Raw genomic sequence first — 115,624 nt, forward strand, 5'->3', positions numbered from 1 at the left:
TTTAAATAAGGGGCTATTGCTAAACTCAGAAGTTCCATTCTTTCTCAGTCAACAAGCAAGGCTGAAGCCCATGCTGGTTTTCAGTCGGGGCTGAAAAAGCAACCTCTGTTGCCTGCCATAAGCCATACTCAGTCACAGTCCAGGGATAACACCACCACAAGCAAATGGTGAACTGACCTTAATCACAATGTTTGTAGAAGGGTTGGACTTCATTACTGAGGTGTTTTAACAAACTATTCTCCTGCTTTTAAAAATTCCTGGCTGAACCTACAGCTTCTCATTATTGAAAAGCAAATGTCCTCAGAAAATGGGTTGCCAACAAATGAAAAGCTGATAGCTAAAAATAAAGTTTCAGATCCAGACAAAGACGCTTTGGAAGACCCAAACTTCCTATGGGAGAGCAATTCTTCCATTTCTACAAAAAATTCCAAATTGCTACAAAACCCATGGGTTTTGAAAAAGTCGTCAGGGCAGAAGCACCAGTGCTGTCAATATGTTTGAGCTCTGTTAGCTTCCCAGCAAGCCATCCCAGGCAGCAGCATGCTGCCCCAGGCTCAGCCCACAACGCCTCTTGCAGATATGTCCCAACCCAGCAAAGTCCAGGGACTCCTTGTTGCTAACTCCTGCTGGTCATCCGAGCCCAAATCCTGTCACACACAAACGAAGATGCTCAAGTGTGAGATGCCAAATGCTCCGTCTTGCTAAGGTGAGATCCATGTGCCAAGCAGCAGGTCTGTTTTATTTAGAAAACTGTATGTAGTTATGACATTTTCCCCAAGCAGTGGCATTACTTGACCATGCCATTCATAATGCAATGACTAACAGATTTACTAATTTTAAGCCTACTTTGTTCCACACTAGGAAATGGAAAATGTGAATTCCTGTTATTCAACTCTTGCGCCAGATATAGTATATTATTCCTTTTGTTTGGAAAGTTTTGTTTCCAAACACCATCCATAACTCAAACCGTATTAATGCAACAAATTTACCATCCAAATAGTTTCCAGTAGATCTCACCAAGAGGATGTTTCTTCTGGTGTTATGACCAGCTACACTCATGTCAAAAAGCTCCACTTGGCATCACCTTTTAACCCAAATGCTTTTAAAAAAAATAAGTGGGATTCTTGTCTGTTCAGGGGTTTTAACCGCCAGCCATTCGCTACCTGCGAGCATCACAGGGACGCTCTAGATAGCAAGGACCACTGGAGACTACTCAAATGTTTTAGCACCTTAGTCTAGGGTATTTTATCTGAACCAAAAGCATTTGGTTTGAGTATTGCAGAGCATTGCAGGCTGAGTCCCCAGCGGCCTGTCCCTGTCCTACACTACCCCAACAGCAGCTCGACTTCTCTGGGAGGTTTTCCTCCATGGTGCATTGATGGGAAAAAACGAAGTGATTTGAGATCCCCCCCAGTGAGGGTTTGGGAAGCACCACGCACACCCTGAGGCCATGCGTCATGGGGTGCCTTTGGCCACCCTGCTCCCAGTTCTGGCTGCAGGCAGCTCTCACCAGCTCAGCCACCACGGTCCCTCTCAAAGGCTTAGTACCATCACCATCATGCAACCAGAGGCAGGCGGCCCTGTGATTGCCCTTGCCCCTCCTGGCCCAGCACCAGAAGCAGCAGGTCTCACCCAGTGATGCCGAGAAGGAGAAATCAGGTATTTGCTGTCCATTGCCTCTCGCCTTTCTGTCCTTAACCATGTATCCATGCTGCAGCATCAGGAATAACGAGGGGCTTGCCATGACAACGGCGGGGAGGTGGATGAATACTTGAATCATTTGCACAAATGCTGCTGTTTGTTTGTAACTCTCCTCCACTCAGCTCTGCTCTAGCAAAGCTGATCTTTAATATCTTTAGCATTTCTCATCCTTCACAAAATGTAATAATGCTTCTGATGGCAAATTAAACAAACACGTTGATAGCCACAATTTAATTGTTGGAGATGAGACAACCTCTTGAAAAAAGTCAAAGAGAAAAATGTACCTTAAAGTAAAGCTTTCTAGGACAAAGCAGTAGTACAAAACCAGTATTTTGCTTACTCTGTCACACCTGATTTCATCTCATCACTATATCTCAAGTTCAAAATTAACCACTTATGTTTCCACAGAAGAGAAAAATGTTCCCATGGTTTGTTTTCTTTTGAATCTCATCCAAAAAGTCATGCATACATTTATATCAATAGGTGTTTGTGATCTGAATGCTGCTGCATCACACTAGTGAATACACCAGGACATCAAAATTGCTTAAAAGTAACAAGAAACAAAACTCAGATTGACCCAGTTCCTCCAATAAAAATGACAGAACAAGTACCTATCTGGCATATGGGAAAATAACCAAGATATCAACTCTTTCCTTTTTAATTAAAGCTGCAACATCCAAACCCTCAAGTGGGACCAGGGTCCCCTTCAGCTGAGTGCCCTGTGAATGCAGCCCCACAGCTCCTTCCCCAACACCCAGCCAACAAAATCAGTGATACTCCCCGTCCTTTGCACCCCATCACCTGGTGCCCCACAAGATGCTCTGCTCATGCACGTGAGTGCCTTCCCTCCGCAAAATGTGCCCCGATGAACAAGGGCTGCCCAGACCTCCCCTTCCTGCAACAGCAGCGGCACAGGCAGGTCTCAGCAGAGGTGGCTTCGTCTCTGCGAGATAGGGTACCCTGACTGCCGAAGGGCAGATTCATGGCCTGGGAAACCTGTTCCACCTCCACCTCCTCACCAGCGTATGCAGGGCTTCAGAGGGGAGGGGGTGGAGAGGCACTGCCAGGTCTTTCAGTCCCTGATGCTCAGGGGAGCCCCACGCCTGCCTACTTCTGCTGGATCCAGAGATCCCTGTGTCACCGCTTCTACCATCGCTGCTCCCAGGCAGCATCCTCACTAACGAGAGGAGCATTCATACTCAGAGGGAAGAACTGATGACTATGACTTTTCACGCATTTGGTCAAAGGTAGTTTTTGTTATTTTTGCACTTTACTTCCATGCAGTTGGTTTTGGCTTTTTTTTTTTTTAAACTAAGATCAATGTCAAATCACCTTGCAAACTTTTACGTGTGTAGGAAAAAACATCACCCAAAAAAACAGTTGAAAAAACCCTCACAACTAGACAAACAGAAGAAAGTACATGCCAGGTCAGGTAGCAACACAAGTCACTATTTAGACACTGCAGTAGTACAAAATTCATATTTTAGCCTGCTTCTAAGGTCACCTTTCTGTATGCTTTGTTTTTAAAACTGAACCACTGGATATCTGGAAGGAATATATAGGTCTTAGGTCATCTGCTTAGGGTAATGATATTAACGCCGAGACCAGATACACACACTGGTGAGGCTGCAGACGCTCTCTTTGCAATAAGAACTCCACATCCGAGATGGCTGGTCATGGTGAGAGAACCTCATCCTTCAACACCTTCCACCACAGGCTGGGTTAAACTGGCGTATGTTCATCCCAGTGCTGAGCCAATACAGTCCCAAGAGCTGCTGCAGTTCTGCCCGAGCACTTTCACATGACTTAGTCCTCCTGGTTAGAAGTTTCCTTTCTGCTGCGTGACCATCATCAGATTTTACAGATTATAAAAATACATTTAAAGAGCAAGTGTTTACGTGGATTTAATGTACGAGTTGCGACATTCAGGGTAGGCTCAGTGAGAGCTACCTTGCTGCCAGTAGGCACAACTCCTGGTCACGGCAAGGCAAAAGCAACTGTCAAGCAAGGAAACATGGCATCACCAAACTTTCTGGAGAGAGATGATCCTTTTGCTCTCTTTGTACAAGAGGAACCCCAGGCAGGACACCAGGCACTTAAGTACCTCCAAACGACAGCAAGGGCCCTTTACACCGCACTTGCACAAACTGATCCAGTAGTCTGCAAAATACAAAATTTGATGGGTTTTTTCCAAAACCCTGAGCTGGGTGCCGGTGCCACCTGCCACAAGGCATGCCTCCCTCAGCAAGCACCCACTGGCCAGCCTCTGGGCACCAGGCAGCTTGCAGGCTGACACCCCGACACCGTTCTTTGTAGAGCACCTAATGCCAGTCAGATGTGTCAAACCAAAGCTTTTATTTTCTTTCAAGGCAGGTCAGAATTTACCTACCTGCCCAAACAGCAATCAGCCAACAAAGCAAGCTGCGTTCAGAGCAGGGTAAGTGCAAAGGATTGGGGGGTTTTTCAGCTAAAAAGGGGAAGGATTGCTTCCCCCCCACCCCTCCCAACTCCACCCAGAGCAAACCAAACACAAAAGCCTTCTGTTCAGTCTTCGAAGTAAAAATCCCCTGGCATTTCAGTTTGTTTGATAATATGCTGTTAACTGAGGTTAAAACCATGGAAATATGTTGATTTGGAACACAAGGATTCCAAGCACACGTCTATCACCATTTCTGTGGTTGTACACGCACAGGGACATCTCTTCTGCTCCATTTTCTGTACCAACAAATAATTATAAAGAAAAGAAAAAAGAAACGAAGATATGGGGTAATTCCCATTAAGGTGCTCCCAGTACGCTCCTTCACCTGGCAGTCAGGACATTGCAGCCAAAGATGAAAAGGAGAGCATAAGTTCTGTGGCTCTAGCCCTGACCCTTTGAAGTGCTAAGAAACAAAGGAAATGGATTTTCCCTGGTTGGAAAAATCTTTGGGTGAAATTATCAAAATACCTTTTTAATTCCATTTTTAATAGTCATAGAATTGGATTGTGCTGGTGGGAAGGGCAGGGAGTAGCGCTTTGCAGCTCCAGACCTGCAAGTTACAATTAAAAGGCTTTCAAGCAGTCAAGTTCAGCTTTTACTACCAGAAAAACTTTTGTTGGCAGCTGTGAGCGTGGCTTCCAGTTGTAAGAGTTTGATGCCTGCTGGGTTAAAAGTGCTAGCTGGGGAATGTGAACCTGCCAGGGGCCTGGCAAAGTGTACAGACTCTCCCCCTCCCTTCCACCCACCTCCCCAAGAGGGAAGTTATGTGCTTGCTTAGGAGATAATGGAAAAAGAAAATTTGTGAGCAGCTGTTTGTGCTTGAGGATCCATCTGCTGCACCACGTAGAGCTTTGACACCCATTTTAAGACGCACAACACAACAGTGTCTGATTTGCTGATAAAGGCAATGATCACAAAAGGCTGGATGCTCACACGATTGCAGGTTTGGACTTCAACCAAATGAAAAGGCTGGCCTAGGCCGGAGCCAGCTCATCGTGGCACCAAGACAGCTAGCATGGACATCATTCAACAGTAGATGACCTCAGGTGTTCAATGCAGTCGGTTTTCTGATGTGTTTATGGGCCTCTGGTAATACCCTGAAATACTGCTGGGTTGGACCGACTGGGACACAGAGCTTGAAAAGAATTCAGACCTCTGTGAACAGACCTTGTACGTGCATCAAAAAGTCATCCTAAATTTCTACCAAATGCTTTAAAAGCACTTCAAAAGCTTCATCACTGCAAAATATAATTTTTACCTGTAATAGAGATTTTTAAACCAATTGTTCCACAAGCAGCAGGATGAAGGAAACTTGTTTTCTTATGGATTACCCACTCTACAGCTGGATTTTTTGGTGCTCCAAAAACCCCCCATAAAACAGCAGAAGTGTTCCAGGAAGGCAGGACACTTCTTGTGTTCATTTCCCTCCCTCATTTTTCTTTCCAGCTCCACATTGATTTTCTGGTCTCTGATAAAGAAAAGGCCTCTTTATTCCTTTGCCCTCATTACAGGCACTAGCAGACATCTCTCCTGCACCCAGCTATTTATCATCTTCTCATGGAAGTCCCATGTACCTGGCCAGACGGCGAGATTACCTGCAGTGTAAGCTCTCCATGTGGTTTCTGTCTGAAGCCCTCTTTGTGGAGTTTGTTTGTGGAGTTGGTGCAGAATTTGCTGCGCCATCTGGCAGTGTGTAATCAAGTGGAGCACAGGGAAATTGAGACGTTTGGAAGCAAAATAGCTAGCATCTGCAGATAGCAAGAAGCCCCATAGCCAGCCAAGCTGTGGTGTCATCAGAAGTCTGCCATTTCCAGATCTAGGCTCAGTGGTTTTGCAACGTCAGCTGAGGAAGCATTTGTTTTTACGACGACTGGGGACCATGCTGCTGTTCAGATTGACTAACAGCAGCAAAACAGCAACCTTCTCACTTCCCACTCACCCTAGGCAATAGGTGACAGCTCCGCTAGCACAACCTCGGGCTATAATGAGTTACCCTGTGGGTAACAGAGCAAATGCGTCTCTTCAGTGCATCTCCTTCTCTGCCAGCAGTCAGCAACTATTTAGATGCAACAAGCAATTCTGCATGACTCAGCTGGCCAAGTGAAGGCATCTACTGCCGAGGAAACGAACAGCACTGGCATCTGGTGCCTACACCGTCCCTCTTACTGCTCACCACCACCTTGTGCCATCCAGCCTGCAGAGGTGGCACAGCTTCTCAGGATTTAGAGCAATTCTCATCTGCCTTAGGGTATAAGAAATTGATTTCCAATAGGACTTAATTTTTTAAGTGTTCTCTTAAATAGGTCTGAGAGCTTCCTCCACGCTGGTGAACTCAGAGCCAAGCCATAGACTGGGGCTGTTTCTATCGACACATCACTCATGCTCAATGACTTTTCTGGCCTCCTCTGTGTCTTCTCCCATATGCCTGGGCATCTGGTCCTCTCCGCTCACACTGTAGCTCCAAGTTGCTTGAGACAAAGACCTTCTGGAGCCTAGTGTTTGCAAAGCACACGTGTCGTTGTGAACTTTGGTGAACAACAATTAATCATAGCTTTAACCTGAGCAGTTGTTCTTCCCTCCTCCTCACAGCCCACACATCTGCCACAGCCCTCAGCAACCCTGATCTGATAAGCAACATACCCCTAAAACAACACAGCAACACCTCGCTTCCATATTGACATTCTCTGACATGGAAACTGGGCTATGTATAAAATGAGTCCCAAAATGGATCTGGCAACGTGTCAGATGTAGAAAGGAAGTAAGGGCAGAGAGATCAAGTACTGAGCAGTAAACCTTTGGAAACCTTTGGGAATAGAAGGAAGTTACAGGACATGTGGATGAGTTAATTCATTGCCATGCTCTATGGAGAGGAAAGATTGGGTATTTACTACTAACCAGCACAACACTCCCCCAAACTGGTGCTAGTTCCTTCCCTGGATGGTTCCACAGGCTGACAAAGCATGGAAAGTTCTTGCTAAATGTCTCTCCCACACAACACAATTTGGCAGAGAGATTAACAGCATAATGTACTGCACCTTCTTTTTAATCTCATGTAAAAAATTTTGACTGCTAAACCACTCTCCTTAATCAGCAGTGAGCCATTAGAACTGCTCCTCAACGAGTACGTGCTGGAACACCGTACCATGCTCAGGAAGCTTTTTGACCTACCTACAGGAGCTGTATTATAGCTGCACTAGCCTATAATTAAGACTGTGTCCAAGTTTCCATCCTATAATGCTGCCCTGGAAGGAGAGAGTATCCAGAGCTGAAGGTACCTAGAAAACTCATGGTTACTCATCAAATTGCTTGGGGCTTTTGTTTAATACTTTTTAAAAAACATTTTAAAAAAATAACATAAATTGTTTAGTACATCTGAGACTTCAAACTGAATACCTAGCCGTGACTCACCCAAATGAATTCAAGAACTTACTGTCAGGTACAACAGCCCCATGTCCCTTCTTGAAGATTTCCCACAGCATAAACTGCATTATTTTCATGAGCCTGAAGTTTTTAGTCTCACCCTTTCTCAAGAGATCCAAGGCAGTAGAAGTCTTCACTCACACTACTAGTCCTCCAGCATAATTAGGTTAGCTTTTCCCTGCTTATTGTGAGCACACTGCATCGAAGTGGACTTCCTGATGGTGCAGCAACACCAGTCTTTCAGATGAGCTCAGCTATATAGTACAGAACATGAGTGTCCATGTACCTGCTATCAGGTTGAATTGTGTATTCTCCTTAAAGCGTAAAAACAACCTCCCAGAAAATGCCTAAGTCCCTAGCTTTAAAAATAATCTAAGAAATCATATTTGCTCATACTTTTAAAAATAATACCATAGTAGTGCTTGGCTGAACCTTGAAACACAGAGATCCTGATCAGCAGCACTATGGCTGGTAAAGGCCATTAGACCTGTCCACTTGGCTCAAGTTCAAGTGGTGAAGGAAGGTCAGTGAAATATAGATGTGCAACTGGAGCATAAGTAGAGGCTTACTCTCTGTGAACCTCAAAAATTAGGAGAAGGGTAGGGAGTTGAGAGGTACATGGTGCTGCATGAGGAACCTGGTGATGCAGAGCACATGCTTTGGGAGAGGAAGGTGAAGTGCCAGGGACACAGGTCCAGCTGCTGGATCAGAGCTATTATTACAGAGGATCGGTGTGATGGTCCCTACAGCAGTAGTATTGCCAGTGGGTGTGAGGAACCTGGAGGACAGCTGCATCCACCGTGAGAAGGCACGCATGCGGGCACTGAGGAGTGGTGGGAGAGGAAATCTGAGCAGAGCTTGCTCCGGTGTCCATGTCAAGCTCTCCCTGTTTTGGTTCCTTCCTATAGGCAGACTCCTCATCTCAGCCTCAGGAATCTCTTTTACCTCTTCTTTTCCTAATGATTTCGTGCAGGCCTGGCACAAGCCAAGGAGCCAGGGCAGGCATGCAGCTGTCTCACACTCCAGGCTGCGAGGTGACCCTCTCATGACCAAGAACAACAACTGCTGGCCATCCCAGTTAGGTCACAGGCAGAAGTGAGAGTGACGGATGCCAGCGCATGACCTGAGATGCTTGACACTCATCCACCCTGCTGACTAGCCCAGACAGGGGAAATGATGGTGGCAGAGTCCCAGGTGTGGTCTGGTGAGGCCATCTTCTCATCCAGGAACCACAGACTAGACAGAGGGACAGTGTGCCAGCTGTGCTCACCCCTTTCTCCACACACCTGCCTTGCAGTTCTTGAAGTAGCTTGGATCTAGTCATGGATCAGGTCACAGATCATACAACCATCTCAAGTACAGCAGGAAACCAGCAAAAGACACTAGTGACAGCTGCTGGTTGTTCATGCTTCCTCGCAGTTTCCTAATTCCAAATCAGTTCACCTGCTCCTAGGATTTCCTTCTGTCCTCCCTCTGCCTCTTACCACCTTTTCCATCACAGCACGCTCCCTCTCTTCCCTCTGTCTCAGTCTGACTGCCACTTGCTCTTCCTTAAAATCTCAACACAGGAAATTTCATGGAAAAAAAAACAAACCAAAACCGTCTGGAGCAATGGACTTCAGCACGCAAAAACTCTTCTCGAAAGCCTTTTCCATCTCTGAGTGAAATCCTGTGCACAGCTGAGGAAATACAAGCCTAACCCTTTCAGTCTTTATTGTGGAGTTATTACTCCACAATACTCTACTGGAGTTATTACTCCAGTACATCTAAGAAGGGCATCTTAAGAGAGCTTGGACAGCTACCTTGTTTCGGACAGAGCCACCTTACACAGACTGGAAAAGCAATTACAGGCAAGACTTTACCCTGCAGCATTTTTTTTTTTTCCAAGAAGTAAAACTCCTTCCAGGTGTCCTTCATCACAGACAAGCTCATCTGCCCTCAGCCAGAATACTGCACATTATGAGATGCAATAGTTTTGACCTTCAGTATCAGAACAAGGAAGATACTCTAATTCCCTCTCACAACAGCTATATTAGCACGTATATTCTCTTTGCATACTCTCCCTCCTTCAAATGAGGTATGGAGTACACACAAATCTTCTAAAAGACACATTTGAGAAATAATTACTTGGCTGAACAAAAATTGCCTTGCAGCCTTTAGAGTTCAGTGGCTGTCTGCTTCTGCAATTCTCAAGAGACCAGAAACAGCATTTTTAGAAACATTTGAACAGGACATAAGATACCAGAGCAACACTGGGAAGATAAGCATTGAAAAATCTGTCACTTCCTAGAGAAGTAAATGCACACAAAATCTCCGCACATTTGCTCTGGTGAAGTGCCAGCTGATGGCTGATTTTTTGTCCTTACTGAGCAGGGGATCAACCAAAACAGGGGTGAGTCCCCTGGCCTACTACACAGAGGTGCTTCAGCACCTGAACCACTGCAGTCACTGCTGAGTATAACAAGCACCTTGCTGCTTCAAGCCCACACCAGGCCACTGTGATTAAACTCCATTTCACAGAATGGGCAAAATCTTAAGAGTGGAAAACAAGAGGTACAAAGAGCTGTGCAACTGCTTGTTATGCCACGTCATTATTTCCCCAGCTCAAAGAACATCAATAAATTTATCATTACTTATCATAACAAAGGCTCAACCCAACACAGTTCAGCTCCAATCCTGGAAAAGGCCAAAAAAATTCCCCTCTGCTGTTAAAGGCACTTTATGTAGCTGTTCCTCTTTGTATTAGCCTGACAGTAACTCATATTAAGAAATGCTTTTGGATGGACTCACCTGTTCAAGTAAAATACACCCTGTGCATTAGCATCACTTTATATAGTGGCCACAAAGAGCTGGGCATCTGAACTTCACCTTTCGCATTTGTAACCAGGCAGATTTCACTGTGTGTGTCCTATGTGCCCCTTTAAAGCAAATGTTTTTAAGAAGAAAAGTTGACAAAAATAGTTTGAAATTTTTCTCATAATACTTTAAAGATGTCTAATGGCTATGTAACACTAGCAAGTTTTACTCTCAGTTATGTGGCACAAAGCCAGGCCAGGGCAGCTGGTAGGGCAAATGATAACGTGATACAAACAGAACTACATCCCAGATAGTTTCTATCCTCTGGCATAAAATCATACCCCACTTTTAACAGGTAGCTTCACTTTTGAGCTGGTGCGCTTAAATATCAAAGTTAGATTAACACTAGTCTGAAAAGATATGATAAAGACATCTGCAAAATGACCAGCATTAGCCATCACTGCAAGCCTGCAATGCGTACCAGCCTTTTATGACTTGCTTCTCCTGTAATGTGAGCATTGCAGTGCTGACTTCTTTTCAGTGACAACAAAACTTCTCTCCACTGAACCGCTACACCCCAGCATAAAAGCCCGTGTACAAAATGCTTTATCATTTGGATTAACCCCATGTTACAGTATGCGTGCTTACCTGCATACAGGGATACCCAGAGATGCACCAAGTTATTCAAGCATTGGAAGCAATCTTGCCGTGAAATACTGGATACACATTCAATGTACTTTTTTAGAGGTTATAAAGCACAAACTGCACAAACAGAAATAAAAGTCTTCAAAACCTGTACAGCATCCTTCTAACAAGTTGAAATGTGAAACTAAACTGCTAGCTATCTTCCAGTAGTTAACCTGCTCTGAAAATGAAGATTTCTTAGCAGGCCGATTCAAACACTTTGCATATGTGAACTTTTTCTCATGAGTGATATCAATGAAATTAAGTAGACCAGTGTGCCACGTTGCAACTTACTGCTAAAATTGCTTATGATTACTTTTAAAAAGTATTTCGCTACAAGATTTCCTACATACCACAGATATGTTTCAAATCAACTATATTCAAAGGGATCAGAGACAAGGAATACTGTACTTTCGTAATCTAATAGCGAAATTATTTCTTTTCCACATCTGCTACTGCGATGGAAACCTTAGCTGCAGGTTGAGTTTTGAGGTTTAGTTTTATTCAGTGGCATGCAATGACATTGCTTGATATTTAGCTCCACCTATGGGCACCTCCACATACCTCCTTCAATTCACTGAAATTAAACAACAATTTAGTTATGCTCTAAGGCTCTAATCACACAAGTCTCCGCTACCCCCCACTCCCAAAGAAAAAAGTAGATGCACAATTCTGTTGAGAACTGCATTGAAGTTAGGATATATATTATTATAGATATTATACATAAATCATACAGCACACAAATTGGGTAATGGAAAGGAGAGGAATGAGGGAGAAGGGGAAAAAAAGCAGCCCAGACAACTGCATCTTAGAAATGAAACAAACAAACAAAAAGATTCAGGATCTCTTTTTAGAGAACATACAATATTACTTCCTTATTTTCCAAGACATTCCTATTGATTGACTCTCTTAAAGTAATGAGAAAGACTATTTTATTTAATTTTCCTGATGAGAGAGACACTGTAAGGAAAAGGACACTAAGATTACTTCACCAAAATCTACTTAAAAGCCTGTCAGGTTTTGCAAGATGCATTTTATAGCTTTAGAAGAACTATTACAGAAAAAGTTGAAAAGATCTTAAGAATTAGGGGACATAAGTTTACAACATAAGGGAGAGGGAAAAGTAATGATAAGATTTTGGCAGAGACCTAGCAGTATAAACTTTCAACCACTGAAATGCACAGAGCTCTAAGGGGAGCTCCAGGACATGCCTAGATCTAGCAGCATCCCTAGGCACCCCCAAAAGCACACCACATTCCCACAAAGGAACTTCAAGTCAAATAATGGTAACGTCTACTTAAATGACACTTAAAGGACCTCTTTAGCTCTTCCTCTTTAGCTCTCTTACAGGCTTGATATTGAAGTAACTCCAAATATTCAATCAGTCAAGAGACATAATACTCAGTGGCACAAAAAGACTCCAAGACAGATACATTGTCTACCTCTTCCTCCAGATTTCTGCAGTACCTCAGTAAGCCCTATTTTGCAAAACCTTTAACTTGAATAGTGAGGCTCCAGATACAAAACTGAACAAAATGGATTTGGAAACAACGGAGTTGCGAGCAAAACACTGGCCACCCACTGAAATCCTCAGTATCAAATGCAAGTACTCTGAGATATGAGGAGTCTATCCTGACTAACAAGCATAACAAGTTGAAAAGTAATTAATAGGCGATACACATTAAAAAGAGAGATACAAGTCAAACTCCTGCCAATACTCTAGGGCTCTTTGTACATTTGTTTATCCTTGAACAAGCTTCTCCTCGCTGGACTCGGGAAGTGGTAGAGTAGGACAGACACCATCAAAACTTCCAGAGGTTTGGACAATGGTAGATAGCAGCCAGCACCGCACTCATGAGTCTGACTTGTTCCCAGGCCTACAGAAGTATTGAAGGTATCACAACACACCCTATGAGATAGGGAATTGATTATGGCTTGGCTAGAGTTACAGATGCATGGCATCAGAACACAGTCCAACAATCTGCACCAGCAAAATAAATAAAGGGTAAGCATGTATAAATGACAGCAGGAGACATGCAACACAGAGCAGACAGAAAACCAGATATAATTTTATTAGGATTAATAAAGGACATGACACCTTGGGCATTAGGTAAATATAAGAAAAGTTCTTAGTTGCACTTAGAGGTTTCATTCAAGCAGGATGTGGTAGTAATGAAACTGCAAACAAAATTAATTCCTGGCACAACTTCAATGGCAAGAAAACATGCACACACTCAAAGTGTAGGCAGGTCCACAAAAATAAGAATAAAAGTTAAGGAGATAGATATAAGACCTGCTTGGTAGATGGTACACAATGAACTCCAATATGTAGGAAGAAGGTCAAAAAAAGGAAAAAAAAAAGGGTAAAGTGGAAGAAAGATTTCAAGATGGGACAAAGATACAAACCCCCCAAAACACCCCCCCCAACAAATTCACACTCTATGAAGAGGATTGAGACTATGAAGTGCAAGCTATAAATACATAATCGCTCCAAATATGAAAGTCATTATTGACAGACTCCAAATCTAGCAGTGAGAGCAGCACCAGACTCACGACTACTAAAAAATTCCCCGTCAGTGCTCCCCCCGTGCTGTATGCTGGTAGCATACAAGACCTTTGCAAAACCTTTGTAAAGCCTGTACAAAGTTCTGAAGCCACAGACACCGAGCTGTGCCTATCCTGGGATAAGAGAGAAAGTGATTTCAGAAAGACCACCTCGGAAATGCTTGTAAACCTCATAGACTCTCAGTCTTTTGGAAACATGGAATAACATCATGTGGAAGAAGGGCAGGGGTGAGAGCAGGAAGCAACCTTAGGAAGAACTGGAGCTTCTTGAGCTGGTCTTTGAGAGGCAGAAAGTCCAAAACAGAATGGGTGACACGATTGCCAGGAGTGACAAAGTGCCACTTGGAGCCTCTGTCTCTTCCTCCACCTGTTCAATCTCTCATACTTAAACTCCCATCATTTTATTTCTTCCCATACCTCAGATGGAGCATACCACAGAAAACACACAATTGGCAGGTACTCGGAAAAAAAAAAAAGACAGAGATGCTGTAATTTTAGATACATAAATACAGACCAGGTAAGTGACAAAAAGTTTCAAGTGTGATAGTCACTACTTTATCAATGGAAATTTTGTCAGAGAAGATAAATCCAGTCCTGCCAGATCCATCCTGTCACCTACTCATCAGTCAAGTCACCTTTGTAATGTACAGTATCTTGGGGGATGTCTTGTCTGTGTTATTATTGGTTGTTTTGTTTTCTTTTTAGACATCCAAATATGAATTAGTAAAAGCATTAAGCAGGTATAATTTTCTGCAAAATGTTTCTAGAGTGCGTTGGGAAGCCAGGATAAAAGCAAAGATGATAGAAGTGCAACAACTCAACCCAAGACCTAGGAAGTGAATTTCTGAACTTATTCTATGCCTAGAGTAAAGGTCTATCCCTTGCTATCATTTTGTATGTTTGGAACTGGGAGAGGGTTTGGGACATACCAAAATGAGCAAGCAAGCTTTATAGATACAAATCACAATTTCAAGTTAGAGAACTTGTCTTCCCCAAGACATTCTTTCTAGTGTGACAAAACAAAACTTGACTAGGCAAGTGATTATGCCTAGGGCAAAATCCATGCTGTAACTGTTGAAATGGTATGAGAGGGTGTTGCTGGAGTTCATTCCTTCCCCCACCTTTGACAAGTCTGGGCTGCACAAGAACAATTAATACACTTGTCCAGTATTTCAAATATCAAAGTTGCTACACTTGCTGCTGCTCTGAAAAACAAAACCCTGATTAGAAACAAACTTTAGCCTTACATGTTGCTGAATTCACCTTGGTAACAAGTAACATCCTTAATGTAGTAATGCATGCACAAATGCATAATCCAACAATAGGAATGTGTATCACTAAGCTGGCAACAAGTCTTGCAAAATGACAGATGCTAGTGATCACTTACAGATTTATGGAGATTGTGTATGCTATCCTTATGCAGAGGGCAAATAATAAAACATGAGCTATACTTCCAAAAAGAAAAAGAAATGAGGTCTTCTATGTAAAGCCGGATAGCCCAGTTGGAATTGCTATTTCACCTTCTATCTTTTGTTAGATCACTTAAGGACCAAGTTATTTCTGTTACTCTACGCAGGAATTCCCCTGGATGGGCCTGCTATTGATGAGCAGCAGCACTTTGCTATTTCAAACCACTTCTGTGTATAGAACAATTTCTTACGAACATCAATACTTCCCAGTCGTAAGTAGAGAATGATGAACTTTAATATCAATAACTCCTTTCTGCCATGAAAGGTTTTCTATCCATACCGAGAGCAAATCCTTCAATGCATTTTTGCGTAACATGTTTTGCAACACCAAGGCTTACAGTTACTAGGTAAAGCCATTTAAATGCTGATATGTTTTCATATTCCAAGAGCTTTAAAAATAGAATTATTCATGTTGTAGAAGAAAACGGGTAAGGATATTATGAGTGCACAGGGATTATAATAGAACAGTAAGATGTTGATACCTTCATTAGGAAGCACATCAACTTCAGGCACAGAAGAATCAGATTTTAACTGGAATGTTCTGGAGTATATTTTATTCATTAGTAGATTCTCATACTTTGATTGAGATCACGCAAGTCTCTGAAGCAGAAGGCTGGAAAGCTTTTCTCTGAATAAATTCATTTCATTAGTAGGGATGTGACCTGGGACGATATTCTTACCTTTTTCAAACCAGAAGTGTTTGGAAGCTTAAAGTTCAGATTTTGGTGCAAAATCTTCAACTAGTTTCATGCATAAATACCACGACATTTACAAGAAGACAACAAAATATTTTAATTTAAATATGCCCCATACTATACAACTGTATAAAATACCAACTAAGCATTCATTTGAACATTAAAAAAGAAAAAACAGAAAAAAGCAAGCAGCACACTGTAGTAATGATAACAGAAGGTGGCACAAGCCAGGCTATACAACCAGAAACACAGGCAAGTTACTGTCTCACAACCTTTGTTTACAATTACCATCAGAAGGGGAAACACACTGCAACCATCCCAAGACTTCCATGGTTTCTAGTGCCCACCTTATTAGGCAGATGTCAGTGTACTAAAATGACAAAAACCATATTGGTATTTAACATGCTGTTCTTTTGAATTGAAAGGTAGCACTGCTGCTTTCTTAGGATTGCTAGGAAACAGAACAGCAACTACCTGGGTTTCTAATGCAAAACTAATGCTTTGATTGGTAATCATGGAAAGATGGAAAAAGGACAGAACAGGAATTATTCCAACAATTTTAAACTGAATGAAGCAAAACACTAAGTCCAGCAGTAATTTGAGAAACATGGAAAAAATCTTGGAAAGGCTTAAAGGCAGCTGTGGCAAACCTACAAAGTTTCTCTCCATTTTATTTTTTTGTGTGTGTGTTAACACGCAGTACATGTATTCAGCTGATTGTTACACCTTAGTAACACAAAATAACCTTATGCACGCCCATGTCCATAAAACATGGCTCCAGCAATACATGGCATTAGCTCTTCTTAACACTGTTAACAGGGAGAAAGTGCCACTGAGTTAGGTCCAAGACAGACACCAAGTACCAGTGTTTGTTTCAGTTTACAGGGCATACCAAACAAGATCATAACTGCAGGTATAACTAAATTTCAATGTATTCCTGCTCTCTGTAGTCACAGGGTATCAATTTCTGTTTTCCTTAATATAATGACAGGCCTTCAATAACACCGTGTTTACACTGCACCACAGCTTGGAATGGCTTCGTTAGATATCTTACTTCAATATATATTATTTATTTAAAAAACAAGGTGTGAACCTAGGCATTTAAGTCAATGTTTGCTTCAAATGGCACAGAATGGATTTCTTAATATTAACTCCAGCTACAAAACTCATTCTCAGACCAACTGTGGCAAAAGCAAAACCAAGGGAGAACCATGCTTTGTTTTCTAAAAACAGGTTGAGAAGCTTCAAACACCCCCTTTCTAAAACTGTTAGTGATATTTTCCCGCAGATATCAGTTAATATCTCTTAAAAAAAAATACTGAAACCTATTTCAAAGTGAGGATCTCCATTTTAAAAAACAAGTAATAAAATACACTTCTGCCATCTTTCTTCCTCTAAATTTGTATGTCATGAGCTACTGTCTTTAAACACTAACATATAAAAACCCCTAAAGCTTCTCCCACATATACCCATTACTTAAGTATGCATCATTACTTGGCATTAAGCATTTCTAAATACCAGCTTATTTTGGAAGCAGAGCTAAGAAAGTTTATATTTATGGACATACAAAGCCAGTAGAAAAAGGTACAAGTGTGCAGCTTGTAGAACAGTTCACATCAGGAATGAACGAGGAAAAGGCACTCCATCTCTCTTCGCTGTTCTACACACTGTGTGCAATTTTTCCATCACTGTTAAACCTTTGCTCACAACAATGCAGATCCACATACTGAGTAGAGTTCACATCTCTCCATTACCATTTTTTTCACTGAAAAATTACATTGCTGTGAATGTGCAACATTAGCTTTATTTATACATTTAAGAGTACTTTTGTTTCCAAATGAGAAAGTCAAAGCTACCAAACAAATGTTATTGAAGATATAAATTATTTAAACTTAAATAATTTAAAATCAACTTACTTAAACAACTTTCCTATTGCACATTTTTCCATTACTTTGCCAGATAAAACCCTATATAGGCATTTAAAAGGTTAAAATTTTAAAAGCACAAGTTACATAGCACCAAAATAAGGTGCCGAAGAAATTGTACGCCTGCTGGAAAATGAGTGCCAATAAAAACAAATATAAATATATATGTATATACACATCTAGTAGTAAGTCCGGGATGCTGAGATAATAAATACTTTAAACAATTTCCCAGATTTCCAGAAACATGTGAGAAACTATAGAAAATAATGCAAAGTTACTTTAGAAGACCAAGAATACACATGCACAAAATCTATTATAAGAAAAAGGTTTACAATTCCCATAGTTTAATCTTTAAAACCACCTCTGTTATCGCTATGTACTCCACAGAATGACTAGCCTATTAGTTTGAGGATTTATGCGAGTCAGAACAAAGCAAGCTTCCCCCAGTTGCTTTATAATGGAACAGCCTACAGTACCCCCCAAAAAAGAAACCTAGTTTGTCCTGTTATGTCTCAAAATGTCTTCTTCTGCCTATCTTTCATTCCCAGTGATCTGGGAATACAGTCATGACATCCATCAATCCACAGCATGAAAAATAAGGATGAAACTTCCTATATTTTTTCTGAGCAAACTTATATTGGAATTCCTCCTACTGTAACTGCTGCTGTTGCCACCAAACCTGTGACCTGCTGTTTCCACAGTAAATGTTTCCCCTGCATATGTCTACTTGTAACCCTTGGAAAAACAACAGCAGTTCAACTTAAATGGGTAGGAGTATAATCTGGCCTTCTTGTCTGAATAATTTTTGGTTTGGGTTTCTTCGTTTCTTCTTCCACATCGTTTTCCTGGTCACTCTCACATACGTGGACGACAACACTAGGAGTAGTGTCAGTTGCAGCATGTAGCTCATACTTTTCTCCTGAAAGTTAAAATATTAGCAAAACTGGTTAAAAAGGATCCATTCTGTAGAAAAGTATGACAGAAATTACTAAAAAGAAAGGCATACATAAAAGCGTATAAGTACTACACTGATGACAAAAGCCTGATGCCACAATGCATTAGATGGTGCAGGCAGGTACATTGCCAACAGTCATGCTTATCATCCAGAAGTACTTAGGTTCTGTTTTCAAAGCAACATAGCTCAGCTGCTCTCTTAAAAAGCAAGTTTACATAGATTACCCTAGGCATTCAAGAAAGCATTCTACATGAGCAGGCATAAGTCGTCTTGGTGGGTTTTTGTCATTTTAAAGCGTACAATATTACCTATCCACTGTACCACATTCAGGAAGACTTTGTTTTCCCGAGTGACAGCAAAACCAAAGGACCTTCCTTCCCCCCAAAAGCTTTCAGTGTTAAGAAAGCTCACCCAGAGGTGCTCTAACACTGTTCTGGCATTCTGAGGAGCAGCAGAGCTAGACAGCAGGCTTCATGCATATATAATGTGAAACACTCAGATATAATACAGCCAGTGTGGAAGAAGTGCTATGATACAAGTTTTATTGACCACTGATGAGCAGTTCCATAGAGGAAAAGGCTCTTGCCTCCGGTTCTTCAGAAACACACGAGCCATTGTGCTAGACTAACCCCTGCTTGCTCCTTGGTACCAAGTCATTAACTCCATGTTCCAATGAACATCACAGTCAACAGGCAGAGCTTTATAGCTCTCAACATGCACAATATATATGAAGAAAATCTCATGGGAAAAGGGATCACAGACCTGCCAATGAGCTTACTGCAGGGCATCTCAATAACAGAACTTTCAGGGGAAAAAGGACCAACTTTTACTGCTTAGTAAGCCTCTAAGGATTTATTTTAAAGACCTATGGGTTTCTTTTTGGTATTGTTAAAACTTAAAAGGAAAGCTTGTAGTATAGAAAGCAGCACCCATGGAGCAAGCTCTGAACTTTCATAAAATCAGTAAGCTGTAATGTTATTTATTTATTTATTCCACATGTTTCATCAAAACCAACTTTTATTCTGACAAGCATAGTCTTATGGGACTTCTGTTTCAAAAACTGATGTCAGGAAAATAAAATCTTTGATAAAAACATTTAGTATGTCAGCAGTATTTTTGATGGATGGTTTTAAAGACCTAGATGCAGGCTCATCTGCTTAGTTTACATATTTTTGGATAAACAAATGATTTGTGGCAGCATTTTATATCTCCACTTCTAACTGTTAATATCTTTCCTATAAATTGTTCTTGCCATTATAATTCACACACCATTTAAAATACGGTTTTTATTAAAAACTGGCAATAATCTACCCCAATTTTTATGCCAGCATAAGCTAGATTTTTGTCCCTCCACAAACGGCAAAGGGCTGATTTTTCACAGGTAAGAAGATTCCCTAGTCATTTGTGAGATGCACATTACTTTCACTAGAATCTTCGGATATCACCAGCATACAGTCAACCATAAACTAATACATAGAAAGCTGATGCATGAGAAGCTAAAAGTTCTGCCCTACCCTCTTCTCCACCCCTTACTACTGACATAAGACGTGTTCCCTAAGCTGGTAAGTAAACAGGTATATAAAAATACTACAGTAAAATTATTTAGACTACAGCTTTTATTCTCTCTGATACTGCTACTAAATGTGGCCATTTTTTCTCTCCCCTAAACGTAACAGTACATTTGCAAACAAGTTAAATCAGAGTTGATCTTGGGAAACATAATTTGCACCAATTCTCATTAAGAAGGTTGTCTTAACTGGGGTAGAAAATGACAGCAAGGGATGTGATCATTGATCACTGAAAAGCGGGACCATGTTTAAAATAAGAGTTCCGTTTAATGGAACTTTACATCTATCTCTGAAAGTAGTATTTGGTTTAAAACACAAATAACAGGTAGAACTGTTTCTCCTATCTGTGGTGCTATCTATTTTTCAAGAATAGACCTATAAACAGTCTACACAGCATGGTTAGCTGAAATGACAAGCAACTTACGGGATAGCACTAGAAATAAGGGGTAAGTGTACATTCTTAATATCTCCTTTAGTTTGGACAGTGGGGAAAAAAAGAGGAACCTGATATAAACTTTTCCCCTTTCCAGGGTGAAGCTATCCCAAAGTTTCCAAAAAATGAATAAATTGCAGCAGATGAAAATTAGGAGGAGAGGGGAGTGGCAGAAGTTTCTCCCTCTTAACTCCAAAAGAAAGTTAGGTTGATACTGATAGTTTCCCTCCTACACATACACTACTACAGATGCAGAGGTAATTCTAGCACACAGCTACACAGCTGTTAACTGGTTCATTGTCTTAGTCTGGAACAGAACTTCCCATCCCTTCAAAATGTATTTAACTACACAATTGCCTCTTCATTTTTAGGAAGCTGCTTCTTGACAATTCTGATGAACAAGCTAATATATTATTGAAGCAACATTCATGCTCTCTAGAAATCACAAAACAGATCACACTGTGGAGGTCTGGGCCCCCCAAGTGATCCTGTGGGATTACTATGTGTGTAAGAAATTACCCTTTACTAATACTTTTTCTGATATTACAAATTTAATTGGTAGATAGTAATTCATTTAAGAGTTCTAGAAATTCAGAAAGTTTAAAAGGTGTTTTACTCAACCAAAATGCTAGTGTTTCTACTGCTCCTTACCTGGTCCTAACTTGGAGATAGCATATAAAAGGTCATAGTTAATGACTGGAGTAGCATCTTCCACTTGCTTCCAATCAACAGGTGGAGAGGCAGGAGGTGAAATCAGAAACTGTTTGTCGGGATTTGGTGGCGCCAAATGTGAGCTTCCAATGTGCAAAGTCTGAAAAAAGCATAAAAGCCAAAGCTGTTTCACTATTATCAATGAATCCATCATTCATGAGGAATTTTAAGGTTTGGATAGATGTTATGCTGTAACAGGCACTCAAGGTGGCAGCATGTAACTATATTACTGAAGAGAGCTACATGAAAGACCCAGTATACAAAATACAGACAAGCCACCACATTCATTAACTCTGATGAAACATGCAATGAAATATGCACATCCGCATCTTCTCATTATGGAGTTTTACAAAAATTTCACCAGCAAATATCTGTCCTTAAAATACTGAAGTAGGAGGAAGCTGGATATGGGCTTTAAGGCCTAATGACAAATGGTGTTGAAACTCATTACCACAAAGTGAGAGTGGTGAGAATTCTAGAAGGTATATAAATAAACTGGCTCCTTCAGGACTGTCCCTAGGGACATCTGAAACAGACACACATAGATTAATTTTCCCATTAAATTTACGGAGGAAAATACACAGCAGCTACGAAAAAGCACCCAGATTACCAGAACCTGAGAGTTTCACATCTTTAGCAGCAGACACTAGCCAGCTATAGAGCTGCACTGATGGCAATCTCCAAGTACAAATGTGTGCTAAACAAATGATTTGCAGGAGTAAGAGCAGGATCAACAGGTAGAGTCCTGAACATGCAGCTCTACACTTCGGATTCCCTCAGATACTACTTGAGCACACATGTGCATGCGTGTGTACTGTTGGCAGTGCACACTTGGCTTCCCCCACCCTGTTAAACTCTATCTTTGACTGTGCTGATTACTAGCATCTACTCCCTTTCCCCAAGGTTATCAAAACAACACAGAGGGAGACATAAATGCAAAATATGCAACAGCCTCCAAATACTTGTAGCTTTGGAACAACCTGTGATTCTCTAATCAAACTGAAAAAAATTAAGTGTTCATTAGCATGACTGAAGACCTGTGGAAGCTTATCACAAGGAAGTTATGCTTTAGTACCTTGTAAGGATAATCACAGAAAGACTTACCTGAGCAAAATACAGTTTTATTTCCTTTCCAAGGAACTCTGTCTTGTGCAACTGGATTCTAGCATTTGCTGCAGATAAAGGGTTACTGAAATTTATTCGTACTCTTTTGAAGCTCTTAAAATACTGAAAGGTGATATCTCTGTCGTATGTTCTAAACAGCGATTCAAATTTGGCCTGAAAAGAAAGGACCAGAGAAGAAAGTGAATGTGCAACACTCCACATTTTCTCTAAAGAAATACAGAAATGAATTGCAGTTACTAGTAGGGGCATACTACCACTCTTGAATATTGATGTATAACAGCTTAGATTCAGTTTTCTTCTTCTCTCTTTTTATAATGATTTTTTCTAACCTATGACTTGTTTTCTCTACAGCAGCTTTTTTCTTCCTTATTAAAAAGTGTTATCATTATTAAGTGTTGGACATGATATTCTGATTTAGTGACATAATAGAAATAGTAGTATTGGTAAGATATTGAAAATAAATGCTTGTCTTATAAAATTAATATCCAAAGGCCTTGAAAAAAGTCTGCCAAGCATGCCTTTGTCTAAGTGTGCAATTTTCAAGGAAACCAACACAACAGTTTTAATAGAGAAAAATGAAAAAAGCCTATTTGCAAGCTAAATGTAATTTTCTTCAGTGACTCAGCATGCATAATAAAGTTCATGAACATCTCCTGTTTTAATAGCTGCTACTTTCATTTAGGAAAATGAACTATTATTACTGAACTCTAGTTTAATAGCCTCTTCTATTTCTGGAACAGAATTCTAAAAAGGGTCCCACTATCTTTCCTAAAAAATCTCAAGTACTAACCATACAGCTCCTGAAGGGCCTTTGACACACTTTCCGTTTTGACTGTGTGGTAAGAGTAGGAACTGGACCAAAACCTCATACCTTCATAGATCTGCAGCTGAGTTACTTTGCTGTCCTATCTGCCTGAGAAGACTGAAGCACCTTTGCCAACAGCTGGCTATCTCCTTTTTGCACTTCGGATTTGTGCTCCTAGGGCATCTATGCAAACCTGACGGCTATTTTTCATATCGTTTACATGAAGAGTGCTTCCACTCTTACTTGAGGATGCCAGACCAAAGCAGAAGAAAGAAGCAGGAGGTTCTGAAGCTGCCATGCTCTTGCAAAGTGTTTCAGGCTCACATTGAGCAGTCACAGGCTTTATTTCAGTGATGGCAATAGATCAAGCATTGAGATTTCCGATACTTTCAGATATTTTCTCTTCATAAAAGCTTACTAGAAGTTCAATACAAAGCCAAAATAAACAAGTATGTAAAGTCACATTGCCTCATTTTTTTTACTGTTACATTTTGAATTAGTAGAAAAAAGCAACAAAGATTACATAAGAAGGCAGCGATTACTTCAAAATTTCATTTCCCTTCCTGAAAAGCTCTGTTTCACAAACTCGCCACAGCTGTGTACAGAACCACTATATTTCAAAGATATTTTAAAATCAGAGCTATCCTGCTTCTTGCTGAGCCACACTTAAGCTTCTTCAAAATGAGCTCTGAAACAAGATCAAGACCCTCTGCACACAAAGCCTATATTTGTTAGCCTCCCGTATTCTGGAGAGAGCTGGATGCATCCATGAAGAGTAAGCCAAACCACGCTAAATTGCATTTCGAAGTTCACATTCAACATTTAAACTCAGAGAGTACCTGCAAGATTCGTGCAATATATATAGTATTTTTAAAATGTGTATGATTATAGAGGTCATAAATGTCATGCTAGCAATAAGACACTAAACAAAATGTTATTTTTGTCCTTAAGGTACCTTAGCAGTCAACAATTCACTGTATCAGGACTGGATTACTTAAATTATATTAATTCTAATCAGTTAAATATAAAGCCAAGAGGACTTCTTACAGTTTTAGCATTATGCTCTTAACTACAGCACCAGCCAAAAAAAAAATCCCATTAAAAGTATAAAGTGTACTATAAATCATGTGAATCTTACTACCAAAATTATAGTCTAAACATTTGCTGAAAATGCATATACAAGTGAAGAATACACTATACGGACAGTCAGGGAAGTCTGGAGGTAAACTTCTGATCATTTTCAAAACCACATAGCTTAAGATCTAATAATTTCCAGAGTTAAGAGTCATTCATATCAGAGCATACTGTCACAGACTTGTAAGACTCAAGACCCTTACATCAAACTGAAATAGTTTTACAAGTCAAAAAGCTATCAAGGCACCCCTATTTTAAACAATTTGAAACAGCACCTACATACGCTAGTATTCCAGTAGTTCACAGAAATAAAACACAAAAGATAAAGCATACCCTTGTTTCTGCTTGATTGAAGACATCACTATCTGCCACACAGGCAATCAGAGAACTAAAACTGTAGTTAAAATTTCTAAAATGCATTTTGTGCTTTGCCAAAGCAATACTTGCTGTTCCGCAGAAACCAATGACCTTTAAGGAAGCCGTTGGTCCTGCAGGCAGCGTTTATAAGGGAAACAAGTCCAGCCCCTCAAAAAAAAAAAAAGAGAGAAAGGTTTCAGAGCATCCTGTATGTGACAGCGAATTCCTGAACAAAGTCCTGCATGCTTTGAGGCAGTCAGGAACAAAATGTAAGCTGCGACTGGAAAGAGGTGACGTCAGCACATTAGTCAGCTTCCCTATGCTAATTACCAGTGCTCGGGAAGATGGAAAAAACAGCTGAGGTTTGCACAGCAGCTGCTTTATCGAGCCTCTTGCAGCATAGTTTCCACTGGTAGTAATTCCATTCAGTGCTCAGACAACATGCTCTTCACTGGAATGGGACAACCCATCTTAAGATGGAAAATGTTACTGCTAAAGGACCAAAGTCTAGAGTAATAGGCTGTAATTAGCCAGGAGGAAAATTTCAAGACTTCAGAACGGAAAACAAATCCCTCAGGTCAATAGCTTTTGGTAATTTTGTGGAAAAAATACACGGACTGAAATTTAGAGATTAGGAGGAACTGATTTGGGAAAATACATTTTCCCCCCATTACAGTGAGAATTCATTTTGAAGCTTTCTTCAAAGCAACTACATGGACTAATTACCATTCTGACTTTATTAAAAACTCATTCCAAGCCTCAAACTGTTGAGGTTTTTTGGTTTGGGATGATTGGGGGTTGGTGGGTTTTTTGTTGTTGTGGGTTTCTTTGTTTGTTTTGGGTTTTTTCTGTTGTTGTTGGGGTTTTTTTGTTTTTTAACAGGAGCTTCATCAGAAATCTGCTGGCAGGGTTTTAAGAGACAACCTGAACTACCGATGACAGTGAAGAGGTATGAAACCTACATTTCTGACATTTTCTGGTTTATTTGTATCCCAGTTTCAGAACACTTCCCAAAATGTAGCACAGGACACAAGTTGGGTTTTGGGTTTTTTTGTGGGTTTTTTTTGTTGTTTGGGGTTTTTTTTGGAGGGGGGGGGGAGGTGGGGGTGGGTTTTTTTGTTGTTGGGTTTTGGAGTGAGTTTTTTTGGTTTTGCTTTTGTGTTGTGTTTTGTTTTTTTTTTTTTTTTTAAATTAAGAACCATTTTAAAAAAATCATTAACATTTAAAGTAATTCATTAAGTTTAAGCTGAAACTTTTACAAGCTATTTGGAACTCTCCTATGCAGCTTCAGATCAAAATTTACAATGAAGTAAAAATCGTAAGTGCATTTAGTTCATTTTACTACAACATGGGGCTATGACAGAAGCATCAAGTTTTATGAGATAGTTGCAAACAATAGACAGTCATAAGTTTAAAACCTCATTTCATAAATATTTAATCATGTGTAAATATTCACATGAATAGCCTTCTCTATTTCCATGGACTTTACTTACTAGCTTAAAGTTAAGGATGCTTATTGTGCCACAGGCTAAAATCCCCATTTAGTAGTCAAACTCTCCGCTATTGTAAAGTTACCTTAGCGTAAAAGTTACCTTAGCGTGAAAGACTGCTCAGACCAACTTCCTAGCACCTTTCCTTAGAAGCCCTTGCTTAAAAATAAGCTCAGCTCAGGAAAAGAGAAGGTGCTCTGAAGGACAACTCAATGACTGGTGCAGATGCTGTCAGTGAGATTAAACTCAACCCTGAAAGAAAGTAATAGGTAACAAGCCTCCAGTGCTTCAGGAGCACCTAACATACTGGGTGCCTGAAGGACAGGAAGACAGGAAGAAACAGCAGCTCCCTTCCTCTCCCTGGGCTCCCAGGAAGATGGGATGCAGTGGCTATCCAGCCACTCAACACTGCCGAGGTCTGGACCGGGCACACATACAGTTGAGAACAGGTCTGAGTTCCCAAGCTCACGACCTGGACCCAGAAACACAGATACTTAAGGAGAGGATTCATAAACAGCCATCATGCCAAGCAGTGAACCACCTGAGCTCACACAGAAAATCATGCCGAGTATGTCTTGAATCCTGCCCTTGCCCTGGAATTAGGTCGTCAAGTGCCTTAAAGACTTCAGAAGTGGAAGCACCAAGCATAACTCTGTAGACCAGCAGTCAGGATGCTCATCTGGAAAATATGGCCATGAATCACCTGCGCATAAAAGGAAAACAGGCTTTCCACATCCTAGGTGAATGCTATAGCTACTGATAAGAAAGTAAAGAAGGTCCCCCCCCTTTAACCTGCTACTGAGACAGAGTCATTTGCCATACTCCGAGGCTACCGAGGTGACTGCAGCATCTCTGTGGGTGACAGGTGGAAAGAATATTTCTTTTGAAGAGCCTCATAGGGCCTACACAGGAGGCAGTCTGAGCTGCTCAACAGAACGAAGCCTTTGGCAACCTAGCTGCAGACCTTTATATAGCTAAGCATGTCAAAGCTTCCTAGCAGTCCAGTGATTGTAAAATTCTTCAAAAGCCCTATTTTGGGCTTCACAGCTTAAAGTAGGAGAGATAGGTCCTAGGCACTTGCATCTCTTTGTAACTCTAGACTTACATTTTTATGCCCAGATCCCATGAAGAGCAAGACATTAAAAATACCTCTCATTGCTATCCTCAAGGCCACCTACACATTACTGAGACCCAAGGAAAATGACTTTGCAAGTCTTACCACAGCCATCCTTCAAATATAACTTTGTCATCTAAACCAGGACTATAGCCTGCTGTATTACTGTGTTAGCTGTAAACAAACCAACTATTTTTGAGAACATTTAACACCTCACAAAATTTTTTCACACTGTGTTCTCCAGATTTAAAATAAACATTGAGTCTTCTACTGATACACACTAGGTTTTTACTTTGCCTGTTTAAAAAGACAAAGAACAGAAACCAGTCCTAGTCTGTTCCATTTTATCATTATCATAATTATTTTTTGGTATGGTTGTGTCACCAGTCACTCAAAGAAACAATTCAAGCAAAAAAGGATGCTTGCATACTTACACTCCATTCACAACACAGAATAAACCGAGAACTAGTATTCTGGGGAAAAAAGAAAAAAAAAATAACTTTGAAGTGGCCTAATATCATTACTGCTATGCTTGATTAGAACAAAAATGCAGTCTACAGTGTCTCAATTAGTGAATTAAACTACCTTGAATTATTGAAAGACAAACAGAAAGACTTACTTTCTCAAAACAAAAAAAAAATTCTCACTACCCCTGCTTTATTATGAAGTGTTATTTAAGGCCGCAGCATTATGCTGAGAACCCTGAGATCTACTGTAGAAACCAAGAGTCAAAGTTACAAAACCACCATTACAAAATCCTGACAGTGTTGCAATGTTTCTTCTGTGGGGTTCAGGTCCTGTAGCATTTGTTAATCACATGCTAACGAACTGTCTGGAACAAGAACACAGCAAGACTATCAGAACTTTTGGATTTGATGTTCTGATACTATCAGAGTGCAGTTTTTCTTCTCCCTTGTCTTCAGAGAGTTTGCTGCTTTCTGTCTTCAAGACTCTCTAGTGACCTACAGAAAGACAACAAGGGCAAGGAGCTCACCTGCTTAAAGATAAGATATATGCTGTCATCCAGATACCAAATAATGTCTGATACTAAAGAACACAAACTTCATCAGTGCAACGAGATGCTGCTGTACTTTGGGCAATGATAATCAGGGAAATCAAACTGGTAAGAATGGTATGACATGACAACACGGTCAGCCCTGCTTTCTCAGGTTTCACCTTTCCTTTGAAAGGTACAGATTCTGGGGCTCAAGTTTTAAAAGCTGAGTTCTAAAAATTACAGACAAGATGCTCAATTAAGATCTAAAGTACTCCCTAACACCAATAGCCCCTGTCAGATCCTCCACTAGCAGCACTTCCCAGGCAGAGAAATTTAACAGAGACCTTTTTTTTATTACTTTTGGGGGTAAAAGGAGAAATAAGGAGTCAAATGAGCATATGGAATTGTGGGAACATAAAATGATTGAATGCCATAAATAGTTCTATAATTTAATCTCCACATGCAGTAAAATAGGTAAAGCACAGAAGAGGAAGAAATGAGACCACAGAAGCAGAAAAAAGGCAAGTCACAAAATGATTGTTCATTGTCAATAACTACATTAGCAAAGCTATCCGAGGAAGAAAGTTAACATGAAAATAAATATGTTGGTAACTCTGTAAGGTAATAAAATGATAACCTACGAGCTACAAATCAGAACAATATAGTCCATTCTTTTCTCTCATCCCTGGCAGACTTTTACAATTGCCCTTGGAGGGTGCTCTTTATGTAATCCCTGTAACTCCCACTATATATACTTGCTGATCTTTGGCTATCAACATATAGTTTCTATTCCTGTCTTCATGTTAATTATCTTGCCTTAGCCCTTACTTACTACAGGGATAAACATCTTGAAGTTATCTAGAATGAATAATCATACTTACTGGTTTCATTTTCCTAGTGGTTGGGAGAGGGAGGGGGCAGACAGTAAAGTATAAACAGCTTCCAGAGCTATCCATCCATGCATGCCTAGGGTCAGTAAGCTCTGCTCTGTGTGCACTAGCACGCACCTGAATTCAGGCAACCTTCCAGCCTGCACTGTTCCATCAGCACAGGAGCAGGCGTGCTATGTGTCTGCATGGGACAGGCATGCTGAAGGAGAGAATGGGAAAAGCTAATAAATGTTCCTTTCTAGAACTTAACACTCATGTAGAGTGTGGCTTCAGCACACGTTCAGGTAAAAGCAAAAAATCCCCAGAACTCAGACCCACTGAAAAAGTAAGGAAGTTTAACATACAAATGTCCTTGACCATGTATTTTTCTCTACTGCTTTTAAGGGTGCTCTGCAAACTAACACTGCTGTCAGGAAACAGTAACATTCTCCATCTTTGGAAAACCTTCTTTTCCCTGCCCTTGGGATTCAAGTGGATTGTTTTTATGTGGAGGCTTGTGTTGTGGGGTTTGTTTTGTTTTGAAACTTACTTAATGAGCAAGAGAAGTCACATCGATGCCAGCTGGCTCAACCAAAGAGCCAGGAGTGAGGGCAGTCAGTTAAGTCACTTGCCTTAAAATGTCTGCACAGTTCTTAGTCTCATTTTACTAGCCAAAAATGAATCCACCCCCCTCCGCCCCAAACAAAAATTTCCCCCCAAAACAAAGACAACTGAAAGGAAACCTGGACGTGATTTCCTTTTGCAAGTCTGACAGGATTTGTTATGAAGTAAAATTAACTGGCAGACCAATCATACTTGAGTATACTTCTCCTCAAAATCCTTACAACAGCCTAAGCATTGGGAAACCAGCAACCTCAATGTCTAATCCAGAACACTGGAATGGCTATACACAGCCCTTAACTTAGCTGTACAAATTTCTCCCATGCCAGGCAAACCCAGATCAGAAACACAGGGAGAAGGGAGTCTGAATTATCATACAACTGAAAATGTTAATGGACAGTTTCTTCTGTTTTGTGGTTATGAAAAACCTTAAGTTTTTCAAAGTTGCGTACTCGGTTATATTCTACACATTCATCAGATCATCAGAAAGATATTTCAAGTTAAGTAAGTATATACACTGAGTTAGTACATCAGCAGAGAAATAATCTGCAACAAAACACCTTTTTAACAAGCAAAAAGTCATCTTCAGTATTACAGAATAAACTGCATGAATAATATCTGCAAATTTATTTACAGTAAAGAAATCACACAGAGCACAGCAATACAAGTACACAAACTGGTTTTACAAATTACACAGAGCTACGTGCAGTGTATTAAGTCAAGGTAACACCCACACAATGACAAAATGGAAAAAGGGGCACGAAGCATGGAGTTAAGACTGTCATCATCAGCTCCTCTCATTAACTTTGTTTATAATGTGGAACAGCAAACACATGACCATTCACTATTTCATATGCTTACAAGTATTTTAATCACTGAATTTCCAGTCATAAAAAGAGACAAAAATTTGTGCAGTTTTAACAAAATTAAGCATCTGATTCCATACAATAGCGCACACAAAAGAAAAGCCTGTCTGTACTACATCAAGTTATGTCAAGTACTATATAGGAGTGCCATTTGAAAAAACTATTTAATGGCTATAAAACTCTGAATTATTGGACAATACTTTCATATCTAAAAAGCAACTTTTCAGAAATAAAGCTTGAATACTTGTCAGCAACATTTATCAGAGCACTAATTCAGCACAATTATCACTAGCATACGTCGTATGTTAGCGTAGATACTTTTGCAGATAGACATAGCTAGACTCAGTCGACAATAAAAACTAAAGGCCACGCATCTGGGGTGGGTGCCACCTCTGTTTTAGACTTTTAGCTGTTCCAGGAAAACCTTTTCCTCTTCCAAACAGAAAACAGAGCAGAGGAATGAGTGACCATTTTCTAAGATGTTAGGCAAAACATGTAAAAGCAAGAAGAAAAGCTATGAAGATTCTGCACCTTTACTAAGATGGCACACATGCTTAAGACCCAAGACTCAAATACCTTTATATACCTAAAATTATAGAAGGATAAATGCCAATCAAAACAAGTTTTTCAAAAAACTGTACCTATTTCTCCTGTATTTCTGTTTAAATTCATTAACTGAATCACTTTAATTACAAAATTATCTACAGGTAATATATTTACAGTAGAAAGAGCATATCATGAAACACCAAGTCTTTTTGCAGTAATTGGGTAGGCGGACTGAAAAAGGGAAGGAGAAAGTTCTTGCAAGGTCAATCATAAATGTTCCCCACACCCCCACCACAGAGAGGGAATTTGGTTTCAAATAATCAAAACAACTTCCAAGAAGATAAGATGCTTCTTAAAAGTGTATGAAAATACCTGAAAAAGACTGTCCAGCAATATTAGAGTTCAATCCATTATATGTTGAGGGCAGGGGGGTGGGGGGACTGCAAGAAAAAAAAAGTAAATCCACAAAATAAAAAGCCAAAGACCAAGATTATAATCTTTAACCGAGACAAATGTAAGCAAGATCATTCCCATGGCTGGATGCAGTTGCAGTGTTGATTATTCACTTCTATTTAAGGCGGAAAGGGGAAAGAAAAGGCAACAGGGACAATAGTACAGTCTATAACTCATCACGGAAGCGGTGCACATGCCACACTAGAAAAGGCTAACTATGGAAAGGGAAGGGCAGGAAATCCTTAAACAACTCTTCTAACTTAAACTTGTTGAAGGCTTCTATAAATATACATATCTATATAAATCCTTTCCTCAGAGTGGAGATTAAAAAAGGGGAAAGAGAGGAAAATTCTCCAAAGATCATCTATATTTATTATGATCTAAAAAAGAGCAAGGGCTTTTAAACCAAAGTGTGTTAATAGGCCATTTTTGCATACTATAGAAAAAGCATCTGTAAACTATTTACAGCAGAATTGAAGGAAGTTATTTGTTAAAAAAAAGTTCCCGCACCCCCCAAGATATAAAGTAATATCTCATAAGCACTGTGTAACTATGAAATAAAGGAAGCATGAGGTATTCTTCCTACCACTATAACTAGGAAAAAATCATCAGCAGTCTGACCTTTTCAAGGTTATTTATTTGAATACCAGCATGGGAAAAAAAATCTAGACAGTAATTAACAGATCCGTGGATTTGCAAGACAAAACAATTTAAGAAAGAAAGAAGGGACATACTACACACATTAGCTAGTAAAACAAAAACAGCCCTTCAGATAATTATTTCTTGAGTGAGGGGGCACCTTCTGAAGATGAACACTTTGTTTTGTAAAGAGGGAACAGCTGTAAAGTTATTTATAAGTTAGATTCAGCAGAGGGAGAGGTCCAGGGGATAGGGCACATGCTTAGAGTTGGATTCATGCATTCTTTAAGCACGTCATACATATTCTGACACTTACCACAGCTGGAGCGCTGCACTCTGATGCTGCCTCTGCACATCACCCATGCATTAGGGTGAGCTAAGGGGCATGGAGGAAACATTGGTGCTGGGCTTGTACACTGGTATCTAAAAGATACCATGTTTGAAGACTAAACAGGGACCAAATTTCAGAGGAATGGGCCTTTAGTGTTAACCTAGATATATCTAAACATTGACAGTGACATAAATAGAACTATCTTCAGCAGCCAAAACAAAAACTGATGAGGAATGGAAGTTCTTGCATCAAGACAATCACGTCATGACAGCTTACAAGAAAGGATGTGGAGTGAAGACACAGGAACCAAGTTCCCCAAATATCTCTTGTGGTAAGTGGCAAAAAGATGCCCGTGAGTGATCCAGCAGTGTGTCACAATCCAGTCCCACAACTTAAAAGTATTTTATTCAAACTCTATCAAATTGAAGCCAGTGTGGTCAAAGCTCCCCAATATCCAGATGTTCCAGTAGCAAGCACACACTTTCAAAACTCCTGCCTTCCACCCTAGAGCTAGAAGCAGCATCCACAACAAATTAAAAATGCTAACAGAACATTGAACCTAAATTTGGTTTATGATTTAAAAAACCCAAGCCAATAAGCTGTGATCTGTTTCAATATATATGCGTATAAGTACAGTGATGAAGACACGATAGATTTTACAAAACAGGAGTTATTAAAAAATAAATTTTGAGATGATTGGGCAGGGTTACGATCCAGATACAAATATTAAAGACTACAGCTGCTAAATATATGTATTTTATAATATGTTAGTTAGATTAAAAGCTTGATGTCAGCATCCTACTTTTTTGATTATTGCTTGAGGAAAAAATATTTGTCTGTCTCCCTGGCTTTAAGAAACACACACACAGCAGGATTAAAAGGCAGGTGGCATTTTTGGTTCAGTATGCTTCCATATCCATTGAAACTTTTCTGAAAATAAAAAAAAAAAGTCAAGATATTTTTATCTCACTTTGTACATTCCAGATAATGAAGGAGATAATGGTAAAAGGTCAGTACAGAGGAGAAAAAGCAGAAGGAATGAATCTGTGTCAGCTTATCTTTATTCCCTACTCAACATCTAAATCAAGAGTTACCTTTATAAAGCATGAATCATTGCATATTAAAGCTTCAGATAAACCAATTTAAGAAGCCTAAGTACATTTTCTTTGAGCAACCAAGGTTTTGTTTTCAAATCTGTTCTGAAACAGTCAGATAGTATTTTAGTGGTTTCCACACCTATGGCCAAGGATCTCTCATGAGTATTTCAGATCAACTGGTTAGACAAGGAGTTCCAAAGTTCTTTAATGCAAGAAAACTCTGAAGCCAATTGTTATTTCTAGTGATGATTTTGGAGGCTGCTAGCAGCATGCCACCAACCTGTGTTTTGGTATGACTTGCACCATTACCTCTACTCCTAGATTCCACAGAGTGCATTGCAATATGACATGTCTATAACATGTTAAGCAAAAATTTCAAAAGAAGTGACATCTGATGGTGGAAACCAAAACCCAGTCATTCCTATCTGATTGTACTCAAACAGAACCAGAGCTTTTGAGCTGCAATGAATCTTCCAAGATCACATTTGGGAAATCAAATCAGTTCACCATGGCTAGTTAAACAAAATAGTAGTAAGTAGGGAAGGATACAGCAGTATTCACTCCTCAGTTCCACCTGTGTTTTCCTATTGGAAGGCCTTGAAATTCTGCAATCTGGAGTTTCTCCAGAACAGATGCACACTCCTGAAGGCTAATGAAAATTAAAAAAAAGGCAGCTTGAGCCATCACTGCAATAAACACTTTATTTACTCACCCAACATAACAGCAAGGTGCTACCTTTATTCAAACCAGTGGTCTTGGTGCTCCCTCCTCCCAGAAGCTGTTTCTCAACATTACTCTGGTAGACTTTTGAGAATTTGGGTATAGTCTTACACCCAAAGATAATACACAGGTGTCATTCTGTGGACTACTCCCCCTCACAGATGGAGTACAGCTGATTCAAAATCTTCAAGAGCTATTATTACTCTTTAATGACATTTGCCACAGTAGCATACTGGCTTGCCTACTGTCTGATTACTTTACAGCAACTTTGGAGTAAAACTTTGGAATAAAAAGAATTGTGAAGAATGGTTTGGAACAGTCAATTGGTCCTTCCTCACGGGATCTCCAAAAACCTGTGAGATGATTTTGTTTACCATTTAATCAATAATTCTTGAAAGTTCCAACCTTATTTCTTCTCTCTTCACTTAATTCACCTATTAAAGACATGTGAATTGCAACTCAGGCTTGCTCCAATGAATGCCAGTTAACTTACTAATTTTCTTGATCTTAATTCAACAGCTTTTCACATGACAGAAGAAAAAAACCTTCCAGAAGGTCACTTGCATCTATTGGTATTATTTCAAAAGGAGAATAAAGAAGAGATCCTACTCAAATTAGTTCTTAATGCAATTACAAACATTTATTTGAAGTCTGAAACTACAGACTGTACCCTGAAGCTGTATGTCCTTTCAGCAGAAAGCCATAATGCCACGGGATCCAGAGCTTTGACCACAGAAGTGTGCATCACCTATGAACATCAGCGAGGTTTCTATGAAGCCAAGTGCTGAATTAAGCCATTTCACTGCACACAGAAGCTATCCACTCCACAATTACTCCACTGAGGGATTAAAAAAAAAGATTCAAATAACCCACTGATGATTTTTTTTTTAAACACAGATTCCAAAAGCACTGCCAAGAAGGAAAGTAGCTGTTTTTACTGAATAGACTCTTAGAAGATTTTTTTTTTTAATAGGAGCTTAAAATATATGAACTGTTGTCATGCTTGCATTATGTAGCCTACGTACGTTCAAACAGAGTATGAAGAGCTGTGCTCTATCACAGAAGGGCTATTTACAGATTCAATGTGTGACAGTTTTCCAGCCAACCATCTGAAAAATAAATACCTACAGTGTGCTTATTCCTTCCTTGGAAAAATCCATGACTTACACTTCCATTTCCAAGCATTAAACACTAAATTCCTGTTCACTGACTGGTAACATAAAAGTGGTAATTTGGAAATTCCACTACAGAATATCTGAGTAACCAACTAGACTAATTTAGAAAATTTTAATATGGCAAGCATATTACAAAATTTGAAGTTTTTTTCAACATGTTTCCACTCCTGCAAGGAATTTACTCAAATGATCCATAGTAAATGGATTACAATTTTGCCCTCATTCAAATATTCTAAAACGAAATAAACATACAGTATATTTACTGGGAACTATTTTTCTATTCATATTAAAATCACCATTCCACCTAGAAAAATGACTTCTAAGTGCTAAAAACTAGCATCCAAAAGTTTGCAAAATTGCAGTGACTAAATAGAATAGTGGACTTATAAAAAAAAGTATCTTAGGATTTTATATGCTGAGAGCATTTTAGAAGAGATAAACAACTTCTGTTTAATTAAGTTTGTTTCATTGAGAAAAATATTTTTAGGAAGAGGCAAAACCAGAACAATTAAGTAAGAACTGCATAGCATTCTGTCAGTCTGTATGGACAGATTATACAGAGGCTATTGAAATATTCTAACTCATTTGCAAACCAGCATCTTAAACTGATCATGAATAAACCTGCTGAGGAAAGAACGAAGCCCTCTGCAGAAAAATCTCCATGAAACCTCTCTACTTTGTTCAAGAGGTGACATTTTGCTGTTAACCTGAACTGAGCAACCATGACACTCAGTTATCACCAATTGATGTAATGCCACCTAAGAGCCTGATCAGCACTAGAATTCCTTCCCACTCATCTATACCTCAAAGCCATCCTGCACTCGGGAGCTACAAACCATTCAGTCCAGAGTAGCTGGAGTCTCTTTGGAAAACAGAAGAACAGAGCAAAGAATATTTATGACTGCTGTATACCTAGGAAGTATGTTAGAAAAGCCCATAAAGTTTATTCTCATCGGGAAAGCAGAAAACAGTCATTAGCAAATAGCATCTTAAAAGGTTAGGAATTTCTGAGGAGCACTCTACATTCACTTGGAGGATTACTAAGAGCCTATAACCCTATATTCAGACATCATTCAGGGATAATCTGCTCAGGACATTACTTAATCCTTTAAAGAATGATCTGGAAAAAAGGCATTGTTTATTGTGTTTTACTTTGAAAGAGCTCCTTCATGCAAGTATAAATTCACAGAAAAAAATGTCCCTTAAAGTGATATGGAGAGTTTTCTCAAAGCCATCAGACAGCAGGCAAAAAGTGGACTGTCTTGAGCCTCTTAGCAAGTTTCAATCAAGTATGATACCAGGATAAAAGGTGAAAGGACAGCATTTGTGATAAAGAGTTACGTGAAAATATCGGGGACTGGCAGAGTACGAAGACCAAGGAAGAAACATGCAGAACCCGGTTGTCAGCTATTTTGCTCGGCAGAAGCCAGCCAAGCAGCTTATGTGGGCCTCCAGACAAGCTAGAACAAGTATCAGCATATGTCACAGGATGTAAAGAAGGGAGAATTCAGAACTTTGTAGAAGGTGACAGCCAAGGATACAAATGCAAAGTAAGACACACGATTATTCCACAATCTGTGAAATGTGCTTAGTGTAAAAAGGAATTTGCAAGCTTTAGGGGCTCGCTTAATCCACACACTATAATAAAATTTTAAAAATAAAAATCACTGAAGTTACCTTAGGAAAAAAATTGTCTTGGTTTTCCAGGAGTTTCCAGAGCTCAAAACAAATGCTAAGAATGAGTGAGGGCAAAGGATAATTTAGAAGGACCACCTCCTAACTTGCGCATAAAGGCTGAAATGCACACTGAGCAAGCAATGTGAATCTGAAAAGTGTATTTGGCACAGTATGCACGCTTTTGGTTTTAAGAATGAGAGCGCGAGAGCCAGAAGTGAGAGAAAGAATTACGAGTGGCTATCTGGGACATGGTAAAGTGGACAAAAATTGAGGAGAAGAAGAGAATCCAAATGGATGGGGAAGTGCAGTGATAGGTTCAAGCTTGGTTCTGTATACAGAGCAGGGCAGGACAGCGTTCAGCTCAATGGAATCTTGTATGACTAAGAATTAAAAGCCCTTGTCATTAAATTTATTCAGATGTATTTAACTGAAAATGAGGCACCCACCCACTTTCCAAAGAAATTCAAAGTTAAAGTTGCCCAAGTGCCATTCCTTTACATTGCCCTCTTTCAAAAATAGCCCAGTAAGTTAGCAAGACACAGACCAGTACAGCTGAACAGGAAAAGTGCAGCAGCTTTCACTTACTAAATAACAAAATATTCAACCTATTCCACTAGACCTAACTGGTCTAATCAGAATATATCCATGCACAAGCTGTTGCCCACAAAAAAACCCCCACACAAACCACACAACAAAAAAATCCCACACCAAACAAACAAAAAAACAAAACACAAACCAACTTCCTATGCAGCCCCCTAAAAGAACTTGGATGCAATAGTCTTTGGCAAAACCAGCTCTCGTCAAGGAAGAGGAAGCAGCAAAAAGTGAGACTTGTCAGTCATTCAATACTCACAGCTTCATATCTACGAAAGGATGTCAGTAAGTCCAAGCAACTCCCTTCCAAACACTAAGAGCTCCCCTAGGCTTTTGGATCAACAGCCCCTGTCACAAAAACTACCGCAGGATTCACTCCAAGGAAGAGTGAAAGCTGTACTCCCTCACCCCATGCACTTTTTTCTGGCATTTTTAGTGCCAGAATTTTAGACATACCCTTTTAGTCTTGTAATACCGTAATCATTAACACTGTTCAGATCACACTTGCCAGTGCAAAAAGCATGAAAGTTCACACACTTCAATGCATTTACATGGGTGAAACACACAACAGACTGTAGAACTTGGCTGGTAACTACACTGATAACATGAAAAAAAGAATATATTCATTACCATCCAGTAAATAAATATTTGGCCAATTTACTGCATATGAGGATACCATTTTCTGCCAGTTCTCTGAGTAACAGTAATCAATAATGCAGTGTACGTACATTATCAAATATGTAACTTGTGGAGTACCGATGCAGAAGCCTTCATTTCTATAGTTAAGTTGTTTCAATTGTGCGGTCTTTCACTTTGCTTAGTTGTTACCCTGAAAGTAAAAGCCTGACAGTCAAAGGAGAGAAGACAAGCAATAGTTTCAGAAGAGAGAGTGAAAATGCACAGCCACCCCCCCCCCCCTCCCCTTTTAAATTATGCCAGCAGGAAAACACAGGCAGAAGAGGCAAGTTCTGGGAAGAAACTAGAGAAATTCCCTGAACATCTTAAAAACTTGAAGATTTCCCCCCAAACACCCACACCTTTTGTCTGATATTAAATTTCATATTTATTTCAAAATAAGCATTTTTAGAAAGCTATGAGAAAGTCAAAGAGCAGCAACTGTAATTGCTTGCTATTTTAACTATAGCTTTTCTTATTTATGCCACATGATTTGTATAAAATCATGGAAAGCTGCACTATTTCCTGATACCAAAAGGCAAAGGGTGGTCACTCAAATATTTGACTAATTCATTCCACTGGGTTTTCCATAAGTGATTCATGGCTGTACTCAACTTTCCTGGAAAACATTTCACAAAGTCTGCGCAGTATGTAAAGTAGTATATTCTCATTGTCTAGTTTCTAATTGTGAATCTTTGAGACTCTCTTTTTAAAAGCAAACAGCATGTTTTAGTGACTTCATTCTATCAAATATGATTTTGTTAACTCAAGCACTCCTATACCCAGAATAACTGCCATCACAGCAAACATGCACATGCTTGTTTTCCTAAACAAGTTACTCCTGGCTTATACACAGTTCTACTTCAACATGTAACTAGACTTAGTACATCCTTTAATAGTCCGTTTTATCCTCTCTTGCCCGTCCTGATCCTGACATCACTATTTTATGTCTTGATTCTGTTCCCAGTTAAAGTTAATGCCATAACATTGCCACTTTCCTAAATGAAAGGAGGATCAAGTCCTTATCTGTAAGCTCCTCTTAGAAGGGATTTATCACTGTTTAGATGCTGCTGCCAAAATGATACAACAAAAACCCTGAAACTATCAATAAAAAGTTACCCATTTAATACAACTGAAGCTAAGACTATGAGGACAGGTTACAGCAATTAGACTTTATGGCAACCTCAAAAGCCAGAGGCTGTTAGGCTCCAGTGAAAACATAAACAGTTCCTGCAAAAAGAAGCCTCAAAGAGCAGAGCTGTCAGCAGATCTAATGCCCTTTCCATTAACCCAGAAAGGGCTACTGTGTTTGAATAGCAGAACATTTACCCTCTATCAGTGTGTATGTGGGAACAGAAAATGAACAGTCAAGTATATACATTTAAAACCCAAATCTAGAGACATACTCAAACAGAATTGGAGTTCCCCAAAAATTCTTCTTGCTTCTGTATAGAAGGGTTGTAATTATAAACACTGGCCTGATTCAAGATTTAGGTGAAAATGATGTTCCCCATGGCGAGAAATTTACTCAGCCTCTTAAAAGGAGCATCTCTGAGGAAACATTCTCTGCCAAATCCTCTGAGACAGAAGTCTTGAGAAACTGGGAAAGAGGTCAGGGACAGGGGGGATGAGGGGGTGTGTTTGATTTAGTTTAAAAATTTTGAAAAGAAATCTAAATGCTTATTTTCAATGCTTATTTTTCCCCAAAAATATAAAAACCCAAAACGTATGCATATTTTTCACTCCATTTCCTATATATCCCCATTTACTAGAACTCCAGCCTTCGAGGCCCTAGGAAACAGGATTTTTTTTTAATTTTTTTTTTTTGTAAGGAAAATTAGAAAGATCCTCTCTGAATACTTGCATCTTCTATTAAAAGTTTGTTCTTTTCTTGGAAGTCACAACATTACAAAGAGTTTGTTTACATAGGGGGACTGTGAAATAATTACAAGTTCCCTGAAACTACTTGCCCAACTGGTTTCTAAAAATCCCTTCTGGTGTCAGTTCAACACAGCACACACCAGGGAGGCTGACTTCAGTACTTGATCAAAGTTCTCATAACTCTGTCTGATCAAGCCTGAGTCAGGAGGGTACTACTTAAACAAATGAGTCTTCAAAGTAGTTCCCAGGACCCTCATCTTCCTCCCATTTTCATTAAGAAATTTAAGGAAACTTAATTTTGTTTAGTATGCAGATAAGCTCTGGGTATAGTGAAACTACATGTAACATTGTTTCACATTATTTATATCTGGGTTGCTGCCTCTGTGCAATTCAAGGGGTAACAGGTTGATTTCTGTCACCAGACATTCTTTCCTGCTTAAAAGGGCAATCGATTACCCAATTCTTCCCTTCCCAGACAGTCTGACAAAGCACTGCTCAGATTTCTCATGGCTTGAATATGACTTACAAATTTCATTTTGATGAATGCTTTACAGTCCTTGCTTCAGGCAAGTTCTGCTGGACTTCCATTAAGCCTCCATTTGAAATTACTTCAAGTGTTTACACTCTATGCTCTATTCATTTTTACCAATTTTAGAAACATAGGTTATCACACATCTAAGTAAAACAGTGCTATCAAAATAGGTTTTCAGTGTTACAAAATTGTCCCTATTTCCCAGTGAAGGTTAAATAATAAAGAAATTTCAGTGTGATATTAAACATGGATGTAATTTCTCAGATTTCCCTAGTGCTTTCGAATTTCTTGTTTACTTGTTCTCGTAGTCCCCCAAACCCTGTTTTGGAAAATACAACCATGAAGCCTTTTCTCCGCCCAAGGAAGAAAGGCAGACAGCTCCCTTCAGGGCGCTGCCCTGAGCTATTCTTAGTCTGTTTGCTATTAATGCCACTCTCCAAGGTATTTCTGAGGAACTTCATTAAGTTACTGCAACAATAACGTCCTAGTCAAAGGAAAGACTACCATTGTATACCTAGCCTTTAAGTAAATACAGAAATAACGACATCTTTCCCATGTGAACAGTTAAGGCTTATCATTTTTTCCAGATGAATTGGGTTTTGATTGAACTACTTCTGTAAAAAGCTTAGAGATGAAGTGTTTTATTTCACAAGTTTGACTATGAGGAAAACACACTAATGTGCTCAGCTGTTCTTCATAAAAACAGTTTGTGCATGATTAACAGATACTCTTTTAGGAGTCAGAGCTTCAAAAACACTGTATTTTTAACCACCACAGACTGGTCACTTCTTCTCAAAGTCACTTAATTCTGACAGCCTCTAAGGAAAGCACTACCTTGGTTGTTTCTAAAGCCAACTCAGAAAATTTTAGCTGACATTTCAAACCTGCCAAGTAGAGCAAAAAAGAGCTTACAACAAGCATTTCCAGTTCTACATTATGCAACCTAAATGTTACAACAAGGTTTTTGCAGATTTAAATGCAAAAGAATTACACAGCCTTCAAATAAGACAATATGCAATGCAAAGTACTAACCAGAACAGTCAGCAAAAAAACGATACTTAAAACAAGTTGGGGGGAGGGAAGTGGGAAAGTAGGGGAAGAGAGATTAAACAACAATGTGCAAATACATGAAAAGATTGAGCGTGTTGGAAAAAAGAAGTGGGGAGGAAAAAATAAAAAAAAAATCTTACCAGCAGGTCCCCTAAGAAACCATGGTCTTGTGAATTTACAAGAGAAGTTACATTGTCAACTACCAGGAACAGGCAGCTGCCTGTTTTGAGGCTCAGAAACTACCAGTTACATTAAAGATAAATCAGCTTGCAATAACAAAACTTTCCAGGGTATGTTCTTCCTTATAGGGGAGAGGAAAAATACCCAACCAAACCACCCCACACTGCTAAACTAGGAACAATTCTCTTTTAAATTGCTCTACCACACACTGTTTCGTCCGTAATTAAACACAACTGCAGGATGTAGCAATTACAGTAATTCCTTTTCTGTCTGATATGGATGAGGCTTCAATATACTATCAAAGAAATACAATCAGATCTGTCTGTTCAGTAGTAAGCTTTGGTGTCCCACATCCAATCTATTAAAAAAAGATTATTCACTTCAAGATTTAAGGTGACCTGGTTGGGTTGACACATTAAGACTTTTCAGCACTTACGTGCTTACGGTCATTCTTTGGTTTCAGACTTATAGATCCAACTGCTATTTCCCCCCAAGCCCTGATGGTCTGTCAGACAGCTAACTTCTCAGTCTTCCTAGCCTTTACTCCTATGAGGTATGTCCAGTTGTTCAGGAAGAACACGGCTGACCTTCCAAGCTAATGCCACCACTCAGTGTAACTGTTCCCAGTGCTGTACCCATTCCTCAGTGCCACAAGCAGCAGGTTCTCCTGCCACAGAGCTGCCCTGGTGTGCAGGGGCCTGAAAGAGAGCTCAAAGAGACCTCAAAGGCACCTTGGCTCCTCCGCTGACACTACCTCAGCTTTTGGACTACATTAGCACAAACTGCCAATAGCTTATCTGTAAGTGGTTGTATTGCACTGAAGTTTTGAACCACTGAAGTGTTGCAGCTGGGTTTTGTTCTCCTGTGTTTCACAGGATTCATTACCTCATACTTAAAGCTTATACTTGGGCAATTTTTAAGGATAAGATGATGGGGCAACTGCCCTCCTAATAATTACAGTTAAACTATAGGTCCCAAACACTGAGCTGCGGGAGTTTAAACCAGGTCTGGTCTAGGAAAGGGAGACACGAAAGCAAAGACAGCACAGAGGCGCAGATTTAAGTAACTTCTACTTTCCAATTTACAATCAACCACTAAGTGATCAGATGTTAATTCTTATCATTCCATCTGGTTCTCCTATAATCTAGGATTTTTAAAATTTATTTATTTGGAATTGATATTAGACTTTACTTTTTAAAGCATCACATGCCTTCTGTTTCATTACTCACCATGGCATTTAAAAGAATGGATCTACTACAAATAACTTTAATAGCTGATTAACTGTGGGAAAGAAACACCCCTCAAAAAAATAGACACCAGTGTCATCATCTGTTTCCCAGACCAAAGGACTCTCTAAATAGCATCAATTCAGGTCCCAGCTATGTCATACAAGACTCTTCATCGCCCCTGTATTGCAAATTACAACAGGGCTTGACTGTTCAGTATTTCTGTTTACTTCCTGCACTGACTTCTTCTACAGGAATCTACCACGAGACAGTCACTAAAATATTCTTAATTTAACAGAAGTCTGCTATTAAATAAAAAGCTAGTTCAGAACATTTTCAGAGATAAAAAGCTTCAAAATCAGTGTGGTGTTCTGTAACACCTGAACTTCTGTGCATTATGGAGGGGAAAAACAGACTCTCAGCAGTGGGTAAGAATTAAGCAGCTGCACATAATTTTATACTGGTTAATTCACTTTGACTAGCAAACATTTTGTATATCTTTTAGCATTCAAACACACCTTCAGAACTGCATAATCTATGGGGTCAGAGGTTTATTATAGTAGGTAATATCATAGGTGTTATTATTTTCAGCTAGCAAATTAAGATGTGCTGTCATTTACAGTATATAGAAGGCAGCTCTTCCGAGGCTGCCAAGAAAGAAGCTGGCAATTTCAATTTTGTTTCCATTGAACATGCACAGATCTCAGAATTGTCATCGGCTTTAAGAGTATGCTTGGCATTTTCAGAAGGGAAGGAACAAACATAAGAGACAAAGGGGCAATGCTCTCACACAAACCCAGTTCATTCACGTCAGAATGCAATGATAGTTTGACAACACTGGACAAGCTCATGCATACATATAATCTAATGCTAAGAATGCCGCAAATTCTGATGACAATTCTAAGGTACATTTCTTAGAAACTGTGAACTGTGCTATTAGAAGCAACTCACAACCCGCAGCAGCTATCCAGCTGAAGCCTTGTTACCTACTTGGCCCACTTCAGAGCCTTCAAAAGCCCTGCAAGTCCCTGCCTTAGCGATAAGGGCACTAGAGTGCAGAGCAGCTGCTCGGAAAGAATGGCCTCTTCCAAGACTGTAAGGCCGGTGCTGCCAGGATGCTTCCACAGTAGCCTAAGTCATCAACACTTCCCTCACCACACGACAGGAGTAACCTTCTCCTCTCACTTTCAGTTATGCTGCTTCTGTTTTCTAAAAGCAAAGTGGGAGCTTGGGGCATTTCTGCTCATACAAATATGCTTTGCTGCATGTTGTCAGCTATCATTCTGGTGCACTTAATATAGCTTGTATTTAAAATTCAGTCTCCATACATGTGCCAAATTTTACCTAAGATACCCAGTTTATCCTTTAAATGACAAAGATGGTTAACAGGCGAAACTAAATCTAGATATTACCTTGGCTTTTTTTTTTTTTAAACTTGCAGCTTGAATGTGTATTTTAGTGATTTTTTTTCTTTTGATCTTTAGATGTCTTTTCTGAAAAGTAAAGCAGGAATTGTCCCCAAAACATTTTTCTAAATTGTTATGGTGTTTTTTCAGCTATGACAGGTACATGAACTGTCACACTGAGTGAAGATATGGACATAATCCTGATGAAATGTAACGAAAAATACTTCTGCAATTACTATTTACTATCATTTTAAAAATGCAACTACATTATGACAAGACTACTACTTGAGGGAGCACAAAGTTAGAAGGAAGATAAGGACTAAACTGTATGAAAACAGCATGTGTTTTGGGGCTTTTTTAATGACTAGTTCTTTATAGCATGACAACAGTATTTGTTTAACTTAAGTATGAAAGATATTATCATAGGCAAGTTACAGTGTTCATCTTCTGACCACTCTTCTGATACACTCTCTGTGACTAAAGGAAAAACAGAAGTCAAGGGAAAAAAAAATTATACTCTAACACAGGAGTCTTTAGAAAAACATAGTAGTTGTTCAGAAGCAGGCTGGCATTTTTGTGAACTTTAAAGAATTAAATTTTCCACTAGAGTCAGGGGAGGAAGAATGGAAGACAGTTTCAAAACATTTTTCAAGAATGTTCCGGGTGGGTAGCGGAAGAACAATATAGAAGTACAATAACTAATTGCAATTCAGAACATACTAAGCGCACCTAGAAATTTCAAAAGCATTTAAAAAATATACTAATAAATATAATAAAAGGAGCCACAGAAGAGTCTGGATTGTATCCTAAATCACATGCATTTTTTATAAGGTTAATGTCTAATATACTGTAATTTTCTCAGGCATGTTAAGTTAGTGACATACTAGATACTGTCATAAATTATATAACCTGTATTTGCAAACATACAATATAATCAATTACAGCTTTTTAACAGTCAAAGAGCCTGTCTGCAAAGTTTGTGAAGCTTCCTATGTAACTAACCCTTTCATTGCAGCAGCCACACAATAGCAACACAAGGGCTGAATTAATTCAACTGCTAGTGGCAATATCTTGGCATTAAAAAAACCCAGCAAAATAGATATATGACCATCTGACCTAATCAGAGATGCCTCAGGGTAATTTTGCTGTTGAAACACTACTGGTAACAAAAAACACTGGCATTTAAAGCTTTTGAGGTACTTAACAGTAGACCTTTCAGGATGCATTTAATTTCTTTGTTTATATGGCAAGAACACATCCATTTTGATTTAAGGGAAAAAAAGATCAGTATTAGAAAATAACTCCTGAAACCATAACAGCTTCCTGAATATTCAAGGCAATGTTTTTTGTTTATGAACTTATACTTCAATTAACATCGCTGAAAACCAATACAGTTCTGCATTTCATTCTATTTTCTGCTTCCCCCACCCTTCCTACAGAAATTTTTGGTTTTTACTTTTTTCAGCAGGGGAAATGAAAACTTCATCATTGCAGTCTAATATTGATACAGAGTTTTATTTTGGTAACTTACTACAGAAGAAACAAGAGACATAGCTGCATCTCAAGTAGGAACAATCTCTCCTGAAATTGTCTCCTGTGAAGAACTACTGCACTTAATCTGCTATGGGCTAGGTTACTAAAACTGCTTTTAAAGTTTGCTTGGCATATACCAAAGAAAAAAACTTTTAAAATGTGTTCAGAGTTATTATATACGTCTTAAGCAAATGACCTTCTCCCTCACTCCTTTCTCAAGAGAAAAATATCTGACTCCTGATGTGAAGGCTTTAACCATTCATGCCTAATAGGTTGGTTCTATTTAGTGTCCTTAAATTATATGCTTTAATGAGGCGTGAACACATGGGCTAACAGCGTTTTTAATAGAAGTCACAATGATTTAACCTAGTCTCTGATCCGATTATTCTTTTGGTTATACAACCCCAGGCAAGAGTTATTCATACTTTCCACTGCCTGCAACAGCAGCTGTTTCACTATCACCCTGGAGCCTCAGGAAAATTCAAGCCCTTAATCACAGTTTCCATTAGCCAACCGATCTTTGCTATCAGCTTGATGTGATATGGCCAAAGTGCCAAGTAGTCTAACTATAGGAAATTGATTAAAAAGAAAATCCATCCTGCAAAGAAGCATCCACATACCTTAGAAGTTGGACAAATACCACTTGTGAGTTCCCATTGATTCCCTCTCGCTTACACAAGCCATGCATGTAAGCTTTCTCCACAATACTTCATGAGTATGTATGTTCTGCTTGACACAAGAAAATATCTCTTGTTATTTAATATCGCAACCTGCAAAAGATACACATTTTAGTTCTTATCTCATCTTTTCTTCTTTTCCCCGTATCTAATTTCATCCTCCTCCCTGAACTGGGCAAACCAGTCTGCAACATATGTATTCCCACTTTCAGACAAAATGCAAGACTAAAAGTAGCCTCAGCTTTCTCTAGTAATGGACATATTAGTACTACAGCTTCCTAGCAAAGCTACCAGCCCTGAATAATTATCAAAATTCTATAAAGAATTATCAGAGATGGGAGTTGTTCTTAACACATTTCATAACATATATTATCTACATTTGTTGGGTTACACCCTCCCTTTGTCGTATTTTCACTGGAAGCCCACAGATGTGTTTTATTTGACTATATGGATTATGAATGGCTTCTTCACCTACAAAAACCAGGAAAGAGGAAAAAAACAACTTATTATAACAATACAGCTTGTGTCTTCTGGCAGTTCACCAGCTCAGTTACCCTGGCTTCCTATCTCTACAGAGAAAGGAAACAGTACCTCTAGGAAAAAGAGAAACAATTCTCCATGCCTTTCAGCTAGGTTTTATTTGGAAAGCATCCTGATTTTTAAGAGGCCTTTTCATCCAGACAGTGCCTTGTTTTGAAAGCAGGCCCAAACCTTCACAGAAGCTTCCAGAATGGTATTCCGTCAATGAAAGAAAATAAAGTGATTTTGTTTTACTTGCCTGTACAGCACCTAAAAGTCAAAGTCTCACTCTTTTTTTTTTTTAAGGATACCAAGATTTTTTAAATTTTTTCTTTTTTAAAGAGTGTGATATAGACACATATATATATCTATCTATCTCAATCCATTTATCAAACAATCCTCATCCCACCAAAATCTCCACTCAAAGCCAACATGCAATCCAACATATTTACAGCTAAAAGACTGGACATACACCTATTACAGCATTAAGCTTTTATGGCAGTTTCTATGTATGCCTCAAGAAAGCTCTCTGCAGCTTCCTAATAAGGCAACTACAACATAGCTTCCAGGAAAGAAGTGCCAAAAGCACCTTATTCTTCTCCTTGCCAATTGTCTGACAAATGACTCAAGTTTATCCCGTCAGAAAGGTCCTTCAGCCAGGCTGAATACAGACAGGAAAAACTAAATCGCAATACTTTCAACTCACTCCTACTTCACTCTCATAATAGGGCAGTTTGGTTACATTTACCACTCCTAAAACCACTGTTGCATCAAAGAGATATACTGTCTCACAGTATGGTGTTTGCAGGGGGTGTGGGTTTGTGTTGCATTTTCGTAATACCTTTTGTACTTCAGGAACAACACGTAACTAAAATCCAACTCGCTAGGTTTGCAATGTACTCTCAGCTCAATAGCTAAGAGTGCGTTTTCCTTCCAGGATGTCAGCCAACGTCAAAATAACTCCAAAAAAGGTAAACCTCAAAAAGGAAAAACAATTCAAATCCAACTATTAACTTCTGAACTATCTGAAAACCTGCAACGTGAAGAGGGAAGTTTATCTTGGACAATGAAGTTACATTTTAATAAATGAAATCCACTGCACACACTGAGTATTGATAGCTCTCCTTTTATGAGTAGAACACGTAATAAATGACGACTCACGTAGTTAATGAAAAGAAGAAAGCCATTCTACTTATCTCTGGCAGTAACAAATGCATGGAGGAAGAGACAAAAGGTATGAACCCAGGTACGTATAGATTACTCTTCTCCCATCTAATCCTGGCAATAGCACTTCAAACTCTGAGGATTCAGTTATACCCTAATCACTGTGCTTGACAGATACTACTCATGAATCAGTCCCACCCCTTGTTCAATATTAGGCTCCTGGACTCCCAAACATTCTAGGACAAATGACTTCCACAGTTTAATTATGCATTACACACAAAAAAATAAAATACACAACATTGTGTTTTGAAAATCCTTCATAAATGCCAGGTTACCATAATTCATACTGCATGAATGATCTCTTCAGACTTAAAAAATACAGTTTCCCTTGGGGGGTAGGGGCAGGTTCTGGCTATCTGAATGGAAAAAACTGTAACTAATTATAAAGTCATTCCTAGTTGCTTTTAGGCCAGAGGTGTCTAGAAACCTCTCATCACAGACAAAGTGAAGTCCTTATGTTACTTACAAGAGTCTCAGCTGGGTCCATCCCTCAGATACTTCTATAATCAGCTGTATCAAGTCTTGAGGGTAAAAAAAAACAACCCTCAAAAAAACCACCCACAGTCTCCACATCATGGTTGTGGGACTTTTGTTTCACCAAGTTGAAGTCTCAGTGAAAAGCAGGGCTTCTGAATTATCTTACCTTTTTTATAAATTAGTACATCGGAAACACTAACTAGCTTCACCAACTCTTCTTCTGCATTCGGTTTTACCTGCCACATCGGTGTCAAAACAGCTCTTGGATTATTTATCAGAATACAGCAACAGTAACAATAAAAATTTTTCCTCACTAACTTGAGAAGCATCTCCATGAAAAAATTGAAGTATATAACCATGCTTTGGACCTGGTCATACTTAGAGCAAGAGGAAAAAACCCAAACCCACCTCAATTAAAACTACCTAACATCCCAGTTAAGGAAGGTGGCACATCTTTATTAGAATACCATTAAAAAACCAACACCACACATCCAGATCTCCAGTATGTTTTCACACACATAAGAACAAACCCCAAACTACACTGTCATTTCTATTTAACATACCATGTATGAACTTTGTGTAACCATTTTAAAATTATTTTCCTCATTTTCCATTTTCAGTTCTTCTGACATTCAGTTATGACACTAAAAAGCATGTTCTTTATTAATGACCAATATTACTTATAAGTTTATAAACATGGCTTATTAAAACTTGGCCAACTGGACAAGCTATTTCAGTAACAAACTGCTGTAGAACTAAGCTTTCTGTATGATTGCTGCCAAAAACACTTTCTTTATATCATTTTAAACCTGTTCTGCACAGGACAGTTCAGTGATTGCTGACCTTAATCATTTTATTAATGCTTACATTATTGATAGGTGTTTGGGATAAGTTTCAAGTTAGTATCACATCTAACATTCTGTAGTTATTTTCATATTTTTTGTTTTACATGGGTATGTATGTGCCAGTAATCCTGGAGAACAAAGCTAAATTTGTTCCTAAAGATAGCAAAGAATATAAGGAAATGCACTCCATAGCATTCTGATGTATACTAGACTTGGTGTGACCAGAGCACAGTGATTTAAACCAGACAAAGTTCTTCCAAGTTTCCATTTGATTCTCCAGGAAGATTAAAGCTCTTAATCTTGTCGTAGCACAGATCTTGCCTATGATCTTTTTTCATTACTTTGAGCTAATGAATAAAGCATTGGATCATATGGGAATATTTTTTTGTTAATATCTCCAACACCTATGCTATTAATGACAATTTTACAATACTTGTTTTTATTTTTAAGTATTTTTACGCCACCCAACAACCATCTTGTGCAGCATTACTGAAATTGTTTCTAAACAATCATAAATTTGACTGTTGCTTACTCTTATTTTCACCCTACATATGACTTAGCATATTATATGAATATTATATACTTCCATTTTATTTCTACTTATAAAAGTATTAGCATTGTTTGCACAAAGAATGGAATCATCAGCACACTTCAAGGATTTTGGTAGTGAATTTTTGACATAGAAATAAGTATTTCACTATTTTCACCTGACCTAGGGTCCAGGTGTGATATAGACCTGAACCTGCTCTCAAATACCTCCTCTTAACAAGACCAATATACTCAAAGCTGCAGCACAAGGGTTCTCTGTTAGCACCTTATTTTATCAAGGCTTCAACTGGTTATGATGCACTCTGAAATGCCTTGAGCACAAAGACCTACAGAAATGAAAATAATTCTCCCTCCCCTTGTGAAATCAGCCTTTCTACTACAGTTTCATGGCATTATCTGTACTTTCACAAGAAGTATAACTAACATGTGGACAACAGCTAAAGGAAGCCACCTAAATCACTATTCAATGCCTCAAAGTCCAAGTATATGAAAAAAAGCAGTCAAGCCCTGCTTGACCAAAAAATTTTATACTGTACAGTCTCTTCAAATCCAGCTGAAAATAGAATATTCAGCTCAAAACTTATTCAAATCACCTTTGTGATTTGAATTTTATTGAATTATTTATTTGAAATTTATCCAAATCACCTCTCAGCATCCCACATGAGAACTGGGAAGGAGCAACTAGAAAACCTACTCCAGGCTCACAGGCCAAAAAAAGCTACTCAAGTGAGAAGACTGAAGACACCATCCTTAAGCTAAACAGACACACTAAGATTGAATACAACTTTAATACTTGATAATACGTAGAACAGTATTCCTATTTTAATTCCATTTTCTTATTAAGGCATAGGATAGAAAGAATGGACAAAAAAAACCAGGACAGCATCATCACCAAGCAAACTACAAACATTAAAATCTCTATTTACTTTGAGTCTATTAAAGTGTATAGCTTTTGTCTTTGAAGTGAGGAATGCTCTAACTTCACTATCTCTGGATATTTCACCTCTTCATGACTATTGCTAAAGTTTCCATACAGAATGCATATACAGTATAAAGTGTTAGAACTTCATATTATTCATAAAGTATGCCATCTTTTTAGATAAAAATATTTTTTCCAAAGATCCTCAGAAGCTGAGGAGGTTAGGCATCCCAACGACTTTCAGGAGTTCATGTTTGTCCTCAGATGCAGAGATATGAACAAGTTCTGCTTGTGCACTTGGCAGACTGGATGCATCCCAGGAGCCATAAAACTGCATTTGCATGGTATTGTGCTCTACTGTAATGTCAAAGATTATTACATCAGCCATAGCATTATATTTATATGGCTTCCAGACTTCTAGTCACTCAAAAGTCTGCCTTAACCTGTTAATAGCTGCAGAATAAATCTGCATCATCTGAAAGTACAGGAGCTAAATACTTCCAGAAGTTTTATTGCAAAAATTTTCATAATGGAAGATTTTTTTTAAATCGTCCTTAATAGTTTCACTGTTCAGTGTAAAAACAGGTTATTAGGATATGATTTTGAACAACAATCTTAACCCTGGTCTTTTTTGGAAAGCAATAGCATAGAAAGAACTATAAACATTGTCACGAAAAAAAGATTTGTGAAAAACACTGGCAGAGAAAGAATGAAAACCTTCAAAATATAAGCGGAAAAGTACAGATGCCATTAAGTAATTTTTACATTCCCATTAGGGAACATCTTGCCAAAAACAGAGCTGTGGTCACAAAAATATAGACACGTAAAAACACTCACATTTTTAAAATTTACTTTTAAAATATTTTTTTAAATGTGGTCTAAGAGGATTAACAACTTTAAGTAAAAGGATTAATGAGGCATGCGACTGAGACAGGAAGAGATTACCAGAAAACCCAAGTACTATTTTGTGAAGACAGTTTTGTAACTACTCCTGAGAAATTTGACAAACTTCCTGTAAAGTAGAAGTAATTCTCTAAGTATTTAAAAAACACAAAATACATTCAACATCTCATGATTAGTCCAGTAGGCTGTAAGTCAATTAAAAGTTTCTAAAAGCATGGCTCATTTAACAACGGCTTTATTTTCAGATCAGTTCACAAACAAGTTTTTCCATACTAAAACTATATAAAGCTAAAGGAAGAGTAGAATTTTAAAGCTATGATAATCATTAACAAGATTCAATGCACCTGCCATTACTGCTTTTTTCTTGGTTATACTACTGCAGAGATTTCTGACCTTATTTATGCCTTATCTTCAAACACTATTATAATCTTTCTCTTTCTTTTTTTTTAAATAAATAATCACAGACACTGTTTCACAGCCAGTTCTACTTTTGCCAGTTCTACAGTGGAGGTTATGTGAGGACACAGACTACTGTAGGAGACTGGCTCACTCCTACTTCTAGAGCACTTAAAAGCAATCAAGCTAAGATTCTTTAAAAACCCAGCTTTCAGTGAAGTTTTCCCTAGCAAGCTTCAGAGAAAAACTATTATCATGGTATAACAGCCTGTTTTCAAGAATTATCTATGAAAGTAAGTTTTCATTAATTACAGGAAGCCTTCTGCTACATTCATTAGTTTGCAGTAACTTACAAGATTTAGCAGATTAAGGCAATTATAGATATTTTAAAGGAATTTAAGGAACTCAACCCGTTCTAAGGAAAATTAGCTGCATTAAAAATCTTTCATCTCTTAGCCCTAAAAAACAATTCTTTTCTCAGTAGCTCAAAGTTGAATTCTTTCTAGATACTCTTTATGTTCCTCTTTTACTCTTCACAAATTAAATGAGTGATACTTGTCTACAATTAAGCTGAAATTGAAACCTTACAGTTAGAACAGACCTAGGTAACCTACTTAGCAAGAGACTACCAGGGCATAAATGAAGTTCTTTAGCCCCCCTGTGGCTGTACTCAGAACTTTAAAGTCATCAGTGAAGTATGCCACATCCCTTCAGGATTACAAGATACAAGCAAGCACATTACCTACTGGACTTGCCATTTGACAGTACAAGTTCTATAAAAAAACCCGAGTGTCCTCTACTGACATTAAAAAGGCTCTTAAAAATTGAATACCAGTTGAGGAGGATGGAAATATGCAAAAGCATAATTGCTGGCTCTGGTAGGTAGCTACTGACACTTTTAAGAGTCACAATAGATCAAACTCATCTGCATATTGCATGAAGAAATACTGCTTTTCTCTAAGAAAGAACTACAATTCCTCAAGCATAGAGTCAACATTAAAACTACCAAAAAGCTGGGGTTAGAGGTAGAAGACATTTCAGGAAATCAGAACAGGATTTTTTCCAAGGTGAATAGCCAACTTGAAGATCAGATAAAGGGTTTTCATTTAAGATAATTTATTGTACTTCAGTGAAAACAAAAGAGGATGCAGAATCTATAGGTATTCCTCCAATTGTGCTTTAGAAAAACTTGAGAATAAGTATTTAAGCATTCCCTGGAAGATTTTGGAACCAACATTGAAAAACTAGCCATGAGGTATTTAAGCAAGTCAGATTCTTTCTTATGAGAATAAAGCAGAGATTTATTTACCAGCATTTACCAGAACTATTACCTTACTTGATAGGATGGTCTATTTTTAAGAGATTGATCACAAACCCAATAAAACTTATTCAGATTTCTCAACTGTGACATCAACCCCTCAATAAAAAAAAAAAGAGGAAAAGCAAGAACATGCAATCAGCATTCCAAGAGCAAATCACTGTTTGGGAAGGGGGAGAGCAAAATAGAAATAGTTGTTGTCAGCCATCTCCTCGCTGTCCTATCTCACCTTTGATTGGATCAACCCTCCTCAAATAGGGCAATCCAGGATTATTAAGGGGCCTACTGAAGAGAAAAAAAACACTAACTATGCAGACAAGGTATTTTAGGAGTGTTACATATGCTGGAAAAAGTAGGAAGTTCACAAAACAGAAGAAAATACAATGCACACCAAAATTCATAGAATATCTATAAAACACTATGTCTGGTGATGTTATATTTTACATTACCTTTACTCATTCCTTTATCATCACAGAAACAAGAGTTCCACACAACTGTTTGCTACACTGATAAGAACAAGTTTGATTTTTCTGTGTACACTCTATAGTAAACTAAGTGAATTTTCTTAAAATTAACTGCCTAACAAAGTGTAGCCTTTTAAAATTATTATCTTGGAACCATTTTCAGATGCTAAGTTGTCACTCTAGACCGAAACACCTTCATTTTCTTTGACACCAGAATCAGTAAATGCTAAGGTAAAAATGGATGCATGCATGGAAGACTCTGTAATCTTTTCGCCACTTTTAATATAACTTTGTTCTTTTCATACCATCCAACAGCAGTATGCTGAAGCCACCTTTCACACATCCAAACAGTCTGAGATGCAACCTTAGTGCCTCATCCCACCTCTTCTCTCTTTGCAGCTGCCTGACAATTGGCCAGCAGAACACATGAAAAATGTATCCACTCCATGAATCTGCTGTTTTCCTACACAGCAGTCCTACATTTCCAGCTTTAAAGAGTTAGCTCTTGCCATCTCTATAACTGTATTGACTGAAGCTAAATTATGTATTTCAATGGCTGAGATTCACTTAGCAAAAACCTAAGCTGTTTTTTCAATCTATTAAAAGTCTGTGTACACCTATCACATTTATAAAATACCAGGTCCTAAGCATCTCAACATTTCTTTTTAATTTTGCTTTATTTATAAAACTTTGAGAGAGACTTTTCTTCCCTCTTGGATATACGTATTTATTCAAGTTCAAGATAATTCTTCCATTCTTTGCCATAGGAATTTAAATTTTAAAGACAACAGCTATGCTGCAGTAACTGTACATGCTGTCATCCATGGTTAAGATAACACAGTTTATTAACACAGATGATTAACCTCAAATTAATTTATTATTTTAAGTAATCTGCATTCCTTCCTGCTGCATCTTTTCGCAAGAAAAAAAATAGTTAAAACAATTTTTTATTGTAGTGTTAAGGATACATAAGACTTTGTCTAGATCTAAATTAAGTGTCTGGAAACAGATTCTTTGGAATCAAACCATTTTTCTGCCTTTCTGTTTTAAGTGTTCAGATACCTCCTGGTCTTGCACGGGATTATGCATCTACGTTGTCATCCATCTAACTGCTGTTTTAAAACATGCACTTTAAGGTCACAAGTATCCATCTGAGAAAATACTATTACTACATGCAACTGATGCTACTACATAGAACTGATTATAGGCATTTTCCTAAGCATACTTGGAGTGAATTAAAGTAAACAGGGTAAATCCCAATAAAGGTGCCATTCCCATCACACCTGCAGGTGCCCAAAGTGATACAAAAGTATGTTGCCATTAAAAGTTATATAACCTTAGAAAGTAACTGGAATACAATGTAGCTGCATCTCCTATTTCCAGTTCATTGTTAATGCATTATTACTGTTAGCAGGGTTGAGCTGTTGGACTACCACTACAACAACTCTGAGTTGTTTTTCACAAAGAGACAGCCAATTATTTTAATAGGATTTTAAACCAGTACAATTATTGCCTTATTTTTCAAGTCCATTTCATTTAATTGCAACCTGTTTAAAAACTAAACATCTCCTTCGGTATCAAAGCCAGTAGAAAATAAGAGCTTGACAGAAAAACCAACTATAAAAACCAAGAGAAAGGTTAGCTTCACTCATTCTTTAATTCTGGCCAGGGCTGAGACAAGTAAAAGGATGAAAAATTAAGATTAAATTGAATTCCTTCCTCATCAAGAAAGCCACAGATAACATGAGAAGCAATTCTGAAATATTTATATCGACTTATTACACCTAGAGCAGCAGTTTACTTCAGACAGTTGATAGTATTCCTCTGACAGCTGCTGTTACCGTCCTCTGCTCTGGAACAACGGCTGGTAATTTTGATTATTTTTTAAACAAAGAGGTCCACAACTCAGACAAGCGCTAGAGATCTGTGTGTGCTACCCAGCAGCTCCCCTCGCCCGCAGGCAGGCAGCTTCTGCGTCCACTCGGAGCCTGCCTACTAACTGCCTGCCTGCCACGCTGCCAGGTCTCCAAACGCTGCCTTCCGCCTCCTGCCTCACCTTCGGGTGCACCAACAAACTGCTGTTCCTCCCTAAACCGTAACCGCAGCGCTCTGAAGAGAGCGGTCGAGGGCAGTGTTTTTCCCTTCTGATCTATGCACCTCTTCGCCCTGACCTATGGCTTCAGGGCAGTGGATCCGCCGGACTGAGCCTCTGGATCCGACCCGAGGACAGGGACCCCAGAGAAGACTTTATACACACGGCGCCCGCGGAGGGGCCGGCCAGCCGGGGCAGAGCCGCCGCACATCCCGGCCCTCGCTTCAGGTCAGGAGCGCGGGCGGGGACGCGGAGCCACAGCCTCGCCCCCCCCCCCACTCCTGAAGGGAAGGGAGGCCACCGAGACCAAGGCGCCCGCCGAGATCCGGGCGGAGGCGGGCCGCCCCCTGCCGCTCACCCCCCTGCCGCTCACCCCCCCGCCGCCACCGCACGGCGCCGGCCCGCAGCGCCCGCCCCCGCCGCAGGCCGCCGCTCTCCACACGAGCAGCCTGAGGCGGCGGCGGCCCCGGCGGGCGGGAGCCGACCGAGCCGAGCCGAGCGGCGGCGGCTCCTCGCCGGCAGAGGGAGCCGGCCCGCGGCCCTGCCCGTTGGTGGCCCGGCGTGGGGCGGGCCTGCCCGCCGCGCTCACCCGGTACGGGCTGTCCTGGAAGACGCGCGGGTCTAGGTTGCAGGCGATGGTGGCGGTGGGCAGGTCCCGCAGCGCCACCGCCTCCATCTCGCCGTCAACGAAGCTCCAGTCCGTCTCGGCCTCGGGCGGCAGGAGCGCCCCCTCCTCCTCCTCCTCCCCGGGCGGCAGCGGCTGCTGGAGCGGCAGCTCCTCCTGCCCCGCCGGGCCCCTCCCGCCACCGCCGCTCTCCATGGCCGGGGGCGAGCGGAGCCCCCGCGGGGCGGGGCCCGGCGGCCGCTGAGGCGACGCCGAGCGCGCCCCCGCCTTGGCGCGCGCACACACAAAACTTACAGCGCCCCCCCCCTCTTGCTTCCCGAACCCCCGCGCCGGTATAACCGCCGCCTTCCTGCCCCGCCCCCCCGCGCGCAGGGCGCACGGCGCCCTGTGAGCCAATAGGAAGGCGCCGCCGCAGCAACAGGTGGCCTGCCCGAGCGAGGCGCGGCTTCCGCCATCTTGAGTGAGGGCAGCGGGCGGCTTTGCGGGGTGTGAGGGAGCCCGCGGGTGTCGTGGGGCGGCAGCCCGTGGGGCAGCGGCACACTCACGGGAGGCACCAGCAGCGGCCGGGCGATCAGGGCGGGGTGGGGGGCGAGGTGACCCAGCGGCTGAGGTTGGGCACACGCCTGGTGAGTGCAGCCGCCCGGTCGGGGATAGTCGCGGTAACCCAGGGCCCAGGTGAGCGGGCAAGGCCTGCTGCCGCCGCACGGCTGTGTTTTGCAGCACGGTTGGAGCACGGAACGACACGTCTGGATTTAGAGGACAAAGGAGTATTGTGCAACAAGCCGATGAATTGAAAACCCCTTACTCAAACACTTAAATCAGCCAGAAGTTGCTGGTGTGTACATGTTATTTGTCTTATCTGCCTTAAGGACATGCCAGCCAACCCTTGATGTTCTGCCGGTGGTTCACTGAACAGACAACAGGAAGGAAGCCTAGGGGAAAAAAAAAAAGTTATAACAGTGTTTGACCAGTTGCATCTCCTCTTGCCGAGGAATGATGCAACTAACCATCACCCTTTCTTTGTACTTTTTTCAAAGGTATCCTATTGCTGGGCCAAGACCAAACATGTTTTGAGTTTAAAATTTGTGAAAGAGGGCACATAAAGCCATGTCTATGTCCTTTCCTCCCTACTTTGGACCTGAAAGATGCATTTTCTTACTACCTTTCTCTTTTCCCTGTGTCAAAAGGCCATAAAGGACAATTGCACCTTCCCTGGCTACGCTCGAGGAGCTGCTTGTGTCAGACATTCCTATGTAGAAGAATAAAGTTTACCTAATGTGCTTAGCTGGTTAATCGGACCTAACTACCCTAGACAAACACTTTTCTTACATACGTATACGTAGCATCGCCTTCTAGGGGAAGACACAAAAGTGAGCTGCAGAGGTCATAGGCTTTTATGAAGTTATTGTGACATTCACACATCTACCTCAAACGTCCTCTACTAGTACAAGGATAACGCAGAATACTAAAAGGCAGTAAGGAGTGAGAGGATGCTGGGTAGTAGTTGGCAAAATACTAACCAAATATTCTACCCCTGCAGGGCTGTGTAAGAAAGAATGAGGTCTGAAAAGCGGAAAGAACCATCAGTCAAAAACCTGTTTTCTCACCTGACACCCGCTCAAGACCAGAACGTGGCTACTAGTGAAATGTACTTGAGTTCCTGTAAAGAATGAGAACTGATGGCAAAACATGGGAGTTCCTTCTTATCATGAGAAAGCCTCTGAGGGGCTAATCCTATTCTCATTTCCAGTTACAAGAAACTTCTCAAAGACACGAGTGAGGAGATAGTTTGCATTTATACTATAGCTCAGAGTCACAGGGCTCACTTAGAAAGCAACGTTTCATCATGCATAGTGATCTTGTCATCAGGCATCATTTATCCAGAGACTGAAAAAAAAGTATTTCATTTCATAATGTCTGGTATTCTAGATCACGGATTTTTAACTGTATTTTTGTAGGTAATAATTGTTAGTGTGCACTTGGAAAAAAATTGCTATGCCAAATACAGGGTTGGATTTTGTAACCAGACTATAAACATGTGGATGCAGGCTATGACTGGTCACTTGTTCAGCAACATTAATAAATTATTTAAAATATGGTACAGCAAATATTATGGCAAATGGTGTTCAAAGTAGAACACCATTTGCCATAATAGAATCTCTTACGGATCTTTTCTTCCAAAATGCAGCAACATTTTGGTGAAGTAAAGAACTTCTGAAAAACTAATATTGACAGTTGGGAATGCTGTATCACCTACTGATCTACAGTGTGCAAAGTTTACAGCTGAGGCAACAGCTCCACTCCTTGAGATATCACTGTTACCCTATCTTAAGTTAGCACTGCTGACCTTTTTTTTCCAACAGATCAAAGTCTTTAAACTGGTGAATTTCTTGTCTCAGCCAATTTTAATGAGGTCTTGCAGGATACAATAAGAAGGAGAAAAATGCCACATGAAGAGATAATCATTTGCCTTCTCCCTCCTCTTTTGTTAGAAGTTTCTTCAGACTCTCTAATCTGTTTTGAACCATTTAAGCGTTTTTCGTAGAGGTAAGCTCTTATCTTAGATACAGGATATTTTCATGATCAGTTGTGCCAAGTGACATAAGTCTGTATGTTCTCACACCAGTTTTCACAAAAATTCAGACAAATGGTATCTTAAAAGTCACATATATGAACAAGCTGAAACTTTTTAATGCTAAATTAGCATTAAAACCTCCAGACAAGCTAATAGCATGTTTAACCTTATTCTTTGATCTCAGGTTTGCTTCCTGACAGGAGTGGTGACGCTTGCCTCTTTGAGGAGAAACTGTCTGTCTGTATCCTCTGCATCAAGAGCTTTAGCTTCCCTACAGAAATCTCACCTGAGGGATCTGAATGGAAATCTGCTGTTACATATATTTAAAAACTTGCAGACAAGAAGCAAAACTCACCACCAACAAATTCCGGTAACTGCAGCCTGCCATCTTACTATTATGAAAGCCATTGAAAAATATTCATCTACCCACTACTGGTCTAATGGCATAAGCCACCCCCCAGCTGGTTATTGTAACTCGGGTGTCAGATTCGTGAGTCAAAATAAGGTATTGATGATATTCGTATCATAATAGCACCTAAAGCTCAACCGAGATCATTATCACATCGTACCAAGCGCTGCAGTACTCCACAGCCGAAGGACCATCTGCCCTCAGCACTTAAAAGTTCAAATAGACAATTCAGAGAAAGCAAGCATTGCTGATGTTCTACAAATATGGCGAATAAATAAAATATGAAGTGAGCACACACCCCCAGCATTAATTCAGTCATAGACTTCAGAAGAAAAACTAAACCTGGGGTTTAATGACAGATACATCCTTTCTTTTTGTTACATATGAAGGGAATGCAGTGTATGCTTTTGACTGGAAGAGCTGGTAAACCACGAAAAAAAGGGATCTTCACTCCAATGCTTAGCTTTGGGGATAGAGTACATCTTTCAATGTAAGTGACAGTGGTTAACAAGAATGATTTCTTTACACACAGGAAAAAAGATTCCTGGGCTAAATTGCTAAATGCACACTAGAGCAGTGCCGTTCCAATGTTTTAAACAACACACACTACCATCTAGTGGTAGAAAGAAAAGCCCGAAGGATCTCAAAAGGGCTACCTTACATGCATCTGCAACAAAAATCCTCACTTCTCAAGTGAAAAGTAGCTAGCTAACCAGCACGGAAAAAAAAAATCAAACTATACGGAAGTTGATTATAACTAAATGGAAAATGTTTGGAGAAAGACTGAGCATGTGGTCCTATGGGCGACTTTACTTCCTAAACACTCATTTAAACCACTGACTTATTTAATGTTTCTTAGAATAGGTTTTCATTGCACCTGTTTAGTGGCTACACATAGGCAGATGTAGTTAGCAGTTTACACACATGCCATTGGTATCAGTGACAATACTTCAGAAGACTTTGAGGTTTTTTTCCTGCAGAGAAGCCTATTCACAAGACAGTACTGCAATCATTCATTGGCTGTAGACTTTAAAAAAGATTATGCATATCTAAAATATGCATATATTAACATTGAAGATTAATTTTGGCTATCAGTAACACAGTTTTCTTTTCATTAAAATAAATTTTCTTTAACTACCCCCAAGCATATGCCCCCAAAGTAAAATAGATATAAATAAAATCCCATCTTATTTAACAGTTTGTTCTGATGTTAAATGCTGTTAAAGGTATGTTTTCTTTCTAGCTTAAATTTGCCTGGTTTTCACTGATAGCCATTTGTTCTAGTTATGTTTTTCTCCACTGTAATAAAAAGTCTCCCAGTACTTGATGTTTTATGTTGGAGTCCCTCCTTGCTATTCTTTTTGTTCAGCTAAGCAGATCCAGTCCTGCAAATCTCCCAAGAGTGTTTTTCCTCTTAGAGCTGCTGAAAGTGGTTTCACGCCTGGTCCATAGTTCTCCCCATCATGTCCCCTTTCCTTCCCTTGACTTAATCCAGACATCCCAAGGGATTCCCTTTTCAGAGTATCATCACCCTTGCCCTCTGAGGGTCTGGATGCCATCCAGTGCTGCTTGCCAAGCTCCTGCCGCACCTGTGCAGCATCATGCCCCCACCCCGCCTTTCCTCCTGGATGCCTGCGGTCTTCTCAGCTGCTTGCTTAGCTCGGCCTCTGTCCACCGATAGCTGTAGCAACCACAGTAACCAGGTGTCCTGAGCGCACTTACTCCAGTTTGATAACCTTCCCCGAGCCTTACCAAGGCAAATATACATCTTAAAACACCATTACCACAGGTTTGATTTTTTGTTGGCTTAGAACAATTTGTATAGATCACTTTTCTATATGTTTTTTGGTCTTTGTAGCCAACAGCATTCAAGGAATTGCTGCAGCCTGTATCTTATCAACCATCTACATTAGCTGCATCCAGCTGTATTGACTGGAAATATCTCATGACTCTGTCTCTCATAGCAAAACGTCTTCAACAGCACAACCTAAAGGGTTATTTCTGATAGCAATTTGGTGCACCGCATTTGACAGTACAATACGCCGTCCTTTTTTTGCTTCTTTAACTTGTGCAGACTGATCCTCTTTGTCTCAAAACCACAGTAGTGAGAACAAGAAAGCAGAGTGATAGCCTCTCTGTCCCATATTGTGTAGATGGGTCTTTTGTGGAAGGACCTGGTACCCACAGGAGAGGTAGGATTAGCTGGAGTGTTTTTCAGGAGAACTGCTAGTATTTGGAAGAGTAGGAGTTGTCCCAGGGTGGAGAATAAATACACAAAAAAATGTTGTTAAATAAAATAAATACAGTGAAGCTAAGATTTCTTTACCTTGGTATGGGTAGGAGGCTACAAAAAAGTCTTGAAGTGCAGAAGCTATGGCTTGTTAAGGAGTTTTTAAAGTGGTAGGCAATGTGCAAAGCTCATGTAACTGATTCAGATCAGTTGCTTTGTTAAATGCCTATCAGCATAATCTCTTCTCTTTTATACGTATCTCCCCTGTCTCCCGTGGTTCACTATGCTCCTTCCCTGCCACTGTTCTCAGTTAGGTGGTAAGTAGCTCTGGAATGCGTCTTCCTATATTTGCATTGTGCCTGGCAGGGTTGGACTCCCAAGGTCACTGCCACCTTTGGATGCCACCCCAGATCTCACAACGATACACTTTTCATTATAGCAATGCAGCAGGTTACCGTGTACCTCTTACTGATTTTTAAACTACGCCCTGGTAAGTCAGCTCCTAAATTACACAGAAAAGAGTAATACACAGTAGAGGTAAAAGAGCCATTTATTTCAGGAGCAATCAGTAATAAGCCTGGTTACTGATTTACCATAGAGCTTACTTACAAGTGCTGTAGAACAAATGGGTTTTGTCAGTAAGTACTTCTGAAAAGGAACAATCAATATAGTACAATTTTAACAAAAACTGTTTCAAACATGTTAATAGAAAGAGTAAAGTTGGATTCCTAATCCTGGGAAAAGAAAAAGAAAAATAAAGAAAAAGAGAAAAAAAGGAAAAGAGAGAGGAAAAATAAAAGAAAAAGAAAAAGGAAAAGAAAAAAGAAAAAGGAAAAGCAAAAGGAGAAGGAGAAGGAAAAGGAAAAGGAAAAGGAAAAGGAAAAGCAAAAGGAAAAGAAAAAGGAAAAGGAAAAGAAAAAGGAAAAGAAAAGAGAAAAAGAAAAAAGGAAAAAAAGAAAAAGAAAAAAGAAAAAGAAAAAGAAAAAGGAAAAGGAAAAGGAAAAGAAAAAGGAAAAGAAAAGAGAAAAAGAAAAAGAAAAAGAAAAAGAAAAAGAAAAAGAAAAAGAAAAAGAAAAAGAAAAAGAAAAAGAAAAAGAAAAAGAGAGAGATTGTGGCATAACCTACATGCAAATAAAATAAAATGAACATTAGTGAAAAATGGACCTGAGCCCATACAGAACAAACTGAGTGTAATTCTATCCCTAGGCAGATGGTGCTTGCCTTTTTCTAGAGTTTCCTACCCTTTACCATCACTTCTAGAGTATTATGCACCACAACTAGCTTCATTAAACACCCCCTCAAAAAAAAAAAAAAAAAAAAGAGTCAGCTGCATAGATGTCGTGGGAATTCCACATTCGAATTAAGCAAAAGTAAAGTAGGGCTGAAGAGACCTCTGGAGATCACCCATTGCAGCCTCTCACTACAAGTCTGCAAAACCATCCATTTCTTTACTGATGATATGAAAAGCTATTTTCAAGGCTATTATTACAGTGTATAAAAATATTTCAGAAAATTCTGCTGAAGGGAAAGCTATATATTAATTTATAGAGAACTACATATGGATGTGATCTGTTTTTCTAATGAACTGAGTAATGTAACTGTAAGTGTAACAGTCAATCTGCAAATATTGCAACACGAGTAATAAAACACAAATGATCATTGTACCTCTGGGTTGCACATGTAACTTCTATATCAGCTAGGTATTAACTCAAATCATTTTATGGCTATTTTGAAATATTCTAAGTTTTATTCCCCAAATCTATAATTATTTTAAAAGTTATAAAAATTTTATAAGTTCTCTGAGTTTTGCAAAGAATTGTATTAAAAGCCGAGTTCAAGTGGAAATGGTACAGAATGTGACTCTGTTTTACATGGGGAAAAAAAAGCTGTTAAGATCTATGAAAGGTAAACTGAAATTTGAAACAGAAGCAAGAGTATGAAAAAGATCAAATGAGCTGTGATTAGGGATTATATTTTAAGAAATTATTTCAAGATGCAACAGGCACAGTAAAATAGGAAACTAATTTAAAATAAATGAGTTGAATGTAGTAGGGATTAAAATAATAGAGGAGTTCAAGAAAATCTAGACAGTTTATTAAAAGTGAAGAAAATCTCTTGGACCTTAGAAAAACCTTTGAGTTATTTCCAGATTCCACAGTAAAATGCTCTGATGGATCTAATTAGAACTTCTTATACAATTTTGTAAACCAGGTCAATGTGAGAAAAGCAACGTTTATAACAGAAAACGTGAAACACTCTATGTGGTTTGTCCATTTAGTTTTGAGTATAAGTATGTCCTGGGCACTTTGCAAAACAAGTAAAGGCATGTTTTCTTCTCTGAAGAGCTCTTTTTTTAAGGAGGAGTTTCCAGATGCCTTGAGCAGATGAAATTCAGCTGAAGTTGGAGCAGTTCAACACTTTTGAAAACTCACGCCTCAAATTCAGTGCCACAGTATGTGTCAGAAAATAGAGGGAGGGAGGAACGATGAGGATGACAATAATGAAATCACAGTTACTTAATAAGACCCAGATCCTTGCAAAGAGTCTTAGCTTTAAACATATCAGTAATCCTATTGAATCATGTGCAAATCAAGGTGGTCCTTTAAATAGTGTTGTGTGCACGCCCGTCCCTAAGCAATGGTGCATGAGGTAGGGGACTGGAATGGTTGAAAGGCATTTGAAAGTGGTAGAGAGGAGGGAGTTCAGTGAAGCAAGTTTGATGGGGATTTCCTAAGCAGAATCAAAAGCCTGGGCAGAGGTCTGGAGTTGTCAAAAATGAGAGCAGGTCCAGAGTTCAAGTCAGACATACTGTTAACGACAAAGTGAGTGCTGAGCTGGCCTTATTTAGCTAGCAAACGAGACGATATGAGGCTCCAGGACAGTAATCAGACTTTCTAGGACTTTGATGCTTCTAGGGCACTATCAAAGTTAATTCCAAACCACTATTTTATTGAATTAGATATGATACTTGATGATAAAAAACTACATATAAGGTCTGTTTGTTATCTTGCCTGCGGCACATGGAGGACGTTATTGCTTCATTAAAACAGTACTGCGTAACAAAAATAAAAGTAAAAGATAAGAATAGGAAAGTCAAAGACTCTTTTGGAGAATGAACAGATTTTAAGTACTTTAAAAAAGTAGTAAGCAGTACAGAGTTTATTCTTCTGAAAGCTTTGTTGTTGATATTCTTCTACTTTTTTAACACACTGCAGAATGATTCATTCAGAATTTAAGTGCAGGCTGCTTTGGGGCCTGCAGCTTTGTGGGATGCCGGGAATTCGGGGAACTGAGAAACAAACAGAAGGAAGAGAGGGACTGGTGGTATCTGGCAAGAAGGTGCATCTGCCCTTCCTCTCTGCTTTTTCAGCCTTGGTTAGAGGTAGCTTGGCTTTCTGTGCTTCCTAGCCCAACAACCAGGCTTTTTCCCCCCTTGCATGTCTACATCCCTACCTTCTTCCCAAGCAGACTGCCTCTAAGCAGCTGGGAAGGGAGCCGATTGCCCCTAATCAGCTTAGTGCTGGGAAGCTCAGAACGCTAAATACAGATGGCATCACCCCCCCAACACACAGCATGCCGCTGCGATTTTCAACAAGGCATCTCTCCCTCTCAATTTTGTTTGGGTGGACCGAACACCCTTTCAACCATGTGGCAGAATGCCATGCCGACTTCTTGACAGAAGTTTAAGATTCCGGGGGTAAACATAGCAAACATACATGTATTTTGAAAGCAGTAAAAATTATAGTCCTCCAATACCATTTTTTCACTTGCAACTTTGTCTTTTCCGTAGTTGAAATAACATCTTTTAAATAGGAGAATACAGAACTGGCTTACATATGAACGTTAATACAGTTTGGGGTTTCTTTTTTTCCATCACAAAGGGCTAGGGAGTCATATTCTTTTATGGGGTAAAGTTTTATACCACAAGTAATTTGTGGAAATTCCAGTTAAACCACCAGCTGCAATAAAAATAATGCAGAAAAAGTAATTGGGCTTTGGCCCACATTTTGCTGACTGTCCATTTTCAAATTTCAGTCTGTAAGGGAATCACCTGGGACAGGATTCACCTCATATCAGTTTAGATGTGTCCAGTACCGACATCATCCCCCTGAGCCAGTCACCCTCAGGTCCTTGTACGGCCAGTGTCGAGAAATAAGCACTTTTCTGTCAAGGATCATCTGGTCTGCTTTAGACATCTACCTTGGGATGAGAAGAATCATTTCACTGACTCTGCTCACTGGATCTCTCTTGGCTCTAGGGTCTGCAGACATGCAGTTTGTACCTGTCTATGTTTACTCTGATAAATCGCTCCCTCCACCCCATGGTGGAGAACCCAATTAAATGCCACCCAATTTCCGGAGGCTCTGCTCACCCCTATTTCCCACTGAGTTCAGTGCAAAATAGCAGTTACTCAGCGTCTGGCAGAAACAAGCAGAACTCAAATAATGTGCAGGCAGCTTTTGGCCTGGGGATATGTAGCTTCACCTCTGAAATGTGGCAAACCCTGGGAAGAGCAGATGCACACGCTCGATGAAACAGCACAACTTCAGCCGGAGCAGGCACCAGGGAATAGGCAGAGCAGGCTTCTGGGGGGGCAGCAGCCTGCACAGGGAGGCAGAACAGCCTTGCTGACTCTGTTATCCCAGTTGACTTAGGGAGAACCATTAAATATTTGGCATTTGTGTATTTGGCACTGCACAGGACTGTGGACTGGAGTCGCAGAGGCATGAACAAATACCCCAGTCTGCTCCCTTTGCGGTGGGACTGATCTGTCCCAGGAGGCAGGCAGGCCAGTGGGGAGAGCTCTCTCCGAGACCCTTGTAATGCAAGAGGCATTTTTTCCTCACCTCAGGCTGCAAGAACTACAATCTTGATCTGCAACTCCCTGTACAGTCAGGGAAAGAAAAGAAGTTACAATAATCCAAGCAAGTACAGCCTAATTGATAACCCCCAGGGACATAACAATCACTAACAGACTATAAAGGGATCTTCATGTTGTCCACTAATGTCTAACATCTGTGATATTTAATTACCTGCACTCATCTTTTAAATGAAGAAGGTGTGCAATAATCCCTCCTGAAGCCGAACTGAGAAAATAATATTTATTAGCTGAGGGCCTGTTTTAGAAACAGATGGGGTGTAAAGAGCTTGAAAGTAGTGTACAGGAGGAGCGTGAAGCAGGGGAGATTAATTGTTAAGTAATTGAGACAGAGGGGAAGAGTGTTGCATGCAGAGAGCACAGAACAACAGATATTCAAAGCTCCGGGATTTCACTGGGACAGATCTGATTTTAATGGTGTATTTCCCAAACTGCCTTTGTGAAACCGTGACGCTGAAGAGTGACAAGAAGCAATGTCGGGCTGACTGGCCAGCTCTCCTCTGAACTGTGCCCACTTTACCCTGTCCCCCGGCTCTCTGACTTCCTACTTTATTTCTCTTCCTTGCACGGGGACCTCATGGCATAAGCCCCAGCAGGGTGACCTGCTAAAGCAGCGACATTAACCCCATGCCTGCACATGTCATTGCTAGGTCTCAGCTCCAGCAGAATTAGGAAATGGATGTTCCTGTACTTGAGGAAAAACACAGCAAGGTCTGTTACAAACTATTCAATCATTGCGCCATAAAAATGGTAACTGTATCAAACACTATATCTTAAACTTTTCTCTCTCCTACAAAGATAATTAACAACTTGGCTATGTCAGCTCTTAGTCCTTTTCTGCTCTGCTTTTGTCAGACTTCCGTGAGTATTTAAAGAGCTAATCTTTTGTTACACTTAAACATTGCCGCATGTTAATAATCAGGCAGTGTTTATCACTGAAAGGGGTTTTTTGCTGGCCTTGAAATCCTCACCTTTTTTTGTACTAAGAGCTACAGAGCAGGGAATAGGCAAATAAAGAAAAATAGGATACTGGTATTAATGAATAAGCTCTGCAATGAATAAGTATAGGTGAGAGACAGTCATCTGTCATGTAGTTCCATCAGATCAGCAGGGTGCAAGTCCCATGTCAAACTCACAACCTGAGCAAAAGCCGAAACGGATACCCAAAGGAGGTATTTAGATAAGTGGTGCAGATCCAAGGGACAGTTGAAAAGAAGAAGCGCTTGAGAACAGGCAGCTCCAGTGACCCAGAGGAGGCTGTGCCACATGGGGCTGCAGAGGGAACCCAGCTGTCAGGGCCCATCAGCCACCAAAACTGAGCAAAGCTGAGCTCATGGGGACTGGGAGCAGGAGAGGGCTTCTCAAGGGGTGCAGCCAAACACAGTATTCACATAAACACCGCCAGCTGACTTCAGTGGTTGTGTCTATAACCTGCAACCATTTCTCCTGCAAAATTCCCACCACTTTTATGCCATGGATATTGCTTTGCTATTCATTCCCACCATGAAAACCTGAGGTGAGCCTTCTTCCTTCCAGCCAGTGTCCTATCCGCCATTGGACAGGAGACAACATGGCAGGGCTTGTGGATGGTCTGCACAGTTGAGGACAGCTCTGCCTCATATCTGAAAGCTTTGTAAGATGGGACTTGTATTGCACCTTGGGGATGTGGCCAGCCTTCAGGCCAAGGATTAAGAACCCTTCAGCAAGGGTTAGGATGAGTATGTAGAAATAGAGATGACTGAGATATGTCATTCTACTGATATCAGAACCCGTAAGAGAAGTGAAATAATTGCCTTACGATGGGTCCAGCTGCAAGACCTCCATTGCCAGATGCTGAGCCTCCATTCCTAAATCTTCAAGAAACATTCCTTCTGACCATGACTGCCCCCGTTCTTTTGTCTCACTGGCAATGCACCTCTGGGCAAGCACAAATTCTATGAAAAATAGCTGCAGGATTGTTTATTTATTTGTCTGTTTGTTTATTTTTATCAAAGCAGGTATTTGCCCTCATGGAATGATTTATTTATTTCCCATCTCCTGTTGGCTGCATCTTCTCCCTTCGCACCCATTCCAAAGCCCTGTGTTCAGTCTGTCCCCACTCTTTCCACTCTCAAATATAAAAGTGGTTTTATATACACATACATAAGACTGTTTAATTGCATGGTTTTTAAATATGATACCTCACACCTGTCAGCTAACTTTCCCATCCACTGTTCTCTCTGCACCTAGAAAACTATGACTATTTTGCATTCAAATAGCATAAGTACTGCTTTCACATGAATCACTTTTGAGAAGAGTGGGACTAGAGCAGGCTGCATCTCCTAGCAAATGACTTCTTGCCTACAAGCAAAACTACTGAAGCTTGTCCTCACACCAGAACCTGCTGATTGTCTTTTTTTTTGTGTAAAGTGCCTCCATAAGCCAGACAAATTACCAAAAGTGTGAAAAGATGTCTTTTATCTGGAACAGAAGAAGGCCTGCGGGATGAATCTGCAGCTGCCTTACCTGAACTAAAAGTTACTGCTTCTTTCACACCAGCTGCCTGCTCCGCACAGAATACAGTACTTCTCATCACATTTAAATGCAAACTCTCGCAGAGGCGCATAGCAGTTGACATGGTCACATATGAAGGAAAGCTACTTAAAAGTATGCAAATCTATTTTTTTTTTACACAGAGTGTTTCACTGTTCCCTCTTGCAACTTTTGCAAGTTGATAAGGATACATTTTCCTTCTTAACAACGTTTGGTGTAGCCCAAAGATGGCTTGGGAATACGTTTCAGATACTATGTGGCTGCTGAGATGCCGTATTGGTTCATCTGTATTTTTAAGAAACCGTGCAAGACTTTCGGGGCTCTGCCAGTTTCGGTGTGTCAGCAGCGGTGGGGGTATTAGTGGTTCCCTTCGTAAACCTGGATTTGGAAAACGGCGTCCCTCTCCTCGGCCAGCAAGCCCTCAGCCCCTGGGTGGCTGTCAGCCCCACCTGCCAGCGGGCCCAGGGCTTGTGGGTGCCGGGCTGGTGGCTGGGGAGAGCAGCAGGGTGGCTGGGGGGCTGCAAGAGACGCTGCGCCTGAGGCCGTGAGCAGCAGCCAAGGGGAAAAGCAAGGGCAGAAATGGGGCTCGGGGGGCTTTGGGGTGGGAGGCGAGGCCCGGGCGGGGCAGGCAGCAGGCGCTTGGCAGGCATGCCTAGCCAGCGCCGGCGGGGCCGCTGGGGGGGGACAAGCTTTTTGGCCACTCTGCGAAGGCTCCAGTCCCGCTGAGCACCTGCACGCAGCCGGCGGGTAGGGAGGGGGTGGCCGAGGGGAGCCTGGCAGCGCTTGGTGCCACCACGGTCACGCTCTCGCCACCTCCGCCCGTGCCGGCTGCAGCCAAAATCGGGGGAGAAGAGATTTACGGGGACGGAGAGGTCTGGGGCCGGGGGCCGAGGGACCCCCTGGCCTTGCCCTCCGCGGGGAGGCGCGGGAGGAGGAGCGCGGGCACCTGTGGCTGCCGCCCCCACGCACACGCGCGGCCCCGGGCGCGGCCGTGCGCAGGCGCCGCCGTCCCCCCCGTCGGTGCCCGGCGCTGATCCCCGGCGGCGGCGGCTCCACTGGTCCCCGCTGGTCCCGGCTCGTCCCGGCGGCCGGACGCGCCCGCCCCGCTGCGCTCTTGGGCAGCGGCCCCGGGGGAGGCCGGCATGGCGGAGAGCCCGGGGCGGCCCGGCGCCCCGCCGCCGGAGGGGAGCGACCTCCCGCGGGAAGGAGGAGAGGAGGAAGCGGCGGCGGCGGGGGAGCCGCAGCCCGGGGTGTCTCCCGAGGGGCCGGCGGAGCCCCCGGACGGGCCCCCCCCCGGCGAGGCGCCGCAGCTGAGCGGGGAGGCGGCGGCGGTGCCCCCCGGGGACAGCGGCGGGACGCGGAGCGGCTTCTCCGGGGGGGCGGCGGAGACCTCGGGCGGGCCGGGCGCGGGGCAGCAGGCTCCGGCGGGGGCTGAGCAGCGAGACCCCGCCGGGGGTGCCTCGGCGGGCGAGGGTCTGCCGGGAGGGCAGCCGGCGGCGGCGGCCGCGGGGGTAGACGCGCCCGAGGGCTCCGCGCCGGCGAGGGCAGACCCCGAGGAGGCGGCGGTGGCCCCGACGGGGACGGAGCCCGAGAAGGCAGTGCCGGCGGGGACAGACCCGGAGGACGCAGCCACGGCCCCGACGGGGACGGAGCCCGAAGAGGTGGAGGCAGCCCCGTCGGGGACAGACCCCGAGGAGGCGGCGGCGGCGGCAACCCCGGCAGGGACAGACCCCGAGGAGACCAATGCGACAGCCCCGTCGGGGATAGACCCCGAAGAGGCGGCGGGGACAGACCCCGAAGAAGCGCTAAGGCAGGCAGTCCCGGAGGGGACAGACCCCGAAGAAGCGCTAAGGCAGGCAGTCCCGGAGGGGACAGACCCCGAAGAGGCGCTAAGGCAGGCAGTCCCGGAGGGGACAGACCCCGAAGAGGCGCTAAGGCAGGCAGTCCCGGAGGGGACAGACCCCGAGGAGGCTGCGGCGACAGCTCCGGCGGGGACAGTCCCCGAGGATGCGGTGCGGGAGGCAGCCCTGGCGGGGACAGTCCCCGAAGCCGCGGTGCGGGAGGCAGCCCCGGCGGGGACAGTCCCCGAGGAGGCGGCGGCCCCGGCGGGGAGCGAGATGGCTCCCGAGAGCCGCGGGGAAGCGGAGGTGGCGGTGCCGGCCGGCGGGGAGGCCGGCCGCGGATGCCGGTCGCCGGGCGGCCCCGACGACGAGGACGGAGCGGAGACGCCGGGGGCGGAGCGGGGAGCCGGTGCCCCGCCGGTGGCAGGAGCGGGGAGCGCGGCCCCGGGGGCAGGGGAAGGCGGCGCGGCGGCGGGGCAGCGCGGTGGGTCCCCGGGCCCCGAGGGCGGCGAGTGGGACGCGGCAGGTCGGAGCCTGAACGGCGTGCGGGGCCGGGCGGAGGACGAGGAGGACGAGACGGTCTCGCCGGCCGCCCTGGAGGAGGAAGAGGAGGATGAGGAGAAGCAGGAACACGACATCTCCCTCTTCGTCAAGGTAGGGTGCGAGGGGCTGCTGGGGAAACCTGGGTTCACGACCCTCCACTCCTCCAGGAGCCCCGGGCAGCTCCTGTGATGAGTGGCATTTAAATCTGGCAGGCAAAAGTCCAGCCTGGCTAGGGTGATTTGCTTATTAATGCCGAAAATAAACCTGTCTCTGGCTCCTCGTTCCTTCTGCGGGTGGCAGGCAGGACGGGACGGGGCTTCCCACACGATGGCTGAAGGCCAGCGCTGCCCATCCATCCTCTCGGCCCTGGGACCTGGTGGTACCAGTCAACCCAGAACCCAGAGAAGCACAGACCTGAGGTGGTTTCCCCCATAGTTTTCCTTCGTGGGCTCTGTGCTGCATTACTTGAGGTTTCTTTAGGTTTAAATGGAAAGGGTATGCAGGGATCTCAGTTTCGGTGGACTCAGGGGCTCTCCTGCGCCCTCCTCCCCGTGGGGCTGGGACCCAGCAGCATCTGTTTGGAATCGCTAGCTGTGACTTGTGACATAAGGAGTTCTCAAGGGATTTTAAGATCTTCAGAATATAGCAAGAAGGGCACACAGCACATCATGGGGGCTGAGGTGGCAGAAACTGGAAAATATCATTTAAAATGTGATATTGGGATTTCCCAACATGAACTATGGTCAACATTTAGATAATTGCCCCAAAGTTCGGCAAGGCTGGATTCAGAGAGTCAATAAACTGCCCAGCAGTGTAGCATCCCTTGTAATTGTCCAGTTTGTGCATTTTTGGTCAGGGAAGATTTAGGTTAGAGGAAAATGGGCAAAAAAGAGAAAAATCGTAATGGTCTTAAAACTAATTTCTGGTATTTTATAGTATAGAGCTTTAGAGTTTTTTCCTAGCCTGTGCTTGGAACCCCACCAAAATCAGTGGGACTCGGCATGGAAACAGCATCCGTCCACAGAGACAGAATACCAGATGTGAAATTTCTGTGCATAGAAACTATCCTAAGGTGTTTTTCTTCCCTATTCTCTGACCTCTCTGGACTAAATAAAGTACGGAGCATGGTGGGATATTTTTCTCAGAGTAGACCTAAAACTGAGAAACTAAAACTAGGGAAGCAGAAGGCGTTTGGGACCTTCTCCACTACAAGCCATACCTCCCACGCAAATAGTGCACCTCCTGAGTTGGCCAAGGCTGCTTCTGTAGCGACCGGAATTAACCGTGAAAGAAAAACTCATTGCCAGCCCTCTGGGTGAGGGGGGTTAGGGCTGAAGCAGTGTTTATGCCTTGATTTATCCCACCTCAGTGCACACTCCTTTTTTTCAAGGCTGAGCCTCCTTTGAAGTATTGTTACTTAAAAAAGGCTGAGGAATGCTCTGAGGCTTACACGTAGCAGTGTCGGACGTGCCGGATAATGCCATACTGGAAAGATGAATGATAATAACGGCTGATGTTGGCGAACACTCCCCAGCCAGTCCCCAGTTTAAGCAATTCCTTAGCACGCAGACTGGGACAGATTCTGTGGTCTAAAGGCAACTCTGTATGTCAGGTTGGTGTACAGTAGCTAGATGATAATGCTGGAGTGGAAATCTGTGATTTTGTGTCAAACAGCGGGAGCTGTTACTGTTGAGCCTGGCAGAGATGACTTACGGACTTTCTGGCTCACAGATCAACAGCCCCTTTTGCAGGGACACTTTGGTAACTTATTTATTCTCATTTTATGCTCTTATATCTGTAACTTATTTATTCTCATTTTATGGTCTTAAATCCATCAGGGAATGCTGGAGAGTGGCAGAGGGCTAAAGTCATAAAGGCTACCTGTGCCTACCTGTGCACCTGGTGCCCACTTTATGGAAGAACAACATGGCCAAAATTAGAGAGCAGACTATAATAAGAGCACCTATTGTGAGTCTGTAGTCCCCAAATATTAGGATTAAGCATGGTTTTTGAAAATATTTATGAATTAATAAAGACAGAAGAAGGAACATTTTTGTGGTTGACTTAGCATTAGTAACAAGAACACCTTGAAAATACTACAGCTGCTCTTCTAATGATTTCAGTGGAGGGGTATTACAAAGCTTGAGTATTTTATCTCACCTGGAGCTAGGTGTTTCTTTAGTTTGAGATTGGCACGAGTTCCTCCAGTTCAATGCAAGAAAAAAATGCCTACTGGAGAGCTCAGCATCTCCCCACTCACCAAAATGTGCCGGGGCCACAGTGCTGGGGAATGAGAAGCACTTCTCTTTCCCGCTCTCAGGAGAGTTCATGTTCATTCTGCTCTTGCTGCCGCCTGGAGACACGCTTGCTATCTTTCTACCCTTTTCTTGGCAGCGGGAAAGGGGATATAAACAGGGCGAGACTGTAATTTCTCTGTGGTGGCTTAAAGTAGTTTTAAGAGTGCATACATAATGCCATGCTTAAACAGGTGCTGATGTATTTTGATGGGAAAAAGGGGGAGAGCAGATTCCAATATGGGACAGCGTGAACTCTGGCATTTGAGGATTATTGAGTCTCTATATCTAACCACAGCAGGTGGTCCACAGAAATGATGCTCCTTCCTGAGCAAGTGCTAAAACTCAAGGGTTAAGGAAGTGAGAAGACGATCCAAACTGAATGCAAACATTCATTTCCAGCCTGAAACACTTCCCTTCACATGCGTGTTTCTAATGCACGACTACCCCTCTTATACTCTGTTATATCACTATTCTGCGCCTGCCTGTTAGCTCTTATGTGCTTTTGAGATGTTGACACCCACCTCTACTTTTAAGTGCCGCTGACCTCTTTCACCCTTCTGCTGCATTTCTCAGCAAGCACCTTGTCTACTTTCTCCCATGCAGCTGGGGGCTTCCCTGTAAATATATTATCCATCAACTCCCTGACCTTCTTCAAACCTCTATTTAAAACTCTACCCTTCTGTAATGCCACTGGAAACTGGGCAGTGATTAGGCTGTTTAAAATACTGAGATCATTGTTTATCCTGTTCAGTATGACCCTAATTTCTTTGTCATCCCTATTTCTGTTTGTTTCACCTGCCTGTTGATTTTTGGCTTACTTGTAAATGGTCAAGGTGGGGATTGTCTGCCTGTTATCTGTGCCTGCATGCACAGTGCTAGAGATAGGAGCCCCGTGCCAAGATTTGATAGCACTATACAAATACAGAGAAATGTTAAATGTCAGTCCCATAACAGAAGAAAACTTACAAGAAACTAATACAGTAGTAGTGATTGAATGATCCTCGCACTTTCCCTGCTAGAGAGCATTACACTAGACTTGGCAGACATTAAAGTACCCGGTAGTCTTTCAGTAATAACATTTTGAGAATAACAAACAGAAGCATCACCATCAGAAAGAAACTTTTCAGATATAACTGTATGATAAGCAGTGTTTCTTGGTTTTACTGTTGTTAGTCAAGCATGTTCTTTTTAGAGGGTTTGTTTTTCTTTTTTTTTTCTCTTCTGCTTCCTGCTGCTTTGCGTTGGTTCATTTAATTTTGCATATATGTATTTGAATATTGTGAATATCATGTCACCTCATGCCTCCCATGGTGAGGTGGGTGGCAAAATTCCTGCTAGCCCCGCAAGCATGGGCACCAGCAATTGTGCTTTTAAGCTGATTTGTGTTGCTATGCAGTGCTATTTAGTTGGAACTCGGACACCCAGGGTTCAACGTTGAGATGTCATGCTACCTGAGATACTCTAGCACTTAGCAGGGTTAGCAGCGTCTATGGGTTATCATGTCCTTCTGGCCCAGTAGTTCAATGCCGGACAGGCTACAGTAAGGCATCTGCAAAGACAGCAGACATCTGTGTTTGGGCAACTGAACTGTGCCCTTAATGAAGCTGAACTACATAAGACTCCTTGGCTATAACAGCAAGACCATATCAAAATTGCTTTGAGGGTTTCACTTGGTGCCTATTTGATTTCCATTTTCCCATGAAACAACAAGTACTGTATATTTCCTTTAGATAGTAATATTTGATGTTTCCGGTGTTTCAAAGTCAAAAGTGTGCAAAGGTCATCCAGATACACTTTCCAATCAGTCTTTGGTAATTCAGCTAAGCATATCTGGCACCTTGGGTAAGACACCTTGTGGATGTTGAAGCTTGCTAGCTGGTCTTCTAAGGTCAATGGTATATGTAGGCTTCTTTTTTTTTCTTCTGTGGCAAAAGCCCTTTATTTGTCAGAAGATGTCTGTAGATGGCATAAATTTATCTTACTATTTGAATATAGCAGAACTCTCACCAAAATGGTTCAGTTAATTTTAAGCAATTTAAACTTTATGTAGGACTTCAGAGTTTATTTCTAAACTAAAAATAAAAATGCTCCAAGGTTGCCTACCAATCAATTTTAAATTTTCTTACAGATAGAAAACTTAAACACCAGAATCACAACTGCAGATTTCATCATTCCAAAGATTTCTAGGGATAGTGATTTATCTGTAAGTGCTGAACACAACAGTCAGCCAAACAACCCAGCTTCAGCACAAGGTCTTCTCTGAGGTTGCTCATCTTCCAAAACAATTCTTGGTTAGTTTCTGGGTTAAATGGTATATAGTAAAAGCTGACCATGAGCTTAAGGTAATAGATCTTATCCAACAAAAAGTAATAGGCTTTATTCAGTTTTGTGATATTCTTGGTCTCTAAATCAAAGTAATTTCTCTTCATTCAGAGAGTTACTTCATTCCTACCAGGGACCAAGGTTACTTTACTGATACGGAATTTCCTTGCACCGTTCCTGAGATGTGCTTGACTAGCTTGACATACTTAGAGCTGCACTGAAATATGAAAAGCGCTGATAAACAAGAAAATAAAAGCCTTGCTGTGAGTAGAGACATAGGAATAACAGGTGCTTGCATCTGTGCTTCCAAACACCACAGTTAATGTATCCAACTTAAATGGTAATGGGTGTTTCATACTAGAGCACAAAAAAGAATCTCCTTTTCTGTGATGTGATGGATCTGTGGTTTATATATAACTTACATTTAAAGTATAAACTGAAATTCTGGGCTTTGAGTGCTGTAGGTAAGAAGTCCGTGGGCAGCAGGAGCTCAGATCCCTAGAAAAACCTCCTAGCCTGTATGCCCATTCAGTGGACTCTGTGCTGTACCTGATGCTGGATGTAAACGTTTACAGTATAATCACTGAGTAGGTATGTGTGCTTAAGACCTTGATTTTTGCTCATCGGTGCAATCAGTCTGTACATCAGTTGAGTATGGTTTATAAGGAGAATAGCTGACATCCTGTATCAAAATGAAAGTAGACAGGTGTTTACTGTCCTTTTTAAGTGTAGATTCACTGTAGGAGCCCAGTATTTAGATGACCTCAGGATGGTGAAAGTAAAGATTTGTGGGTGTGGACTTACACTAGCTTTGTATTTATGGATTAAAAGCAGTTTGGGGGGAAATTTAGGTACTGGATATTTATCCAAGCAAAAGGAACTATCCAAAGCTTGCCAAAGGTGAGCACATTGGATTTGTGTGATGCTACAGGAGGACAAATTGTTGTGGAATGAGCAGGGAAGCATTTGGTATGGTTTGGGCAATGGTAGGAAACAGATGGCTTCTCTTTCCCTTCTTTCTCCCTATCCCTACCACCGCTGCTGCACGTCACTTTCCATCAAAACCACACTGTGTTTTCCCCGAGGCACACATCTGTTCCTTTCCCCTCACTCTCTGTTTTTCTCCTTCTCGAGCTACATTTCGTGTACCTTCTTCAAAAGTAGGAGCTTTTCTCAGGTGCCACATTGCTCCCACTAAAATCCTGTCATTTTTTTATACGTTGTTTCCCTCCACCATTCTTTTGGATGTTCTGTTTTCCAGTTGGCTATGAGACTCGTCTGCTTTTATAACTGAGTAGTTACAAAAGTTATCCCAGAGGAAGGAAAAAATCATTCAGGAGAAAGCCCTTCCCCTGGAGCAGAGCACGAGCACCGCGTAGGCTAGATCTGCTGAAACCAGAATCAAACCGAAGCTGGTTGGGACTGAGCCTTGTGGGGCTGCCCAGCAAACCCAGCCTAGCCCCGCTTTTCTGGCTGCTGGTTAGTTAGCTGCTTGTATGCTGTTTTTGATTCTTTGACTATATCCAGCTGTACGCAAAGTACCGAATCAGCAGAGGTGTGTTTGTTCGAAGACACTTTGCGGTTCTGTTCCCTGTTTTGTCCTACAAAGCAGGAAGCTGGCTCTTCCCATGGGTGTTTGCCCTTTCTCAGCTACATTTTTTCAGCTGGAATATGGCAATTTCGGGTTCCCTAATGCAGCTTAAGAGGAACTGGCATTACAAATTCCTTTCATAACTCTTCAGGTTATTGTGCACGCCGGGTGCACCTGCAGCAGTTTTTCTGGGAGCTGAGTATGCTTCCAGCAGTCTTCACTAAAACTGTGCTTGGGAGACTTTGGTTTGAAAGGCAATGATATCAATATTTTTTCTGAAAGAGCTATGCACATTTTTTGAATGTGCAATCTTTTTCATTTTTACTTCTCATGCTTTCCTTTCCGGCCATTCAGGTTGTCACCTTTTTAGAGCTTAGACTGCTAAAAAGAAACAAGGTTCCTTGGAGCCGCTGACTAAAGAATAGCTTTGAAAACTAGGCCAAAATTAGTTTTGCTGCTTTGCTCCTGGAGGGATGCTTAACAGAGCACTAGCGTGCTCTGCTTGTTTATGCCAGTGTCAGTTCTGACAACTGAGGGGCCAAGTCTTGTTCCAGAAAGACACAAACCAACAGATAGACACAAGTGATCAGAAATATGAAGTTGCATCTAGGTTTTTTTTTTTTTTGGTATGATCTAGTCATATTTCTTGGAGTCATCTTTTTGTCCGTGCTTCGGAAGTCCTAAAACTGCACATGCACATAGGATTGTACAAGCCTTAAGCATCTATTTATTCTCAGTGTGACTGCAGATCTCTGCAGGCTCATTTTAGGCAAAAAAAGTTTTGAAATAAAGTAAGTATCTTCAAAGCTACATTCCTAGACCTTTTCCTATTTTTATTTACTCCCGGCTCACTGCTTCAGTAAAGCACCTCACCACGTGTTTTACTTTAAGCAGAAGCTTAAAGTTACGTGCTATTTAAGCCCTTCGCTAAACAGGGGACACTTTCCTGATTCAGTCCTAGGGCACGGCCTGTATTTCTTGCTGGCTGAAACCAGCAGAAACTGCTGATGAGATCAGCCTGCTGCCCAAAATTCAACCATACTGCCTCTGCTCCTTGCGTTTTGTCTTCATTAAAAGGCTGATCGTACCTGTGATCGTCACAGACCAGGGGCAAGGATGGAAGTTGTCCTTGTCTACTTTCTGCCTTTGGTCTCTGGTTGTCTGCAGTGAACCTTCATTTCATAAATCCTGTCAGAAAGGTGTAGCCTTCTTCAGAAACGCTGGCGATTGCTGCATGAGGTGATTGCCATGCAGCTGTGCCTGGGAATTTTCATGCTGTCTGCCTGTTTAACCTGAGGCTTGATTCGTATTTGTGTATAGATGAATAACAAACCAGTCTACAGGGCTCATGGCATTCGCAAATATAAAACATTAGGGTGTGGTGAATGATTTTCTGGGTGAGGGGAGGAAAGGGATTTGGCCAATTAGTTGAAAAATATAACTATACTCAAATTAAATTATTAATAAATTCAGGTGACATTTTGGAAATGGTCTTCAAAAATAAAAATAAAGAGCTTTTTCTGAGGAAATATTACCTGTCAGTGTTAGGCCTAGATTCATTCACAGGGAGCTTAGGCACAGTTGCCAAAATGGAGGAGGCAGCAGTAGCTGCATCTTTAGCCCCGTACTTAGGACACTGATGTGGGATGCGGGTGATTGAGGTTGTGATGTTACCTGGAGCATAAGGGGAAGACTAGCGTGCATCCCTCTCCCAAGCCGGTGCCATAGACACAGAGTTACAGAGTTATTCCTGCTCTCTCCTTGACACCATCAACATATAATAATTACCTGCAAAGTGAGACAGCATCGGAAAGGGGAAATGCAAGGAGCCAAGCACATCCAGCAACCTTATGGTTAGGCAATGTATGGTTTATTTGCTGTTATTTCCTGTCACAGCAGTATGTAGATTTTAAATGGTATTCAGTAGCCTCCGGTTCCCACGGATTTGGGGATTGCTTGTGGAATAAGAGATGTGTTACCCACATGCTTTGAGAAACCAGAATGTGGTAGGCATTAAAAAGACAAAAAGGTATCGTGTCCCCTTCGCAGCATGGGTATAACATATCGTCCCCAGTCCACTTGAGAATCTGGATTTTGGTTTTATTAGCATCCCTAACAGTAAAAATAAACCATTTTTTGTTGATTAAAAAAATTCTAACTCTATCTATTAGATATCTTTAATACTAAACCAACTTTTTCTTCCATTTGAAACCAGTTCTCTCCAGTACTTTGCTGCCTGTTCACAGGAAGAGGATTAGGCAGCCTTGTGATCGCTCCGCTTCCACAAACAATTCTGCCTTTTTGGACTCTTCACCTTGACGGGTACCAGCCAGGGTTAGCTATCCCAGGGACTCTGCATTTTGGCCTTTCTAACAGTCTCATATGGATCCATGCAAAATTATATTATGGCTCTTTTCCAGAAGTTAGTTTAAATATTGTGAAGCAGAAGTGATAATGCAAATTATTAATATGACCACACTTCTTGAGGATGCTTATCTCAGGTGAAGTTGCTTTGAATTGGTGGCTGTATATTTTTTGGCAAGAGATAGGCCCCTCCTCTTCAGAGATAGTAAAGGGAGTAAGGTAGTGAAAGGAGATATTATACATATTTTATGGAAGGGGAAGTGAAGCATGGAGACTTACTCCTGTGCCATCGCTGACTGTATTCTCTGTGCCTCCCCTAAAGAGGTCCTGTTGCTTCTTTTAAAAAATAAGAGATTGCATGTTCCTCTGACTCTGCCCAAAGGGCGTAAGTAAATGCCATGTGAAGGTTACATGATTATTTTCTTGCTCAGATAATAAAATGTCACGCTGTGATAAGGACTTTTACGCATTTCCATTTGCAATGTCTGATTATTTACTGATAAGATCCTGAACAAGTCGAGCGACTCCATTCCAGTTGCTTTCAATAACACCTGCCTTGTCAGCAGTAAAGTGTTTTAATTCCTTCAGAAAAATATTTAGCTTGTCAAAGCAAACAGCAGCAGCTCGTACAGCCTGCCACCGACACAGCCGTCGGAGGCTTTCCCAAGGAGGAGGGTGCCCGTCGCAGCCTCCTCCCTGCGAGGAGCCTGGGGCTGGCGTACCGGCCGGCTGTGGGATGTGCCGTGCGCAGGGAGATGGTTCTTGTCAAGCCTCTCAGACAGGCAAAGGGGATATTTCCCATCTCGTTTTTTTCCTCTTCCTACGCTGAAATTTTAGCATATTTGAATATTCAAAGTAGACTAGAAATACAATTGTTACGGAACGAAGTAAACTGCAGCAGGACTGGAGTCACAAATGCACGCCCTTTCCCAAGTTATTCAAATGGCATAGTTACCAAGAAGTTAAACATCTACTCAGATTTCAGAAGAATTCTCATTCGTGTCTTGGAGAATCATTGACATTTAGCTGGTAGTCATTTTTGAAATTATTTTTAAAAGCTATTACAGAACCTGAGCGTTTTGTAAAAAATCAAGTTTCTTCCCATGATGGTGGCAGATGAAACTTGAAACAGGATCCAAATATACCCTAAAAGCGTAAAAATTTCAGGTCGTATGCTGCCTACAGAAACAAACATGCTACCAACCCCCTTGGCAAAACCATCGGCCTCCTTTTTGCCAGGAGCACCGCAGGGGCCAGGGGCTCCTCAGGGGCCGGGACCTCAGGACCGGTCCTTGTTTTGAGGAATATCAGTGTTATAGCTGTAGACACTGGGGCTGGTTGGTTTGCAGGATGATTCATGCAGTATATCTTTATTTAAAAACTGTACTTTAATTAGCAATACTGTGTTTCTCGTAGTTTCCCAAAGCCTGTGAATGGAAGCGAGGTGGTGGGGAGGGCAGGATGAATAGCCTTGAATTTGAATTTACATCGGGAAGGGAAGGAATAGAGTCCAGCCCCCTCTCTGTCAAGCTAATGGGGTTTTGCTGGTATTTGTGCCCAGTTTTTAACTGCTCTCTCAGGACACGTCTTTGCCAGTTACTGCTGGAGCTGACAGGCTTTTATGTAATATTTTACCTGGTCATTTGAATTATTTTCTACTTGGACCAAAATATCATATACTGTTAGCGGGGAAAAACCCCACAAAACCCAAATCCCTCTTTTCATCTTCCACTTTCACCTCTTGATTTAAACATCAGAATTAGGAATACCATTGGCAAATTATTTTTGCAAGCCTTCAATGACCTACTCCCTGAAGCTGCATAAAATAGCTTATTTATTTCTTATTTATTTACTTATTTGTTTACAACACAAATCACAGATACTTTATATATGTGTGTACAGTTTTTGCATTTAGATTGAAACAGCACGGCTGTGTGTCACAGGTTAAGTATCATATGGTGAAGTGTAAAACAGGATGTGTCACTGAAATACCAGTTAATCTGTTTTCCCCAGACCTATAATGTGTTCGAGAATATAATGCTCTTTTGTTGAAGTAATTCCCTGTAAGAATTTAAAAAGGATATAAGATTTTTGTCTCCATGTAGAATGTTCAGCTGGCATCTTGCCATGTTATTAAATACGGATTAGAAATAGCACTGAGGTATTTAAACATAATTCTTGTAACAGGATAAATAGCTAATAGCATTTGGTTTGCTGCTTGTGTGCTTGTGACCTGGTAATGTTCCCATTAACACAAACACAGACAGCACGAACTCTGTAGACAGAATTCACAGCAGAAGGAAATTCAGTTTTTGAACTAGTTGGTATAAGATTAAAGCCAGTGATCTGTAACTGGGCGGCGTTTCCCAGCTCTGATTTTCACCTGTATTCAGTTAAAAGGCTCTTGGTTTTCTTAGGCTCCTGGCAGGTTTTTGAAAATAATCTTGAATCTTAAAATTAAAGAATGGATAACGATTAGGGGGAGTGATCTTTTTGAGGGCTGTGTATTTTTATTAATTAGCTGGCATATTTCTGTTGTGATTAAAGTGGACGACGGCATTCCCTCTCCTCACTTCAGGGGAAGTGGAGTGGGGGCACCTCTGCAGCCATTTTCCTTTGCCTCTGCTTAAAACCTTCTCTTCGGACTAAACCACTTGATTTTTAAAATTTTTTTAAAATTCTTTTTACAAGCAATGGAGATTTTGTCACATCTCCCATTAAAATACAATGAATAAAATGGCTTCCGTTTTGGAGGAGTGGCAATGATTACTTACATTGCTTTGAAAAGTCGTGGTCACTGTGCGTGAGTAATACACATATAATTAATTATCATCGTGTACTAAAAAAGTTAAACAAATAGCAATGACTGAAAGTAATGCTATTTTGAGTGAAAAGTAAACCAAGTATAATTCATGCAATATGACAATTACTTCTGTAGGACAATGATAGTCCTAAATTGGGCAAGATTAATTTAAATGCTACTAAATTGTAGCTGAAGTTTTTCAGTCTTTGCTAGCCACAAGTCAATTTTCCTATTTATTTTTACATTTAATTTTCCTTGCCTTGCCTCTGTTCTCCTTGCCGTGCACAGTTCCTGGAAGCTTGCTTGTCACCGTCATCTAAGCAAGCCTTGTAAAATAAGAGATAAATAAGTAATAATGCATTGATAATTATGACGGGATAAAGTGCTATTTGTTGAGATAATTTTCCAAGCTGGTTTAGAAAAAAAGTAAACTGTCACAAAGTATTACGGCATTCATGTGTTGTTGCTGGGGGCTAGGCATCTAAAAAACAGTCGAATGTTTACTTTGCCTTAAAGGGTTTAGCATCTGGCCAAGAATGGCTGGGCGTGATTGCTGCACTACGACCCAGAGATGGAAACCTGGGAAAATGCTGAATTTTGCCCAGCTCTCTACCAGGGCTCGCTGGCCTCCCTCCCTCGGTGCCCGGCTGCACGAGATGCGGCTCGGGAGGCACCGCAGGGCCCTTCCCGGGTGGGCATCCCTGGATCCCGGGTGGGCATCCCTGGATCCCCTCCAAGCTGAAGCAGCCCCGGGGCAACCTCTTTCTGATGCCCCCCAAATGCTGGTGTTGCCACAGGAGCGTCCGATTTCCCTTTCCCCCTTCCCGCAGCGCAGCGTGAGAGGATCTGCTCGTGCAAGGAGCCTCCTTCAGACAGCTCTGCTTGGGATGGCCAGGCCTTGTTACTCCAACTATTTATTAATTATTTAAGCAAATTATTGTTGAGCTCACGAAGCAGTGGATCCCTGGTTGCTGATTGCTTTTGCGTTATTACCACATGCTTACTGTGCTGCAGATGGCAGGTAGCTAGATGCAAGCATCCTCTATGTTTAATTAGTTGCCTTCCCATCATGAGAAGCACCAAGGGTTTCGCTCTGAAACCAGGCTCCGCACTGTCCCAGGTTATGCTCAGTACTGTAGCTACCAGAGTGGCTTTATTTGCAGACCTGGTATAGGTAGCTGTAAGAGAGCTGAGAAAATAAGTCTGTAATTTGCATTTTTCCTTTGTGATTTCGTTTGATTTTAGGAATTTTTTTAAGAGCACCTGTGGACTGCCTTTAACTGCCCTGGAGAGAGCCACAGCTCGAGTTGAAAACACCTGTGACAAGGTGAAGGGCCCGGCCCAAGGCTAGCAACACCAGTGTGTGTAGAATCGCAGAACTGGTTTACTTTCCTCTTTTGTAAGAGTGCATACACACATAACTTTAATCTTTAATCTCTTTAATGTAAATAAGACTGAATATTAGTAAAACCACAGCCTCTATAAATGTATTACAAGACGCTGCACATTTTAATTTTCACCTGCACTCTCTTGTGTTTTGTTTGCTTTACAGAATTATCACTTAATGGTTCATTTATTTATAATCTTTGTCAGAACTGGAAGGGCAGGATGCAGGCAGACCCACTGCTCGGTAGAAGCACTGGGCAGACGGTGATATCAAAATCAAAAGTAAATGGATATTTCATCTAACTAACAGGAGTGAGTTTGGGCCTTTTGTTCCTCATTATTTATAAAGTAACTGGACAAAGGTAAAAAGTTTATTGCCACAAAGTTGCTTCTTAATGAAGGAAAATTTCTTCCTATGCATCAAACCCATTTAATTACTTACTAAGTAATTAAGTTAATTTCAGCAATAATTACTTACCCAGCAGACCGTGAATAAGTAAATAATGCAGCGAAAGTTCGAATAAAGGAGGCTTTCTCTGCTCTGAAATGGCTGCTGGCATGTAGGGGAGAGAGAGAACTGAAACCAGAGGAAATTACAGCTTCAGACTTCTTTTCCTTTCTGTCATCTAGAGAGGATTAGAATTTCCAGATGTATATAACCCCTTTAAGCTGCTCACTACATAAAAACAGGGTCAAGGGAAATATCCCATAAAGAAACTCCAACACACTGTTAATCCCTCAGCATGAACTGAGGAGCAAGAGCATTCAAAGAACCATTTCTAGCAAAGAGCCTTACTGAACATATGAATTATGAAATCTAATAAACCAAGATAATCATAGTAAGTTAATGCAAACACTGCATGAAAGAAAGTACGGTATAATTTCAGAAACCTAACAGAATGAGAAAAGCCTTAATAATGAAATTGTTAGAAAATGTTATGAAATGCTAATAGGTGGCCAGTCCGGGAGACATAAATCTTGCCTGAGCTTCAGATGTTAAAATGTGAGGTAGCAAGGGCTGCGTTATTTCTGCAGGTGGGAGCTCAGCCTGAACTCACATTCAGTGCCAGAAGAGCCCTGCTCTAGGACAGAGCCCATCTTTTATTATCAGTAATAATAGCTAGATAACTAATAATGAGATGACCACTAATGTACAGCTGCATCATTAAAAACACAGTAGACGGGTATATCTAAATTGTCGTCCTGTCTGTAGGTAGACTCAACCTTTAGCCTACTACTTATAATCCGTGGCCACAGAAAAACCAGTTTAATGGTGTTCTGTGGTCAGTTGAAGCTGTGCAGGTGAAAAGTTAACTCCTTTTACCGCCTTGCACTAATGCTCATTTCCTTTCATTCTCTTTCCCTTGGCATCTCTTTTTGGCCCAGCTTTGGCTAAAAGCCTTAATCTACACAGAGTTTTATTAAAAAGACTTCCAAAAATCCTTCGGCATTCCCACATCCCCGCTAATGGTCTACATTTAAGTTTTCTGTTTGTTTTTTAACTTAGGAGCAGTCTTTTCGTTCTGTATTTGTACAGTACTCAATTTATAGTGCCTAGATGCTACTATAAAGGTCTACATTTCCCTGTCTCCATGAGGAAAAAAGGAAAGTTGGGCTAAGAAATCCTCCTGTCTGAGGATCCCAGCCACACCTTTTCCGCAGGTCTGTATTTGCATCAGTTTGGCAGCTGCTCTGTGCCCTGGAGCTCCGTATCCTGACAGCACTTTAAGGCAGGACTCCTAAGATATCATCTTCATAGCCTGTTTTGTGGATGGGCAGTAACATCTGATGGGTACAAACAACTGCTGATGGGTTTCAGCAGTTGATTTGGCTCTTTGTCAAGAGGATTGACTACGTGCATGCTGTGCCGAAGCAGCGGCCAGCCCCAAGCGCCCAGAGCAGCCTCCTGATGTCTGGTCCAGGCACTCAGCGACTTAGACCTGTCTGAAACTTACCACTCCTTATCACCAACCTTTTGGTGGCCCGTAATCTTCCAGGTATGCTCATCTTTGAATCAACATCCCACCCTTTGATGGTATTGCTTTTACAGGAAGGAGACTTTCTCCCTATCCATCGCTGCTGCTGTTCTGCTAGATGGCATTCTGGTACCATGTACGCCTATACCTTGTTTTGATGATTATCCACAATCAGGCCAGCTGGTGGCTGAGATACGTCCTGAGCCCTCCTGTATTCCATTAGGCCTGAGCTGCTTGGATGTCCTTGCTGTCTGAGAGGATGCTGCTGCTGCAGCCATCCTGGGCTGCGTTTGGATCCTGTAGCAGCCTCAAGACTTGTGTCCCATTGCAGCTCAGACTCTGTTGCCTTTTGCCAATGCTGCATGAGGCTCCTGGGCTGAGGAGAGTGGTTTTTCAGTTGCCACCCCTGGGATCCTTGCATTGCTCCTTGTATTCTGTAAGTTGGACAGTTGTACCTGGCCAGTGGATGAATACTGGCCCATACTAGCATGTGTCCATCCCTAGTTGTAAGCACGCATCAAGCATAGAGCGTCAGCAGTTAGATTTGCAGTGATTTGCTCAAGCCACTTTACATAAAATGCCATTTTGCGCTAACTGCTCTCCTGTTCTTCCTCAGAAGAGGATAACCTCTGGCACCATTTACTTTTTGCTGTCTGGCTAATCTTAACACATGGACTCTCTTCATTGCCAACAGCATCCTACCCTGTCTGGTGTCTGGCTGGAGCTCGCTGTCAGAGATACTATATCCATCATCTGTTTCCTTTTCCAAGGAATCTTTCAATTATTTTAGAGTGTAAACTCTGTTTGGGATAGCTGCTGCTGTTTACTGAGCAGTACCCTTCCCTTCCATCATTGCCATGGAGTTTACTACACGTTATTTTCACTTGGACACGTTCAGCGGCATGGAGTACAAAAGCATGGCACTTGCCATCATCTTGTCCTTGGAGTGATGTCTGTGTCAAGTGCAAAGAAACAACGGGCAGCAAGGAACCTTCCAGTGGAGAATAAGTCCAAGTCCCTGCTGAAAGGGATCAAATCTCATCTGGAGACAAAATGTGTTTTTTTTTTCCTCTTGTGCTGTCACATATGCATGTACATATTGATACACCTGCTAATCCTACTGGAAACCTGGTTCAAAACCTCATGCTGTGGTGGTTAGGAACCCTTCTAATTGTCAGCTAGAAACATTCATGGCCAGCTTGTACCTGTTTGTTTTTGTTTCAGCATCACCCCCAACTATCAGGGAAAAAATTACACTTGCACTGAGTAATCATATCTTCCCTCAGTCTTTGCCTTCCAAATTTAAACAAGAATAGATTTTCCTGCCCCGTGTTGTACAATAGGTTCCTCATTTTCATCATCATCTTAGTAGCGCTTGACTGAGTTTGATTTAACCTTTCATGAAGGCGGAGGACCAGATTTTTGCAGAGACCTCTTCAGGACCATGTACAGCGTCTTCTGCTGTGGCTTGAACGCTGCCCTGCCTCCATGGAAGTGCCAGCTTTGATGTAACCTAAGGCAACATCAGCTTTTCCCTACAGCTCCATCAGGCAGTTGGGTCAGACATGCTGGGAATAATGCACTCCCCTCTTTTTTTTTCAGCAGTTATCTCTAGCTGGTAAGTAGTCTCCAAGGGTGGGATTCAGCTCACTGAAGTTAAATTAGATGCCTAGACTCTATAGGGCTATTTAGTACTGTACTCGGAGACAGCAGCACTACCAGAGAGCGCGACATCCCAAGCGGGTGGGTGGGTGAGACAGGCAAGGTGATGAATCCTCAAGGAATGCCGCTCACTCTCTATACATGTATCTGTCTCTTCTAACCAGAGACCTGTTTCTTCTGGCTGACTATGCGAGGTGGCTTCCAGCTTCAGTGTGTAACATAACAGTTTGTAACCATTTTTATCGCTTTTCCATTATCCTCACACTCAGGGTTATCAGTTTGTGGGGTATTCAGTCTGTTCCAAAAAGCACTGGTGGTGCTGCCGCTGTTCCTGCCTCCTGGGTTGCAGGCTCCATCTGCAGGTCTGGTTGTTATCATTAGATAATTCTCCGGCATCTCTCTGACTGAAACTTGCCCTTATGTTTTGCTGAAATGCCAGACAGGACCTCCAAGGCTCCCTCCTGGACCAGTGCGCATTTTCATTTTTGTGAGGGGGAGGAAGAGAACAGCAAAGCCAGCATACCCAGTGATTTGAACCACTTCCAGCTACCCTGGTGCTCCAGAAGTCATGTGCTTTTTGGTTAATCACATTCTGTTCTGTGCAGTGGGACTCTCTGCACTGCTGCCTCTCCCTGTAGCACATGGCATCCGTTGACCTGGATGGAGAGGGCTTCATGTTTCTGTTACAAAACCAGGCTCTTCCCCTCCAGGGTAGTAGCAGGTCACGGTCAAGCCAAGTGCACACAAATTGAGTTGTTGGTTCCTCCTCCAGGTTTCCTTCCTGCAGTTCTGCCTGCACCCGTCTTCAGGTTTTGTGCAGCTCAATAATCTGGGCACCTACCCTTTTTAACACCCCCTCTTCCCAAAGTGCCTCAGTTTGCAGACTGGATCATTGAGATGTAAAGTCAACTGATGCTCTACTTTGTCATTTCTCCTCCCCTGCTGAGTGCACAGGACTTATCATGAAAGTCTGCTTTATTCTGATGACAAAATTAAATCCTCTTGAGCCAACGTAACTAGCTGCATTTCAGGTTGTCATTCGAGAGGATATATAGCAGATACAAAACCTGAAGGACCTGTCCTTCTATTTGCAGTTGCTGAGCCAACTTGCTTGTTTAAAAGTTACAGGCATGCCTAAATGCATTGACTGATTGTGACTTGAAAGAGAGATAGGAGGAAGGGGAGAAAGTGGAAGACATCCAGAGGCCCCAGGGTCCATTTTTCGTCTGACTGTCCAGATTACTAATTTTGCATGCCCTGTAAGATCCATTGCAACACGTAAGCATGGCTTAGTTTGGATGGGTGGTCATGGGGATCCTTTCAGTCTTGCTTTGAATGATCTCACTGCTGAGACCGTATCCTGAACCAGCCAAACACATGCTCGAGGAGGGATGTGTAGAGTGAGAACTTGTCTATGATATAGCTGAAGGCTGCAGCTGTGATAGTCTTTACAGCCCTAACTTGGTCCTTCTTATGTAGGGGGTAGTGGGTAGAGAAGGGCATAATTCCCGCTCAGGTGGAAAAGGGCCGCGCTTCCTACAGGGGTGGAGTTCAACACGGACACTCTTCTGATCGAAGACTCGGCTACTCAACTACTAGAAGCTGTTTGCATTGGAAGGAGAGCACTCAGGGTTTGTCCCCAGTTGCATTTGAGTCAGCAGGGGCAGACTTCCAGCTTCAGCAGGAAAAAGGGGCCTTACAAGTGGCATTGTAGGAGAGGAAGGTGAAAGTCAACCCACCCCTTCATTCTTTAGAGAAAATGTTTTAGTATACTTGCTCCCTCCTTCCCCTGTGTGCTTTTTTGTCTTAGCACCTAGAAAGAGAAAGAAGCTATTTTTAGCAGAATGCTTGTAGTTACATTTACTGTTGCCTCCTTAACCTGAAAGCTTAATTAGGGTTTAGGACAAAAAGTGTGTTATTGAACTTGTGTGTTCAAAGTTGTAATCCTTTAAGTATGTTTGGTGTTCTCTGAACCCTATAATACTGTTCAAGATAAAAGATAGATGTTATTAATATTTCTAAATATAAAATAAGATACATTTCTTTTTAAAACAAAAATCCTTATGGCACACTTTCAGTATCAAGGTGCTTGTTTTGCTCTTAAAAAAGACAGAAAGGGAAGGGGAAATTATTTTTTTTTACCTGAAGGAGTGTCCAATTGCTGTTTAGCACAGCTTTTCTCATTGAACTTCACTATTGCGGATGTCACACGCGGCAATACCCTGGCAAGTACCAAAAATATGATTTATGTGCAGGAATTTCAACTACCAGCCACATTTTAAATACGAATATTTCTGCTATTTGGCTAATAAATTAAATAGCACCTGGAAATATCTGTTTTAAGTGTTGGATATTAGCAGATAGGCAGAGCTACATGACTGTTTAAAAGTATTGCAATAATAAGTGGCAACATTTTTACTTTGTCTATTAAAATACATTTTAAATTACAGGTGCTTTATCTTAAAACTTAGCCTGGAAGTACGATTTCAGTATCTCAAGTACTCTCAAGAGTGCTATTAGCAAAAAGCAAGGCACCTTGCTGCGGAGGTGGCTCTGCGGCAGAACCTCTCACGATGAGACGTGCTAACGTCTGAGGCTGCCGCTGCTCATCGCTCCAAGAGCAGAAGTCAAGATTTCCATTTCAAGCCCAGTAGGTGGCATCAAAAGAGTTCTCTAAAATTCAGCATTTGGGTGTTCATGCCCTAGGCCGCAAAATGAACACAGTGCTTAGATAGAGAAAATTCCAGGTAATCTGTCTCTTCCTCGCAAAAAGCTTTGGTTTGAACACGATCTGACCCAAATGACATGCCTGTGGTGCTTCTGTGCCTTGCACAGAATACCATATGTTATTAAGTGCATTACAGTTGCCTTCAGTGAACCCAAATGACTTGTAACTATATTTTTATTGCATTCATAACAGAAGTAATATTGCCAATTTTGTTTTTTTTCAGTGATGTGATACTATAGGAATCTGCATGAATACTGTAGCAGGTATCAAGAATGTAAAACACGCTTTGTGTCTTTGAGGAGTAGATACTTTTTTTTTAAAATTAAAACAGTATATCTGTCACAGCATACTAACAGAACATGGTTATGTCTAGAAAACAGACATTTTCTAGGGTAGCTGCACTCAAACCCATGTGCTTCTCAGAACCTATTGCCAAGGCTGAAGGAGGTCTTTGCGCTAGTGGGAGTATGGGAGTGCAGTCATACCGCTTCCCTCTGTCTTTCTGCCTGTGATCTTAAAAAAATGCTCATAAAAAAAGGGCCTGGGCACTTCATGGTAAACCAGAGGGCAGTGGGATTTCCTCTCAGGGGTGAGGAGGAGAGGGGAGGCACTGGGAGCTCCCCTCCCCTTTCTCCTTGGCTGTCGTGCAGCCAAGTTCAATGGCTGGTCTCAGTGGTGCAGCAGGGCAGGAAGCAGAGCTGTCTACCACAGGGGCCTTTCTTGCATTGCCGCTATGTGTGCAGAGCCAGTGGTAGCTACTCGTAGCAGCTACTGCAGTCAGGCTGGCATTGCAGGGCTTAGTTCAGGGCAAGAGTCAGTGCTAGGAATGCAGTGGGCTCAGTTAATCCATGCCAGTGCAGAACAAATGAGTCTGTAGAAGGAATTAAAGCAAAATAGCTGTTGGTCTTGAAAGTCGCACCCAGCCTTAAAGTTGCTTCCCACAGGCGGCCCAAGCTTGTGAACTCCTTGTAGTTTTTCAGGCAGTAGTTTTGAGCTGGGTGCTGTGGTTCCCGTTCTTTGACAGGAGATCAAATGCGTTGTGAAAAAGGAGAGGGGAGTTGTTGGTGTGGTATGAGAAGGAAGAGCACACAAAAACTGCCTGGTAGCTGAGGAGCGAATAAGGAAACTTGGAGGAAAGTTCCAGTTCAGCCTGAGACAGCTAGCTCAGCAGAACAGGCAGGGGCAGATCCACGATGCTGGTCCCAGCTGGACGGTTCGTTGTCTCCCAGTAGGCAGCGGTTCTGCTCCACTTGCTGGATAAACCTGCCTCAGCCAGCATAAATATGGCAAAGGAGGTAACTTAGCTTCCTTGTGTCGAAGAACTCCACTCCCTCGTGGAGTTCAGCTTTTGGGGAAAAAAAAAAAAAGTTATGCTCCTTGTTCTCCTTTTTATTGTAGCTTCAAAGGGATTATATAATTATATGAAAACAAATAAAAAAGTCTTCTCTGCTCCTTCTGAACTGTTTCTTCCGTGCTTAACCTTCAAAAGCAAACAAAAAGTCCAGGAAAAACAAATTCCACTCATCACGATTTTGAAGGCACAGAACATTTGAGGTCAATAGAAGAACCTTCCAAAACCTGGTTCCCGAGGTGTTTGGACAGAAGTGGTTACAAAACAAATGCTTACAACAGCTCCAGGGGCAGAGCAACTCCAGCTCAGGGAGGGCCCAAACTACTGGTTTAAGAATGACATACAGTGTGTGACTCCTGGGTAAAGTCACCATAATTATCCTCTTGCTATGGATGAGGATGTGGAGGCAAGCGACCTCTTCAAGGCCACTCAGAAAAGCAGAGCTGCTGAATCAAGGTGGCAGCAGCAGCTCCAGAAACTGAATATAATTCTTTTGGGAACCTCTTATGCCAATTATGGTCTTCCTTATGCCAATTAGCCTAAGGCATGGCGGTGCTCCTACCTGTGAGCTTAAGCAGTAGTGGAAAGAAGGGCGTGGAGAGCTTTTCCCTTTCCTGGCATCTTTGAGTAAGACCCAGAACGACAACAACAAAAAAGACCGAAGAGAGAGTGGAACAGTGAAAAATGAATGAAAACAGGGAGTGCAGGCTAATAATCCCATTAAGTAATGGCACATGATTACGGAGAGCTGTCATAAGTCGATACTGTCACAATATACGATTGCTGCCTAGGGCTCTGAAGGCTTCTATGCACGTGAAAGTTTCTATGCACGTGAAATGAAAGTTTCTATGCACGGCCTGACATTTTTCTCCTCTGCAGCGACGGCTGTCTTAATTGTTTGATTAATGAACTCATTAAATCCCAGTATTACTAGAAAAAGCATATTGACCTCCTGACCAATCACAATTAAAACGTAAATGCCACTTATTCGAGACAGTGGTTAGCCATCTATTTAAGCAGCAGAAGAGCATGAAAGCCAGCTTTATGTTTTGGGGATTTGTCCCACTTCACCCACAAGATCTGGATGTTAAGAGAATGTCACAACAATTGCAGGTGGAGGCCAACTTGCAGCATTACCTACAATTACAGCAGCATTTGCCTGGTTATTAAGATTATAACCAGTCTGGAAACACAATCCACCATTGAATCAACAGCAGGAGACTCCGGGTGACTTCACCGGAGTTAAGATTTCACCCTGCATCATCACTAAGCACAACAGTGAGGAAGCGTCATTAAATTGTGCGTGTGTACCAAGCACAGCTCAAAGTTACACATCCCTGAGTGGTGTTGTGGAGAAAAACACAGGGAGTTTTGCCCCCAGGCTGCAATGCCCCTAGCTGCACTATCTTCCTGGGGGTATCAGTAAGGGAGAGGCAGGTCTTTTCTGGTTCTCTCACTGCTGCATTGAGTCCCTGCAAGGTAAGTTGTTGACAGTCTCAATTCTGTAAAAAGGCCACCCTTGCTTTGTTGGAAGGTACATTATCGTATGATGATGGCACAGTTCAGCTATTGCCGTGTTGCTCGATACACAGCTATAAAGCTATTTCAGTGTCCCAGCTCGTGATTTTTGAGTGGCTGGTGTCATCATGGCAGACTCTCTGTTTGGAAACTTGAACTAACACCTTTGGCATGTGTAACTGATGCTTTTATGGCCAGGAGGAATTGTAGCTTCCTGGATTAGGTGAGCTGAGTTAGGAGAAAAGAGTTGTGTCCTGTAAGTCAAAATGCAAGTTGACGTATCTGAAGGCATTTTAGCTAGCTGTATTCACCCTGTTTTCCACAGCAGGTCAAAATATCCACATTCTGGGCTTTCAGCAAAGGTTATAGGAAACTGTAGCATCTTTCAGCTGCCAGGTCAAACCACGTCAAGTTCTTAATCAGATTTGGTGTTCAAGGTCTTGCAGTCACTTCAGTCTGCTGGTCACTGTTACGGTAGGGAAAGGTTTAATAACTGCTTGTGCTATTGTGCGGGATACTGTAATTTGCCTCCAGCTCTGCAGAACTGAAAGAAACCTAGAGGTATCTACCACGAGCCCTGGCGTAGCTAGTCTAGAGATTTGTCCTCCCTTCACCTCCCACCCAGAGCTCAAGCTGCTGAGGACTAACTGGCTTTCAGCTTCCTAAAGCTCCATGTGGCTCACCAGTTGTCCCTACCTGAGTGGCTGCTGGCTCCTTTACTGTAGGGCCTCAGCAGCCGAGGCTTTTGACTGAGTAACTCCCAAAGATCTGCCTGTTGTTCTCAGTCCAGGCACAGCAACCCTAGAGAGCATGGCCCTGTCTTAGACGTCGGGATGTACTACACAGCCTGGATAGCATGGGCTTTTAGTATAGATTTATATTAATAAAGTGCAGCAATGATTTCATAAGGAAACTGCTCAGAAGATTTCCTCAGCCTGTGAGAAGGACCATGGCCACATCAGAAATGGGGAAGCATCCTAGTACCTGTGAATTTATTTTCTGCTGTAAAAGCAAAGTGCTTTCCATAACCACCGGAGACAGCAAAGCTGGGCAAACACTGCAGCACTTCACCAGAGACCATGGTACCTGCATTGCACAGACTGCAGCTAAGATAGCAGTACACTATTGACGTCCCTTGTAGGCAGCATGGCAGGGGAGACACCACTGTATGTGAAGGTCAGATGCCTTTTGGACTTCATCAGCATGTTTAACACCATCAGGACTAGCCCATAGAAGCAGTCAAAAAGTACCAAGTAAACAATCATCCCAGTGGTTAGAGTTGGCAGGGCGTTGCTGTAATCAGTGATGCTTAATCCCCTGTTTTACTCAATTCCTCAGTGTTCAAATGATTTTTTTTTTTGTGACAGGTTGCTAGCAGGCTGAGAGGCGTGAAGGTAAAAGGCTGAGAGATTGGTGGTTTGCTATTTTATCCATTGCAGAATAGAAAATCAGTAGTGCTGTAGTAAATTTTCCTCCCAAGTAGGTATGGACATTAAAAAGTTTGCACTTTAGAAAGAAGACAGGAGGTTGCTTCTGTAACATCTGCAAGGCTGCCAGTCCTTCACCTTCCTGGTTGCCTATTTCTCATTCCAGCTAAGGACAAACTGGGACTCAGCGCCTGCTTCGTGCCTGTGTTTGTCACGGTAACACATCTGTCCTGACCTGGGTCTCTGACTCTACCTATGGGCATTTCCCCAGAAGAGCAGGCTGGGGCTGCTGCGTCCGGCTCCCTGAAATTTACTGTCACCAAGGTGATGTGGGACAAAATGAAGCAACTACCATGTTTCCTTAGCTCCAGCAGTAAGAGTCAGAGGGAGCCAAAATGTTAGTATTTAATGGCCATCGGAAGATAGTAATTGATCAGGAAAAGTTCACCCTGCTGTCACACTTGATCACATAGCTGTTCGTGACCACAGAGCTATCTGCAAAGTTTTCTGAACGGTACATTAACCCTGCTGAGATAACTTATTTTTTCCTATGAAAAGCCGAATGAACGTATCAAATCAGTTGTAGGAACTGTTTTTTCTGGACACTTGTTCTTCCTTTCCCCAGACCATAGCAATCTGTTACTGTAAATTATTTCTTCACTGACTTAGGTTGATGGTTTAAATTCCTCTGTAATAAGCTGTTTGTTTAAGACACCAAAGCACAGGTTGGTACCAGGTTGGGCTGCTGTCCCCTCCGTGTCCTGCTGAAGGGGTTTCCCTGAGAGCCCAGCTGGCTGCTGGTGCCACAGCTTGTGCGAGGGCAGCGGGCTGGGACCGGGCTGCGGCAGAGAGCGAGGGGCAGCTGGAGAGGAGCCGGCAGGAGCCAGCCCCTCGCCAGACCTATCTGCCTGCCTCCTCCGGACACGGCACCTCCCAAACAACATCCCCTGACTGCGGCTTCTCCCCTTAGTGCAGCCTAGCACTGAGAGAGCGTGGGGTACCCATTGCTAACACCGAGGGGACACAGCAACACCCTTCATCCCCTTTTTTCCTCGTGGAGTGAGTAAAACATGACGTAAGAGGCAGGATGAGGCAAAATGCTGGTGTCGTGTATTTAGCTCTATTTTAAGCACATGCTAGCAGCATTTGTAGTCCTGGTCTTATGAAATACACAGTAGTTTTCTGTCTTCCCGTTGCTGTAAACTGTACAGTGCTGGAAAGCAGTGCTCCGAGTAGGAGGAAAAATACAATAGTAGCTTTTGACCAGTTTTCATTTTTGCCACCTACGAAACAAGTCTTTTCCAACACAGCGGTCCAGCATGTGTTTTAGCATTTCTAAACGTTTTCATACCCTGGCAGTGTTTAAGGCAATAGGCTATTCTGGTTTTCATTACCAAGAAAGCCAGTGCTTGCTGCAGTACCAGAGGCAGAAAGCAGCGGAGTTATCAGAGAATCCTTCTAGTTGATATGGAGAATAAGACGGTTTACGAAGCTGCAGGAGCGTCCCCCTTCCTGCGTCCCTCGAGCTCCATGGCAGAAACCTGCCTGCTCCAGACCAGGCGCTCGTTTCCAGACATAGAGCTCTTTGTGAAGGTGAGCATTGTAAAGCTATCCAACAGCAATGTTTGTTTATGGAGAACTTTTTACTATATTTGAGATTGATTTGATAGCGTTGAGGAAGGTGAAAGAGCAAGCAGAACTGGTTTCATTAATGTGTGTTGTTTGGTTATAAGGTCTGCAAACCTTAATGAACTAACCTATTAACTAAGTAAATGATACACCTCGTTTTTTACTTCTGTGCCCTTAAATTTAATCTTGTTTTAAAACTGCACTTTAGGAGAATCATATGAAGGGCTTAAAAATTAGACCTCTGCTCTCTTCTAACAATGTCACACGAAGCCTAACTTAACCAGTAGCGACTACGCAAGATTTCGCCTCATTTTAACAAAGCCTCTTAACAAAATGCAATATAAAGTACAGGAGAGCAACACTTCTATGGTGACATGTACGGTGAGTTGCACCTCTTGTGCTTTCCAGTAACACCTGGTGATTCGTTTAGCCAAAACCAAAAGACCATCATTACAGGGGCACAGAGGAAGAGAGGTTATGGGACTTGGATACAGCCACGCTTAAGGCTTGAAAGCGGGAGCCCTGGGTCTATAACGAGGAGGGATTAGCCAGGGGGACGCGGCACCTGGGCGTCATTAGTCCTCAGTTCAGCAAAGTGCAGAGAAGGGTGCGTTCAGCTGGAGCAAGGCTACTGCCTAATTTCCCTCCTTCTCTGGGCGCCCCACATTTGTCTAGCTTGAAACTCTTAATTATTTGATTTATTCTATTTTTCCCTCAAGTGCTTTAGATGTTACATCTTAATTTATGCTGGTAAATCTTTCTCTGCTTGTTTCCTGTGATCATAAACTGATTTAAACTTGTTTTAATCTTGCAGTGACTTAGGTAGATTTATGTTCATCTAGACAAATGAGGTGGAGACTATTTCCTTTGGAAGGACTGCTGTGTTTTCAAGTTTGTTTTCTAACTTATGGCAATATTCAGTATGCATTTTAATGAAAAGCTACATCTCCAAGATGACAGGATTCTTCATCATATCTATGTGCATGTTTGGAGAAGGATATAAAGAAACTTTGCATGAAGATATGTATTAGTAGAGATAACATGCTATATGTACTCATAGCAGATCTGGGTTTTCTGCTTTCCTACTGCATCTGCTTTCAAAATTTGCTATCATCACAGAAGTATGTACACCTTCACCTTTTTTTTTTTTAATTGTAGGCTGGCAGTGATGGGGAAAGTATTGGAAATTGCCCGTTCTCTCAGCGTCTCTTTATGATTCTGTGGCTAAAAGGTGTCATATTTAATGTCACAACTGTGGATTTGAAAAGGTGAGATTGTAACCGGAGTTCTTATTTTCAGAACAACTTTTCAAAAATGGTGCTTTTAAGGGGTGACTCTCTTCTGATAGATCTGAAATGCACACCGTGGCTTGGCATTAGGCTAACGGTCTGGATGCCTGATTCCTCTTTAGGGTTCACTAGTATAAAGTGGACTAACTCCTTCGAAGCAGTTGAGATTTCAATCTGTTTTGCAGTAGGTCTCTGTAAAATAAGACAGAAGGTTTGGGGTTTTTTTAAGCATTTCAGAGCACATTCAGATACGGGCTAGTGAATTCTCACACTGCTGGTGTGAGGCAGCTGGCTAAGTTTCATTTTGTAAGAAAGACGTAGAGTAGCCTGCTATTTTAAAGGTGAAACAGCTCGTTGCAATTAACTGTAGAAATTGCAAATGTGGTTCCTGTTGTGATTAACCCCATCTCCTTCCTCCCATCAGAAAGCCTGCGGACCTGCAGAACCTCGCCCCGGGAACAAACCCCCCCTTCATGACATTTGACGGCGAAGTGAAAACCGATGTCAATAAGATCGAGGAGTTCTTGGAAGAAAAGCTAGCGCCGCCCCGGTACTGTATTTCTGGCCACTTTTAGCCCCTCATGGCCCTCGATGGCGGTCAGTGACCAAACCCCCTCGGTTTCAGCAGGTCAGGCCCTCGATGAGCTGCACGTTTTATAATTGCGATGCTCAAGGCAGGACTGGTCTGGCTGCCGTGGTGGAGCTTTCCGGGAGGGGTAACTTCGGAGTGAGCCAGTGCTGAAGCCTGGCACCATGCAGGGGGTGTCCCCAGGGTGGCCCCGGCCGCCGGCCGCGCTCCTGCCGCTGCCATGGCTTTTCCCCGGGTTCACTGCTGTGCCGCTGCGGTCATTGCCAAGGCATGAAATCCACCCCTCTGCAGCAAGCGTGTGCAGAAACCTGTCTGCCGCTGCAGAAACCTGACCTCTTTTCCGCCACTTGTGTTTATTTGAGGTTTCCCTTTCACGCTACCCAAATAATTATGCTTACTGGGAGCAGGTAGTTGGAAGAAAAGGGCAGCGAAAGCCTCCCACACGGCAGACGTGCTGGGGCTCATTTTGAGTGGCTGGGTGGGCCCATCTTAGCACACAGCGGGGTCTGGGTTTCGACTTGTCCTTCCCCACCCCAGCAGCTCTTCCCACCCCTCCCCAAGCCCCGCTGTCCCACCATCAGCAGCATCGTGTCCCCCAGCCACGCACCTTCTCTCCCGTGGGACAGCAGCCCCCTCCGCAGCGCTCCCTTCTCAAGCAGCCAAACTTGACTTCAACTGGGCAAGCAGCTGCTCCCCTCCACTTTTCCCTTCCTGTCTGCCCCTGGCAACAACAGCGGCTGGACCGGCCGCGCTGAGCTTGCTCATGCACAAGCAGGCCAGGGGAGGAGGCTGGGAGGAGCAGCAGCTACTGCGAGCAGGGGCTTTCCCTCCTCTCTTCCTCATGGCAGGAGCCACGCTCCACGCAGCCTCACCTCCAGTGGAGGAGCCCTGGGAGAGGCACTGGGCTGCCTGAGCAGTGTTTGCAGCGTTAAGAGGCGTTTCCCATCTCCCTCAGACAAAGGAGGTCGTCCACATGGTTTAACTGGTGTAAACTTGCACTTGCTCAGTGATTCTTCGTTCAGGATAGTTCCCTCCGAGAGTCCTGTGTGGCCGTATATTGTGGCGCTGCAGTGTAAATAATGCATATTAATTAGTGGAGATGAAAATAAGGGCTTAGTCGTATAATTTATTTTTGTTTATTTTAACTCCTCAGGTATCCCAAACTTGCGCCGAACCACCCCGAGTCTAACTCTGCAGGAAATGATGTGTTTGCAAAATTCTCTGCGTTCATAAAGAACCCAAGAAAAGATGCTAATGAAAGTATGTGCTGCAGTCCTTTCGTCAGCCCTGGTACTTACTGGGAGAAATTAGAGCTGTACAATTCTAGCACACTGTGCCGGAGATACCCCATTTACAGCTTACGTTAAACAGTCAATTTCCAGAGCGTAAAGGCTATGGAAATCTGTGCCTGTTCACTCTCTTATTTGTGGATTCCCGAAGTTAGTTTACACAGATACCACTGTCAGCATGGGAGCACCAACTCTAGCTCCTCCTCGTTTCTCCAGGTCTCAAGCCCGTAACACTGCACCTTCCCCACAGCTCTGCTAAAAGCACAGCCCGCTTGAACTGAGACCTTACCTTTCTCCTCCATATCTGTAAATAATGAGGACTTTAGCCCCATGGCACATCTCTCCAGAGCAGGACCCTCACTACCACCACGCATTCACTCATCTCTCTCCTCCAGCTCTTGGCCCTGTTCCCTTTGCTCTTGCCTTCTCCCCTCTCCACAGTGGCACACGGGGACCACCAGCCCACAAAAACCCCAGCCAACCCTTGCCAGCCCCTGCTGCCCTGACCCCACTCGCGTGTGCTTAGCCGAAAGCACAGGACTCATGGGCTGGTTTCGCGTACACCCCGAAGCGGCATCCCGGTGGCCTGCTGTCGTCCCTCCCAGCCTTGCTGTCTTGCCTGTGGGCAGGCACTTGCCCCGTGGCTCCCAAGGCGAGAGTCAATGTGAAGGCAGACCCGCTCTGCTGGGCCACTCTGCAAAAGCACACTCCGCAGAGGTATTTGAGGAGCCATTTCTGGTAACACAGCTCCGGTCTGGTTTTTCTCAGAACCCCCTTTAGCTCCTTAGAGCTCTTATCCCAGCATTAAGTTTTAAGCTTAGGATAAAGGAATTGCAGGAGTTGGCATGGCCGGGTGTCTGCGAGCTGGGTTGGTGCCAGGAGACAGGATGCAGGAGTCTCCTTTCTGCTTGGTGTCAGAGAGACCTTGGTACAGGCTTGAATGATCTTTTTATTGTCTTAACCCAGATTTGGAAAAATCTTTGCTTAAAGCCCTGAGGAAGCTGGACAACTATTTAAATAGCCCCTTGCCTGATGAAATTGATGCTTACAGCACTGAGGAGATCACTGTTTCCAGCCGGAAATTCCTGGATGGAGATGAGCTCACCTTAGCGGATTGCAACCTCCTACCAAAGCTCCATATAATCAAGGTTTGCATTTGCTTTTTAGTTTCCTGAAGAGAAGGGCAACACAGCTCAAGGCTCAACAAGGCTCAAGTCCTTTCCTAAAAAGCAGAGGAATCCTTTATCTATTCTGAGGCCACACAGTAGCTGTGTAGGGACACCGAATGCTAATGCACAAGGCCATTTCCTTACAGCACAGCTAGGCAGATGCTCAAATTGATGACTCTGGAGCTAGAACATCTGGTTTCGTATCTGGGCTGTGACTGCACTTGCTAAGCCTCTCACAAGTATGAAATGGGTGCTATATGCAGTGCTGTAGAGAAGTGTTTTCATTTGCATTTCGTATGCAAAGTGCCATGGACCAGTAAGGTTAAATTATTTTGTCCATGCCAATTCAAGGAGCCAGCAAAAGCTGAAATTCGAACCTGTCTGTCCCACCTTTAATCCAAAACTCTCGCTTTGCTGAATATCACCACCAGTACCAATAACACTGGCAGGGTGGCCACCACGCACTGCCTTCCAGCCAAGGCTCCCAGCCTCTCCTTGCAGGGCTGTGCAGCATCTGCACCCACCTAACAGGCCTGGTGACCGAGATGTCTGGGTGTTGTCACAGCCTGTGCCTGGGCTACTCTGGAGCCAACCAGGCTCTGGAAGAGAAATGGCCACACTGGGAATTCATTGGTTTTCAAACAAACAAGGTCACTTCAGAAAGTTTGCTTTTTGACTACTATTTTGTCAGAGGAAGAGTGGGTTGAATTGCTTTCTGACACCTCCACAAGTGAAAACTTTCCCAAGAGATGTCCTGGTTGAACCTATTCCAGAGAGAGCAGCAAGGGAACGAGCCCTTTCCCACGCCCACGCAAAGCTCAGGCACAGCGAAGCGCGCGAGGTAGCAGGGTCAGCAGAGCCAATACAGGGAGAATCACCTTATGTCAGGTGAATGTCTGCAGGCTGATGGAAGATGAATGTCACACCGTCCTTGCTGGCCAACAGGGAGGGATTAGGTATTGGCCAATAGTTGTTTTCCCTAGCCATTTGAAATTTAGTATTTTAATTCAAATTTTCCCTTTCTGTCTCAGTGAAAGTATCCAAGTGTGGGCCAGTTTACTACTGTAAGATTATTCTGTTAATTCTGGTTTATGCTAGCTCCTTTGCTATTTTAAGCTGCATCTCTTCCAGATGTGGTCTACTGGTCCACATAGCTCTGCATAGCTCCAGCAGAGTATTTATACCAAATAAGTCCTTTTAAGTGAGTTAGCTTGTTAGCTAGCTTTCTTCATCCCATGTCTTCTGGGGTTTTTTTGTCTTTCCTTCTCCTTTCCCCCTACGTTGCATATGACAACAGACTTACGTGTTGAAGATTAAAAATGTGCATAAAGAGTAGATTTGGGGTTTTTTTCAGATCATGTGTGTAATGATATTTTTCTTTTCTCTTTTAATAAAAGGTTGTTGCAAAAAAATATAGAAATTTTGATTTTCCACCTGAAATGACAGGGATTTCAAGATACTTGAACAATGCATATGCAAGAGATGAATTTACAAACACTTGTCCTGCTGATCAAGAAATTGAGTATGCATATTTGGATGTTGCAAAGAGAATGAAGTAAACAGAAGATGCCTCCGTTCTTTATTACTTCTGAGATTTAGACGGGCACCAGCCAAGATGGAAAAACAAAAGCCAGCATACATTCTGCAGTGTAATTTTAAGTTCTGCTATTGGCCAATCCTTCTTTTATAATGATTGTATAGCATTATTTACTCAGTCTTAAATTATATATGTATATGTTTGTGTGTCTGTGCAGATGTCTGCACACATGAATGTCTGTTGTGCATTGCAAGTTAAAGGCATCAGTCAATATTAAAGCATTTGTTGAAGTTAGGGAAACAGTGTAGGTCACACAATTATAGCAATCTTACAGACTAGGGACTTATGCTAAATTGCTGAATTTTGCAAAGAAATAGCCCTGTTTCTAACACACATTTAACCCGTCATTATTGCTGCCTCTGATCTCTGTTTCGCAGTTGTTGCCAAACTTCACAGTTACCGGGAAAGTTTCTATTTGCTTCTCTGCAAGCCTCAGAGGGCTGCAAGCCAGCAGCTGGTGCCCGTGCAGCACCCTGGTTAACCCAGGAGAGAGGCCAGCCTGTAGGTGAGACCACACCTGACTTTCCAGAAGCCCTCTCCTCTGTGCTAGAGACCTGCAGGGCAGGTCAACGAAGAACAACTCCTTTTCACCTTGCGTGAGTCTTCTTTGAAATTAAACATAAATAAATAAAATTTCCTGCCTTCTCCTCTCTCAGGGCTGCATAACCCATCGAACTTCCCTCCTGGTGCTCCCAAAGAGAGGAACACAGGCTGTCACTGGCCTATGGACTATCTGATAGTAAATATTCGACAAGGGAGGAAGGAGAGGCTTCGTTGTCACTGTAGACAGAAGAAATGGGTGATGTAGATGGGTGATCCTACTGATGTAGGATCTCTCTGTTATCCTTCCATGCCTCTCATTTGGTTTTGGAAAGCAAAGAGGAGGGGAGGCTCTAAGAAAGAAATAGTCCTTCTATACTTTTCCTGGTTGAGCTCCAGCATATTGGCTTTTCCAGGGCAGCTGTTAGGACTTCATTGCTGAGAGCTTTCCAGCTGATCAGACAGGTATCTATCAGGAACAACGTAGACCCACCTCCTGCCTTAGGCAGGGGATGGATTAGATGAACCCCTCCAGCCTTGCATGAGTCTGTGTTCAAGGCAGCCAGTACTGGTGAGAAACGCCCTCTAGCCTGGCATCAGGGAGCGCACTATTAGAGACGTATGGACTATAAAAAGTGATGTCCACAGCTGCTTTCTGCTGAGCAGGCCCTCAGCAAGCACATAGGAGTAGAGGGTGCAATGCTTTAGTCATAGGGTCACCTGAAGTTTCCTTCTGATGGATTTTGCCTGTATGTACAAAATAGATGCGGAAATGGCTAAAAGTAGCCTTTGTAGCACCTTTATCCACAAAAAGACTGTTATAGACTAGTCATTCGTCCTTGTCCATGTCAAAAATGCGCTTGCTTTCTAACAAAGCATTACTTAATGGTAATAGTCGGTGTCAGATATATTGTGTCTGCGGTGTCTTTGTCTTACACACTACACATTTCTGATGCAAATGTCTACCTTCACAATTATTTGTAAGCATTGTTCAATATGCAGGTTTAGTTTGCCTTTAGAGAAAACAGACACAATACCTTTCCCCTCCCACCCTCAACTGTCAACTCTCGTATTGGGGTTGATAGCTGAGCAGTCACTCATCACATATTACTAACTGTTACTTTGTATTTTCAAATACATACATATATATATAATATATGAAAAATGAAATCTGTATACTCTTTTCATATGCCTTACAAATTTAAATAGAAAATATACAAATTCATAAGTAATTTGAACAGTGTTCTGTCTTTATTTCCTTGGTAATTTCCCGGTACGATACATTGCAACAGTGGCCTGGATTTTAAGAAATAAGAGGCAAAATTTAACCCAGCTTTGATTTTGGAGGAATCACATATGTCGCAGACCTGCAGTGAGGTCTTGGGAGCAATACATACAGGCTCTGCCCCTTACTTCTGAATAAAAACCTAAAGGGCCAGGGTGTAATCCTTGATGCCGAGCCACCTAGCGCAAACTGTCCCACATCCACATTGGTTTGGGGCCGGCCACATTTGTAACTGTTTGTTCTCGGGGAGATCCACGTGGGATGATCCAAAGCAGCTAGGGAATGTCCACGCTGCTCGGCAGCTCTTGCAGCAATCCAAATGCATGAGCCTGCTCCTGGCCCTCTCTTACTTCTCACCATATATGCAGTTATGTCTGTTTCTCATCAATAAATAACAGCGAGCCTGGGCTATTCTCTGGCCCTGAGAGCATGTAGCAACGTGTGGTTCACACCCGTATGGCTCTTTTCTACCTCCTGGAAACAGGTGGCTGGTTGTGGAGAACAGTACCTATCTCCAAATCATGCCTGGATGTTGGTGAGAGCAATGCTCTTCGGCACAGAGTATTTGTAACACAAGTCTTGAGGTTGGTGAAGATGAATGAAAATGTGCTTCTGAAAGCACTAGAAGGACAGAAAAACAAGGGTTTAAAAAAAGGAATAGGTTAATCGCTACGGGGCACTGTAGAAGTAATTTCATTTGAAGGACCTGATAGCAAGAAGGCAAAGAACAAACTGAAGCCTCAAGCTAAGGTAAAGAGATGAGGAGGAACAGGAGGGGAGCCATAAAACATCCTGATAAAGAAAACAACAGAACCATGGGAAGCAGGAACTTTGCCTTTGACTTAAGGATCCTGACAGATCCCCAGGGGGTATAAAAGGCACATCCACAAAACAGCTTGTTGTCACCAGCGAAGAACCGAAGAGACGTGCCAGGACTCCACAGCCGGTGGCACTGGCCTGCCACCTCACACACAGGGTGTCTGGGTGCAGATGACCCATGGGATGCTGAAAGTGAGTAAAATGCATGCCGTTTAGAATAAATATCACCCTTCTCTTCCATAAGGTCCCACAGTGGCTTCCTTCCCCTGGACCCATGGTAACAACTGCCCCGTGGCATGGCTCTGCCTGCTTTCCCAACCCAAACACAGCACCTGTGTCCGCATCCGGAGCTGCCTGCAGCTTAGGAGCTAGCGTGCCAGGGCTCAGTGGTAGCCCATCACCATTCGTCCTTACTGACTGAAAAGAGCAAGAGCCGTATCTGCCTGAAACACCATGCTGCTTTGTGTTATGCCCATGTTTATGGTTTATAGACACCATGAAACTTCTTTTTGCCTCCAGATCATTCATTTAACCTCCCTAACCCTGTCCTCTTTTTCCAAGGCTTCATCAGAATCACATGCCTGCACTTCCAGTACTGTCAGGTGAAGGGAAAAAAAGCCTCAGACACTCAGCAAACAGCTGAGGTTTTTCCTTAAAATCTGACATTGCTTGGAAGGATATTTGATTAAATGCTTGTGGCCACTGGTAGTTTTGAAACCTAATGTTTTGTGGTTTCCTTACTCCTCTTACTCATGCAAAAGCTCACGGCTCCAGCCCTCCATGATGGATTGTTAGGCACACACAATGCTACCTAAAACAGCACATTATGGTTGGTGTTTGCATATTTCAGGCCACACAGGGAGAAAATGTGGGTAAAGACGTGATAGAAATGACCAAGCATATCAGAAAACTGAAGTCACTTCATTTGTCCTGGGATGGGGTGAGCCAAAGTGTCCACACAATCCCATAGTAAATTAATCCATATCTATTACACATTTAGAGTGCCTGAGTCTGGCCCTTCTTAAAACACATTATTTTAAGAAAACACCTTTGTCCATATTTGAGTTATTCTATTCTTAAAAGACCATTGAAATATATTTTTTAAACAATTTACTGGAGAACAAATTAGATGAGGTAAAGGGAGAGAAAAAGCAAGTTGTGGTGTTAATGGCATCACCAGCTGTCTGAGTGGCCTTGACATGCAATAAGATGTAATATCTAGACACAGATTTGTAGTGCTTGATCCCATGCCAAGGCAGAGATCATGTTCCATTATTTAAAGGCATGTTTGCAGAGATAAAGCTACTGATTTCCAAATGCTTATTAGCACAAATAGTTCCTGTGTGGTGTTGCTTGTACAAAAAATGTTTTTATTATATTATCATTTTAAATACAATTTTTACATGTCCCTTTTAAACACCAATTATGCACAAGGCAAATATGGTCAGACAGTTACTTTATTAATTACTCTTCAACCACTTGTGTAGAAAACTCTTCAAGATTTGAAGACGTCCTTCTCAGCTTCAGTATCTTAGTCTTCAGCATGACCCATCAACTTGAAGGTTAAACACTACTTGCGCTCAACGCAGTATTTCCAAAAGCAAGCTGAAATAAAATGAAATGCAGGGTAACTAATTGTACTATATTTCCCCCAATGCATTCTTTTTTTTTTTTTAAATGGCTTCAAAGCAATGAAAAACTAAACCTCATGAAAGCAAGTTAGTATCCCTCATCTGTATCAACATGCTATTTGTTTGAGTATAAGCAATTATCTACATTTCACAAGCTCCTTACAACTGGTTGAAGTTTAGTTTTAAAGCCAAGTTTTTTTCTACATTATTAGAAAGGTTATTTCTAAGCTGTCAAGAACCGGTTATCAACTGCTAAGGTGAGGCATGACCCTGAAAGTTCAAGTCAACAGAAACTATCCACAGCATGGTAGAGCCTTGACTAGGTTAGCAAACTTCCCTCTAAACCAGCCACCCCAAGTGTTGATATCACCCAATCACTGCCAGTCACCCAGATATACTCCATAGACCCTTAAAAGCTACTTAAAGGCTCACAGTGGTTCTGTGGACATTCACCATGACTTTACTGACCACGCACAGGAGCTGCTGCCCTACAAACTGAGTTTCCTGGTTAGAGATCCTGAACACGTGGCAGGGCTGGGAGAGCAGAGGTTTGCCACATGGCTCACTGCTACGTTCTCCCGTCAGCAGTCTTAACTGGCATCGTATCCCTGAACTACTCTTAGCTGTCTCATGTGACAAAGGCAGACCCTGCTCATGAGCGATGGGGTAAAGCAAGCTGGTTGCAAATGCATGGCTCAGACCAACATTCAGTTTTCCTTCACTAGCAAACTGCAAAGAAGTGAAGCAGCAAGGTTCTTCCAGGTCCTGGCCTAAATTGGAATCCTGCTGATTAAGATGTTTTTATTGATGAGCAGAAGGCAAACAGAAAAATCTCTTCTGGCAATGAACTAAGGGGAACAAGAGTCTTATTTCACAATTTGAAAATTGTTCAACTTTTTGATTAAATCAAACCAATGAGCTGAAATCAAAATAGATGTTCCTTTTCAAAAACTGAGGGTATTTGTTTTTTTTGGGTTTCTTCTTTCTATCATTCCCTACCCTTTTATTTTATTTTTTTCAGTGATGAAAGGGGGAAAGTGAGAGCTAGAAGTGCTGGAGAAGAAAAGAAAAAAGACCACAGAATACCAAACCTTGGTTTTCAACTCAAGATTAAAAAGTAAAACAAGACCTAAACTAAACATCTATCTTCTTTTGTTGAAAAATATTTGAAAAGTTGCTTTCGTCCAACTTCTTGTTCTTCATTTTGAAAACATTAGGATCAGCACCAAGCTATTAAAAGTTTCACTCTTCTCAAGTGATCTGCAGTGAAGACAAGAGGTCTCTAGAGGTGAAAACTCTGCTGCTCCTTTGCCTATAGGAATAATCACAGAACAGATCTTCCAGCTCACTCCATTGTAGGACACTGAAATAGTTGTAAATTGCTCCAGGTAATGAAGCCATACTCACATGAGAGGCTGCAAGGATTCGGACTATACACAGGTTGTAAGGAGAATTCTGCATGATAAATCCCCCTGACACAATGTACAAGCTCTGTGTGCCTCACACGTAACTGTACTGTAGCAGATAGTGTCACAAGCCCCTCTGTGCCTAAGGACGCCTGAGCTAACGGGCTGCAAGGCGATAAGGATGTGTCCATACAGTAAGAGCATTCATTATAATACCTTATGATGTGGATAGAAAGTCCTACCATCGCATCAGTACAAGTCTTCCTGAAGGTTGCTCCTCTGCTGATATCAGCAAACCCTCCCCTGATAGAGCTCACATCACTGTGGATGTAACTTGAGCTAAATTGAAGGCCTCTCCCCACCTCCTTCCTTCCTCTCCCATCTCATTCTAGATAAAGCTTGCGCCTTGGGAAATGTGGTAGCAAAGGCACACCCAGATAACCGCATCAATGAACAGATAAAACAGGCAGCCTGCTGAACTACAGCTGCTGCAGAGGTGAGAGCAGCTGTAGCAGCTAACCGTGTTCCTGCATCCTCATGAAGACAGTCCCCTTGGCTCTGGAGGCTTGTGCGACAGCATTCTAACCTGGTTCAGCTGTCCAAAGTGCCTAAGTTACCCTGATTTTCTTCACCAAGATGACACCCTGTCCAGGTTAGAGTATCCTGCTTCACAGTGGAGCAGGGGTATCCACAATAGCCTGCTTGTATCATGCAGACACACCCCTAATACCACAGCAAGGTGGTTCTCACCGAGTTAAGAGTTGTTTCTAGATAAATGTGGGAAGGCACTGGAATGCTTTAGTCTCCATCCTCCTTTTCGTTATTCAAAGAGTGAGTTTCTTGCCCCTGGCATAAGAGCATAGAGTCTCTGCCTATGGCATGCCGAGGAGCTGCTCACTCAGGTCTCATGCCAGCTGGGGCTGAGTGCACACCTTGAGCTAGAAGCTCTCCCAGGGCCCACAGAAATATAGACCAGAGGGGACGCAAATTCAGTTGGCCCTACAGTGTGATAAGCAGGTGAGGTGAATGGCTCATGTTGTGCTTGAACCCCACTGTAAGAGGGGCACGAATCAGGAGATCCCACCCAAGGACAGCTTTAGGCAGGACTGAGGGGTACTCAATGTGCAGAAAGAGGCACCAAGGTGTAACAAGGTCCAAAACGTTACTCTGCCCACTTTAATTTATACAATTGTTTTTTGCTTGCTGCTTGGCTTTTTAAATCTTCCAGTATATCAAATGTGTGTTATACCATGTTGAAGTGCTGCTGAAGTGAAGTACATCTACCACTATCCATCTTCTCAGCTACAAAAATCATGAATTAGACCTGAACTGACTTAAAAAGTGTGACAGACAGAAGAGGTAAGTGTTCCCTCTTCTGTTTTGCCTGCTTTTCTGTACCAGCAGAAGGCTAATAATTAATTACAAACCATAAAAAAGAAAAATGTGACTTGGGATTCTCACTCCCGCTCAGGGCTATGAACTGCTAGTTAGGTACTAAATTACTGATTTATAAATCTATCGGGAATATAAATCCAAAGCACAGGAACTAGAGGGGACAAGAAGAAAAGAGAGAAGTAGAAAAGGAAAAGATGAGAGAACAAAAAAAATTAAAAAGAGGTAAACTGAGACAAGGGAAGGGAGATGTTCCTTCTGAGTAATAGGCAGTGTTTGTACTGCATGTACCTGGTATAAACAATGTTTTATATACACACGCACAGAGTGCCTTTAAGGTTTTGTGCTCCTTCGCTCAGTGAGAATGCAAACTCCATCTATCCATCCATCTCTCTGAAGAATATGGCTATAAGTGTTCAGGAACAATACTTTACTTTGTAAGAAATTACATGACCAAAATAGGAGTGGGAGAAGTTGTAAATGGAACACCCTTCTTCTCCCCTGAATTTAAGAACTTGCCATTAAATTATATTATAAAATCTAATGGGCGATCAGTCAAAATCATTAATCTGGATTAAAAACAACATCTCATTTGTGAAGTTGACATTTTAAAAGGTTTGAAAGCCAGTTAAAAATGAGATGTCTTTTAAAAAACAATCCCAAAAGATTTCATGCCAAAAAAATGTTGAAACAATTTCTAGCCAGCTTCCTATCTCACCCCTATTGCTGTAGCATTTGAATGCCTCAGAAGTATACTCACACCCACAACACCCTTGTCACAAAAGGAAAGCTGTTATTCTCATTTCATACCCACAGAACTGAAGGAGGCACAAAGAAAATGTTTCTGGTCCAGAGACAAGAGGCAAACTGTGGTGAAGTGAGGTCTCTCACACTCCAACTCCAACCACCTGAGAGCTTTCCTGAGAGAGACTTTGTTATAAGTACATGGGGAGCTGTGCATCTGTTCTCTTGGCAATATAAGGTCAGATCTGATTCAACTTGATAATGGCTAAAATGTCTACTCTCTGGTTACTGTTCAATGGTTTTCATGGCCCAGATAGATTCCTCTTTGTTGTGGGTGTCATCAATGGGTGTCAACAACTTGGCATGATTAGCACGAATCCAGAGTTTGGATGGCCTTAGAGACTGAACTGATGTCTTACCTGTGGATATATGTTAGGGGAAAGTGTTTCAGTGAGAAAGCTATGGTTTACACTACACATTTTTTCAGTCAGGCACTTCTAGCACCTTCTACAACACCAACCATGGTACCAAAGTGACCCAGTAACTAGCTAAACAAGGTACAGCATCACTCTTTAAATCCCACCTCTCTTAATTTTCCAGGAGGTTGGCAGTGAAGGCTTCCAGAAATTCTTCCCATGTAAAGGACTTATTTCCAGGAGGTCCTTGCTCAGTTCAGATGGAGGATCAGATGGACCTTCAATTACACCTTCCTGTCCAAAACAGTACAAATGCAGGACAATGGCAGTGAGGCAGCCTCTAGAAACTGAGAACACCGGCAATCCAGGAAACACAAAACACAGCATTGCTTACTTTACTGAATAATGATGAGAGCTATATGGGTATTAAACAACAACTAGAGTAACAAATAAGAGAAAACAGAGCTGCCTGTTCTCACCGATTCAACTTTCTTTCCGTATGTCTTGGCATAAGCTGAAATGCAAAAAGGGAACACAGTTAGAAGCTGTTCTGGAAGATGATGATTCTCCTTCCTGCACACTTCAGCATGACCTGTCATTTAACAAGGTGCATCCATGAGGAAAATTAGAAGACCTGGCTCTTCCCGCAGCTTGGCTTTCTGTAAATGTAACATTACCATGTGTCCCTCAAAGGTCAGCTTCACCTCCAGCATCATTTCTATCCCTTATTAGCATACAAACAACTGAGTTGTTGAGAGTTTCTGAAGTGGACAGGAAGCTACTTTGATTTCTTGCCAGTACAATGAACATTTTACTACTTATATGACAGTTAAGACTGGCAGACATCTTGGTAATTGGATGCTTTTTGGAGATTCACAACACCATTGTGGCTCAGATAGGAGAGAGATTTTACCTTGAAAACTCTCTTCTTGAACAAGTCCTCAAACCACTAGCTACTGCTACACACAAGCAGTAAAAGTCCCTGTGTTTTTTAAGCAACAGGAACACCAGGTCTGTAAGTGCCTAACTACAAATAAGGTGTTACAGCTTGAGACTGGGGCTCTCACTGGCCTGAGACACCAGCACAGAAGGCTTATTTTCAGTCTGAGGCACTTGCTCCGTATTTCATTTATTGCTTACGTAGGTAGCTCCCTGCTCAGGTAAGTTTCCAAGCATGTAACTTTTTACAAGCATTACGACAAGTCTGAGCCCTAACTCAGGAGCAGGAGGCAACAGGGTAGCCAGGAGAAAGGCACCGAAGCGCGTACATATATTTGAGGCTCTCCGTCAAAACCTCTGCTTGTGGACAGTGGACCTGAGAAGAGCAATATCAGGTGTGTGCTGGGTGAATGCATCCTTACTCCTGCTCTGCACGGAGAAGCATGGCCACCCAAATCTGGGTTAGCCAGTGGAGTGGAGGAACACCGCCTTGCCACTTTCAGCCAGAACCAGCAAGATAAGCAGCAGACCACAAAAGACTGAAGAAAACCAAATCAGACATACGGAGGCAAATTTATGTTTAAAGCCTTAAACCCCTTCTTAAGAGATGTCACAATCATCTAGACACAATGTTACACGCAAAGGCACAAAAGACAATGCCTTTAAATGACAGATGGAGGGTAAAAATAATGTCTGCTAGAAAAAATGTCTAGCAAAGCCAGCATAAGCCATCCCAGTGCATATCTACTTGTTGCTGGCTGGGTGGAGAGAGCTCAGACTTGGAAACCTCAGTGGTCCACAGTATACATGTGTGCCTAGGAGAGTGATGAGGAGATTTCCAGATCCAACACATGCTTGATATGTCTGAGATTTCAAATTCCAAAGTCACTGAGAGAGAGAAGAATTACTTACCAGTACATCACGTGGCTGTAAACAGTCCGTGCAGTGAGCACATGACGGTCCGATTCAACAAACAATATTGCTTAAAATGCAGCTTGTGAAACAACGTAGATGCACCTGACAGAAAACTGCTCACAGTATACTCCAAAGCAAATACTAAATTGGAGGGCAATTAACTGAAAGCAGAGTTGCGGAGGGGGGTAACTGTATTCTTCTGTGCTGAATCAGTTGCTTTGCTACCATAAAACCTCACCCATTTTTTCCACTAGGGCAAAAGCTGCCTTTCAAGATACACATGGTGGTCCTGAGTCTCCAGGAAAGCAGTTCTGTGCTCTGATGGGATCTTTGGAATTGTCCTGGTACAGAAATACCTCGGTCAGACAACCTGGGTCACACAAGCATAAACCCAGATCGATTCAGACTGAACTGCCCACTCACGATAAAAACCTCTGTTTGAAACCCCTACTGGGGACTGTGGCAGCTCTGGCAGTGACAGGATCACCACAGTCTAATTCGGCTGACTGTTTTAGATGCCTACAGGCAAGGCATAAAATTCAGACAAAATTCTCGTGCCGAGACATCTACCAAATTTGACCTGAGAAAGCTGCAAATCTTTCTCTTTTTGGTTTGGGTTTAGCTGGGTGGTTTTGTTGCACAGAATTTGTATTGCTTATGGACTACCAAAATTTAATGCTGGTTCTCATAGCAGGATGTTCATGCCATGACTTGGAGCAGCGTTCGGTGCTCACAGGCTTATGTTCTTCATTTAAACATGTCCAATTAATAACAAGTTTAACATCAACTGTGCACATAAATCCTGTTCTTTGTTTCAATTTGCACGCCTCCAGCTCTCATTAAGTTAAAACGGATTCCCTGTTACTTTGTGGAAAAGTTTTACGAGAGGACTACGGACAAATATTGAACCTACACTAAGTTTATGACTGAAGTGAGATCCTTGTTTAACCAGTCAGATGGTAGATCTGACACACTAGAATATAGCGAGGAAACTCTCATTTATAGCACGATACTATGGTGTACACGAGTCAGGTTATACAGCATTCACCTTCTGAAGCTGGAACATGACCTACAAATGTTAGTAAAAGAAATGATTTAGCCTCTTCTAAGATTTAAAAGCAAAAGATCACTGGTCCAAATAGAAGTCAATGGAAAGTCTGTGGCTTGTGGGTTTGTTTCTTGTTTAAATCCCTCCACCTCCCTGAGTGTGTTTTTGCTTCCAGTTATACTGAAACATGACCTCTGCCCTGCAGATATGATCATTATCTCTTCAATATTTGACTCATGCTGTGTCACTAGTGCTGAATGACATGGCAAGTTGTACTACAAGTAGAACATACAGAACCAACATTAATAAATGTTAATGCCCTTAAAATACTCAAAAAACTTCTGCAATGACATATTGCTTGCAGTAACATTTTTCACAGCTTGCTCTCCTCTCCGTTTTTGGATTTCGTCATAGAGCAATATCTCCGACACTGAAAACTTGCATGCCTGTAAGAGCTTTTAGTGGAAACAATTTTCTTGTTTCACCTCTCCTTCCCAAAAAATCTTCCCATAACATACAGACAAACTTACAGGTACCCCTTCCTTAGAAAAACACAATTAAAAACAACAGTCAAGGAAATAAGGAAGAACCTTACCCCATTCAAAAAGGTACCCAGCACTTTTTGTTACCCATCTCTTACATACATTATAGAAAAAGGCATACACAGAATCAGCTATATACAAAGCCTTGTCTCTGCAAAACCAGTAGCGGATTTGCAAATTTCCAGACCAATTGCTTTTTGGTAGTTACCTTTGATTCCACTGATTTTAGGGTCTGCTATGGGAATGGCACTTTTTTGTGCTTCATCAAACAATGACAAAAATTTCAGGATCCTTTCTTGTTGTTCTGCTACAGGGATCTCCAGTGACATCTGCCTCTCAGCTTGGTTGGGGGAAAAAAGAAGTGTTACAATCTTCTTCAATGTCCCGTGTAAAACTGTATCTACAGTTTGGCTGGATTCACACCTAATTTTTCTTCTTAGATATGTTTA

General features: G+C 42.0%; 2 protein-coding genes across 3 annotated transcripts; one reads left to right on the forward strand and one right to left on the reverse strand.

Moving 5' to 3' along the window:
• Positions 1-15,497: 15,497 nt before the first annotated feature.
• On the reverse strand, positions 15,498-57,802 carry RCAN1 (regulator of calcineurin 1). 2 transcript variants are annotated; one of them, XM_072846175.1, is made up of 4 exons: positions 24,799-24,968; positions 22,506-22,679; positions 21,342-21,501; positions 15,498-18,653 (listed from the first exon to the last, which is right to left on the reverse strand). In XM_072846175.1, exons 1-4 carry the CDS (start codon positions 24,883-24,885, stop codon positions 18,490-18,492), a joined length of 585 nt encoding a protein of 194 aa, XP_072702276.1. In that variant the 5' UTR covers positions 24,886-24,968; the 3' UTR covers positions 15,498-18,489. The 2 variants fall into 2 exon arrangements, with proteins under 2 accessions (XP_072702276.1, XP_072702268.1); XM_072846167.1 differs by lacking the exon at positions 24,799-24,968 and adding an exon at positions 57,467-57,802 and having other exon boundaries at positions 15,501-18,653.
• A 13,378-nt stretch (positions 57,803-71,180) lies between these two features.
• On the forward strand, positions 71,181-105,218 carry CLIC6 (chloride intracellular channel 6). The gene is made up of 6 exons (XM_072852016.1): positions 71,181-72,622; positions 98,724-98,833; positions 99,279-99,404; positions 100,597-100,703; positions 101,699-101,880; positions 103,299-105,218. The coding sequence occupies exons 1-6, from the start codon at positions 71,270-71,272 to the stop codon at positions 103,458-103,460; spliced, it is 2,040 nt and encodes a 679-aa protein (XP_072708117.1). The 5' UTR covers positions 71,181-71,269; the 3' UTR covers positions 103,461-105,218.
• The last annotated feature ends 10,406 nt before the right edge of the window (positions 105,219-115,624 follow it).

The sequence above is a fragment of the Ciconia boyciana genome, chromosome 1 (assembly GCF_034638445.1).
Source record: "Ciconia boyciana chromosome 1, ASM3463844v1, whole genome shotgun sequence".
Lineage (NCBI taxonomy): Eukaryota > Metazoa > Chordata > Aves > Ciconiiformes > Ciconiidae > Ciconia > Ciconia boyciana.

Excerpts from the sequence above, each read along its gene's own strand:
- RCAN1 (XM_072846167.1), bottom strand. The coding sequence starts at position 57,697 with ATGGAGAGCGGCGGTGGCGGGAGGGGCCCGGCGGGGCAGGAGGAGCTG. Across the intron at positions 22,680-57,466 it reads TCCAGGACAGCCCGTACCGG|GCCAAATTTGAATCGCTGTT; the intron begins GTGAGCGCGGCG and ends CTTTCTTTTCAG. Across the intron at positions 21,502-22,505 it reads TAAAACTGTATTTTGCTCAG|ACTTTGCACATTGGAAGCTC; the intron begins GTAAGTCTTTCT and ends TGCTTTTTTCAG.
- CLIC6 (XM_072852016.1), top strand. The coding sequence starts at position 71,270 with ATGGCGGAGAGCCCGGGGCGGCCCGGCGCCCCGCCGCCGGAGGGGAGC. Across the intron at positions 99,405-100,596 it reads GAAAAGCTAGCGCCGCCCCG|GTATCCCAAACTTGCGCCGA; the intron begins GTACTGTATTTC and ends TTAACTCCTCAG. Across the intron at positions 101,881-103,298 it reads CAAAGCTCCATATAATCAAG|GTTGTTGCAAAAAAATATAG; the intron begins GTTTGCATTTGC and ends TTTTAATAAAAG.